At 44.1% G+C, this 144179-nt stretch overlaps 1 long non-coding RNA gene across 1 annotated transcript; it reads left to right on the top strand.

Moving 5' to 3' along the window:
- Positions 1 to 22962: 22962 nt before the first annotated feature.
- LOC112543657 (uncharacterized) lies at positions 22963 to 105082 on the top strand. Its single transcript, XR_012904529.2, has 3 exons — positions 22963 to 23155; positions 51979 to 52058; positions 104898 to 105082. It is a non-coding gene; the product is annotated as an uncharacterized LOC112543657 (long non-coding RNA).
- Positions 105083 to 144179: the final 39097 nt, after the last annotated feature.

Raw genomic sequence — 144179 nt, forward strand, 5'->3', positions numbered from 1 at the left:
GCCAGGCTTGTGCTGTTATGATAAGACTGTCCTTCAAAAAATAAAATAAATTTGATAATTCCCTCATTAACCATTCTGAAAAAAACAATGAGGAGTCCTGTGGCACCTTAGAAAATAAGGCCTACAGTGGAAGGTTGAAATAAGATATGTAGCTATAGCTACATGAAGTCACCATATTTTAAATCGTGTTTCTGCACCATCCACACAGCCGTAGGTCAACGGGAGCAAATGTTCCTGTTGGGTTCTCTTGCTCACCACGGCTGCAAGGAGTAGAGGCACCAGCTGAAACTGCCCTCAACACTCGAATTACGGGTCTATATTCACTAAATGAAATGCCAGAAGTTCGACCTCTGGAATGTCGATCCACCGGTAAGTATAGATGTGACCTAACAGATTTATTAGGGAGTAAGATTTGTGGGTAAAACCCACTTCATCTTATAAATTGGAGTGGAGTTTACAGAGGCCTGGGTGTATATATATATATATGTGTGTGTGTTGATGTAACAAAAGAAATAGGATACTTATGTAAATGAGGCTAATCACGTAATCGTAGAAGTGGCTCATTAACAGCAGTGGATGTGGAAAAGTGGATACAAATAGAAGGGAAAATTGCCTTTGTAATGCGTTAACCAGTTAAGATCTTTATTCAATCCTAAATTGACAGTATTCAATTTGCAATGAATTCCAGATCATCTGTCTCCCTTTGTAATCAGGTTTTGAAATTCTTTTGTTCTAAACGATCCAAATTTTATATTTGTTCAGGGTATTTCCGAGTCTATATTGTAGCTTTTTTTAGGTCCTGTTAGGAGTAGAACATTTGATATTCATTCTACCCCCTCCTTGATGTCCTATTACCCACAAAATTTACCACTTCACCATGTTTGCCTTGTTCTGTGTTCCCTTTCAGGGTACGTCTACATAGAAGAGCTATTTCAGGATAACGTCCATAATCCTGAAATAGCATTCTGCGTATCTTAACAGTATGCCCATTATTTCAAATGTATGTCAAAGTAACAAGCATCTTATTCTGACTTTCTATAAACCTTGTTGCACATGGAATAAGGAAGATGCCGGAATAGCAATTTATTTCAAAATTAGCACTGTGTAGACAGCCCCAAATTTCAAAATAAGCTATTTCAAAATAACCTACACAATTTGTGTAGCTTAAATATTTGCATCTGATAACTGCAGAGCTCTTCCTCAGAAAATACTCAGTGAAAACAAACTTTCAAACTCACTTTTTGTGTGTTTTTATCTCTTATTTGTAATAGACTAGAACCCAGCAGTCCAGATTTAGAGCAGCTGTCCACTGTGGTAGGTGCTGTACAAATAGAGAACATTTGACCAATTATATTCAACTTATTTATAAATGATCTTGAGAAAGAGGCAAACAGTGAGGTGGCAAAATTTGCAGATGATACTGAGCTACTCAAGATAGAAACAACAAATGGTCTGGTAGCACTTTATAGACTAACAAAAAATGTAGACAGTATCATGAGCTTTCGTGGGCATAGCCCACTCTTCAGATGAACAGAGTTTTGAGTTTAGGATGTGCAGACCCAAAATAAATACGAGAGGGGTAGGGGAGGGAAAAATGGGGGAGGGTGAGAGACAGGGAGCAGAGGGTATAGAAAATCAGGAAGGTAGAGGGAATCAGTAAGTATCTGAAGATTGGGTAGTTAAAATGACGCAGATAAGAATCAAAGTCAATTGATAGTATCCTTCCTGACATAAGAATCTACACAAAGAGCTGTTTGCACCTTCATTGACTCTTAGGTTGATAGTGTCCAAACCATCCTTCATCACAACTGAGTTCATTAGCATGAGAATTGAATTGGTGGATGAACTCTAATTCCAATGCTTCTCTGTGTATCTGGCTAGTAGAATTGGTTGATTTTCTATACCCTCTGCTCCCTGTCTCCCACTCCCCTCTTTTCTTCCTTCCTCCCCCGCCCTTCTCTCCTATGTCTAGACTACATCACTCTGGCAACAGAGGGATGTAAATTAGACATACCAGAATTGCTAAGGAAGCAGGGATTTAAATATCCTGCACTTCATTAGAATACAAATTGCCACCACTTTTTGCCAACGTGGCACTTTGCTAGCAAAAAGCGGCAGTTTATACAGGGATTGGACGACAAGGAAAGCCTTTTCTGACCAATCCTGTAAACCTTGTTGCACAAGGCATCAGGGATCAGTCGAAAAAGGTTTTCCTTGTCGACCGATCCCCGTCTAGACTGCTGCTTTTTGCCGGCAAAGTGCTGTGTTGGCAAAAAGTGGTGGCCATTTTTATTCAAATTAAGTGCGGGATATTTAAATCCCCGGTTCATTAGCAATTTCAATATGTCTAATTTACATCCCTCTGGCGACAAAGGGATGTAGCCTAGACATACCCCTGTTTATTTTGGGTCTGCACATCCTAAACTCAAAACTCCGGTCATCTGAAGAAGTGGGCTGTGCCCACGAAAGCTCGTGATACAATCTACATGTTTTGTTAGTCTATCAAGTGCTACCAGACCATGTTTTGTTTTTTTTTCTGTACAGACTATCGGAGCTGCCCACTGAAGCTACTCAAGATAGTTAAGACCAAAGCAGACTGTGAAGAGCTTCAAAAAGATCCCACCAAATTAAATGATTGGGCATACAATATGAGGAGGACTAATTTAGCTACAACTACTCCAGAAAGAGATCTTGGAGTCATTGTGGGTAGTTCTTTGAAAACATCCACTCAGTGTGCAGCGGTAGTTAAAAAAGCAATAAAATGTTAGGAATTATTTTAAAAAGGTAGAGAATAAAACCATGGTTTTCCCACATCTTGAATACTGCTTACAGATGTGGTCACCTCATCTCAGGGTACGTCTACACTAGCCCCCTAGATTGATCAAGGGAGGCTAATGAGGGCAACCAAAATTCCAAATCAAGGCCAGGATTTAACTATCTCACGCTTGATTTCCATGTTCCCAGCCAGTCGCCATTTTAGAAATTGACTAGCCCGAAGTAACTGCCCGCGTCTACACGTGACAGTGAAACGGGATTCTGATTTAAAACCCTAACTTGAATTAGCTGGTATTCCTCCTGCACTGACATGTTAGTTACTGGTGTGTGGGAAATGTCCAATTTCACTGGCTACATCAAGGCTGATCCAGTATTTCACAGCATCTTCTGTTTTCTCTCTAATACGTTGCCAAGTTGTTTTCTTTGTCTGTCATTAAAATGCTCCAGATTTCAGTATGGTCTAAGAAGGAAGGGCCAAAAGTTCTTTGGGTCCATCATTAATAATGCTATCGTCTAGCAAAATATTTGCTTCTGTTAAGGGTCTAGAAGTTAGATTCAAGAACCAAGTTCATACCTAAGGGTATGTCTAGACTACAGGGTTTTGTCGACAGAAGTTTTGTCAACACATACTGTTGACAAAGCTTCTGTCCACAAAGAGCGTCTAGACTACATCCAGTTCTGTTGACAAAGCAAGCCGCTTTGTCGACATAACAGTGTGGATGCAAAGGACAGTGTAGATGCAATAATGCCTTCTATCGACAGAACTCTGTCGATAAAAGGCGTTATTCCTCGTAGAATGAGGTTTACATACGTCAACAAAACTGCTGAGTTTTGTCGACGTTATGTCGACATAACTCAAAGGCAGTGTGGACGAAGGTATAGTTTTGTCGACAAAAGTCCACTTTTGTCGACAAAACCCTGTAGTCTAGACACACCCTAAGAGAGCATCACTAATGAAAAGAGGAAAGGGAGGATCAAAGAAAGATTTAATTCTTTTATATATCTTTTAATAAATCTTCCTCTGGTCCTCCGTTTCCCCTCTTCATTAGTGATGAGATTGGTTCTTGAATTTTAGCTCACACACCAAGAAAGTCTGTGTTAAATTTACACTGGGAAGCTCAAATCTGATTTCCCTGCATTTGTAAGTTTAAAATGCTATCTGAGCATCCAGTGAACCCATCTCCCTGTTCACCACTGTGCTACTACAGTTTTACGCCTATGTAACTCCACCGATTTCAATAAGAGTTACAGGGGGTAATGAATCAGGCCTATAGGATTTTGACTTTGTCTTGATCTGAATGCAAATCCTGAGTAGCATTTTGCTTCTGAGTAACAGAGGGCACTTTAAGGGCTGGAGGGAGAGAATCTTTGCCTCAGCTTTACAGGGTTTTTTCTCACCAGGGAGTGAATGGATTGAATTAGAAAATTTGCTTACTATGAAAGCTCCATCACTCTTGCAGATGCCCCAGGAGCACAGAGAGAGAAAAAATTGTGTTTACACCTTTCACATACATGTAAATAGTCTTCCCTGGCCTATTCCTTAGCTTTGCTCTGCCAGTTTAGTAATGCTGGTTGAAACTGAGAATTTCGTAGGAAATTCTGAGAATTTATTATATGATTTAGTTCCAAATCAGAATAAAAGCAAATTTAACTTTACAAAAGAATCGACCTTTTAAAAAAAAACCAAATGTCAAAATCGACATAGTCTTGTGGAAAGTTTTGATCTTGACAAAGTAGCATTTTCTGGCAGAAAGACATTCTTCTTCTGCAGAGTTCCACTGAGTGCAGTGGCTAAACTGCAGCCTGGCTAGATCAGATAGCAGGATCATGGTATTTTCATATCTCCTCATAAATCAGCTCTCTTCATCTTTCCCTATCTTCTGGTGAATCCACCACAATGTCAACATCTTTTTGCTCTCGTTTAGTGCAGGGGGAGGGATCCTTTTTTTGGGTCAGGGCCACTGATCCATAGAAAAATAAATTGGGGGCAGCACACAAGTGAGAAATAAAAAAAAACCCACCCCTCACCAGCATAGCCTCCCCACTGCTGGAGGGAGCCCCGAGCCTCTGGGGTCTCCACGCAAGCCAGGGGCTGCACCCCACCCCTGGGCCTGAGGTTCCCCACCCCCAATTTAGTGTTACCAAGGAAGGGCCAGGTAATCTGGTGATGGACATGAAAAGCAGGCAGACAGATCACTTTGTGGTGTACTATATACAATGAATCAAATAACATGAAGCGTATTCCCATCTAATATGCCAATGTAAATCCAGAGTAACCCCATTAGTGTCAATGGAGATTCTTTGAATATACTGTACATCAGATTAACTGGGATTTGAATCTGTTTCATTGACACCATTCTTACAGCATTTGTGTGGGCAGACAGTGGATGATTAGCCCTTGCTTGAATGCCACTATGCATTACCTATTTTAAGACATGTGAATTAAACTCTGACCACACGGCAGCTACCCTAATTAAAAGTGCAAGCCATTCCCAAGCTAAATTTCAAGGTTCCTTAAAGACAACAGACTTCATGGATTGCTTATGATCACCGAGCCCTGCACAAATCAATATTTTAAAACAGTTGGTAATTACAGTGGAGAAGAATCTTTCACATAGCCCAATACAGTGTTTCCATTTGTTCCAGCAGCACATAAAGTGGTCTGCTATAATGGGAGAAGGTATTAATAAAGACACAAAATAAGAGCCTGGGATAATTTATCTATGGAAGGAAAATGTTATTTATGATGGGTGAAGCACCATATACTCCAAGCTAACATGCTGTGATACTGTGTCCTTCTTAGTGGCTAGCACACATACAGCAATGTATGACCAGGTGAATTAGTGTCTATCATGGAATAGAGGCATATGTATTCATTACAGCCTTGTGTGATGTCAAACAGATTAAAAATGGTGGGGAGGACACATCATTCTTTTTTGGGAGGGCGTGGGGGGGTCCCTGTGTATCTGCAGACTTGTGGGAGTCAGTCAAATGGACTCCACCGGATGGCCCAGAATCATCCGGAATGTGTGTGTGTCAGGTTCTAGGATTGTTCAACAGCTGTTTGATGTGACTTGGACGATTTCCACTGTGGGCAACTGGCTTATTAGGACACACCCAGCTGCCCTGGGAGGGTACGTCTACACAGCAGCGTTATTTTGGAATAACAAAAAGTTCTCCACAGAAAGCCATTATTTTGAAAGAATGTCAAGATGGAAGACATCTTACTCCAACTCCTGTAACTCTACTTTTATGAGGAGTAAGGGAAGTTGACAAAAGTGTGCTCTTCCTTCCACTTCCTGCTGTGTTAACAGGGCCAAAAAGCCGAGTTAAGCTATTTCAACTTCAGCTACACAGTTGACGTAGCTGAAGTTGCGTAGCTTAGTTTGACTTTTGCCCTGCAGTGTAGACATGCCCTGGGAGGGGGGAACAATGGAAACCCTAGTGGAGGGGGGAATTTTTATAAATAGGCCAAGTGGTATTCAGGCTAACAAGCTTGTTATAGAACAGTACATGGCCCATCAGGAACTGCCCTAAGGATTGAGTTCAAGGGACTCTGCCAGTGTTGTAGAATTAGACCATAAACTCCCTCGCCCAACTGGAGAAGAAGAGGAGGAGAATTTGCTGCAAAATGTCTGTCTTCATTGTGTAGCAGTCAGACGCTGGTTGTCTGTGGGCGGAATCAAACCTGGAACCTTTGCACATGAGCTTCTATGACATGAGCTAAAAGCCAGCTGGATGTTTGCTAAACAGGGGGCAGTACACCACATGCAGTAGGTGTGTGGGTTACAAGTGCAAAGCTAGAAAGGATGTTTGGTGGAGATGCCAGAACTAGCAGTAGTTCCTCACCTTTAATCAGATGGGATCTCCTATGGAAGGTTAGAACACTGTTCCACAGAAACCCCAGAAGGGTAAATCCTCCTAGAAAAGAGGCATGTGTGTCTGAGAACAGCTCTATTTTGCACTTGAACTTATGAGGGTAACATATACTAAGCTACGGGGTGAATATCCTGAAAATATTGTCCATAGGCAATATTCACAATTGCTTCAAGGGTGTCAAGTCCTGTTATGTATGCATATATCCATAGAGCCAGAGAGAGAAGGAAATTGAATCAATGTTTTCATCAGAGGTTTTGTGCCACTCTCTTTCTATCAGTGATTTAACTCTGTCTGCTATAGATCTCTGCTCTCTTTTTCACCTTATTTTTCATTGGATTATATTCTCCCTACTCTCAATCACTCTTTCCACTGTCTCTCCTCTTGACATAAATTGACATTTTTAGCCCTCGATATTGGACTGGTTTGTAAATTCAGCAAAATGAGTTTGCTCATCCCTCAACCCACCACCATCATATGTTTTTAGCAGGACAGGTGCATTTTCATTGTTGCTTTCCTAATTCACCTGCAAATATCTAATTGCTCTTGCTTCCAGGATCTTCACAGCTGGTTGACAATAGCGTCTGCTGCCATACCATAATTGCCATTTTTAAACCAATGCAAATGCTTGGTCTTTTTGAAGCAAGCTTATGATGCATCGAAGACATTGAGATGCCAGAAGTGCAAACAGTACACCTAAAACAATCAAGGGAAATCTAAAATGGAGCTCACCATGTCAGAACAAAGTGATCAGTTGCACTGTTGTATCTGTTAAGCCAGTTTTCAGACAATACCTTTTCAAACTTGGCAAACATGCCATTAATTCCAATACTCTCCATCTCCTTTGAGGTATCAGAGATCCACAAGGAGGTAAGAAGAAAGGAGTAGAGTAGTACATGCAAATTCCAGAAATATAATGTTGGACTATAGATATAGTTCCACATTTGGATTTGTTGGCCTTAATCTCATGAGCTGTGTCTAGACTGCATCCCTTTTCCGTAAAAGGGATGCAAATTAGACACATCGCAATTGCAAATGAAGCGGGGATTTAAATCCCCCCTGCTTCATTTGCATAAACATGGCTGCTGCTTTTTTCCAGCTCTGAGCTTTGCCGGAAAAAAGCGCAAGTCTAGACGCGGATCTTTTGGAAAATAAAGCCTTTTCCGAAAGATCCCTTATTCCTTATTTTAAGAGGAGCCCACAAGAGCACGTCCATGCCACAAAGAGCATTGCAGAAGTGATATGCTTTTGAGCAAGAGAGCGTCCACACTGCATGGACGCTCTTGTGCAAGAAAGCTCTGATGTCCATCAGAGCACCTGTGCTTTTTCCCATATGGGTTTCTTGCACAAGAAACCCCTCTGGAGTGTCCACACTTGCCTTTTTGCACAATAGCTGTAGTGTAAAAGGGAGTTATGCCTTGTAGAAGGAGGTATACCTACACTGGCAGAAGCCCTCTGGTCTGCCATTTTACTGCCAATTTACTTGCACAAAAGCACGTTTGAGGTGTGGACGGTCCACAGGTTTTTGTGCAAAAACCTTGCAGTGCAGACATAGTCTAAGTGTGTAATGTAGACATATCCTTAAAAACGATTTCCCCCGTCATAAAAACATAAGAATGACCATGGTGGGTCAGACCAAAGGTCCATCTAGTCCAGTATTCTGTCTTCTGACTGTGGCCAATGCCAGGGGACCCAGAGAGAGTGAACAGAACAGATAATCATCAGGTTATCTCTTCCCTGTCACCCATTTCCAGCTTCTGACAAACAGAGGCTAGGGTCACCATTCCTACCCATCCTGACTAATAGCCATTGATGAACCTGTTCTCCATGAATTTATCTACCGGTAGTTCTTTTCTAAACCCTGTTAAAGTCCTGGTCTTCACAACATCCACAGGAGTTCCACAGGTTGACTGTGTTGTGTGAATAAACACTTCTTTTTGTTTGTCATTTGCTCATATTATCACGATGGCTGTTTCTGAGAGATAGTGGCCATGTTAGCCAGAAATTGGGCCCCTTCTTGATTTTGATTCATAGTCAAAGGTGGGTTTTAATGAAAATCACGCTACTCCTGTATTTAGCAAGCATGTAGCCACTGCTTAATAAATTAAAAATCAGAACAATAATACAATAACTCATAAGAACATACGAACATAAGAACGGCCGTACTGGGTCAGACCAAAGGTCCATCTAGCCCAGTAGCCTGTCTGCCGACAGTGGCCAGCACCAGGTGCCCCAGAGAGGGTGGACCGAAGATAATAATCAAGCGATTTGTCTCCTGCCATCCTGCTCCAGGCTCTGATGAACAGAGGCCAGGGACACCATTTCTATCCCCTGGCTAATAGCCTTTTATGGACCTAACCTTCATGAAATTATCTAGCTTCTCTTTAAACTCTGTTATAGTCCTAGCCAACACAGACTCCTCTGGCAAGGAGTTCCACAGGTTGACTACACGCTGTGTGAAGAAGAATTTTCTTTTATTAGTTTTAAACCTCCTACCCATTAATTTCATTTGGTGTCCTCTAGTTCTTCTATTATGGGAACTAATAAATAACTTTTCTTTATCTGCCCTCTCCACACCAGTCATGATTTTATAGACCTCTATCATATCCCTCCTCAGTCTCCTCTTTTCTAAACTGAAAAGTCCCAGTCGCTTTAACCTCTCCTCATATGGGACCTGTTCCAAACCCCTAATCATTTTAGTTGCCCTTTTCTGAACCCTTTCCAAGGCCAAAATATCTTTTTTGAGGTGAGGAGACCACATCTGTACACAGTATTCAAGATGTGGGCATACCATAGTTTTATACAGGGGCAGTAAGATATTCCGTGTCTTATTTTTTATCCCTTTCTTAATAATTCCTAGCATCCTATTTGCCTTTTTGACCGCCACTGCACACTGTGTGGAAGCTTTCAGAGAACTATCCACGATAACTCCAAGATCTCTTTCCTGAGTTGTCATAGCCAAATTAGCCCCCATCATACAGTTGGGGTTATTTTTCCCGATGTGCATTACTTTACACTTATCCACATTAAACTTCATTTGCCATTTTGTTGCCCAATCACTCAGTTTGGTGAACTCACACACAGTTCCACTTGGGGCCCCTTCCAGTATTTTTAAACAAACTATCACACCATTATTTGCATCCCTGAATGAGCCAGGATATTTCTCATGTGCCTGGCATTGCTTTTAAATTCTACAGCCACAATCTGACACAATTTTGCAAGGTATTATGTTCTGCAAAGCATTTTGTGATGATCAAGGCCATATTACAGGTTTTAGAATCATCTGAGGAATGAACAAGTTATCAGAGCCTCTGTGTATCACGCTAATTGCTATGATTGCAACTCTGCGGTGTTGTGTTAGCCATGTCAGATCCAGGATATTAGAGAGACAAGATGGGTGAGTCATATGTTTTTTGGGCCAACTTCTGTAGGTGACAGAGACGAGCTTTCTCTTTCACCAATAGAAGTTGTTCCAATAAAAGATATTGCTTCACCCACCTTATCTCTCTATTGGTGGCAAATGATATAGAAAGAGGCGAGGGTGCTTTCATTTCATTTGGTGAAGACTGATACAGAGGCAATTTGCTACTGCCACTCTGCGTGGCTGTGTAAAGTTAGGAACCATAAAGAAAAGTGCATAGAAACATATCCACAGCTATTCAGCTTGGGTTGGACGGGCATAGTAGCCTCTGGTGAGTCGCAGATGAGTTTATTTGACTGGAAATTAATTTGAAGGGTTGATTTATTCATAATCAGTTCCAAACAAAAGAGTTTAACCTAGTGATATCATTTTGTTTTGGAATTCTTCTGGAGTAAGAAATGCTATTCCTAACATTTGTATTTGTTTGAAGTGTTTTGTTCATATGTATATATATATATACATTTTCAGTGAAAAGTGGGTGTATGCGTTACACACTCAGGCCCAAACTGTTTAAAACTGGAGAGTTTTATAATGTTTGCCATAATTAAAACCAAAGAACTTGTCCAAAGCCACACTTGGAGATGCTCTGGACTACTCCACGCATGGCTGTGAACGCATCCCGTTCTCTTCACAGAGGCGTTCTCTCGACTGCTTGAGCAGAGCAGAGCATCAGTCCTTGAAGTGACAAGCCGTGGAGGGACTACAGGTGACTTGTCAAGTTTTCATTCCAGGGTCAAGACCCTGGTCAGAGGTTATTTGCGGGACTGTCTTAACATAACACATTATGGTTATTAATCAATATTCCCTCCCTCTTGTAGTTACCCTTCCTATTTCACATGCATTTGCCATATCTTGGCATCATTTTCTACCACAGTTTGTGGGAGCTCTGAGTCCTGCACACACGAAACAAGAGAACAGCAGTTGAAATGTTTTCCTAGTGACTTCATTCATGCTTCCCATCAGTCAGCTTACCCTGTTATTCAAACCATCGTCCCCCTAAAAAATTATACTCAGACCAACATGTTTTATTTCTAGCACTGTTTATAAAGGGCCAAAATTTTCTCTGGGATACGCTGACAGTCAATTTGTACTCGTGGAGAATTTGGGCCTGAATGTATATATTTCCTAGCCAACTAAAATATAATAATTTGTGGGTTGAATTCTGTACATTTCCTATCCAAGCAAAGTTCTTGCTAAAGACAATGTGCAACTGAAAACTGCATGTTTTGCACAAGGCAAATAGTAAAATTAAATCATAAAATAAGCAAATAATAAAACTGGGGAAATACTGGACAGCAAAGGCAGATTGAAACACCTAAGATAATGGAGTTAAAGTAGATTTCAAAAAAGCTTTTATACCTGAGATAGAAAGCGGCAGCATAATTCCTGAACCACAGCTCAAATCTCCTATAGAAATACGTCTACACTGCACAGCTATTTTGAGATAAGCTATTCCAGAATAGTTATTCCAAAATAGCTTATTTCAAAATAGCACGTCTACACTGCAGGGAAACCTCAAAATTAATTCAAAGCAGGCTTCCCTAATGTAGACGTGCTATCTCAATTTTGAGCCCCAGGAGGCACTGGGGAAAAATAACTTAGACAGTCCCAGGTGAAGGGCTATTTTGAAATAGCAGCAGTGGAGCATTTACACATGCCTTATTTCAAAATAGCTATTTCAGAATAGGCATTATTCCTCATAGATGAGGTTTACAGATTTTGGAATAAGCTTTCCGTTATTTCGAAATTATTTTGAAATAACAGAATGGCTGTGTAGACGCTCGCATTGTTATTTTGAAATAACGCTAGTTATCTTGAAATAATGGTGGAATGTAGTCATTGTTCTATATCCCCCACTGGCTTTCATGCAGTAGAGCCGTGGTCACCAACTGGTCGCTCGCGAGCTACTGGTCGATCTCGAGGCCTCGACCAGTCGCTCGCGAGGCATCCTGTCAGCCCCACCCCCATTTCCCTCCCACCCTCCAGAAGCCCCATTACTTACCTCGAGAGAAGACGGAGGTAGTGTCGGCTTCTGGCATGCGGGGGTTTGGCCCCAGGGCTTCCTGGCACGGGGAGGGGGTTGGCGTCAGGACAAGCGCCCGCGGGGCTTCCCTGCGCGGGTGGGGGGGTCAGCCCCCTGGGCAGGCACACACAAGGCTTTCCTGCACGGGGGGATTGGCAGGGGAGCGTGCGCGCGGAGCTTCCCTGGGGGGGGATCGGCCCTGGGCCAGGCACGCGTTGGTTTCCGGAGGGGGGGAATGCTGGGAGGAGGGAGATGCAGGGGACTCTCTGCCTCCACTGGCATCCCACTCCCCTGTCCCCACTCCCCTGTCCCTAACTACAGAATGCTGTGCCCACTCCTGTCCCCACTCCCTGAACTCTGTCCCCAACTACAGAACTGTCCCCACTCCTGTCCCCACTCCTGTCCCCCCTCCCCAAATTCTGTCCCTATTTGCGTCCCCACTCCCCGAATTCTGTACCCACTCCCGTCCCCACTCCCCGAACTCTGTCCCCACTGGCACTCTGTCCCCTGCTGCAGAACCCTGTCCTCTGCCCTCCCAGCACCCTGTTCCCTCTCCCCTGCCCCCAGCCACAGTACTCTGTCCCCACAAAATGTATAATTATAAATGCTTCATTTTAGATTTAAATAGCATCAATAAAAAACAGACCGTTTATTTCATAACTATAAACATGTAATTTTAATTGTATGTATCGCATAATTTAAAAATAAACTGTTTATCAGAGTGTGTAAGTAAGGGCTGGGGATAGCAAGTGATGGACAGGAGGAGAATAGAGAGGGCGGGGCATCAATGAAGGGGCGGGGCTTCAAGGAAGGGGAGGGGCTTCAAGGAAGGGACAGGGCGGTAGATCTTTGCCTGTTCTGAGATTTAAAAAGTGATCTTGGGTGTAAAAAGGTTGGAGACCACTGCAGCAGAGTGTGTGGTTGGATGTTCTTTGCCCAGATTTTAGAGACTGAAAACAGCAGAAGAGAATCTTTTGTCCATCTATGTGCCCTCATTAACAGAATACATACACTATCTCTAATGAATTTATCCTCATGATACTTGTGTGAGGTCAGGCTGTGTTATTATGGTGTACAGATGGTGAATTTAGGCACAGAGGGAAATCAGTGGTATGCCCATGAGCACACAGCAAGTCTGCAGCAGAGCATGGGACATAAACCTGGTTCTCCCAAGTCCCAGCTAGACCCCTTACCAACAAACCATCCTCCTCCTCCCTCGGGTGCAAGGAATACAACTCCTTATAAAGGCATGTCCTGCAGTTTCCACCAGGCTTAGTCAACAGGACATAAATGGGTGGGAGGAAACAGAGACACGGGGCCATGTCTCTCCACACCAGCCAGAAGAGCTGGCCAGCTACAGAGGGCAGCCCAAGCTCCTCTCTCTTGAAAGTTAATGCTGCATCTTTCCTCTTCCCTGGCATTGTGCATCTCTGGTGTTTCTAGAGGTCACAATATATGGTATTATTCTTCAGGTCTTCCCTTCTGGAGACTAGGATTGCCAGATGGTTTAACAAAAAATACTGAACTCCCCCCCACACACAAAAAAGGGAAAAAATTCTGTCAAGAAAAAAAAAGGGGGAGATTAAAGTTGTCAAGCAAAAAAAAAAGCCCCCCAGAACAGAATTGTCAAGCAAAAAACCAATTAATTTCTTTTTAAAAAGGAGGCTGTCCGTTTAAGATGGCCGCCATCTTGGGCACCATTTTTTAAAATCCCGCAGCTCTGACCTGGTAAGCACAGGACAGGGAAGCTGGGGGCCGGGGCCGGGGGGGAACCATTGGAGGGATGCAGGAGCAGCTTTGCGAGCCGCACTTTTGGGAGGCAAGAGCTGCATGCAGCTTGCAAGCTGTGGGTTGGCCATGGCTGGTGTAGAGGAAGGCATCATGTAGCCAGTTCCCGGGTCTCTGCTGGTCACGTGGGCCAGATCAGTGAGCGCTCCGCTCCCACCCCAGCCTCCCTAGCGTGGCACCTGGTAAGTGCCCCCTCCTGCCCCCCTTCACTACGACTCTGTCAAGCTCCTCTCTCCACTGCCCCCACCAGTTGCGGCAGGGGAAAATTGTCCCCGACGGGCTTTCACATGTCCGGTATTTCCTGTTTTTTTTACTGGATGAAGCCCGCAAATACCAGACTGTCCAGGTGAATACCAGATACTTGGCAATCCTACTGGAGTCAGATGCAATCTTCATCTTCATAAACAAAGATAAAGTTTAGGAGACAGATGTAAAATGTTACCAAAATGCTCTCAGGATTTTCAAAGCAATCTGTCTCTCTTTTTTTTGTCCTTTTTTTGGAGCCTGACTCCTTTCTTTGGTGCTCCTGGGGTTGACAGCAGTGCTTCCTGGCACCCCGCTGTATCTCCTTCCCTGGGAACTCCTACGAAAGTTATGCAGCTCAGGCAGTCTATGTAGGGCTGTTGCATAAAGCCACCACCTAGCCCCATCGATTCTAACTCGTGCCAATGGCTTTTGCAGCCTCAGTGCCAACTCCTTGCCGGCTTATCCTGTGGCAGAGGTTTACTCTTTCACTCAACTCTTTGGTCACCGTCAGGGTTGCCTTGAGTCTAGTCAGGATCATAGAAGAAATATTTCATTTAGTGTTCCTTTGGGGAGATGAGGAAGAGTGCTTTTACTGTGCAGCTCTAGGTTCACAACCATAACTATTATAATAATGCCACAGGGATAAAATCTAATCTACCTAACGGAGAAGGATAACACAAGAGCAAGTTTGGGGAGCAATAATTTTCACTGCATAATGAATAATAATAATGGGAAATATGGAAAGAGAACATAACATTTAGTTAAAGGGCTTCCCCCCCATCTTTATTTCGCTCTTAAATAGCACATCTTCTGACAGCTTTCCTCGCTCAGAAACCTGAAATCTCATGAGGGCCTCCTTACACAAGTAAATTAATTATTTAGTGAGTGATGGATTACATGACACTGAAGAAGCAAAAATGCCCCCAGGAGATGATGAAAGAGTAAAATCTGAGAAATCGGCATTGGAGGATAAGAATAAAAATAGGCCAGTTGTTTCTAAGCGTATACCCAGTCTAGGAAAAAGAAGAACTTACCCGCTCATGGCAGTTCATTTTCTACAGCCATGTAGTTGTTATTTACATTTGGATTGTGCTTAGAAAGTCCCCTTGGATCCATTGCTGGGGAGATATGCTTGATATACTCTAGGCCGTTGATGTTGTGGAAAGATAGCTCTTGGGCTGTGTCTACACTGGCCACTTATTCCGGAAAATCAGCTGCTTTTCCGGAATAACTTGCCAGCTGTCTACACTGGCCCCTTGAATTTCCGGAAAAGCACTGATGATCTACTGTAAGAAATCAGCCGCTTTTCCGGAAATACTATGCTGCTCCCGCTCGGGCAAAAGTCCTTTTTCCGGAAAACTGTTCCAGAAAAGGCCCAGAAAAGCACAGTAGTGTTTTCTGCAAAAAAGCCCCGATCGCGAAAATGACGATCGGGGCTTTTTTGTGGAAAAGTGCATCTACATTGGCACGAACGCTTTTCTGGAAAAAGTGCTTTTCCGGAAAAGCATCCTGCCAATGTAGATGCGCTTTTTCCGGAAATACTTATAAGGGAAAACTGTTTCGTTTTAAGCATTTCCGGAAAAGGGTGCCAGTGTAGACGTAGCCTTGGAGTATTTCAGTGCTGCTGAGTTTCTTTACCCTTCCCCATGGGGGGTACAGCCTGTAAACTGTATGGAGGCAGCCCTGTTCATCCTGGTGCTATGACCTGTTCAGACTATCAACAGCCTTTGCTACTGAGGAGCACGAGTTAACCTGCCTGTGATTGACGATGGGTGTATATAGGGCAACCCTCTGTTCGCTTTGTCCCTTTAAATGCATCTCCACCGCAGTTAAAGACCTGCTGCAAGGCAAGGCTGGCCAAGGGCTTGTGGGGCTCAAGTTATGGGGCTATACAATTGTAATTGCAGTGTAGATGTTTGGGCTTAGGCCAGAGCCCAGACTCTTAAGCCCTGTGAGAGGAGGCTGGTCCCAGAGTCAAGACCCCAGCAAAAAGGACTTTATTGGAATTTTTAGCCCAACAGAATAAGCCCCATGAGCCTGAGTCAGCTGATGGGTTTAATTATCTATTAATACTGTGTTTCTCAACCAGTGGTTCAAGTACCCTTTGGGGTACTCGAGAGAAGTCTGGGGGGTACACCACCACAACTGAAATTTGGAGAAAACTGAATTTTTGTCTTAAGTTTTACAGCGCTTTATTATTTTTGTACTTTTTACACCCAAACATTTCATCGCCCGCCTGGCTCTGTTTAGGTTGTTTAAACAAATGTGTTGCAATGGTAGAAAAAAATGTTGTGTGTCTGCAAACTGTAAGTACTGGGGGTACTTACATTTTTTCTTTTGAAAAGGGGCTACTTTATTAAAAAAAGGTTGAGAACACCATATTAATCCTTAGACTTTTAGTAGTTTTTCGTGGATGTCAAGTCACCTTCAGTGCTGGAAAAGCATCTTTAGTGATACTTCAATTTTAGGTTGTATCAACAGGTGTGTTGTAAGCAAAACTCGTGAAGTCATTCTGCCGCTCTACTCTGCACTAGTTAGGCCTCAGCTGGAGTACTGTGTCCAGTTCTGGGCGCCACATTTCAAGAAAGATGTGGAGAAATTGGAAAGGGTACAGAGAAGAGCGACAAGAATGATTAAAGGTTTAGAGAACATGACCTATGAAGCCAGGCTTCATGAACTGGGCTTGTTTAGTTTGGAAAAAAGAAGATTAAGGGGGGACATGATAGCGGTTTTCAAATATCTAAAAGGGTGTCACAAGGAGGAAGGAGAAAATTTGTTCCTCTTGGTTTCTGAGGACAGGATAAGGAGTAATGGGCTTAAAGTGCAGCAGGGGAGGTTTAGATTGGACATTAGGAAAAAATTCCTAACTGTCAGGGTGGTCAAATATTGGGATAAATTGCCAAGGGAGGTGGTGGAATCTCCCTCTCTGGAGATATTTAAGAACAGGTTAGTTAGACATCTGTCAGGGATGGTGTAGACGGAGCTTGGTCCTGCCTTGAGGGCGGGGGGCTGGACTCGATGACCTCTCGAGGTCCCTTCCAGTCCTATGATTCTATGATTCTATGATTCTATAACACTGGGGTTTCACAAGGGTCCTATAAAGTTAAGTACTCAACCTCACTGCCTTTGAGATCCTTTGAAAATCCAATTCAAAATGTTTCTCACTTTAGAATTAGAGATTAGAGCCCAACCCTGCTGCTGACAGACATGCTCCTGCAGTCTCTGCCAACTTCAATGGGAGCCATGCGTATGGAAAGATAGATCTTGACCAGGAGATTGTACAAACCCACAGCTGTAGTTCCACAATGAACCTTCCAAAATATCCTTCAGTACTGTTCAAGGCAGTGGCAGAATTCCCATTGACTTCCAAGGGAACAGGATCAGACCTTTTCTTTCTTGACTTTTCGCTTCACTGCAACGACTCTTAAGATTGCTCTCTTCTTTCCTGTCTTATGTACCTCTTCATATATTTCTCTCTGTGTAGCCAGCCCAGAAAATGTCAACATCAACTAAGTGCAGACAGGCCTGATATTACAGAGGGTTTGATATGAAACCAGCCATTTTGACAAAGCCACACTTTAAATGTGAAAATGCATTTCAAAGTTACATACCAGTGTGCTGCGAGTGAGCCTTTGATTTTTAAACAGCTTGTAGCTATGCTGTACTTGTAAATATGCAGCAATATTTTCAGGTAAGCTACACACCTATTTTAGGTTGCTGGAATGGAAGATTGCAGGCTCCAGTGAATGGGTTTGGTAATACGGAGGCTTTTGCTCACCTGTTTGAATGGGGACCCCAGTCAGTGATAACTAAATGATGGTTACAAATAATGCCTGTTTGTTTGCCTGCATGCGGTGAGTCACTATTTTCAGTCCAGGTTTGATTGGCCAGGTACCCAGCTCAGAAATCAAACAAGCTAAACAAAACTTCTCAATCACAGCTGGCACTAATATCACACGATGATCGGTGAGGTTCAAGTATAGCAGAGGAATAGACATGAATGATAAATGCTGGCTTGTGATCTCTATGTTTATACTACCATGCTGCATGACTGGTCCAGCAGAAGCCAGCGGGCAGAGGCATAAGGATCTTGAGCAAAACGGGGGTTTTGCGCAAAACGGAAGCGGCTACACTGCTTCTTTTTGAGCAAAAACCCCTTGCGCAAAAAAAAGGCAGAAAATATGCTAATGATATTGCAACTTATGCTAATGAGTCCCTCGTTAGCATATTTTCTGCCACAAAAAATCAGTGTGAAGTTTCTACACCGCTGTACTATGGGCCAATAGCAAAGATGTTTGGGGATCTTGGAGAGGAAGCAGAGAAGGGAGAGATTAAGAGAGTTTTCTTCTTGAATAAGGGTATGTCTCCACTACAAAGTTAATTCGAACTAACAGCTGTTAGTTCAAATTAACTTTGATAGGCGCTACACATACCAACCGCTAGTTCGAACTAAATTCGAACTAGCGGAGCGCTTAATTCGAACTAGGTAAACCTCATTCCACGAGGACTAACACCTAGTTCGAATTAACTAGTTCGAATTAAGGGCTGTGTAGCCACTTAATTCGAATTAGTGGGAGGCTAGCCTTCCCCAGCTTTCCCTGCTGGCCACTCTGGGCACCACCAGGGAAACTCTTCTGCCCCCCTCCTGGCCCCAGACCCCTTAAAGGGGTACGGGCTGGCTATGGTGCCGTGCCAGGTGCAAGCCTGCCAACACCCAGCCAGCAGACCCTGCACCTGGCACGGCTCGAGCCAGCCACCCGATGCCCCCCAGCCCTTCCCCTCTTCCTGGGACCAGGCTGGCGGCTCCCGGGAGCTTGCCCGGGACCGCAAGAGGCGGGCACCCGCCTGGGCTAGTGCAGAGATCGTGGACCTCATCCATGACCTCCACACTAGGCACAGGAAAGTGTCCGTCTAGGGCAGGATAGCTGCCAGCCTGGCCACCCAGGAGCAGGTTGGCGTGAAAATCAAGGTGGTCCACTGAGACCCCTGACCCTGAGCCCTGAGCTTAGAATGGCCGTATTGGGTCAGACCAAAGGTCAGTCTAGCCCAGTAGCCTGTCTTCTGACAGCGGCCAACACTAGGGGAGGGGATGGACCGAAGACAATGACCAAGCCATTTGTCTCGTGCCATCCCTTTCCAGCCTTCCACAAACAGAGGCCAAGGACACCATTCCTACCTCCTGACTAATACCACTCCATGGACCCAACCTCCATGACTTGATCTCACTTCCCTTTAAACTCTGTTCTAGTTGTAGCCTTCACAGCCTCCTGCAGCAAGGAGTTCCACAGGCTGACTCTTTGCTTTGTGAAGAAGAACTTTCTGTTGTTATTTTGAAGCCTGCTACCCATTCATTTCCTTTGGTGTCCTCTAGTCCTTCTATCATGGGAACTAATGAAGAACTTTTCTTTATGCACCCTCTCCACACCACTCATGCTTTTATGGACCTCTATCATATCACCCCTCAGTCTCCTCTTTTCTAAGCTGAAAAGTCCCAGTCTTTTTAGCCTCTCTTCATATGGGACCTGTTCCAAACCCCTGATCATTTTAGTTACCCTCCCCTCTCCCACCCTCTCTCTTCCCCTCTCCCACCTCCTTTTCCCAGTCTCCCCGAGTTTTGTTCAATAAAGAGAGTTTCTATTTTTGAACACACGTGTCCTTTATTTTGTACATGAGGAAGGGGGGCTAGGGAGGGGTAAGTGGAAGGAGGTGAGGGAGGAATGGGGTACTAGCCCCCGATGGGGAGGACTGGGGTGGCTCTTTGTGCTCCTCAGGATGGAAGCTCTCCTGAAGCCCCTTGATTGACCCCCCCTCCGGATGGCAGCCTGCGGCAAGTGCAGCCGGGCTGATGGCCGAGTGCTGTGATGTGCCGAGTGTGGGCACTCAGGGCACTCCAAGCCAGGACTGCTTTGCAAGTGGGGAACCCCTGAGAACTGTCTGTCCGGGGTGCAGGTCAGGTCCCTTTAAGCACAGCCCTCGGCTAGCCTGAGACAGCATCTCCACGCTCTAAGTCCTCCTCTGATGCCCTGCCGGCACTGCTTCCGGCCATCCTTAAGCCCGGTTCAGGGTCCACTTAATGTGGACATGCTAGTTTGAATTAGCAAAATGCTAATTCGAACTAGTTTTTAGTTCTAGCTGCGTTAGTTCGAATTAGCTTAGTTCGAATTAACTAATTCGAACTAAGTTAGTTCGAATTAGCGCTGTAGTGTAGACATACCCTCTCTCTCTCAGACGAAAGTATGCCAACAACACGCCACCGTATTTATCAGCAAGGTAGCATAGAGCAGAGAACATCAGCCATTATGTTATCAGTTGTCCCTGCTTTCTTTTCCTTGGATAACATAATCCCTTAAATCCAGAGGGTAAAAGTCAATATCTTTATTCAACCCTTTAGTTTGTAATTCAGAAGTCAGTGGTAGATGCAGCCACTGTATAAAATATCTGTTTAATCTGACATTTGACTGGAGAATCTGAAATGTTTAGATTTGTAAATAAGTGATTTTGGGTCTGTTTATGGTTTGTGCATAAGAGTCAAACACATTTCACGTGGAGGGGCAGATTCTTAGCAGACATAAGTTGGTGTAGTTCTGTTCAAGTCAGTGGGACTACATCAGTTTACAGGTACCTAGCCATTATATTTTTTACCAGAGATTTTTAATTTCCTCTCAGGAAAACTTTTTTTCCCATGTCATGAAAATAGGATTCCTCATCGAACTGTGATTAAAATACAGTGACATCTACATTTCAGCTCTATAAGTCTTCAGCCTCTGTGCTGTGTGTCATTATTTATCACTGCCTTGTGATTGTGCCTGTTTCTGATTTGAGAATATTAGAGCTGTGACTTGACTTGAAAATAACCAAAGCACTTCAAGTAACAAGAACAAATACAGAAATAATTTTTCATGGACACATAACTTCAGCACTTTCCACATATTAATTATGTAGATGGAGTCAATGTATCTTAAATCACTTTTCCGCTCCATCCATGGCGGGCTGATGGGAGCAAATGGTTCTGTCAGCTTCTCTTACTCCTCAGTTTCCCTTTCTCCTAAAGGGGGAGTACAGGACACCAGCCAGCACTGCCCTCAGTGATTTAGATGGGATTGGTCCTGCCTAGAGCAGGGGGCTGGACTTGATGACCTTCTGAGATCTCTTCCAGTTCTATGATTCTATGATAAGGGGATGGTTTGATGAGATAATATGATCTTGGTAACTAATTGACCATTCATTTTCAGTGGTAAATAGGTCAATGGAGGGATGATAAGAGTTACTATAGAGAATTTCTGGGTGTCTGGCTGGTGAGTCTTGCCCACATGCTCAGGGTTTAGCTGATCGCCATACTTGGGGTCGGGAAGGAATTTTCCTCCAGGGTAGCTTGGCAGAGGCCCTGGAGGTTTTTCACCTTCCTCTGTAGCATGGGGTACAGATCACAGCTGGAGGATTCTCTGCATCTTGGGGCCTTCAAAGTATTTGAAGGCTTCAATATCTGAGATATAGGTGAGAGGATTATTCTAAGAGAGGTGGGTGAGATTCTGTGGCCTGCACTGTGCAGGGGGTCAGACTAGATGATCATAATGGTCCCTTCTGACCTTAAAGTCTATGAGTCTATGAGCATACTAACTCAAACACCAGATCGACCTCTGGAGTGAATGACCTTCCATGTAGTGTAGATGTGCTCTCAAAATCCTGCCCCCAGTACACTGCTATTTTTAGCTTCATAGCCCGTGCTGAGGTCAGTTGACTCAGGATCTGAGGCTCACTGCAGTGGGAGGTTTGTTTTTTGTTTTGGGGGGGTTTGTAGGGGGGAGGTTGGCAGTGTAGATTTAGCTTATATACAAACCTATGCAATGTTACAGACTCCATGGAAACTGACTTTCCATACTGTCCAAATCTGTGAGGGTATGTCTACACTAGCCCCCTAGTTCAAACTAGGGAGGCTAATGTAGGCATTCAAAGTTGCAAATCAAGCCTGGGATTTAAATATCCTGGGCTTTATTTGCATGTTCCCGTCTGGTCACCATTTTTGAAATTTACTAGTCTGGATTAACTGCCCACATCTACACGCGGCAGAGACCCAGTAGTTCAAATTAAAGCCCTAGTTCGAACTACCTGTTATTCTTCCGGATGGGAAGATGCAAATCAAGCATGGGGTATTTAAATCCCGGGCTTGATTTGCAACTTCAGATTCCTACATTATCCTCCCTAGTTCGAACTAGGGGGCTAGTGTAGACATACCCTATGTGAAGTGGGAAATGCATATTCCTTTGCCATTTTAATTTTACTAAAGAAAATCATTATAATACAGAAAGTGAAAAAAACCACTTAAATATATATTTGTGAAGCACATGACTAGTCCTGTTGAAGTCAATGGGGATACACTCATGCTTAAAGTTAAATATACGCTAGCTGTTTTCCTAGATTGTGGCCATAATTCCCAATCCAGAAAAGGGTTTGTGCCAACGGTCCCTCATGGCTGTATCAGACCATAGGCAACAAACAATAAATCTCCTTTTTAGCACAGTGTCTCAAGCATTAACTGTTTGTAATGGTCCAAATATCAGGTAAATTAAAAGACTTATTTTGGGGTTCAGGAATTAAAACAAGAGCTAAGTTAAATTTGGACAGTCCAGAACAGTGTTTCTTGAACTTTTTAAGACTGAGGAACACTAACCAATATTTTCTTTTTGTATGGAGAACATCAAGGATTTTTTGTTGTTGTTGATGATAAAAAAAAAAAAAAGCCCCCAGGAAAAAGTTGTTGAGCAACAACAACAAAAAAGAGATGCTTGTCCCTTTAAGAGAGCCATTCTGAATTCTGTTCTCTCTGTGGCACACCTCCAACTGCCTCACAGCACACTGGTATGCTGCGGAACACACTTTAAAAAACGCTGGTCTAAAAGGTCATTTTTGAGAAATCTCCTGTCTTTGCATGCAGATGGAGCTGCACTGCAGGTACAAACAGTGGGTGTGCTTGTGTAGGCACATTGTTGACATTTTCACAACTGCGTCATTGATCAGAGCTTAAACTGGTAAGTGTAAAATATGACAAGGTATCCTGAGGATTCATGCAAGGCTCTTCTACACTCGGAAATTTTGTCTATACTAGGGCATGTCTACACTAGGAAATTATGTCAAAATAACTTATTTCAAGATAACAACTCCTAAAATAACTGTTTGAAATAGCATGTCCACTCTACAGGGAAGCCTCGAAATTAGTTCAAGGCAGGCTTACTTAATGTGGATGAGCTACCTCACCTTAGGGCCCCAGGAAGCATTTGGGAGTAATTACTTTGTCTGACTCTGGGGAGTAGTTATTCAGAAATAGCAGCAATGGAGCCTCCACACTACTGCTATTTCGAAATAACTATTTTGAAACTAGCCAATTAGCCCGTCGTAAGACGGGATTTTCAGGTCTTCTCTCCTGAGCTCTCTCTCTCTCTCTTTCTTTCTCTCTTCCTACTGCCCCCCCCCTCAGCTCTCCTCCACCTCCTGCCTCTCTCTCCATCTCTTTCTTTCTCTTCTCCCCCTCCTGCCTCTCACTCTCCCTTTCTCTTCTCCTCCTCCTCCTGCCTCTCTCTCCCCTCTGTCTCTCCCTGCCCCCCTTCCCCTTCCCCTTCGCCTCCCGCCATGGTGCTTGGCTGAGTGCTGCCTGCTCAGCCATGCTGCCGCGAGGGAGGGGGGCGGTGACATACATGGCTGTGGGGGGAGCCATGTACATCACCGCCCTGCCCCCCCTTCCCCTCCCGCTGCGGGGGAGCCCAAATGGCCCCTTGCACTGCTGGCTCCCCCGGCGGCCCGGCTGAGGGGCGCAGCACTTAGCTGAGTGCCACAGCGGGAGGGGAAGGGAGGTGGTGACATACATGGCCCTGCCCCCTGGCTGTGTATGTCACCGTCCCGCCCCCTTCCAGCCCTCTGAGCACAGACCTCAAACAGCCACTTGCACCCCCACCAGGGCCCAGCTGAGTGGTGCTCGCGCTGCGCCGCTCAGCTGGGCCCCGGCGGGAGAGGAAGGGAGGTGGGGCACTGACGTACATGGCCAGGGGGCGTGGCCATATATGTCAGCATTACAGACTCACAGACATTGGGCTACTATAGATATGAAAAGCTTTACTCCTCGTGGAAAGCAGGATCTGTTAGTTTGAAATAACCAGCCACTTATTTCGAAATAGCAGGCTTGGTAGTGTGGATGCTAATCCTGAATCAGATCAGCAACATATTTGTATATTCAGATCTGGATTCATGGCTGGTATCTATATAATGGGACAAGTTAAAATCCCAGTATTGAGCTTGCTGCTCTATGGGAGAATTCAGATCCAGATCCAGACATTTTGGCCTGAGCAATCTCCAGTACCTAGAAGGCAAGACACTGGATTTTCAGCTGGTTTCCTTAAGGAGTTTATTATCCTTCCTGCAGCATTCAGATCTTGGATTTCTTTCCCTACTCCATCGAAGATTCAAAGGGCAGGGACAAAAAAAATTAAAAAGAAATAACCCACCAATAACCATCAGTGTGATTTAGCAACCCATCATTTTAAAGAAATATACTTTTTAATTACAGTAGCACTGATTCAAATGGAGAACTTCAAATCTCTCAGCAAATGTCCCCTCTTCATTGCTCTGAGATATTTGACACTGAGGTCTCTTCCAGCTCTATAATTCTATGATTCTACTGATTCTCCATCCCTACCCATCCACGCTTTTTGTTTAGCTTGAGGAGGGGAGGACGTCTGAGGATTAAAAGAGAAGGGGGGAAAAATCAAACTTTTTGCATCATTTGTTCATGGCTATTGGTGGCTATAAATAAGGAGAATGGAATAAAATTGTCAATGAAATAAAAAATTTTGGGTTGCTTTTCTGCTTGGAATTATTATTATTATTATTATTATTATTATTATTACATCCTTAGTCTTCTTATAATATAATAATTATAGTAATATTATTATTATGTCCTCTTTAATATACAACCAATAATGAAAATAGCTGGGGGGCAGGAAGGGCAGGAATAAGACATAGCTTAGATCACAGTTACATTGGAATGTTGCTTTTCCAATTAGTTTGCAGAACGTGTCATGCTGGTCGATATTCTCTTCTCAGCTGAAGACAGCATCATTGTCTGATTTATGTTTTGACTCATCTCCCTGTCCCTTTACGTTAATCGTCTGCTGTTGATAGCCATTTAACTAAATGTGTCTAGGGAAATAGGGCGCATAACAGTAATGTGGAAGACAAGGATTATAGCCATTACCCACAAAGAACAAAGGATTTTATATGTTTAAAAGAGATGAGCCAACTATTCCCATTGAAGAAAAAAGCTGACCTCTGTGCTACCTCTAGTCTCTCGGTGTAAATTGCATGAAATAAAAAAATTGCATGTTCTTGTAATTGTCAAGTTATTATTGTTGTATAATTTGAGTCCTGACAGTGAGCAATACAAAACAGAAGATCCCATCCCATGGAATTTACAATAATTTATTATAAAATGTATTACCTTCAGCTCTCCAAAATAGTTCTCTCCTCTACCCAGCTAAAACATGTGTGCAATCTTCACTCCTGCCATGGAGTCTAGCTAGCTAGCTAGCTAGCTCTGAGTTTGCATAATATCAAGTGATCTGTGGATTTAATCAAAGTCTGGTAACATTGCAGCTAACTGGGCTTTTCACAATATATACCTTTTTTTGCAAATATTGTCTACCTTTCATGGATATGTTCATTTTTTTTACATGAACATTCATGGACAATGGTAAATCCTTTGAACTACCCTGTTTAACATCATTTGGGAATATAGTAAAAGCTGTCCAAATCTTTGGCAAATCCAGTAGAAGTTCCCTCCTGTCTTTCACGTCTATCACAAGTTTTTGTGGCACCCAAAATACAGCTGCTGATTCCGTTCTTATCCCAAAACAATTAGCTCTGCAAAGCTGGGTTAGACACCTCATGAGAGAGAGGGCCTTTCTCATGAGATTTCCAGTCAGGCCATAAATACGAGATTCCCAACCTCACTTAAAGCATTTAATCTACTCTCTTTTTAACCATGTGTAGAACCAGGAGGAACAGATACATGTAGAAACTATACTACTATTACTACTACTTTTAAACTACAACTAAATTTAAAAATTTAAACTTACTTGAACTTAAAAGGTTTTGAAGGGGATTTTCAGACGCTCCTAGGTGATTTAGGAGTACATCTCTATGGATGCTTCTAAATCATTTAGGCACTTTCTAAAATCCCACTCTTTTGTCATTGAGTTATTAGTTTATCAAAATTCATTTTCAGGACTTGGAGAAGGGAGGCAGACAGCTTATTGAACAAATCTATAGGTCCTTACTTAATATTCCTCACTTTTTTCCTTCGTATTTTTCCAGACAAACTCCTAGAAAATCATGTGAAAATCAAGATCCATTTATAATCTAAACCCTCAAAAGATAATTTAAAATTAACTACTAAAATTTTAGTGTTGGTTCTCTGCCTAGGAGTGAATTTCAGTCTCAGGAAGTGAAGTCTAAAGAACCCAACTTTTAGATTGCAACATCTGCTGTCTACTTGGTGGTCCATCCTTTGCTTAGCACAGGTCTGCGCTTTTGTACATTGTATTTTTAATTTAAAAAATAACAGAGTTAAAGCTTTTAGTCCTTGAGCTAGTTGAAATATTTTTCATTAAATATTTTAGTTGAAAAAAATGTCCCTTTAAAATGATTTTATGTATTTATTTACCAGGCATTGTTTGGGTCCTTCAGGCCAGGAAGTTGGGGGTAGGGTACCAGAGTTAGGACAGGGGCTTGGGGATGTGGAAGGGTCTGTGCAGGAGGCTGGAGGCATGGGGGCGGGAGTGCAGAAGTCAGGGTTAGGAGGTGAAAAAGGGCTCAGGATATGGGTGGGATGAAGTCATCAGGGCAGGAGATTGAGAGGTGTGGGAGATTGAGAGGTGTGGGAGCACTGTGGAGGGAATGGGGAGCTCAGGGCAGAGGGCAGCTGGTAGCTGCTCCTCAGGGCAAGTCTGAGGTGGCAGGAATTGTGCAGCCTGCCCACAAACTTCTCCCTGGGGCCAGCCTGGGGCAACAGGGGTCAAATGGCCCGCTCATCGGATTCTCCCCGAGGCTGGCCCGGGGCAGCAGAGGCCACTCTGGCCGGCCAGCAGCTGCTCCTCAGGACAGACCAGGGAGGTGGGGACCGTGCTGATTGACAGCAGCTGCTCCCCAGTCCTGGAGTGCTTGCTGCCCTCCTCTCCCCCCCCCCCCCCGCCGTGGTCATTCTGGGTAGAATTGTGTCCCATTCTTGCTGCCCCCTTGTGGTCACTGTGGCGTATAACTGTCCCTGCTATGACACTCCTCCCTTTCCATTTGAAGAGAAACAATCACATTCCATGCACACCCCAATGTCCTGGCACAACCAAACCCCAACCTTGCTTTAAATTATGGTACCAGGAAGTTGCACACCAAATTTGGTGGTCCAAGTTCTTATCATTTAGGAGGAGTTCCTGAACAGTCTCATAGATGGATGGACAGAGAGATGCACAAACTCTCTAAATTATATATAGTAGAATTTTTTTTATGTAATGCTAATTTATTTGTGGAAAAATTGGTGACCTTGATATTTTCAATTTTTCCCAATAATTTTGCAGTGTTTTTTTCCTACCATTGTTATTGAAATATTTTGTGTACTGAAAACCATCTTTTATTATTGCTTTTTCCCACAAATGACAAATTTTAAATATATGTTGATAACAGTATCTGTTCAAATAGTGCCCCAAATATCTCCAGAAGTGTGAAATAGGTCTATTCCAAACTCTATTAAGGAGAAACAACTTCAGAAATTTGCATGAAAATGTGTGATTATTTGCTTTGTGGCTGTGTATGGCACTGACAGCGAAGCTCTGGGTCTTCTATGGGTTACTTAGAATAAGTTCTAAATAGACTGCCACGGTAAGCAGACGCTATTGCACATCAAAAGCTCAGAGCAAAAGCAATGATTTTCTATATCATTTCACCAGATAATACATTTGATTCTAAAAGCCCGCATGAAATTGGTTTCACCCTTAGCTAACCGGAACCAGTTATTTGAATAAAAAGACTAGCTTTGCTGGTTAAGTATCCCTAAACATTAAACCATCACTCTGAATCTGAAACAATGTTCTTTTGTGCAGTAGAAATGAAACAAAAGTGCCCTGGGTTTGACTAGCTTCAAGGTGATGATTCCAGCTTTAACCTACACATGCTCTGTTTTCCAGGGTCAAAACATTAATAGGAAAGAGTTCATTTCAACTTAGTTCCATAAGATTTTGGAATCAGTTCCAGAGAATGCATCCTTTCCATCTCTGTTAAAATCCACCAGGCTGTTCCCCAGTTCATGGCTTTGCATGTGTGTAGTGTGTGTTTTAATGCAGTGTTTCTCAAACTGTGCTCCGTGGAGCCCCAGGGTTCTGTGAGACATCTTCAGGGGCTCCGCGAGGTTGACAAACTGGAAACATCGATAGGTACAACACATACAATCAGTGGACCGCTGGGGCTCTGCATAAATTATTACGCTTATAAAGGACTCCAGAGCCCAAAACGTTTGAGAACCGCTGTTTTAATGTATGGAGGGGAGTATATGCCTTTAAGGCAGTGTATAGCTGCTTGATGCATGTGTGTGTGCATTATTTCTGCAGAAAGAGTATATGGGGGGGTGCAAGGTGTAATGTGTGGATATGCAATATGAAAATCTTACTAGAGCTGGGGGATTAATTTTTTGGTGAAAAGTTAATTGAAAAACATGTCAAATTTGACAAACAGTTCCAGCAAATTTGGCAAATAGTTTTGGGTGACTAAAAATGGAGGAAAACCAAAGGGTTTTTTTCTCTCTCTTTCAAAAAGATGCTTCTATATTTAACATTTGCTATATTTTAAAAAATCCACAAAAAGTATTAAAAAAAAATCCTGAAAATATTTTTTACCTAAACCAAAACATAGTGGCTGTGTCTAGACTGCATCCTTTTTCCGTAAAAGGGATGCAAATTAGACATATCGCAATTGCAAATGAAGCGGGGATTTAAATCTCCCCCACTTCATTAGCATAAAAATGGCTGCCGCTTTTTTCCAGCTTGGAGCTTTGCCGGAAAAAAGCGCCAGTCTAGACACTGATCTTGCGGAAAATAAAGCCTTTTCCGAAAGATCCCTTATCCCTCATTTTAAAATTCCAGCTCATTTTAAAATGAGGGATAAGGGATCTTTCGGAAAAGACTTTATTTTTTGCATTTTGCGTGAAAATAATAGCAAAAAATTGTCATCTCTGGATAGACCCAAAACAATATTTTTTTCCTTCAGATTTTTTAGTTGGCCTATCAAAAAGACAAATCAATTATTCACCCAACTCTCATCCTTTCCTATCCTCCTGCCCTTTATCAGCTCCAACCCTTTCACCAGTTTTTAAAGGGGCCCTAATTTTATCAGGGGCAGGATTCACAACACAGACCTCAGGCCACCCTCCAAAGACCCCTTCACAAGCTGTATTATTGGGAGTGGGGCCCGGGAAGAACCATGAGGGTCATGTCAGGGGAAAGATAATTGCACACAGCATTATCGTTAGTCAGAGCAGTGACATTGCCCGTAGGGCAACCTGAGAGAAGCAGTTATCACTTCAGTGAGGCCCTAAGGGCTGCTTGTATTATACTAGGATCTTCTTCAGCACTAACAGGAGCCTTAAGTCAAGAGGTCCCAAGTGGCCTTCAATTCTACCAACCCTGGGCTGCACATTCTGTGCTGGACATGCCTGGAATTGGGCAAGAATGGACACATCTGGCTAGCCCAAGCTGCTATTGTGAGCCCACACCACTGGCTTATGGCACCTTGAGCTGAGAATTGCCTCTCCCAGCTGCTGTGTAGTTACACAGTAAGGGTATGTCTAGACTACAGGGTTTTTTCTAAAAAAAAGTAGTCTTTTTTTGGAAAAAACTTCCCATGCATCTATACTGCTGCCACGTTCTTTCAAAAGTAAATCGAAAGAATGCAGCAGTTTTTTCAACTGTGGAAAACCTCGTTTTACGAGGAAGACTTCCTTTTTTCGAAAGTGCTCTTTCAAAAAAAGCGCTATGTAATGCAAACTGTGCTTTTTCGAAAGACAACATCGAGACTGCCTGGGTGCTTTTTCGATGCACTTTTGCAGAGTGGACACCCTCTTTCAGAAGAAGTTTTTTCAGAAGATCTCCAAAAGAAGCCTGTAGTCTAGACCAGGGGTCTCCAAACTATGGCCCGCGGGCCGGATGCAGCCCGCGAGGCCCTCTCATCCGGCCCGTGGAGACCTTTTTGTCTACAAAACTTTTGCATCAAGGTACCTTTCAATCTTTGGAACAACATACCTGTGTGAACAAACATTTTCAAGAATGAAATACGTGAAGAACAATTTGAGAACAAACTTGTCCGATGATAATCTCAGGTCACTGTTGATGTTAGGGACAACAAATCTAAAGCCAGAAATGTCTGCTATTTTGGCATCCAGGAAACAATTTCACCATTCACACTAATACAGGTGTTCATGTGTAGTGTATCAATGTGTTATTAAATAATAACTGAATAACATAATATTAAATAAATAATTAAAAACAACATCCATGTTTTGATTGTTTTTTATTTGGACCTCAAGTGTGTAGTCGGCCCCCGAACTGCTGTTTGATAGTTAATGCGGCCCTCGGGCTGAAAAGTTTGGAGACCCCTGGTCTAGACAAAGTCTCACTGCTCTGTCCCCTCCACTCACCAGCCAGGAGTGTGAGGAATACATGCAAGCTGTGTGCTTCCCTCTTCCTCCCTGAGAGCGAGGGGACGGGGAAGAAGAACAATAAAGAAGAAGTAGGGATGGCAGAATGAGGAGCAATGGTCTCAAGTTACAGTGGGGGAGCTCTAGGTTGGATATTAGGAAAAACTATTTCACTGGGAGGGTGATGAAACACTGGAATGGGTTCACTAGGGAAGGTGGTAGAATCTCCATCCCTAGAGGTTTCTAAGTCCTAGCTTGACAAAGCCTGGGATGATTTAGTTCATGTTGGTCCTGCTTTCGGCAGAGGGCTGGACTCGATGACCCCCTGAGGTCTCCTCCAGTCCTAGGGTTCTATGATTCTATAACAAGCAGCATCCTGGGACAAGAGGCTTCAGTGCCCCCTGCCCTCCCAAAATGAGACTCTTTCCAATTGGCCGAGACCCAAGGAGGGTCGAGGAGGTGTTGGCCTTCCTCTGCAGCATGGGGCACAGGTGACTTGCAGATTTATATTAGTGTAAATGGTCAATTATCTGTAACTTGTCTTTAAATCATGGTTTGAATCATAAGATCATATAAGGGACCTCGAGAGGTCTTCTAGTCCAGTCCTCTTCCCTCACAGCAGGACTAAGCACCATCTAGATCATCCCTGATACATTTTTGTCTAAACTTATTGGAAACCAAAATGTAGATGCTGTGTAGATTTGAGCTGGAAGGTTTATTATGCACAGCACTGGCAGAGTGCTACCTTGCCACTTAGGCTCAGAGAACACTGCTAAGCAATTGATTACAATAGATTATATAGGGAGCCAATGGGTGGAGAGAAGCAATGGGGTGGGAGTTCCCGAGCCCCTGGATAGGTTCTAGCAGCAAGACAAATGAACATGGTAAGCCAAAAGTCTAAGAGATTACGTAGTAACACTGCCCATAGCTCAGGTTAACATATTTGCTAAAACACAAGGGCTACATCTAGACTACATCCCTTTTTCATAAAAGGGATGTAAATTAGAGGTATCACAATTGCTAATGAAGTGGGGATTTAAATATCCCCTGCTTCATTAGCATAAAAATGGCTGCCGCTTTTTTTCCGCACGGAGCTTTGTCGGAAAAAAGTGCCAGTCTAGACGCTGATCTTGAGGAAAATAAAGCCTTTTCCGAAGGATGCCTTAACCCTCTATGAAATAAGAGATGAGGGATCTTTCAGAAAAGGCTTTATTTCCACAAGATCAGCGTCTAGACTGGCACTTTTTTCCGACAAAGCTCCGTGCGGAAAAAAAGCGGCAGCCATTTTTATGCTAATGAAGCGGGGGAGATTTAAATCCCTGCTTCATTAGCAATTGCAATACGTCTAATTTACATCCGTTTTGCAAAAAAGGAATGTAGTCTAGACGTAGCCAAGTATTCCCTCTTCCCTCCCCAAGAATTGCCTTGAAATGCATAAGCTACATTTCAATTGGGATCCATAGGAGTGATGACGGTGCTTTCCTGACAGATGCGGGGGTGTGATTCATAGGTGCTTGTCTAGGGCTATAAGGCAAAAAAATAGTATCAGGTATACAGCAATGCAATTGTTTATCAAGTTTGGATTGTTAGGAAGGGAGGGTGTTGTCTCATAGTGACGTGTTAGGCCTTTCCCTGAATCTGTGGTTGGCCTTGGGAAGGCAGCTGTTGTCTCTTTCCCAGACTATGAGGCCTCCTTTCATGGCTTTGGCCTTGTTTGTCTGTGTGAAACTCATGGTAAGGGTGTTCAATTATGACTACCCACCTAGTGTTATGCTACTTTGGCTCCTTGCACTTGTGATACGCAGGCGAGGCTGCTTTTCTGTATTATTCCTAGGGCCCATTGTCTGTTCTCATCCTTATACCTCTGTCTCAGCTTAGCCGGAGACCGTGGTTCAGAGTCTTACCTATACATCGACGGGCTATTTGCTATTCTATCCCTACAAACCTGTTCTTAAATATCTCCAGTGATGGTGATTTGACAACCTCTCTGGGCAGTTTATTCCAGTGTTTAAACCCTGATAGTTAGGGAGGTTTTCCTAGTATGCATCTACCCTGCAGGGCTTAACTCAAAATAAGCTACACAAATTGAGCTATGTCAATTGTGTATCTTATTTTGAAATAGGGAGCGTCTACACAGCACTTATTTTGAAATAGAGCACTCTTCCTCTGACTTCTCTTCTTCCTCGTACAATGATGGTTACAGGAGTCAGAGTAAGAAGTCCTCCAGTTTGATAATATTTTGACACTATTTCAAAATAACTAGCCGCGCGGCACGCAGTCCGAACTAGCCGGCATTTAAAAATGGCGCCGGCCGGCTTTATGCAAATGAAGCCTGGGAAATTCAAATCCCGGGCTTCATTTGCAACTCCGTATGACTACATTACCCCCCCCCCAGCTCGAACTAGGGGAGTAGAGTAGACATACCCAAAGTTATTTCAGAATAGTGTTGCAGTGTAGATGTACCCTTAGGGTATGTCTACACTACGGGGCTCTGTTGACGGAGCCATGTAGATGAGCTTTGTAGACATAGGAAAATGAAGCGGTGATTTAAATAATTGCCACTTCATTTACATCAAAATGGCTGTTGCGCTGTGCCGATCAGCTGTTTGTCAGCACAGCACGGTAGCCTGGATGCTCCACGGTCAACATCAAAAGCCTTTGTCGACCACCCCGGTAAACCTCACCCCACGCGGCATAATGGGGCAGTCGACAAAGGCTTTTGATGTCGACTGTGGAGCGTCCAAACTACCGCGCTGTGCTGACAAACAGCTGATCGGCACAGCGCGACAGCCATTTTGATGTGAATGAAGCAGCGATTATTTAAATTGCTGCTTCATTTTCCTATGTCTACAAAGCTCATGTAGTGTAGACATACCCTTAATGTCCAACCTATATCTCTTTTCCTGCAATTTAAAGCCATTGACCTATCCTCAAAGGATAAGACCCTCAGGTACCTTTGCACTATACTCCTTCCTGAACAGTCATTCTCCATTCTGCGTGTGTGCAAATACTTTGCATTTGTCTTAATTCAGTTCTATCCTATTACTTCAGTCCATTTCTCCAGTTTGTTCAGATCACTCTGAATTTTAATCCTAACCTTCAAAGTACTTTCAACCCCTCTCTACTTGGTATCATCTGCAAACTTTATGAGTGCTGTCTGCCATTATTTACATCATTCATGAAGATATTGAACAGAACTTAATCCAGAACTGATCCCTATGGGATCCCACTTATTATGCCTTTCCAAAATGACTATGAACCATTGATAACTACTCTGTGGGACTGCTTTTCCAACCAGTTTTTTTCACTCAGCTTATGGGAGCTCCATCTTATAGTAGCTCCATCGCAGTTCCCTAGTTATTTATGAGAAGTTCATGCAACACAGTATCAAAAGCTCTACTAAAATCAAGATATACTACGTACACTGCTTTCTCCCTAACCACAAATCTTGTTATCCTATCAAGCAAAGTTATCATTTTGGTTTAATATGGTTTATTCTTGATAAATCCATGCTGACTATTACTTATCACCTGTTACCTTCTAGAAGTTTGTAAACTGATTGCTTAATTATTTGCTCCATTATCTTTCATGGTACAGAAGTTAAGTTAACTGGGCTTTAATTCCCTGAGTTGTCCTTATTTCCATTTTTATAGATGGGAACTATATTTGCCCTTTTCCAGTCTTCTGGAAACTTTCCTGTATTCCATGACTTTTCACAGATAATCATTAATTGCTCAGATATCTTCTGAGTCAGCTTCTTGAGTATTTTAGGATCCATTTAATCAGATTTGATTATATCTAATTAATCCAAGTAAATTTTAGCTAGTTATTTAGCCTATTTTATCTGCTGAATCTACATCATTTTCACTGGCAATCACTATGTTAGGTGTCCAATCACCACCAACCTTCTTGGTGAAAACTAAAACAAAGAAGTCATTAAGCACCTCTGCCATTTCCACAACTCAGTTATTATTTTCCCCTCTTTCAGTAACGGTCATTTCTTGTCCCTGGTCTTCTTGTTGCTTGTAATGTATGTGTAGAATGTTTTCTTTTTACCCTTTATGTCTCTTTCTAGTGTGATATATTTTTATTTTGGGGGCTTTCTTATTCTGGCCCTACATACTTGTGTTATTTGTTTATGTTCGTCCTTTGTAATTTGACCTAGTTTCTACTTTTTGTCAGATTTTTATTTTATTTTATTTTATTTTATTTTTTTTATTTTATTTTAAGATCTTCGCAGCTCTCCTGGTTAAGCCAGTGAGATCTCTAGCCATCTGGTCTATCTTTCCAATGCACTGGATAATTTTCTGTTGTGCCTGTAATAATGGACTGTAACTGACTTCAGTAACTCAGCTGGAGGTTATGAAGTGGAGTGGGTGAGGTTTTATGGACTGTTATGTGCAGGATGTCAGACTAGATGGTCATGATAGTCCCTTCTGACCTTAAAATCTGAGTCTATCAATTAAGATATTTTTCCCAGCTGATGATCTGCTTGTATACTTTCCAAAAATGCCTTCAATTTAGTTATACAAGAAGGAAGAACAGCCTCTGGTTCTTGTAAAGTAAACAATGGCATTCCTGTGTAAGGAGCAGAGGGTTCCATGGCAGCAGAATTTCTGGCTGCGGCTAAATTAAAAATCTCTGACACGGCTTCTCCAGAAACACAGGGCTTTTCCTGCGAACAGGAGCCACATATTAGAATTGAAAAGGCTTAAAAAAATTCATTTGTTATCTATATTTGTCATCAAAGAAGGAATTCAAGTCATGCAGCTCTAAAAACCTTTTATTTTTAAGTCATTTTTTTTTTACTGAACCAGCATGGTCTAGTTGTTCATATAGGAGTTGGGGGAGGAGGAATAATCCATTTTATATTTGTTACATATTTTATGGATCCCTTTGAATTTATGTTGAAGTTCAGAAGATTTTTTTCTCATCTGTTTGAAGGATTTGGTAGGAATGAAAATGAGGCTTCTCTTTGCAGGGAAATAGAAAAACATGACCCATAAGGATTTTTTATCTTTCTCCTTTCATTTTATTGACAAATTTTGGAGCACCCTTTCTATCTGCCATGAGATAAGGATTTGCATAAGTCACAGTGCAAAGCATAGTATCTTTCTTTTCATATTCTGTAAACCTCTATGAATAAGTTCCTAGCCCCTGCTATGATCTGTAGAGGTGATCAAAGAGTAAGTAGATAAATGGCTCAAAAATAAGTGATCCTTGCCCTTATATAGCTTTTCACTTTTTTAATCAAAAGTATAAACAGCTTTACTTGCTAGATTTAAAAAATGAATTGTAAAGTAAAAGAGTGATAGATTGCAGAAATAGATTTATTATCCTAATTATGTTTTTCCCCTTGCACATAAACCTTTATATATTCTAATATATTCTATAAACGATCCCGCAAAAGTGCTATATAATTTAATAAGAGGAAAACCAATATGTTTCCATAGCTAGATAATGGAATTCTATACAAATTAATAATCTAAAGCCAATAACAAAGAATTAAACCTTTTCTATAGAATTTTTAAGCCATTCTGTTTTATCTAATAGAGAATTTTATCCCTACTATAGAATCCAGTTAATTTGTTTAAACATTTCTGGAAAGAGGATATCATTCTTTATGACGTTCTGTGGAAGTGTTTGCATCCTGGTAAAATACCTTTTATACTGTATGACCATCAAGAGCTTTTGCAGCCTTTGGTTTCTTTTGTTTCAATTTGAGTAAATAAATATCAATCTTTTTTAGGGAATGTCCTAGGAAACCTATTGGAAATTTTTAACCTCATTATTGGAGTTTTAAATTAAGTATTTTTATAACAGGAATATAATAATCCTCTATGTTCTACATGATGGTTTAAAAATTCAATAGAAAAAATCCATCATTCTGTTTTGAATTAAAGGGGCCATGCTCTTATTTATGCTAGGGATCCCTTATATCTACTTTATGGACACATCACCCTGCCAGAAGTGTACAAATTGGGGTGAGGATGCTTTTGTGTGGTCTTTGTACAGCACCTGGCACCCTAGGGTCCTGGTACATGCACTCTGGGACAGGGATTCTCAGCCTCTTTTTTCTGAGTCCCCCCAGACTTTTATAAAATCCTCCAGAGAATATTTTTCTGCATATCCAGCAGATTAAAAGCAAGTCAATAGAGCAGTTGGTTGACGCTTCTCATCACAGGGGTCTTTGCAGAGTTGAATTGCTTGGGTTTTGATGTCAGTCTCATTTGGCTTGGCTTCATCTTTCTGCCCCCAGTCTCAGGGAGTCTAAGACTATGTCTACAGTATAGCGCTATTTCCAGATACTGGAGTACCCCGAAATAGCTATCCTGCATCTTCACAGCAATCTCATTATTTTGAAATATAACAGGCTCACTATTCTAATGTCCCTGTAAACCTCGTTCCATGAGTAGTAAGGGACATTTCAGAGTAGTGGGCTATTTCGAAATTTGGTGCTGTTTAGATAGCTCCAATGTACAAAATAAGTTCTTTCAAGCTATGGTGCAATAGAGACATAGCCTAACTGGCCTGCTCTCTAGTTTATTTTGGTGGGCCACCTGAAAACTGTTTGCGTCCCCGCATGCCCAGAAATCCCTAGACCACTGTTGAGAACTGCTGGACTATGGCTTCTTGGTATTAAAAACATAAGAATGGCCATACTGGGTCAGACCAAACTTCCATCTAGCCTAGTATCCTGTCTTCCAACAATGGCGAATGCCAGATGCCCCAGAGGGAATGAGCAGAACAAGTAATCATCAAGTGATCCCTCTCTTGTCACCCATTTCCAGCCTCTAACAAACAGAGACTAAGAACATCATTCCTACCAATCCTGGCTAATAGCCATTGATGGACCTATTCTCCATGAATTTATCTAGTTCTTTTTTTAACCCTGTTAAAGTCCTGGTCTTTACAACATCCTCTGGCAAGGAGTTCCACAGGTTGACTCTGTGCTGCATGAAGAAAAACATCCTTTTGCTTCTTTCAAACCTGAGACCTATTAATTTCATTTGGTGACCCCAGTATGATAATATAACTAATCAATTATAATTGTAAGGACCTATATTCTAGATTTGATTTCATAAAATCCTATAGCTTCCACCCCAAATTCCACTGGACTTTACTCTAAGGCCGTGTCCAGACTCAGGGTTTTTTTCAGGAAAAGTAGCCTTTTCCCGAAAAAACTTCCCCTGCGTCCAGACTCAAGCCGCGTTCTTTCGAAATAATTTCGAAAGAAGGCGGCTTTTCTTTCGATGGCGGTAAACCTCATTTCACGAGGAAGAACGTCTTCTTTCGAAAGCTCCTCTTTCGAAAGAAGGCGTTCTTCAATGTAAAGAGGCCATCTTCGAAAGAGAGCATCCAGACTCGCTGGGTGCTCTCTTTCGAAAAAGCGGATTTCTCTTTTGAAAGATCCGCCTGCAGTCTAGACGCGATCTTTCGAAAGAGGTTCTTTCGAAAGAAGCCTGCTGTCTAGACATAGCCTAAGAAAAGAAAAATCACAATGGCTACTAACACATCCCATAGAACTGTAGTAGTTTAGGAGTGCATGTGCAACATCAAAACATCAGAGAGTTGGCATGACAGATTTTACTGCCCTAGGCATGAGATGGTGCAGATTATTAGGGGACAGAGAAATTATGCTGGTTTGACAACCCCTGATTTCTGATTATGATATGGGAAACAGACAACTTAAAGAGGCAGAATTCCCAAATCTATACTGGGAGACAGACAAACCACAGTTATGCTAGTGGGGAATGGGGTGATTAACCGCAGACAGAGGAACCTTCTAAATCAGCCCCTGAAGAGTATGTATGACCCATTGCATAGGGTATGCTCAAGAAAAGGCTATCTGGTATGTTGCACAGAGCACATGGAAGAAGAAAGTCGAGTAAATGTTGTATTCTGCATACTGGAGAAGTGGGTATAGCCATGTAAAGAACTACACTCTGCCCATCCAAATGAAAACTATGTCTATGTTGTTTCTTTTCTGACTCCTATAGTCCTAGGTTAAGGACTAAAATTTGTTGAGGGTGTTTTTTTTTCCCCCTCATGATCTTTTCGAAAGAAATGAACACATTTGTGACGTTAGTCATTACAATTTTTCCACAAAAATAGGACAAAAATTTCAAACAAAAAGGAGTTTAGGATTGTTTTTCAAATGTTTATTTTGGATAGTCAACGGTTCTCTCCTTCAGTGGTAGAAGGGGAGAAAAAAAAAGTTCTCCTGCAGGAAGGAAAGGATAGAAGCTAACTGCATAATAGTCTATATGACTGTCAGTTGGGCCATCTTCACAGGGCATTGTCACACAGTAGGGGGACTATGTGCAGTGGGGAAAGGTTAGGGATAACCAGGATGGGATATGGAGTATCTGTCATTGTGCAGATCCTTCAGCACAATACGGGTAGGGATCTGTCAGATACAAACATAATGAACACAGTTTAAATACCTCGGTACATAATGTCCACTGTAGTAACCTGAATGGAGACGCAGAACCTATTCTGTCAATTTACCCTGATGTCAGATCAGGTGAGTTCTATTGTCTTCAAACTACAACTCTAGATGAAAGAAGAAATAAGTGATGGGAACCGAAGGGTGTTGCAGGGAAAAATGCTGGGAATACCCGTCTTCAATGGAAAGTTCAGGTTATGGTCAATGATTAAAGCATGTCCTAGGAAGGAGTTACATTTTGACCGTCTGAGCGAGTACTGTCTTATGCAGGACGGGAATGCCACCTGCTTACTTAGAGCCATGTAGGGTGCTACTTTGTCAAGCTTGTGGTGCCTATGTAATACATCCCTCTGCTGCCTTTAGAGATCCCCGGTTCTGAGTCCACTACCTCGGGCTGAGAAGGGGGTATGGCCATGAAGGGTATGCATGTGTCCATTTTAAACAAAATGTGGTTTGGAAAGTAGGTATGCATAAAGAAGCATGCTGTGGCTCACCACCCTAGCAACAGCCTAGAAAAGGCCAAGGGGCGGGGGGAGGGGGGGTAAACTCAACATGTGGAGTGGAGAAGTACAAGCATGTGACAAACAAAGCCACATATGGAAAGGTTGAATCTGATTGGTTTAGAAGTTTGTGTTATGTAACCTGTTATGTAACTGCCATGTGCTATAAAACAGCAAGGGGAGGGGCTCCTTGCTCGAGGGGCTCTGGCTGATTTTAGTACCAGGGGCTCTCCCTTTGTGCACATTGAATAAAGTCTTATTGAATTGAATTGAATTGAATTGAATTGAATTGAATTGAATTGAATTGAATTGAATTGAAGTATCGAAGACCCTTGATTCTGCCCAGCATCTGACTCTCTGGGAACCACAAAATCCCAACAGGCCATAATGAAGTTGGATATCATTCCTGCATTGTTTCAAAAGTTTTCACTTTAAGAGCACGTCTACACAGCAGGGCAAAAGTCAAATTAAGCTACGCAACCTCAATTACATCAATTGTGTAGCTGAAGTCGAAATAGCTTAATTCGGCTTTTGGTACTATCTATACAGCAGGAAGTCAAAGGAAGAACACTCTTCCTTCGACTTCCCTTACTCCTCAGGAAATGAAGGTTATCATGAGTTGGAGGAAGAAGTCCTCCAGCTCGACATTATTTTGAAATAAATGCTTGTAGTGTAGATGCGCACTATGTTATTCTGGAATAACCCCAGTTATTTTGAAATAATGCTGCTGTATAGATGTACCCTCAGAGAGAAGCAACATTGTTTGCAGAATACAGCAGATTTTCTTGGTGGTGCAACTGAATTCCAAGCAAAGTGCAGGAGAATTTACATCCATTCCTACCCCAAGCTAGTTAATTTTTGTCACTGCTATAACACTGGAGAGATGATCAGATGAATCAACAATGATGGGACACTTTTAAATAAAGTGCCTATTAACTCTTAATAATTAACCCCTAATTCAGCAGCTGGACAGACACAGTTAATCTAAGTATAAATCAGTAGGCATAATTGGGGTTTAAAAATGTCTTATACCATCTCTATATTTTGTAGAATAGTCATTTCTTTCCATCTCCATGTCAGATATCCTTGCTCAAAGGAGTCATTATTCAGCATGAAAGGCTGTGGTTAAACCTCTCTGTGTTCCCCTTATGAATTTTATTTATGCCCAGGCCCTTCACGAAATGCCAGTGTGTACTTGTGTTTTGACAGTGCTGTGACTTACACCTCCATTCAGACCTTGAGATATTAGATTTTCTGTAATTGTACTTAAGTATGGTTCAGTGAAAAGAAAGTTTAAAGAAATTATTTCTCTGCTCTCCTCAGAAGCGTTCTTAAACACAAAAAACCCCAGTCCAAGCCCACTGATGTCAAAGAGGAAAGCTTTCTGTTCTCTTCAGTGGATCAGGCCCAAAGTTTTGCAACATGCAACGCACAATCATCACAGTCTGGCATATTTAGCACGCTGTGGTTATATGTACCCTGAAAGTGAGTTGCATGGGTAGGCATTTTCCAGCCACCTTTCAACCAGTCTCTCTGGCTACGTCTACACTTCAGAGGTTTTTCAGAAAAACTTCATTTACGTACACTCTGCAATTGCGTTCTTTCGAAAAAAATCAAAAGAACAGATGGTTTTTTCCAACATTGGTAAACCTCTTTCTACGAGGAAGAAGCCTTTTTCTGAAAGAGCTGTTTTGGACAAAGGCATATGTAGACAAGAAAGAGGGAGTTCTTTCAAAAGAAGAGGAAAAAGCACAGGTGCTCTGGTGGCCACTCCGTCCATAGTAATCACAGCTTACATGCAAGAGAGCGTCCATTCAGTGAGGACGCCATCTGTTGAAAAAGCAGATGGCTTTTTCAATGAACTTTGACAGTGTGGACACGCTCTTTCGGAAGAAGTTTTTCCAGAAGATCTCTTCCAGAAAAGCTTCTTCCGAAAGAAGCCTGCAGTCTAGACATAGCCTCTTAGTCAGAAATGGCTCCGGCCCGCTCCATGGCCAGTTGCCATGGAGAACAGCCAAACATTCAGGAGGAAGGCACAGAAAGAGAAGGACAGAGCCTCCTCTCTGCTAGGTAATACAGTATGGGGAGAGAACAATGGCTCTGGGATGGACACAGGCCAGTGAGAAGACATATGTGGCGCTCACATATACTCTGCTTTTGAGGGCATATAGGCAAGCACGAATCAATAATCAAATCAAATAAAAAATTCAATAATATCCAGAATTTTATCCCTGCTATGGAAATGTATAGGACAGAGATCATTCTGTGCTACACGCAATAGGTTTTTGGAGTACATTCCCTAACACTTTATTGGCTTCATCCCAGTTAGAATCCACAGGATTGCTCCTCAGCATGTCGAGTTGTTACACCAGACAAGGCGGTTGTAAAAGCTCCTCAGCTCTTTGCATCACTCCGCTTGCACCACTGGCTGACTTACGAGTTTGAGAATGTGGTGAACTCTGCATAAAAATGGGGCCTGCACACTGATTTGGATTAATCAGCTCTGAGTGTAATTCCTTTTGGTGAACTCATTTGAATAGCACACCAGTCATGATGACCTCTTATGATGGTAATGTTACGGTAATATCTAATTTCATAATATTTCCATCCTTATTTTACTGGGCATTCATTCAGAAAGTAATTCTTATGGAATTACATCTGACATCCCCATGAATACAGAAATTATTCAGTGTGTTAAGTGTTATTACATCCAATAAAGAAGGAGGTAATAGCGATTTGCCATTTATAATAAAGTGCTGCCTGTAATCCATTAGCAGCCATTACAGTGCCATGTTAAGCCTGTTCCTGTAAAATCTGATTACATTCAGCTACTTCCTAGATGTCTCCCCTGCATGCCTAAAATTGAGCATGAAAACCTTTATTTTCCCAGATAGCCCTTTTCAGGATTCTGGAAATGTATGATTGCTCACTGCTCGATCCACCCAATCAGTGTTCTTAACTCAAATTTCACAAGCAAAGTATATGAATGGGAGGGAACTGAAAGGAACACATAGACAGCTGCAAAGTTTGTTGTGTGAAGCCTCCACCCAATACAGTATAATGTAAATATAAGTTTCAGTATAATGTGAATGTAAGTTCTGTAATCTTTTGGGCTCTGTATCCTTCCATTATGTGAGAAAGAGATCAGAAGGCTACTTGTAATTCAGCATGATCACACTGTTGCTCTTAGGTGTAATTAGAATATAGATTGTGTTATAAAGAAAATAAGATGAATGATCAAAAGTTTGTACTAATAGAAGCTTTATTCTGAAATAAATTGATACCTTTTGTATGGGCAATTGTATCCCTTTTCCCAGGTGTGAAATGTTTGTGTAGTTCCTGGGGAGAGGGAGTGAATGAGTTTGGAATGTGATTGTTTGGAGAGATAATAACGTTGGCCCAGCAGTTTCAGATGGTGGAAGAGGGGAAGGGGGCTGGAAGACTAGGAGGCATCAAAGTACCATAAATTAAGGCCCAAAACAAAGCAGACCAATGCAGGACATTATGCAGGGCCTTGGAGTGTTAAGAACAAACATCCCTTTATACTCAAGACAGCTTTGAAATAACACTAGTAAGGAAACATCAACATCAACATACTGATGTCAGAGTAAAGCATAACTGCCAGATAAACAGATTTTAAGCAGAATGGCTGATGAGTGATTAAGAACTGATGCCGCAAAATGCATAGACCTGAATGGGAGAAAAGTCCTATAACAGATGGAGTGTCTTGCATGAATCTCCAGGTCTCATCTTGTCAAGATCAGAACATCGGTCTGGACCTAGAGAAGCCCGCACTCCTCCCCCTCATATTTAACTCACCTGGCCAGTGAGTTAATGTGAGCAACAGACTGGTAACTTTTTGCAAAAGGAAGATGGGGTTTCTTTGCTTGTATAAGAGTGTATGGATGTATGTGTGTGATCAGGTTCAACCCTAGCATCTGGCATTACCTCTTCCAAAATCAGTACTAAATTAGTCCCTGTACAAAGTGCTAGGAACTCAGGGGTCCTGAAGGGTTCTGCCTTTTTCATCAGGGATTAACCTGAGGTCTTGACCACTTCAGTGTTTCAGTATATATAATTTTCCCACCTTGTGCTAGCACCAATTGGTATGTAGTTGATGTATTTCATTTACAGTGAAACTGGTAGGAAAATGGGAAATAGTCTGATTTGTTTATATATTAATTCACCTATTTTTTAGGAACAAAGACCTTCTGTGACTCTAGGATTCTATGACCTGCCTTTCCATATCAGAGCGGTGGTCCATTTACTGCCGCATCTGGTCTCCAGCAATGTTTGATTAGTACTGGGGTGGCCAATCCATTACAAACGAAGAGCCAAAATAGTGGTGGATATAGCACAAAGAGCCAAAGGAAAAAAAGTTGTTGAACAAAAAAACCCAACCCCGGCCTCCATGTTTAGTCAAACAACAACAACAAAAGCCCTGGGAAGGCATTACCCTTTTAAGATGGCCATTTTGAAGTCTGCACTGGATGCTGCAACTCCGGCTCTGTCTCTTTCAGACAGAAACATGCTGCCCCTTTCAGAGCCACGGGTGTGGGAGCTGCAATTTTTTCTTTAAAGATCTGCATGCAGCTCGCAAGCCGTGGGTTGGCCACCCCTGGATTAGAAAGTATCAGAAACCCTGTAGCGGACAGGACAAACGTCATTGAGGAGCCTTTGGCCATTATCTTGAAAAGTTGTGGAGATTGGGAGAGATCCCGGGTGATTGGAAAAAGGCAAATGTAGCGCCCATCTTTAAGAAAGGGAAGAAGGACAATCTAGGGAACTATAGGCCAGTCAGTCTTACCTCAGTCCCTGGAAAAATCATGGAGTGGATCATCAAGGAATCCATTTTGAAGCACTTGGAAGAGGGGAAGGTGATCAAAAATAGTCAGCATGGATTCATGAAGGGCAAGTCATGCCTGACCAATCTGATTAGCTTCTATGATGAGGTAACTGGCTCCGTGGATATGGGGAAGTCAGTGGATGTGATATACCTCGACTTTAGCAAAGCTTTTGATATGGTCTCCCACAATATTCTTGCTAGCAAGTTAAGGGAATGTGGATTGGATGAATGGGCGGTAAGATGGATAGAAAGCTAGCTGGAAGGTCGGGCCCAGTGGATAGTGATCAACGGCTCGATGTCAGGATGGCGGTCAGTTTCTAACAGAGTGCCCCAAGGTTCGGTTCTGGGACCGGTTTTGTTCAACATCTTTATTAATGACCTGGATGAGGGGATTGATTTCACCCACAGCAAGTTTGCGGATGACACTAAGCTAGGGGGAGAGGTAGATACGCTGGAGGGCAGGGATAGAGTCCAGAGTGACTTAGACAAATTGGAGGATTGGGCCAGAAGAAATCTGATGAGGTTCAACAAGGACACATGCAGAGTCCTGAACTTGGGACGGAAGAATCCCAAACATTGTTACAGGCTGGGTACCAACTGGCAAAGTAGCAGTTCTGTAGAAAAGTACCTGGGGATTACAGTGGATGAGAAGCTGGACATGAGTCAAGTGTGCCCTTGTAGCCAAGAAGGCTAATGGCATATCAGTTTGCATTAAGAGGAGAATTGCCAGTCGATCTAGAGATGTGATTATTCCTCTTTATGTCCAATTCTGGGCCCCCAATTACAGGAAGGATGTGGCTGCACTGGAGAGGGTCCAGCGGAGGGCAACCAAAATGATTAGGGGGCTGGAGCATATGACCTATGAGGAGAGGCTGAGGGAGTTGGGTCTGTTTAGTCTGCAGAAGCGAAGAGTGAGGGGGGATTTGATAGCAGCCTTCAACTTCCTGAAGGGAGGTTCCAAAGAGGATGAAGAGAGGCTGTTCTCAGTAGTGACAGATGGCAGAACAAGAAGCAATGTTCTCAAGTTGCGGTGGGAGAGGTCCAGGTTGGATATTAGGAAAAACTATTTTACTAGGAGAGTGGTGAAGCACTGGAATCGGTTACCTAGGGAAGTAATGGAGTTTCCATCTCTAGAGGTGTTTAAGTCTCAGCTTGACAAAGCCCTGGCTAGGTTGATTTAATTGGGATTGGTCCTGCCTTGGGCAGGAGGCTGGACTTGATGGTCTTCTAAGGTCTCTTCCAGCTCGATGGTTCTATGATTCTATGATTCTATGACAGATCAGGAACAACCTGCCCAGCTGGGAACTTTCTGCCCAGATGTGTCTGTCACTACAAGTGTGTTTAGTGACTTTTTAAGCATCCTTCTCTGATCCTTTTCCAGTGCTTGAATGTTCTTCTTGAATTGTAGATATTAGAAGTGGATGCTGTATTCCAACTGTGGTCACACCAGTGCCAAATACAGACATAATGTAATTTTCTTAGTCCTGCCTTTTGGCCACAGCGTCACATTGGCAGCTCACGCTCAGATGATTATCCATCCCCCCGTGAATGTTTCATAGTATCTGCTTCCTGGGAATGAAATCCCCATCCTGCATTCTTTGTTTTCAGATTGATGACCTCACACGTGATGACCTATTGAATGCATATTGTTTGCTCATCTGCTTATCAAGAGATCTATATCACTCTGTGCCAATAATTTGTCCACTTTATTATTTACCACTCTTCCAATCTTTGTGTCATCTGCACATTTTAACTGTAATGATTTTATGTCTCCTTCCAGGTTATTGGTTAAAAAAAACCTTAAATGGTGTAGGCCAAGAACAGGTCAAGGAATCACACAGTGTTTTGTCTCTCGAAAGGTAGCAGATGGAGTTTCTGCACAGTGCAGTTCCTGGAGCATCTAGGAGCAGTGGGAGTTGATCCAGAATCTGAAACTGTGCATGTCTTTAGCAAAAGTGCTGCATGGGTCAAAAGGGAATGCAGGCATATAGTTTGTGGATGGCAGCTCATGTAAGCTTAGCACCGAATCTGGATCCAGATCGAATGGCCAGCTCCTTAGCCAATTGCTAATTGATATCTGTGGAGCATAGCTGTCCTGGTTGGGCTTTGTGTTCATGAGTGTCATTTTATTTAGATAAGAGCCAAAAGAATGCAAACTTTAACAAGGTTTTACATTCCGCTCAAGTTCTCGCTCATTCATTGAAACACTCCCTCCTGCAAAAAAAGAAAAAAAAACCCAACAACTTCTTCTGACTCAGATTTTCCTTTCCATGCAGGAGTAAAGCATAATTGATTGCACTCTTGATAAAAGCTGGCAAGTGTGGTTAATGTGACAAATGACTAAAGAAAATGACTAGCACTAACTACAGTAGCGGGAACAAGGGCATAACAGCAATGGATTGCCACACCACCTACATGCAGAAGAACAAGAGCAGCAGCTGGTTATGTCCGGGGAACTGGTGGGGATAGATGGTTATGTAAACTTTAATTTTTAACACAAGAGGCCAGATCATGACCTGGGTTTTATCGGGATTGCTCCTCTGACGTCAAAAGTAGCCGTTAGCACCTAGGTTCCCTCTAAACTGTGTAGTGGCACAGCCCTACCGCTGCTTAATTAGCCATCCCCAGTCGGGCAGCTCTATGTGTAGAACCCTGAGCCCTTGATTGGGCAGGGCCAATTAAACAGCTGTGGGGCTGTTCTACCATGCAACTTAGAGGAAGCATTGGTTAGCACTGATGGCTGGCAGGCAGGCAGGAAGTTACAGGAACTGCACCGTTTTAAGCCAGCTGACAATCTGCCTGATTCTTCCAGTGATAAATAAATGAGAAGAGTCTGTCATTTACCACCTAAATTATGGCCACAATTTTATGGGATCAAAGAATTGTAATCACAAGTTATTGTAGGGATATTTAGATATCTAACCCCTGCACTCAAAAGCACCTGCCCATGAGGCGAGGAGCTTTTATTTATCTGGACCACACTACAAGCACTAAAATCAGAAACTAACCTGTAAATTATGCTTGAAACTGAGACCAGATTGCCACAGTCTGATTTCAGGTATTTTGATGTTAATTTAGAGCATGCTCTTACTCTGAATTTACACGGGTGGAAATCCAAACATAATGATGCCTTAATGTTTTATTAGACAGGGTTTAAAGCCTGTTTAGCAATGCGTTTTAGCTTTGTACATTTTTTTTCTTTTTTATTGCTTGAGGGTTTGATGTCTTTATTGTACCAAGACGAGTGTTCCCTTCCAAAGGATAAGGATTCAAAAGATGCCTTTGGCGAGATAGCAGCTATCAAGATTCATTCAAAGCAGACAGTTGGGGAGTGGGTAGCATGTGAAAAATAAATAGTATAAAAATAAGTGACATAAGGCAGGATAATTCCATCTCTTTTTTTAACACATGTGTCTTATGTGTTCTCGCTCCCACTGTTTTTTTCCCCCTCTGTCTAGTGCTTGTTAAATTTTGACTAGCACAGTTGTAGCAGGGCAGCCGAACATGCTGTGCAGCCCAGCTGAGACAAATGTGGTAGAAACTGTTTCACATAAATGGTGTTCACTTGCTTAGTTAATCTGCTGTAACAGCCCTGAAATGAAGAAAAAGCTATTCTTCCTGACACATCTCACTTCATGGCTAACCTGTTGCCCCACTCTCTTCACCCTTCCATAAAAACCTCCCACAAGAAAAACATAAGTCGCCTCCAGAAATTTCAGAGGAGGCCAGAGCTACTCGAAAAAAGAACAAAAAACAAAAAAACACGAGCCTCCATTTTGTAAATGTATTCATAAGTAAGTGCCTAGTTTATTTCATTATGGCTTTGGGGCAGCCGTAGTATTAATTTTTCCAAAATCTTTGGGCAAAGTGGAGATATTCCTAGACATGCTTGAGAATTCCAAAACATGTCCCACTGTGAAGCATGATGTATTATTCCTCAGACAACTCACATTCGAAGTAAGAAATTTTTCCCCTCTCACCTTTGTCTGCCTTCTCCAATTAAAGCTCTTTGCAGAAGGGCCTGTCTATGGCCATGTCTAGACTGCACTGCTTTTTTGGGGATACTGGAGGTATCCCAAAAAAGCAATGCCACATCCAAGGAACACGTCCGCTTTTTTAAAAAATAATTGAAAAAGCGGATGTGCTCTTTCACCATCACAGTAAACCTCATTCTATGAGGAATAAGAGATGTGTCAAAAGAACACTTTGTTTCAAAATCTGGCACTATGTAACCATGCCACATTTCAAAAGAGCCTCTTTCGAAAATAAATCAGAAAAAGATATGCAATTTGCATACCGCAAATTGCGTATCTTTTTCCGATTTAACATTGCAGTGTAGACCTAGCCTATATGTTTGTACTCCAGTTATGCCTAGATCTTTGGCTGTGGTAGGCACTGTACAAGGAAGCATATTATGTTCTTCTCAAAAACAGTGAGAAGTCCTGTGGTACCTTAAAGACTAACAGATTTATTTGGGCATACATTTTTGTGGACAAAGACCACTTCATCAGATGCATTGAATGAAGTGTTTTTTACCCACAAAAACTTATGCCCTGCTAGTCTTTAAAGTTCCACAGGATTCCTCATTATTTTTGCAGCTAGACTAACATCGTTATCCCTATGAGAATTAGGGCATGTCTACAAAGCAGGGCTAAAATCCAAATAAGCTACACAACTTCAGCTATGTCAGTTGCATAGCTTAAGTCGAAATAGCTTATTTTGGCTTTTGGCACTGTCTATACAGCAGGAAGTCTGACAAAGAGCACTCTTCCTTCAACTTACCTTATTCCTCGTACAATGAGGGTTACAGGACTCCAAGTAAGAAATCCTCCAGCTCGACATTATTTTGATATTATGTCGAAATAACTGCTTGTAGTATAGAGGCAGACTATGTTATTTCGGAATAACATTAGTTATTCCAAAATAACACTGCTGTGTAGACGTACCCTTATTGTTCAACATGCTTAGGAAAGAATAGGTGACCCAGTGGCGGATGGGGTAGAAGGTCTCTTTTACTGCAGATACTCAATCCGCTAGGACCTCCAAAGCCCTGGTCCACATGAACCACACATTAACCAGAGATTCGCCTTTTTATCTCAGTTAGTATGTAAATACACTTAAATCCTAATTTAGTAATGTGAGTACCCATATAATGTATAATCATAACCATGTTCACTGTTTACAGCTTTTTAGATGAATCATGCAGTTTCAGGGGGAAGGAGCCATGACCCTGAATACATTGTATGTATTTGGGAAGGGGAAGGGACGGGGGAAGATAACTCTTCTTTTACACACAGGGTGCATCTAGAATGGCAAGATTTTGCACAAAAGTGGCTGCTTTTGCAAAAAATCTTGCCAGCTGTCTACACTGGCCGCTTGAATTTGTGCAAGAGCACTGACTTTGTACAAAATCAGTGCTTCTTGCGCAAATACTTTCACGCTTCCGCTCAGGAAAAAGCCCTCTTGTACAAGAATACTTGTGCAAGGGGGCCAGTGTAGACAGGGAAGAACTGTTTTGCACAAAAAAGCCCCGATGGCTAAAATGGCGATCAGGGCTTTCTTGCGCAAAATCGTGCCTAGACTGGCCACAGATGCTTTTACGCAAAAGCACTTTTAGCACAAAAGCATCCATGCCAATCTAGACACGCCTTTGCGGAAATACTTTTAACGGAAAAACTTTTCCATTAAAAGTATTTCCGCAAAATCATGCCAGTCTAGATGCAGCCACAGAGTATTCATTAGAAAGTTGCATTCCTCGTACAACTGCACACAGAAAGGGAGAGGGTAGCAAACTTTATCAAGCAGAAGAAATCGTGATGCCTTTGCCATTCTTCCCTATACCATGGCAACAGTTACCCAGGTTGTTATTTAACACTTAATACTCCAACAAAAATGTATCAGTCATCCAATCAGCGAGGAAAGGAGCGTAGTGCATCCTTTGGCACAATCTAAATGGAATTAAAGAGGTCACCAGCAGCCTAGTGTCTGGAGAACTAGTTACCTATCATTGATGGCTCACTCCTCACCAAATACATCGGAAGAAAATCATAGTTCCACTCATACACAAACACACAAAAAGTGGGGGAAGGAAGATAAAGTCCTAACATGCATTCCATGTAAAAGTTTGGTGGGTTGATATAGAAAGAATGTATTGGTCAATTCCTGCCTGAATCTCTGGCCCTAGATACTGAGGGTACAGGAATGGCAGGGTGATGCCTGCTTGTGCAGCCGCATGGATCTCTCCTCTGTTGTGTAGGCTTCACGGCAGAGATGGGATTGAACCCTGTGATGGCCAAGAGCGGCAGCTGGAGACATGCAATGGCAGGGAACGAACGGTACCTTTTCAGGTCCAAAAAGTGCAGCTGTTTGCTGGTGTTAGCCATGTGTTTTTACATAAGAACAGCCAGACCAAAGGTCCCTCTAGCTCAGTATCCTGTCTTCTGAGAGTGGCCAATGCCAGAGGGAATGAACAGGACAGGGAATCATCAAGTGATCCCTCCGTCACCCATTCCCTGCTTCTGACAAACAGAGGCTAGGGACAACATTCCTACCATCCTGGCCAATGGCCATTGATGGACCTTGCCTCCATGAATTGATCTAGTTCTTTTTGGAACCCTGTTAAAGTCAGAAAGTTACATGAATTAGCCAATACCACATGACAATAGTATTTCTTTTACCTGTTAATATCACCACACACACAGGAGGGGCTAGATTCTACCATTTTTGCCTATCTGAAAGAGTATTCTCCTCTGGGGCTAATTCCACTCAAGTCACTGAGACTTTGCATGGACCGACATACTCATCAGTGTGAGTAAATGTAGCCAATTCTGGTGAATACCCACAGTGCCGTTGTGAACTAGGGAGAGTCAGAACAATGATAACATTGCTTTTAGCTTTTTACTCATTTTCAGCGCTTGGAAGAACCACTCATTTTCCAGTAATCCCAAGAAAGGTCAAAGAGAGCTTACATCTGTATCGACTACAAGTAGCATTAGCTCCAATTTCCTGGTGAGTTAACTGGAACACATAGAAGTGAAGCATCATATTCAAAGCTCACTGATGCCAGTAGGAATTTATCTAGTGAATTCAATAGCTTTTTGGATAAGGCCCTAATTGATCTACCAAAGGCCAAATATGGGGAATTCGTGGCAGGGCTTGGGGTAGAACTCTTCAGGAATACCAGTAGCTCAGACTGTTAATCCTAATTGAGAATGTTTCCAAGAAAGAACTCTAGTGGCGTAAATTAATTTTCTAGCAGAGCAGAATGACTCTCTTGCTATTGTCCAATATCTTTACACCAACAGAACATTTTGGTCTTTTTTTTTTTTAAGTGACCTGGCTTACCTGTGAACGTTGGCCTTCCAACCGCACTACCATCTCTGCTGCTTTCCAGAACTCTGGCCACATGCAGGTAATTTCTGTGTCCTTAAAATATCCTTGAGCCAGAAAATAAATCCACCTGCTGTGGGCTGCATTTCCACCGTTACAGCCAAAAGCTCTTTGCAAACCAAACATGCTAGCTGCCATTCCTTCACATTTGTAACATTTAACTGTAATGCTGCTGCCCCTGAGGAGCTGCGGAATAGCATTTCAATTTGCCATCCCTGGATTTGTCCTAAAGAACTGGAGACATGTCAGCTTATCAGTCTGTGACCTTTTCTATTAACATTGTCTTCAGGTTGGCTTGGCAGCACGCAAGGAAAACAAATCGTCTTACCCGGAGCAGGTCTAGCTGGCCAGGATAATGCAGCTCTGGCACAAATCTGTTAAATTTTTAAATTGAGAACATTGCTATGGCTACATAAAATATATTAGATATAAGGATCCCTGAGGGGCAAGAGGAGAAGCCAACAAAATTGAAACCATTACAATGGATCTAAAGGAGGAGGGATTCTTGTAAAGCTTGCGAACGTACATTGTGTAGCTTGTTTACACTGGCCTGATACTCTGGAGATAATGCAAATGGAGTCACCACATAAATTATGTGACCTTTTCATGGTGCAGTCTTCTGGAGATCTCAATGGAAATATTGTTTTTCAAAACAAAATTGTTTCTCATCCTCTCCCTGACTTTCCTAAGTTCTCTCTCTCTAGTGACTATTTGATGGAGGAGGGGAGTCATTATTACCTAAAGTCTTACTGTCACGAGACGGTGCAGTCAAGGCAACACAACGGCAGCTTCTTCCTTGTATGTTCTGAGGCATCCCAGCAGAGAGCATTGAGGAGCCTGTCTTTCCCAGAATGCTCTTCGTTATAATGTCACACCAGGTCTAAAAGGGAGAGGGAAGGTGGCCACCGTGTTTGGTGGTAGGGAGATTATAATGGGATGTCTTTACATAAGTTTAGTGAAAACAAGGTGCCCAAAGCCTTGGACTCAGAGTTTGAGAAGATGGGTTCTAGTCCTGACTGTGCCACTGTGTAATCTTGAGCTAGTCTGTTCTCTCTCCAGCTAGATCAGGAGTTCCCTATATGTACACTGTATAGAACGTTGGGTCAGTTGAGTCTTACAAGTGCTAGCATAATATGTTATAAATATAAATGCCTGTCAAAGGTGCTGTGATTGACAACCTTGTAGATAAACCCTCTGTTTATTCTGCACTCTGGGGTTACGTCTACATTGCAGGCTTCTTGAGCAAGAAGCTTTTTGCGGAAGAGATCTTTCGCAAAAACGTCTGCGCAAGAGTGCGTCCGCACTGCAAAAGCACATTTGAAAAGCGATGAGCTTTTGCATAAGAGAGCGTCTAGACTGCATGGATGCTCTCTCACAAAAAAGCTCTGATTGCCCTTAACAGAATGGCCACCAGGGCACCTGTGCTTCTTTCTAGAGGCTGTTTTTGCGCAAAAAAACCCTGATTCCCGTCCACACACCTTTTTGTGCAAGAGCTCTTGCGCAAAAAGGAGTTATTAATCGTAGAAAGAGGAATACCTATACCACAAAACCCCTCTGTTCTGTTGATTCACTGTAAATTTTCTTGTGCAAAAAAGTGCTCGAAGTGTGGAAGCTCTGTGAGTTTTTGCGCAAAAACTCTGCAGTGTAGACATAGCATGGGAGCAATGCCAGCAGAAACATCTGCTTCCCCATGGTGGCTATCTTGGAAACATGCTTCCCCCCCATGACTTGGAGGCACAGTCTACATGTCTAAATGTAAATCAGTCTCCTTGGCCCTGAAACTGCCCACCAAGTTGTCAATGGAGTTTTTCTGCTTAGATATTTGGACACTGGCAACTGACCTGAAAACTGACAAAGGGTATGTCTACACTACCCCGCTAATTCGAACTAGCGGGGTAATGTAGGCATACCGCACTTGCAAATGAAGGCCGGGATTTGAATTTCCCGGGCTTCATTTGCATAAGCGGGGCGCCGCCATTTTTAAAACCCCGCTCGTTCGAACCCCGTGCAGCGCGGCTACACGGGGCATGAACTAGGTAGTTCAAACTAGGCTTCCTAGTTCGAACTACCGTTACTCCTCGTGGAGTGAGGAGTAACGGTAGTTCGAACTAGGAAGCCTAGTTCGAACTACCTAGTTCGTGCCCCATGTAGCCGCGCTGCACGGGGTTCGAACGAGCGGGGTTTTAAAAATGGCGGCGCCCCGCTTATGCAAATGAAGCCCGGGAAATTCAAATCCCGGCCTTCATTTGCAAGTGCGGTATGCCTACATTACCCTCCTAGTTCGAACTAGGAAGGTAGTGTAGACATACTCCATCTTGTTTATTTTTTCTCTCTATAGACTTTATACAGAAGCCTTTCCTTGTTCAACTTATGGTATAGTCTAAATGGTGACCAAAAAATAAAAGCCTTTATCCTATTTCTAGTCCCATTACTGAAGCGCTCTGTGAAAACACATCATGAATATTAATAGTTATCATTGCAAGGGACTGCATTGTATGAACATATCTAGGAAACATTGCTTCAGCTTTGCAGATATACACCCCTGAAGTTCCTATTTATCCATCCAGCTCCTTTGAAGCAGGGCAGCATCAAAGCTGAGCAGCGATAATTCTCTGCTGTCTTTCCCACAGTGTTCTGACCCACTTTTTTGGTTTCTATGACGTCCCTGATTCAAGGAGCAGAGCGACATGGAATCCCCTCATCTCAGCTCTTTGTTGCCTTCTTGTTCATTTTTCTGGGCATGCAGTTACCTCAGGGCCTACTCTGCACAATGGTGCATCTTAAGTTCATTTCTGAGTGATGCCATTCTACAGTTATTAATAGCACAGTGGTTTTGGTTGAGAGGGGCTTGTGCAACCCCTCCTCCTTTTTCCTGTCTTGCTTCATGGGGATTTATAAAGCCAAAATACAGTGAGTTTCATCTGGTTTTAAATAAACCTCAGGCACATCACCTGACAACAATCAACACAAAGTGGAACCATAATAATTAAACTAGTGTTAACCCCTCACGTCTAGATATTTCAGTGCAGGTCTGCATTTGACCAGTGGGAATCAGAGTAATAATACAACCAGGTGCTTTTATTACAGAAATAAGCCAACACATACACCCTTGCACTGACTAAAGGTACACATTACCAATAGGACTGGTTGGAAAATGTTTATTTTTCCTATGAAAAATTTCAGTTTTTTGGGAAAAACAACAACAAATGAATACCAGAATTAAAACCAGCTGTAAGAGTGCCGAGAGAAAATCTTGGTCCCAGAAATAAAAGAATTCTATGAGTCTGAATACTGTAATTTGCTCATTCGGTTCAATCAGAACAGGATAGGTCTTCCAGGGTAGGTCTATGTAGTGTTTTGTAGCGAGCAAAAGATAGTTTCCCAACCCAGGCTAGCAGACTTGGGTTAGGGCTCACGCTAGTGCTCTGAAAAGAGCCAAACCGGCTATTCTTTGAAGTAGCATCTCAGGCTCTGAAGTTCAAGGAACAGGCTGGGCTTCAGAGACCAAGCTTCAGTTCAAGAATCAACTTCAAACCCCTATTGACACTGCTATGTTTTAGAGCAGTCCTGAGAGCCTGAGATTCACAGAATGCGAGTTCCGGAAAGTGCTATGATCGAAAATAATTTCAGAAAGTCCTACCCAGCCACAGCAGCTATGCTCCATGTGAAGGTTCTAAGTCAAGCTGTGTGGATGAAGCACAATATAAAATGTATATTTGGCACACTTAGCCTCACTTCCTCTAGGATGTGTCTAGACTGGCAAGTTTTTCCGCAAAATCATCTGCTTTTGCAGAAAAACGTGCCAGTTGTCTACACTGGCAGCTTGAATTTCCGGAAAAGCACTGACGATCTCATGTAAGATTGTCCAAAAGACTTTTGCACAAAAGGGCCAGTGTAGATAGCACAGTACTGTTTTCTGCAAAAAAGCCCCGATCGTGAAAATGGTGATCGGGGCTTTTTTGCGGAAAAGTGCGTCTAGATTGGCCACGGACGCTTTTCCTCAAAAAGTGCTTTTGCGGAAAAGCATCCTGTCAATATAGACGTGCTTTTCCGAAAGTGCTTTTAATGGAAACTTTTCCGTTAAAAGCATTTTTGGAAAATCATGCCATTGTAGACGTAGTCCTAGTGTATTCATCTTTCACATGTATCAGAAACTGCCATTGCAATCATTTTTATCCTATGGAACTATCCTGCCTGAAATTTGATGCTTATCACATGGATTAATCAGAGGCAATGGAAAGTGTTTTGTTCTGTTCTGTAATTGGCTCATTCAAAAGACTGCTCAGAGCCAGCTGGTTTAGACCTAACTAACGGAGAAGAAAATGACATTAGACCAGCAATTCCTCCTCATGGAGCCACGTAAGTATTCCTGGGATGTCTCCCATCCAAGTATTGATCATATCTGACAATAGATGAGATGGGCCAGTGTCACAAGTTAGAATTTTCAGAGTCCCTGCATGACAGAGTAGCTGAGGCCTCATTTTCAAAAGTCAAATAGCTACTTTAGATAATGTTTTCAATAGAACTGGTGACTTCAGCTCCCAAGTCACATTGCAAATCACTAGGATCCATGCTTTTTTTTTTTGTTTTTTTTTGTTGGTCATTTAGGGCCTTTTGACAATATTGTACAGAAATTCAGTTCTGCCTCTGAATTTTTAACCCTGAGGAATTGAGGGACTTTGATCGGATGTTTTGGTTCAGACCCACAACTATATAAGACAATTCCAGAATTGTCAAGCTGTGTGTCACTCTCAAGTCTGTTTGGCTTTGTTTCCTACAACTCAGCTCCTGGAGTAACGTGATGACTGGAGAATCTCAGCTTCTATTTATAACAACATAAGTTTCTAGACCTCAAAGATGTGGAGAAAAGCTTGAAATCATCATCAGCACGCACCATAAAGCCTCAAAATCCAAAGGACAACAAAAAGGACCCCAAATTAAAATAAAATCATGGGGTTTGTGGGAGTCCTGACTTATGGTTTTGAACACTTGGGGTTGGCAATGGTGAATTTAGTCCCCCCAATACTGAATTTACCTCCTCCCCATCACTTTCACTTTTGAAAAGCTTGGTCAATAGCCAAGAATTGGAATGTCCTGTCAGGATAGTGCCCATGCCATAGTATGCTGACAGGTTATTTAAGCTCAGAAGGAGTCAAACAGACATTTTATTGGAAAAGCAGACATTTAAACAACATGTCAAACTGTGGGTTAACCGACTGACTGCTCATTGGGTTTTCATTAAATAATTCATTGATTTATACCCTTCTTGACAATACCAGGAATAGTTCCATTCTTCAGCAAGAAGGCAGCTGTGTTAATCGTCAAGTTGGACAAAGGGCACCTCCAATATTTTGAGCCGAGCTCACCTAGCGGTTGGTGCTTTGGGTTTATCGTTACAGCTTTTCTTCTTGCACATGGTGTGGAATTTGAGCAGTTGCTAATGTGCATGGAAACGGATGTCAGTACAGGGACAAATTTCTGCTTTACATAGCTCATGACCTTCATTACTTTCCTCTCCCTTTGCATATTTAGTACCAGCTTCATCTCTGTCCTTGTGAGAGCTGCCACTAATCATCTGACACATTTAGCTGCTTTTTCTGCTTATGGAATAACTGCAAATACAGTGTGATTTCCTGAAATGTATTAAATAAAGTTAAAATGTCCCCACGGGCAAAGGCCTGGCAAAAGGCCTCTGCAGTATATATATTCCTATGCTTAAGTGGGAATTATACATTCTGCACTGGTCCTTCCTGAGAGGCAAATTATTTTCTCTATTAAAGTTTTCCACAAGTGTTTTTGCCTTTTTTTTAAAGTTTATGTTCTAGTTAGAAACAGTTCTTCTTGCGAGTAACCAACAGCAACATTCTGTCAGCTAGTTGTGACTGTTCAGTTCACTCACATATTATTGTTTCTTTCCCCTAATTGGAGGAGTTTTGAGGCACTTCCAACAGAAATACTTGGATACATGTGAATGACAAGCTTGGTTTCCATGAATATAACCACCTATGATTTGTAAACAAGTACAGGCAGTCCCCGGGTTACGTACAAGATAGGGACTGTAGGTTTGTTCTTAAGTTGAATCTGTATGTAAGTCGGAACTGGCGTCCAGATTCAGCCGCTGCTGAAACTGACCGCCAGTTCTGACTTATATACATAGAATCATAGAATCATAGAATCATAGGACTGGAAGGGACCTCGAGAGGTCATCGAGTCCAGCCCCCCGCCCTCAAGGCAGGATCAAGCTCCGTCTACACCATCCCTGACAGATGTCTATCTAACCTGTTCTTAAATATCTCCAGAGAGGGAGATTCCACCACCTCCCTTGGCAATTTATTCCAATATTTGACCACCCTGACAGTTAGGAATTTTTTCCTAATGTCCAATCTAAACCTCCCCTGCTGCACTTTAAGCCCATTACTCCTTGTCCTGTCCTCAGAAACCAAGAGGAACAAATTTTCTCCTTCCTCCTTGTGACACCCTTTTAGATATTTGAAAGCCGCTATCATGTCCCCCCTTAATCTTCTTTTTTCCAAGCTAAACAAGCCCAGTTCATGAAGCCTGGCTTCATAGGTCATGTTCTCTAAACCTTTAATCATTCTTGTCGCTCTTCTCTGTACCCTTTCCAATTTCTCCACATCTTTCTTGAAATGTGGCGCCCAGAACTGGACACAGTACTCCAGCTGAGGCCTAACTAGTGCAGAGTAGAGCGGCAGAATGACTTCACGAGTTTTGCTTACAACACACCTGTTGATACAACCTAGAATCATATTTGCTTTTTTTGCAACAGCATCACACTGTTGACTCATATTCAACTTGTGGTCCACTATGACCCCTAGATCCCTTTCCGCCATGCTCCTTCCTAGACAGTCGCTTCCCATCTTGTATTTATGGAACTGATTGTTCCTTCCTAAGTGGAGCACTTTGCATTTCTCTTTATTAAACCTCATCCTGTTTACCTCCGACCATTTCTCTAACTTGCTAAGGTCATTCTGAATTATGTCCCTATCCTCCAAAGAAGTCGCAACCCCACCCAGTTTGGTATCATCTGCAAACTTAATAAGCGTACTGTCTATCCCAATATCTACATCATTGATGAAGATATTGAACAGTATGGGTCCCAAAACAGACCCTTGAGGAACTCCACTTGTTATCCCTTTCCAGCAGGATTTAGAACCGTTAACAACCACTCTCTGACTACGGTTATCCAGCCAATTATGCACCCACCTTATCGTGGCCCTATCTAAGTTATATTTGCCTAGTTTATCAATAAGAATATCATGCGAGACCGTATCAAATGCCTTACTAAAGTCTAGGTATATGACATCCACCGCTTCTCCCTTATCCACAAGGCTCGTTATCTTATCAAAGAAAGCTATCAGATTAGTTTGGCATGACTTGTTCTTCACAAACCCATGCTGGCTATTCCCTATCACTTTATTACCTTCCAAGTGTTTGCATATGATTTCCTTAATTACCTGCTCCATTATCTTCCCTGGGACAGACGTTAAACTGACCGGTCTATAGTTTCCTGGGTTGTTCTTATTCCCCTTTTTATAGATGGGCACAATATTTGCCCTTTTCCAGTCTTCTGGAATCTCCCCTGTCTGCCATGATTTTTCAAAGATCATAGCTAAAGGCTCAGATACCTCCTCTATCAGCTCCTTGAGTATCCTGGGATGCATTTCATCAGGACCTGGTGACTTGCTGACATCTAACTTTCCTAAGTGATTTTTAACTTGTTCTTTGTGTATCCTATCTTCTAAACTTACCCTCTCTCTGCTTGTATTCACTACGTTAGGCACACCTCCAGACTTCTCGGTGAAGACCGAAACAAAGAAGTCATTGAGCATCTCCGCCATTTCCAAGTTTCCTGTTACTGCTTCTCCCTCCTCACTAAGCAGTGGGCCTACCCTGTCCTTGGTCTTCCTCTTGCTTTTAATGTATTTATAAAAGGTCTTCTTGTTTCCCTTTATGCCTGTAGCTAATTTGATCTCATTTTGTGCCTTTGCCTTTCTAATCTTGCCCCTGCATTCCCGTGTTGCTTGCCTATATTCATCCTTTGTTATTTGTCCTAGTTTCCATTTTTTATGAGACTCCTTTTTTATTTTGAGATTGTGCAAGATCTCCTTGTTAAGCCAAGCTGGTCTTTTGCCATATTTTCTATCTTTCCTACACAGCGGAATTGTTTGCTTTTGGGCCCTTAACAACGTCCCTTTGAAATACTTCCAACTCTCCTCAGTTGTTTTTCCCTTCAGTCTTGCTTCCCATGGGACCTTACCTACAAGTTCTCTGAGCTTATCAAAATCTGCCTTCCTGAAATCCATTACCTCAATTGTGCTGGTCTCCCTTCTACCTTTCCTTAAGATCATGAACTCTATTATTTCGTGATCACTGTCCCCTATACTGTTTTCCACTTTCAAGTTCTCAACTAGTTCCTCCCTATTTGTTAAAACCAAATCCAGAACAGCTTCTCCTCTGGTAGCTTTTTCAACCTTCTGAAACAGAAAGTTGTCTCCAATGCAGTCCAGAAACTTATTGGATAGCCTGTGCCTCGCTGTGTTAGTTTCCCAACATATGTCTGGATAGTTGAAGTCCCCCATCACCACCAAATCTTGGGCTTTGGATAGTTTTGTTAATTGTTTAAAAAAGGCCTCATCCACCTCTTCCACCTGGCTAGGTGGCCTGTAGTAGACTCCTAGCATGATATCACCCTCGTTTTTTACCCCTTTTAGCTTAACCCAGAGACTCTCTACACAGCTATCTCCTACATTCATCTCCACTTCAGTCCAAGTGTGTACATTTTTAATATACAAGGCAACCCCTCCTCCCTTTTTTCCCTGTCTGTCCTTCCTGAGCAAGCCATACCCTTCCATACCAACATTCCAATCATGCGTCCCATCCCACCAGGTTTCTGTAATACCAATGATATCATAGTTGTATTTATTGGTTAGCAATTCCAGTTCTTCCTGCTTATTACCCATACTTCTCGCATTTGTATATAGGCATCTAAGATACTGATTTGATCTTGCCTCCCTGTTGTGCCCTGACCCTCCTTTCTCCTTGCCATTATAGGCCGTAGTCCCCCCCATTTCCAACCCATCTCCCAGTACCGCACATTCAGCACTTACCTGTGGGCTTTGCTCACCTGCCCCTGACAAACCTAGTTTAAAGCCCTCCTCACAAGGTTAGCCAGTCTGTGTCCAAACAAGGCCTTCCCGCTCCTGGAAAGGTGAACTCCATCTCCGCCAAGCAGTCCTTCCTGGAAGAGCACCCCGTGATCAAGGAAGCCGAATCCCTCCTGGTGACACCATCGTCGCAGCCAGGCATTCACCTCCAGAATGCACCTCTCTCTGCCCGGGCCCCTACCTTTGACAGGAAGGATAGAAGAGAATACCACCTGCGCTCCAAACTCCTTCACCAGTACTCCCAAAGCCCTGTAGTCACACTTGATCCGCTCAGTGTCACACCTGGCAGTATCATTTGTGCCCACGTGGATGAGTAGCATGGGGTAGTAGTCAGAGGGCCGGATAATCCTCGACAATGCCTCCGTAACATCTCGGATACGGGCCCCTGGCAGACAGCATACCTCTCGAGATGAGCTGTCAGGGCGACAGATGGGTGCCTCCGTTCCCCTCAGAAGAGAGTCTCCAACCACCACTACCCTACGTTTCCTCCTCGCAGTGGTGGCAGGAGACTGCTCAACCTTGGTGGTGCAAGGCCTGGTCTCCTCCACTGTGGGGGGTGACTCCTTGTCTCCTGCTGAAAGTAAAGTGTAACGGTTATGTAACACAGTGGGAGGGTTAGGAGCAGGGGTGGAACACTGCCTGCTGCCAGAAGTAACCAGCTGCCAGTGCTCACCCTGCACCACTGCCTCCTCCATAAGTGGCTGGTCAACAGTCCCACATCCTACGACAGTGACCTCCGTGGACTCCACAGGAATACTGTCCAGGAATTCCTCATGGCTTCGAATGCTCCTCAGCCTGGCCACCTCCTCCTGTAGCTCTCCCACCTGCTGCCTGAGAGATTCCACCAGCAGGCACCTTTCACAACGGTTGTCTCCCCCAGCCTGGAGATCACTCAGTGGGAATTGCAAGCCACAAATACAGCAAGACCACACCAGGACCTGGGTAGAGGCATCCATGCTCAGGTTCTCTGTCTGGATACAGGCACAGGTGGAGGAGACAGGAGAAGTACTGGCACAAGCGCTTCGGGTCTTCATCACCATCAGTCACTCCCTCTTCAACTCCCCTGTCTGCAGTCCCCTGTCCGCTTCGCTCCCCTGGTCGCACTGCTCTGGCTTTTTAAAGCCTGCTTGCCTAGGTCAGGCCTGCCCCCTTCTGAGTCACACAGGGGAAGGCTGAGCCTGAGGCTAATCAGAGGCAATCAAGGGAACAATGGCAGGCTCTCAGTCCCAACTGCCACAGAAGCTGAAACTGAAACTGCTAGCACTCACCTGGAATCAGACTCTCAATTCACACTTCAAACTGTAAAATTCAAACAGTCAGGCACAGGCACACACTCACACCACAGCTTGTACTCTCACCGGGTAGCCTCTTCGGCGGTGGGGTCGCTTTGCTCTCCCTCTTCAACTCCCCTGTCTGCAGTCCCCTGTCCGCTTCGCTCCCCTGGTCGCACTGCTCTGGCTTTTTAAAGCCTGCTTGCCTAGGTCAGGCCTGCCCCCTTCTGAGTCACACAGGGGAGGGCTGAGCCTGAGGCTAATCAGAGGCAATCAAGGGAACAATGGCAGGCTCTCAGTCCCAACTGCCACAGAAGCTGAAACTGAAACTGCTAGCACTCACCTGGAATCAGACTCTCAATTCACACTTCAAACTGTAAAATTCAAACAGTCAGGCACAGGCACACACTCACACCACAGCTTGTACTCTCACCGGGTAGCCTCTTCGGCGGTGGGGTCGCTTTGCTCTCCCTCTTCAACTCCCCTGTCTGCAGTCCCCTGTCCGCTTCGCTCGGAATCAACTTAAGAACCCCAAGCGTCCCCAAGTCAGCTGCTGCTGAAACTGATCAGCAGCTGATTCCAGGAAGCCCGGGGCAGAGCAACTCTGCCTCGGGCTTCCTGTAATCAGCGCTGGTCAGTTTCAGCAGCGGCTAAATCAGGACACCTGGGGCAGAGCAGCTGGGGTGCTGCTGAGTTGGTCGAGTAGCGCCCAGAGCGGCGTTGCAGGACCAACCGGCAGTGCCCCAGCTGCTCTGCCACAGGCGTCCGGAGAAAAGCCTAGTCTGCTGGGGGGGGCGTACTAGTTGTGCCCCCCCCACCCCAGCAGACCAGGAAGACGCGGGCGGCGGACCGAGACGCACCGCGGTCCCGCCGCCTGGGTCCTCCGCGGCTTTGCTCCCCGTCTCCCTGGTCTGCTGGAGCCCAGCAGACCAGGGAGACGGGGAGCAAAGCCTCTGAGGACGCCGGCAGCGGGACAGCCGCGGGGCGCCTGGGCTGCTCCGCTGCCCGAGCCCCTCCACGGCTTTGCTCCGTGTCTTCCTGGTCTGCAGACCAGGGAGACGCGGAGCAGCAGCTTTTCTCGCCCGGAGTACACGGGCAGCGGGACCACGAGGTCCCGCAGTCCGTGTACTCCAGGGCAGCCCCGTTCGTAACTGCAGATCCAACATAAGTCAGATCTGCGTAAGTCGGGGACTGCCTCTATTCTGAGAATGTTTAAAAGTTAAAATTTGAAGACTTGAACATTTGCAGAAAATTGATGCACAAGGAGCTGAACATGGTCCATTATATTCTGTTAAGAGGTTGCATGAATAGTCATAGAATTGTTGTGAAGTGTTTTCCAACCTCAGATACTTGTGACATGCACGGGGTCAGGAGCCCCTGCCCTCTGAAATAGTCTCTATTTATTTTGGGGACGTTAAAGTGCATTAGCTAGCTCAGCACAGCAAAGTGACATAGCACAATCACAATGTATTTCGACCAAGGCCTTCAGTGGCAAAACACAGACCCCTCTACGTTAAACCAAACATCAACTCCTTCCTCGAGTCTATTGGTAAGCTGTCAGCACCTAGAGCATTATTGCTGCCACCACGATTACATTGTGCTAATTGTTTGCAGGGAGTTTAGGTGAATCATTTCAAGATCACAGCATTAAACCCTCACTCTTCATTTTGGCGGTGTGATACACCCGTGACTTGGCTACAGCCTGTGCTTGAACATACGACTGCAGCCTTGTTAAAGTTCAGCTTGTTGTCTCGAAACCCCCACCGTTCAAACTCGCCTTTGGAGACGATTGGAGCTGACAGCGACCACAGAGCACATGGAGGCTTGTGCATGGTAGCACTGTTACCACATCAGCCTGCGGACATCCAGTCTCACCTCCCTTGCTGAACCAGATGTTCACCAGCTGTGCAGCCTTGCTGGCAATCCAGGCTGGGTGTCAGATCCTATTAAGACTGAGGCTCTGCTGCCATGTCTGTCTCACGCTGCCTCACCAGCTTTAAAAATAAAACCTGAATACATTACATGGGCTAGCAGCACGGCAGCTATCTCAATAGCTCTGCAGGGATGCCATTGATTTACCCCTTCCACGTGTTTCAGGCCATGCAAAAATGTAGCAAACAAAGTCTATTTATGGAATAATTTGAACATCTGATCACTGTGATTCTTTATGCTCTGTGGTGAATACACCTGTTGTCCCTTTCCATTGTGTTACACCACTCCCCAGGGCTTTAATGGGGAATGCACAACTAAAGTGCTTTAAATGCCCAACCTTGCTCCTGGTATTCACATGGAGCAGTGCCTATGTAACCCACACACCATCTAGGTGTGGTGAACTGTCCCAGCTAGTGGCACTGATAACACAAAGAAAAGAATGAATCTATGTGATAGCCTGAGGCTATGTCTACACTACAAAGCTTTTTTGGAAAAATGGCATTTGTTCCGAAAAACCTTCAATTACTTCCATACTGCAATCACGTTCTTTCAAAAAATATCAAAAGAACAGAAGGGGTTTTCTGACATTGGTAAACCTCTTTCTACAAGGAAGAAGCCTTTTTCCGAAAGAGCTCTTTGGGAAAAAGGCGTGTGTGGTTGGGGAAGAGGGAGTTCTTTTGGAAGAAGAAGAAAGAGGAAAAAGCACAGGTGCCCTCGTGGCCACTCTGTCCATAGTAATCACAGCGTACATGCGAGATAGCATCCATTCCGTGTAAATGCTATCTGTCAAAAAAGCAGATTGTGCTTTCACAGTGTGGACACCCTCTTTCTGAAGAAGGTTTTTTGGAAGATCTCATCCGGAAAAGCTTCTTCCGAAACAAACCTGCAGTCTAGAATATAGCCTGCCTTTTAGCTCATGCGATAGAGGCTCATGCACTAAGCTCCAGGTTTGATTCTGTCTGCAGACCACTGGGTCTGCTGGGGTTACAAGTGGGGGCTTTGGGGAATGCCAATGATTCGAATGCCATGACAAATAGAATAAGGAAACTATAGATCAAGGGTGGAATAAATGGCCCCTAATAACTTAGGATTTGGGGCCAGAGTCAATTACTTAGGTGCCTAACTCCTTCATTAAGTGCCTGCAAGTCCAACATTCAGTTGCCACTGATGGCATGTCTGGACTACATCCCTCTTTTGAAAGAGAGATGTAAATTAGACAGATCAAAATTATAAATGAAGCAGGATTTAAATTTCTCATGCTTCATTTGCATAATGGCAGCCGCGCGTTCTTTTGAAAAAGGGCTTTTTGAAAGTAAAACCACAAAGCCTCTGTCGACAGAGTGTCTAGACTACAGCCAGTTCTGTCGACAAAGCAAGATGCTTTTTCGACAGAGAGTCTAGACGCTCTCTTTTGAAAAAGCACAGCGTGGATGCAATAGCAGCTTTTGTCAACAGTACTCTATCGACAAAAGGTGTTATTCCGTGTAGAATAAGGTTTACTGCCATCGACAAAACTGCCACATTCTGTCTACTTACTAATGACAGAACTCGGCGGTAGCGTAGACACAGGTATAGTTTTGTCAACAAAAGTCCACTTTTGTCGACAAAACCCTGTAGTCTAGACATACCCTAGTTGACTAACTCATTGAAATGAATGGACAGTGACAGTTAAGACTCACATTTTTACAAGTATTTAAAGTAAACAATAGAAATGAACGAGAGTTAGATGCCTAAACACCTTTTAAATTTTGCTGTAGCCTTCTAAACTACTTTTGGAAATGAAACCTAGTGTCCTATGTCAATAGCCCTTTCAACACTGAGAGGAGCACTTCCTTAATACTTTTCAAAATCTGGGCCTTACACCTTTACTCCATCTTGCAGCAGGATTTATTTCATGTAAATATTTTCTATTTCAGTCTATGGAGTGTAGTTACTGGATAGAATAAACCTTTGATTTAAAAGCATGCCTTGAATATAGGCTAGGATCTCAAAGCTGCTGCCAGAATGTATACACATTATTTTCATGGAAATGAATGGGAGTTTGGAATCCCCTAGGTGGCTTTTAAAATCTTAATCAAGACTTACAGTGATTTTTTTTTTAAATGCAGACATTCTGAAAGTTGCTCATCAACCTCCTATATAAGGCATAATTTCATCAAAGATAGATTAGTTGGCAGAATGTAGAAGAGGCTGTCCAAGATACATGATAAATGCTGTTTATCACATAGTCGGCAATTTATTTCATGGATACTAGCACTATATTTATGTATATGCTAATCAATTCACTCATAATGGATATGCTGTCACTTCTTGGTGGAATAGGATAACTATTTACCATTATGGATGAACACTTCAGAACGGTTTAAGACAGGAAGTGAAAAATATCATGCCAAATTGCTAATTGCAAGGGGAACTCCATAGAAGTCAATAGGCTTTGGCTCAGGCCTTACATGAGTCTTTCCACTCGTTTTTTGAAGAGAACATTTTTAGATCATACCATTTCTGTCTGACTTCAAAGTCTTTTTCTGTGTATGACCTTTGGGAATTTCACAAAATTTGGTAGCTGTTGTGCAAGTTTCCTTATCCATTAAAAAATCCATAAGAAACACCTGTCAGATATCGCTGCAACAAGATAACATATCACCTTCATACGGGGATCAATCAAATCCCACAGCCTGAGATTCAATACATCTTGTCTAAAGGATCTGAAATACACTGAATAAATTAAGAGGGAAGTTTGCTGCCATTATTGTAAACTTAAATTACAATATCTAGTTGATATATTTCCAAGATGTAGAATCCTCGGCTGTGTCTACATTGGCATCCCTTTCCGGAAAAGTGATGCTAATGAGACACTTCGGAATAGCAAAATCCGCGGGGGATTTAAATATCCCCCGCGGTATTTGCATTAACATGGCTGCCGCTTTTTTCCGGCTTGGGGATGAGCCTGAGAAAAGCAGCAGTCTAGATGTGATTATCCGGAAAATAAGCCCTTTTCTGGAGGATCTTTTATTCCTACTTTCAAGCCAGAACTGTTAAGGCCATATGATTTTATTAATGATAAGAACCCGCTTTTTCATTGCTGTAACGATGACTCCTCTAGCATTTCCATCTGGTTGTGTAATAATCCATGCATGCATTGCCAATATGGACCCATGGGCACCAGTGCACTTTTGCTCTCTCTACTCTGTGTAGTGATTTATGCAAGTGTAAAGTAGGTGCAAAATAGTACTAGTTCAGAAAGGTAGAGTTTTGCCCTCCCTTTGAACTAGGGTAAATGGCTAGCCATGGTGTAGAGCACTAGATAAGTGCTCTCTTGGCTTCTATTCTTATCACCTTGCTCATATCACTTCTCTGGGCTTCAGCTCCCAGCTCATAAGGGTGTTGTGAGACTTAGACCTGGTCTACACCTTCATCAATATAGCTATGACATCTGAATCCCCAGGGTAGAAGAAGCTTCTGTTGACATAGCTACCATCGGGTTGGTGGTGTTCCTACACTGACATTAAAATGTAGTCTGTGTCTACACTGAGAGGTGATGTCAGCATAGTTATGGAAACACAGTGATGGCAATATATTCTTCACAGTGTAAATGTACCCTACTTTGTAGTAGGACTAGATTCTTCCAGTCTTACTGATGGTGAATAATATCTTGTCCTGGAGGTAGTCCTGCTGAAATCAATGGGACTACTTTCTCAGATGGGAGTAAGGATAGCAGAAGCTTTTTAAATACAATCTTTTCCCTAAAGCACTTTGAGACTCTAGAATTAAAAAATGTTACATCAGCTTAAAATATTATGATTGCTATTTCTTTTCATTTAAACTTGGCAGTAGAAGTTCACTCTTGACATTCACAGTTAATTTAAATTAACTTGGCATTCAAGGATTGTAGCTAGGAGCAAATTTGCTTCGTTAAATAGGAAAAGAGGTTTATGTGGCTAATTTTAGATTTTATAAATTAATCTTCCCCCCCCCCCCAAATAGCTAGACAATGCTGCAATTGTCATATGTAAAGCTGAACTTATCCTGTTAATCCATAGTGGTATTAGGCATCTGACGAAGTGGGTCTTTGCCAATGAAAGCTTATGCTCCTACACTTCAGTTAGTCTCTAAGGGTATGTCTACACTACCCCGCTAGTTCGAACTAGCGGGGTAGTGTAGACATACCCTAAGGTGCCACAGGACTCCTCGCTGCTTTTGCAGATTCAGACTATCACGGCTACCCCTCTGATAGTGGTATTAGGGTATTTTTATTGGCCATATTGCACTTAGGCTGGGTCATCTGTACAGTGATAGACCTTCTTTGCTGAATAAGATTTATAGATACAGTATTCAGATTTTAAGGATAGGATCCATTATGCTTATCTAGTCTGACCTTCTGCATAATGCACACCAAAGAACTTTGCCATCAAGGCATTTCATCATCAAGACCATAACTCCTGGTTGAGTTAGAACATGTAGTTTAGAAAGATTCCCCATCTCAATGTAATTACGTCATGTGATAGAAAAGCTACCACATCTCTAGGTAAGTTATTCCAGCACTAGAGCACCCATAGAGTTGGTGCTTATGTTCATACCGATTATTCACATGTATAGTTATCCCAACTCTAACCACCAGCATGTGTCACAATCATATTTAAAACTGGTTTTGATAGTGTATACAGGCTTTAAATGTTTCTACAGCATAATTCCAGTAGAAGGCCGCTGGTTTATTCTTGCTTTTGCCCTCAACACTGTTTTCTTTTTAGTTGTTCTGAGGCCCTCTTAAGCCAGCCTTGCAGAGAAATGACTCCAGCGAATATTTCCTCTTGGTTCTCCTTCCAGCTCTGTCCACCTCAGTAGTTTGAATTCTGCTTCCAGAAACGTGCTTCATCTTATGTGCGTGTGAATGACAGACTCTAGATGGGATTGTTTGCAAATTGTGAGGCACAGGAAGCTTCTTCTTTGTTTCATTTTTTTAAAGGAAATACTTTTAAAAGATAAGAACCAAAGGCTCTCCCTATATTAATGTCACGGCAAAGCTACCCAGTGAAACACTCAAAGAATGAAACAACAAATGGTCTGGTAGCACTCTAGGGTATGTCTACACTAGCCACCCTATTTCAGACTAGGCTGGCTAATGTAGTCAAAATTTAAATATCCTGGGCTTCATTTACATGTGCCTGGGCGCCACCATTTTTAAATGCCCGGTAGTTCGAACTACCTGCCCACAGCTACACACGACACGGGCTAGGTAGTTTGAACTAAAGCTCCTAATTCAAACAACCGTTACTCCTCATTGCAGGAACATGTAGATGGGATCATGAGCTTTTGTGGGCACAGCTCACTTCTTCAGATGACAGGAGTTATGAGTAGGGGATATGAATACTCAAAATAAATAGGAAAAAGGAAGGAGAGAGAGGAGAAAAAGACAAAAAGGGAAAAGGAAGGGGGGTGTCAGACAGGGCATCATTAAGTTTCTAGAGAATGGGTACTTAAACCTAAGCAGATCAAAGTAAATAGATAGATGAAAAGTAAATAGATAAAGTAAATAGATCTATTTACTTTGATCTGCTTAAGTTTTAGTACCCATTCTCTTCATAGTTAATGATGCTCTGTCTCACATCCCCCTTCCTTTTTCCTTTTTTCTTTTTCTCCCCCTCTCCTTCTTCTCTCCTATTTATTTCGAGTTTTCATATGCCCTACTCATAATTCCGGTCATCTGAAGAAGTGGGCTGTGCCCACGAAAGCTCATGATTCCATCTACATGCTTTATTAGTCTATAAAGTGCTACCAGACCATTTGTTTTTTTTTTCTGTAACAGACTAACTCGGCTACCCCCTGAAGTGCAAAGAATGAAGAAATTAGGATTCTCGCCATCAAGTATCAACATCAAGGTACATCCCAAAGGGATACATCCTCCTTGCAGGCCAGTGTTGTCTTCAAGTTATCATTGTCAAGTCCAAGTCGAGTCTCAAGTCACTACAGTTCAAGTCTAAAGTCAAGTCTCGAGTCCTTAAAATCACTTTTGAGTCAAGTCCCAAGTCCAGTCTCAAATCTTAATTTAAAAAATGTCAAGCCATCAATATCAGCATTTTCGGACAATTTTTTCATCAAGTCAATTTAACTAAATTAGCAAGTCTCAAATCGAGTCTCAAGTCACAAACAATGAACCCGAGTCGAGTCTCAAGTCGAGTCACCTAGGCAACTTAAGTTGGACTCGAGTTCAAGTCATGGGACTCAAGTCAACAACTCTGTTGCAGGCTGAGCAGGACCCAGACTGATCTCTGTTAGGTCCTTAAGAGGGTCTGGCTGAATGTTCATTCTATGTCCACCTTTACAGTCCTATTGCACCTACAAAGCCTTCTGGAGATCACCTGCACACTGTCTAAGTAGCATTGATAAATGTGCTCTGAAATTCATTGGTCTTCCATCTTACTAATACGTTCATATTGAGGAAGTCACTGAAACTACATCAGTGGTGATTGAGGCAGTTGCTGGGTTTGGCTACTAAGAGCCTAATTTCAGATGCAGCCCCTGACTATGGAGCAGCTAATGGAGACAATGAGAGCTAAAAATATCGATCTACATCCTTCAGTCTTTCTCAGTCCCCATGTTTCATTGCCGTACTATAATATTGGTAGAACCGTGATTCTATAGATCAACATCTTTATAAAAAAATGTTGTTCTCATATGAACATTGACTCACTAATGCAGCATATCATAATTTAGATTATAAATTGATATATAAAATGTATACTTTATTGTATGTCATATGGGTAAAGTCTGTAACTAAATATGTATACATAATGAGCATGGAGGCTGGAGAGGCAAAAGAACAAAAAATTCCTAGAACACTATCTCTGAAGACATCCTGGCTACATTAGACTGACATTCAAATGTGTAGTCTGTAGGTTAAAACAACGAAAAGGAAGTATTTCTTCACATAATGTACAGTCCACCTGTGGAACTCTTTGCCAGAGGATGTTGTGAAGGGCAAGACTATAGCAGGGTTCAAAAAGAATTATGTACAATCATGAAGGATAGGTCCAGCAATGGCTATTGGCCTGGATGGACAGGTATGATGTCCCTAGCTTCTGTGTATCAGAAGCAGGGGACAGACCACTTAGGGTACGTCTAAACTGCACAGTTTTTCTGGGATACCAGATATATCCTGGAAAAATTCTGCCGCATCCAAGGGTGTGTCTAAACTACATGGCTCCATTAATGGAGCCATGTAGGTTAGGCTGATCGGCAAAGGGAAATGAAGCCGCGATTTAAATAATCGTGGCTTCATTTAAATTTAAATGGCTGCCGTGCTGAGCCGACAAACAGCTGATCAGCTGCTTGTCGGCTCAGTGCACTAGTCTGGACGCTCCCATGCAGACCTGAAAGCCCTTTATTGACCTCCCCGTTATGCCTCGTAGGATGAGGTTTACCGGGGAGGTCGATAGAGGGCTTTCATGTCTGCAGGGGAGCATCCAGACTAGCGCACTGAGCCGACAAACAGCTGATCAGCTGTTTGTCGGCTCAGCACGGCAGCCATTTAAATTTAAATGAAGCCGCGATTATTTAAATCCCAGCTTCATTTCCCTTTGCCAAACAAACAAATCTACATGGCTCCGTTGACGGAGCCACGTAGTTTAGACGTACCCCAAGGAACAAAATTTTTGTCAGAAGAGCCGACGCATTTTTTCAGCATCCCTGTAAACTTCATTTTACATGGAAGAAGGGATGTTCCGAAAAACTTTTTTTTCCTGACATTTGGGCCAAATGTTGGAAAAGCCTCTTCCAAAAAATGCAGAAAAAGATACGCAAATTGCAATTTGCAATTTGCAGATTTTTTTCCAGAAAAATTGTGTAACCTAGACACAGCCTTGATGATGACCTGTTCTGTTCATTCCCTCTGGGACACCTGACATTGGCCACTGTTGGAAGACAAAATATTGGGCTAGATAAACCTTTCTCTCACCCAGTATTGTCACCCTTTTGTGGAGAGCCCCCAATTTTTACTTAATTGTTGGTGAATTTTGCTTTGCTTTTGCTTTGCTATGAGTCTTTTACAAGCTCAGGATGAAAAGCATCTTTGAAAAAGATAGGAGCTGGAAAGTGCCTCTTGTTTAGTCATGAGCAGTTGTATTAATGAGGCTTCTTATTTCTTAGGTCATGTTTACAGTAGGAAATTATTTCAAAATATCTAAATTTGAAATAACTCCTGAAATAACAAAATTGAAATTGTGTGCCCTCCCCCACTTCGAGGGAGCCTCAAAATTAGGCCGAGGCAGGCTCTGTTACTGTAGACATACTACCTCAACTTAGAGCCTCAGGAAGCACTGGGGAGTAATTACTTCATATGACTCTGGGGAGAAGTTATTTTGAAATAGCAGCAGCAGAGTGTTCACACTAATGCTGTTTTGAAATAACTATTTCGAAATAAACATTATTCCCCAAGGAAAGCAGGAGTACAGATTTCAAACTAAGCAGCCCGTTATTGTGAAATAAAGGCTTGATAGTGTGGGCACTGCTTATTATTTTGAAATAAGGAGGGTTATTTCAAAATAACTCCCTAGTATAAACCAGGGTGTGGACATTATCCAGAGCAAGATCTTGTTTTGCTAGAAGACTCTAAGGGTATGTCTACACTACAGCACTAATTCAAACTAACTTAATTCAAATTAGTTCATTTGAACTAAGCTAATTTGAACTAACGCATCTAGACCTAAAAACTAGTTCAAATTAGCATTTTGCTAATTCGAACTAGCATGTCCACATTAAGGGTGTGTCTAGACTACATGCCTCCTTCGACGGAGGCATGTAGATTAGCCAGATCGGAAGAGGGAAATGAAGCCGCGATTAAAATAATCGCGGCTTCATTTAAATTTAAATGGCTGCCCCGATCTGCCGATCAGCTGTTTGTCGGCAGATCGGGGGAGTCTGGACGCGATGCCCCGACAAAGAAGCCTTTCTTCATCGACACAGGTAAGCCTGGTTTCACGAGGCTTACCTGTGTCGATGAAGAAAGGCTTCTTTGTCGGGGCATCGCGTCCAGACTCCCCCGATCTGCCGACAAACAGCTGATCGGCAGATCGGGGCAGCCATTTAAATTTAAATGAAGCCGCGATTATTTTAATCGCGGCTTCATTTCCCTCTTCCGATCTGGCTAATCTACATGCCTCCGTCGAAGGAGGCATGTAGTCTAGACACACCCTAAGTGGACCCTGAACTGGGGTTAAGGATGGCCGGAAGCAGTGCCGGCAGGGCATCAGAGGAGGACTTAGAGCGTGGAGCTGCTGCCTCAGGCTAGCCGAGGGCTGCGCTTAAAGGGACCCGACCCCCACCCCGGACAGACAGTTCTCAGGGTTCCCCGCTCGCTTGTCTAACTCGATGAGGAACAGCAAAGCAGTCCTTTCTTGAAGTGCCCTGAGTGCCCACACTCGGCACATCACAGCACTCAGCCATCAGCCCGGCTGCAATTGCCGCAGGCTGCCATCCGGGGAGGGAGGGTCGATCGGGGGGCTGCAGGAGAGCTTCCACCCCAAGGAGCCCGCAGAGCCAGCCCAGTCCTCCCCATCGGGGGCTCGTACCCCATTCCTCCCTCACCTCCTTCCATTTACCGCTCCCTAGCCCCCCTTCCTGATGTAAAAAATAAAGGACACGTGTGTTCAAAAATAGAAACTCTCTTTATTTAACAAAACTGGGGGGGGGGGCGGATTAACCTCTCGGGAGACTGGGAAAAGGAGGTGGGAGAGGGGAAGAGAGAGGGTGCGAGAGAGGAAGGGGAAACCTGGGAGGAGGGAGCTGGAAGGGGGAAGCCAGGGAAAGAAGGAGGAGGGGAAGTATCAAACTATGGTACGCCATATCTTCAGTACTGTGTACAGATGGTCTCCTTACCCCAGAAAAGATGTTTTGGCCTTGGAAAAGGTTCAGAAAAGGGCAACTAAAATGATCAGGGGTTTGGAACAGGTCCCATATGAAGAGAGGCTAAAGAAACTGGGACTTTTCAGCTTAGAAAAGATGAGACTGAGGGGGGATATGATAGAGGTCTATAAAATCATGAGTGGTGTGGAGAGGGTGTATAAAGAATAGTTCTTCATTAGTTCCCATAATAGAAGGACTAGAGGACAACAAATGAAATTAATGGATAGCAGGCTTCAAACTAATAACAGAAAGTTCTTCTTCACAAAGCAAATAGTCAACGTGTGGAACTCCTTGCTGCAGGAGGCTGTGAAGAGTTTAAAGAGAAGTTAGATAAAGTCATGGAGGTTGGGTCTATGGAGTGGTATTAGCCAGGGGGTAGAAATGGTGTCCCTGGCCTCTGTTTGTGGAAGGCTGGAGATGGATGGCACGAGACAAATGGCTTGGTCATTGTCTTCGGTCCATCCCCTCCAGGATACCTAGTGTGGGCCGCTGTCGGCAGACAGGCTACTGGGCTAGATGGACCATTGGTCTGACCCAGTACGGCCGTTCTTATGTTTTTATGTTCTAAGCTCAGGGTCGGGGGTCTCACTGGACCACCTTGATTTTCATGCAAACCTGCTCCTGGGTGGCCAGGCTGGCAGCTATCCTACCATAGATGGCCACTATCCTGTGCCTAGTGTGGAGGTCATGGATGGGAGCCGCCAGCCTGGTCCCGGGAAGAGGCAGAGGGCTGGGTGGCAGCGGGTGGCTGGTTCATGCCGTGCCAGGTGCAGGGTCTGCTAGCTGGGTGCTGGCAGGCTTGCACCTGGCATGGGCACCGTAGCCAGACCGTGGCCCTTTAAGGGCTCCGGGGCCGGGAGGGGGGCAGACAAGTTTCCCTGGTGGTGCCCAGAGTGGCCACTAGGGAAAACTGGGGAGGGCTAGCTTCCCACTAGTTCTAATTAAGTGGCTACACAGCCCTTAATTCGAACTACTTCATTCAAACTAGGCATTAGTCCTCGTAGAATGAGGTTTACCTAGTTCGAATTAAGTTCGAACTAGCAGTTTGTATGTGTAGCTCCTATCAAAGTTAATTCGAACTAACGGCTGTTAGTTCGAATTAACTTTGTAGTGTAGACATACCCTAAGACTTAGGATGTGATGTGTAGTTAGGATCCCCAAGAGCTCAAAAGCTGCAAAAAGCCATTTTGTTTTAGGTGGCTGCGTTTGACAGAACTATTTTTCTCCAGCTGTCTCTTGCCCTTGCAAAACAAGAGTGACTTGGGTTTGTTTGTTTCCAGAGTTATTTATAAGCTGATATGTCTGGTACTTTCAGCTTCCTCCTGAAACCGAGAAGGATCTAAAGCAGGCTATATTCCATTAGCAACAAGAGATACATCAGGCAGGAAGAATGGTAGGCAAGTGATCTGTCATGAGCACACTGAGAGCTCTTTGTTTGTCTGGTAGCAGCATGGCCCCGTTTGACTTCCTGACTTTCTGGTCACTAAACTCCTCTTGAAACTTGACTTGTGTTTCTCGGGTTTCACTTGACCATTCCCAGTTATGGTTTGATTGAACAACTTTCAGATACATTATTTCCGTGTATTCCACCACAGCATTGGCTAATCAGCATTTAGAGTAGGAATCAGCCAGAGTACACAAACAGGGTCAGTTTTAGGGAGAAAAGAGTAAATCAGTTTAGATGGCTCATCCATACTCAAACCAAATGTTTTCTTAGATTGAGAGAGAGCCTTCCTTCTTCTCCATCTCTCTCACTCACACCCACTTGCTTTACATATTTCTAATGTCTATTTTCCTGAGGATAATTCTGTAGCGGTAGGATCCTGATTTCTAGCTTCATGGAATTTAAAGGCCACATATTGATCTGTATGCAAAAAAGCCACCTTCAAGAAAATAATGGAAGGCAATTCTCTGTTGTGAGCAGGGACGTGAGTATCAGTGAAGCTGTTAAAAGTGGATAGGCAACCCCATGCTCTGGATGTCCTTAGGCCTCTCACTACCAGAAGCTGGAACTGGGTGATGGGATGGATCTGCCCCTGAGATCCTCCATCTTTCTTAAATGTAGCACCTCTTCATGACAATTAGGGCTGCTTACTGAGTCAGAAACTCCCATCCCCCAGACTTCTGGTCTAGCAATTTTGTAGACACCCATATTTCAGATATTTGTGGAAAAATCTGTGTTGTTGGCTCCTTCAGGTGGTCATCACCCTACAGCAAAGGCTCTGGTGCTTACACATCTCTCCACAAGTAGATGTAATATAATTCCAATGTTGTCTTATTATTTACAGTCTACTTAAACAGACTTTAGAAGCTAAGGGTACGTCTACATAGCAGGGCAAAAGTTGAATGAAGCTAAGCAGCTTCCGCTATGTCAATTGCATAGCTTATTTCGAAATAGCTTAATTCAGCTTTTGGCTCTATCTACACAGCAGGTAGTTGAAAGAACAACACTCTTCCTCCAACTTCCCTTACTCCTCGGGTGTGTCTAAACTATATGGCTCCATCGATGGAGCCATGTAGGTTAGGCTGATCGGCAAAGGGAAATGAAGCCACGATTTAAATAATCGCAGCTTCATTTAAATTTAAATGGCTGCCGCGATGAGCCGACAAACAGCTAATCAGCTGTTTGTCAGCTCAGTGCGCTAGTCTGGACGCTCCCGCGCCGACCTGAAGGTCCTTTATCGACCTCCCCGTTATGCCTCGTAGGATGAGGTTTACCAAGGAGGTCAATAAAGGGCTTTCATGTCAACAGGGGAGCGTCCAGACTTCCCTGATCTGCCGACAAACAGCTGATCGGCAGAGCGGGGCAGCCATTTAAATTTAAATGAAGCCGCGATTATTTAAATTGCGGCTTCATTTCCCTTTGCCGAACAAATATATTTACATGGCTCCATCGACGGAGCCATGTAGTCTAGACGTACCCCTCATGAAATAAGGGTTTCTCAGAGTCAGAGGAAGAAGTCCTCCAGCTCGACATTATTTTGAAATAAAGGCTTGTAGTATAGATGCTCACTATGTAAAATATTCCAAAATAGGAATAACTGCCGTTATTTCAAAATAATGCTGCTGTGTAGACATACCCTAAGAGTGTAGTTTGTTCTAGAGTAATAGCTGGAATCCAAGTTGGGTGACAAGTACTGAAATGTTTTGTTTAGACAAGGTCCATTGGGTCCAGTTCTCTGTCTTTACCATGGTTGTTGTGATTTTGTTTTTGAAAAGCATGCATCCTCAACACTGCTTCTTCCATACTGAGATGGAGTAAGTCCAAATGTATTCTTATCTGCCCAGCCACTGCTGGGCTGGTTTCACTCCAGTTGTAGTTTGAGGAATGGTTCTGTATTTAAAAAAAAATGAGCCAACTTCATTTCCAAGCTCCCATTAATCTTTGCCTTCATCCCTTCTTCTTTAAAAGTCTTCATGGCTCTTCTGTGAGGTCATTGGAAGTTGGACAATATAGTAAAGTTTGTATAAAAGTAATCCAGTTTTGCTCAGAAATTCTTAAAACTTTAAGCTCGTAAAATTTTGTTCATTCTCTGTGATAAGGACTTGTGTGTGGCAAAGATGCATCAGAGCAGTTCACAGGTGGAAGTCATGGTGTTCATTGCATGCATAAGTAACCATTTTCTATGTCTATCCAATATAATTAGAAACATCTTTCCTAGGTATGGGCCAATTTCTATATATGTATGCAGAACTATGCAGGTCCTGGCCTTTCCCCAGGTGAAGGGATGCCGTGCACTCGAGTCTTCTGGTGTACCTCACATTGGTGATATTCTTTTACTACTTTTCCTAGCTCCTCATCAATGTTTGGAGACAATACACTGCGTTGAGCCAAAGATTTCATGCATGAAATGCCACAGCATCAAGACTTGATCTTGTTTTCTTTTTATGGGGGAATAGCAACTCTTCTGTCCTCGTGATACGCATTATTTCTCTATGCTCAGTTCTGGAGTCCTGGCCCTGAGCACCGTGCTTTCCCTTCTTACTTATTTGACTCTGCCCTGTGTTGTTGCACTTGCGACCGAATAGGATTCTGTCCAGCACATTATCTTATCTGGGAAGCCCAGACTTGTGTCAAGTCAAATTAGTAAAACAATCTCTTCTGGAAGCTCTATGGATCATGATTTCTCTGGTCACAGCAGTGAGGTGAGAACACCTGTGATGGCATGCTGATGCCCCTCCCTATACACTATCCTATCCTTGTGCACAATTTTGTAAAGTGCTTGCTTAATGCCCAAGACACACATTTTACTAAGTGTCACAGAGTGAGACTATGCTGCCTTATTTAACTATATACAGAATGGGAGACGGAATGTGCTAACTCAACAAGAAGTAAGGGATGGATGGAGTATGTCTCCTATTCATAATACTTTGAGAAATCCAGAAATCCAGTTAGTCCCTTGGTGAACATTTATACATGCAACACATGGTTGAAAACAAAGTGGAAGTGTGTAGAGGACTCAAAAAGAGGCCTGTTGCAGGTCCCCTCTTAAAAGATTTGTGAACTATTTTTACATGACTACTTCGGACTTCCTGCTGGGTGTGTGTGTGTGTGTGTGTGTGTGTGTGTGTGTGTGTATGGGGGGGGGGGCTATGTCTTCACTGCAGGCTTCTTGTGCAAGAAGCTTTTTGTGGAAGAGATCTTCCGCAAAAACGTCTTGCACAAGAGCGCGTCCGCACTAAAAAAGCGCATCGGAAAAGCAATGCGCTTTTGCGCAAGAGAGTGTCCGCACTGCTTGGATGCTCTCTCACAAGCAAGCTCTGATTGCCATTAACTAAAGGGCACCTGTGCTTCTTTCGGTAGGCTGTTTTTGCACAAATCCCGTTTCCCGTCCACACACACCTTTTTGTGCTAGAACTCTTGTGCAAAAAGGAGTTATTCCTTGTATAAAAAGGAATACCTATACTGCAAAAAGCCCTCTGTTCTGTCGATTCACTGTAAATTTACTTGTGCAATAACACTTTTGAGGGGTGAACTCTCCACGGGTTTTTGCCCAAAAATCGGCCGTTTTTGTGCAAACCACCTCTAGTGTAAACGTAGCCAGAGAGAATACCTGTCAAAAGAAAATATCTCTTTTAGAGACAATAGCAGATGTGAAATCTCCTGCTAACATAGAAAGTCCAGGCCTTGAGGCAGAACTTGGCTTTTATCTTTGATCAAGACAGATAAGAATTTTACTTAAACAGCATGAGTTAGTGTCTTTCTAAATGTCACCGAAAGAGAATTTCTCTTGTCTGTGACTTTCATTTTTATAGTCATTACTAAGAGATTGTGACATTTAAAAAAAAACAACAAAGAAGCCAACAATGCAAAGGAAAATAATTCATAATAAGTAGTAGTGTATGTGAGGGTTCACTTGTATACAGCTTTCTGAGGATTTCAAAGCTCTTGAAAATAGCCACTAATTAAGTTTCACAGCAAGCCTGGGAAATGATTAAGTATTTTTATCTTCATTTTGTGATTAGAAACACAAAGAAGTTAAGTGACTTGTGCAAAATAAAAAAAACCAAGTGAGTGTCAGAGACAGTAAAATAACCTATGGATACATCTCCATTCCCCCTTGAGAAGTTAGATTTATGACTCTTTATTCCCCCTCCGTCCCCATTTTCACAGATAGAGAAAGTCTGGACTCAGATACATAGTACTGAGGGTATGTCTATACTACCCCGCTAGTTCGAACTAGCGGGGTAATGTATGCATACCGCACTTGCAAATGAAGCCCAGGATTTGAATTTCCCGGGCTTCATTTGTATAAGTGGGGAGCCGCCATTTTTAAAACTCCGCTGGTTCAAACCCTGTGCAGCGCGGCTACACGGGGCACAAACTAAGTAGTTCGAACTAGGAATCCTAGTTCGAACTACCGTTACTCCTCATTTCACGAGGAGTAACAGTAGTTCGAACTAGGAAGCCTAGTTCGAACTACCTAGTTCGAGCCCCGTGTAGCCACGCTGCACGGGGTTCGAACCAGCGGGGTTTTAAAAATGGCGGCTCCCCGCTTATGCAAATGAAGCCCGGGAAATTCAAATCCCGGGCTTCATTTGCAAGTGCGGTATGCCTACATTACCCTCCTAGTTTGAACTAGGAGGGTAGTGTAGACATACCCTGGTAGAACAAGTACTGAAGGAGAGATGAAGACTCTTCTGAAAGTATTTGAAAGAGTCACACACGAAGATTATCATAGAATCATAGAATACTAGAACTGGAAGGGACCTTGAGAGGTCATTGAGTCCAGTCCCCTACCCTCATGGCGGGACCAAGCACTGTCTAGATCATCCTTGATAGATGTCTTTCTAACCTGCTCTTAAATATCTCCAGAGATGGAAATCCCACAATCTCCCTAGGCAATTTATTCCAGTGTTTAACCACCCTGACAGTTAGGAAGTTTTCCTAATGTCCAACCTAAACCTCCCTTGCTGCAGTTTAAGCCCATTGGCACAACAGAGTAGGACAAGAAGAAATGGGATGGAAATAAAAGATGGAAAATATTGGTGGAATACATGGCAAAACTTCAAAATAGTGAGCTATATTAACTTGTGAAATAACTTGCTCAAGGACTGGATGGAAGTCCTATTGCAAACTGTATCTGATTCTTACTGCACAGGAGGAAGGGAAGTAAATAAGCTACCTCCTCCAAGAATGATGTGAGTGCAGAAAATGGGTAATTTGGAGTTTTCATATTTAAGCTTCTAACACAGCCTTATAGAGTACACTCCAAATCTTAAAGGCAGTACCATAAATTTAGTATCATTCTTCTCTTTTTCACAATACTCTCAATAGGAGCAACCTGAAAAATGGAAATGTACTTCTGTGTTATGGGCACACAGGTACTGACACTGGCCATGTGGCAACTTCAAGGTGATAGTGATGTTTGCATTAAAAAAAATCTGGTTAATTCTACGAGGAATCAACATTTAGGGCATGTAAACTGCAATTATACTCTGGTCTTCCAATCTGTGGGACCCAGAGCCGTAAAGGAGAAACTCATCTTTCATCTTTAAAAAAAAATGTACAGACTCTTCTCTTTAATAACAAGAAGAAGAAGAAGAAGAACTTTGGAGATGTAACCTGACTTCCAGAGCTCAAAGCTTTTTGTTGATTTTTTTTCCTAAACCATCTGTGGCAGTGCTCCCCTGCTTGTTCAGGGATGACATTTGGCATCCACGAGGATCAGACCAACAGATCATGGCCAGTTTTCCAGAGGACACCAGATCAGCCTCTACCTATGGCAGGCGATGCCACCCAGGCTAACTCTGGGGACATGTCTACACTAGGAAACTATTTCGAAATAACTAAAATTGATTTAATAACTCCCGAGATAACAAAATCGAAATAGCGTGTCCTCACAATGGGGAAGCCTCAAAATTAGTCTGAGGCAGGCTCTCTTAGTGTGGATGCGCTACCTCATCTTAGAGTCCCAGGAAGCACTGGAGAGTAATTAGTCTGAATTAGTCTGGGAAGTAGTTATTTTGAAATAGCGGCACGGGAGTCTCCATACTACAGCTATTTTGAAATAACTATTTTGAAATAAGTATTATTCCTCATAGAAAGCCGGTGTTATTATTTCAAAATAACCACCACGTTATTTCAAAATAATGGACTTGGTAGTGTGGACGTTCTGCCTATTAATTCGACCTAAGGTGCGTTATTTTGAAATAAAGCTTTAGTGTAGACCAGAGCAGAGAAAGACAGATTTATTTGGGGGGGTTGATCCTCTTTGGGGGTTAGCTTCCTGGGTTCTGTGCCCTGCATCCTCCCAGAGCTGAAGTAGTTCAGTTTCTGCACTGCTCTTCAAGGGGGCAATAACCCCAACTCTGTGCCTTGTTTGGGGGAGACCAGAGGATCTGGCCCAATAGGACAGAGTGGTTGGGAGCCTATGAAAGCAAGAAACTGGGTGTCAGTGGCATGATCAGCCAAACAATCCAAAAGACTCTTTGGGGACTGTTCCCTGCCACAGTGTGATAAAAGTTTTGTAATAACAATATTATGAGTCACTAATGGCTAATATGTCTGTTTAATCAGATTGTACTTCTCAGCCCATATGGGCTCTCAAGACAGATGAAGGTTAGCTCTTCTTACTGCAAGCAAAGCTGCACAGTAAATGGGAAGACATAAAGTAGGAAGCTGGAAAAACATAACTTGCTGCCTCATGAGCTGAAAAGTTTGTGATAGAGCTAGCTGGAGAAAACACCACGAGCAGTTGCAGTAGAAGCTGCCAAGCTAGCTGGAGATGGAAGAACACGTTTTGCTAAATTTAGAATGTACATAAACATTGTGAGTTCTAAATTTAGAACAGAGCTGGAAGGCTTGGCGATCGGATTTCCAGTCTGGCATAGTGCCACTTGTGGGCTGCTGCTGACAGAACCAGCACTGAGCTAGGAATGCATCAGCACTCACAGATATCACAAAGAAAAAGAAAGGAGAGAAGAAAAAAATCTGGTAATCTTCCCTCCTCTTCCCCACCATCTCCCTGGAATGGGAGGAAAGTCCCTATGTTCAGACTCCATCTCCTTCTCAACAGACCCAGATCCCCCATTTTATCTCCTATCTAGAGAAGTCTTCTGTGAAATGACCAGACACCTTTCAAAGCATCATTTTTTGTAGATTTTTTTTTCCCATTTAGAAAAACACAATTGGTTTAGTTCAAGTCACCAAACAGGCTAATAGCCAGCTAAATAAATGTGTGTGTTTGACCAGAGAGATTGTACGGGATTGGTACAAGCACATTCCCAATGTTCCTTACCCCTGTTTCTTTCTGAACCACTGGCAAAAGTACCTAACTCTTAGTTAGCACTTTTTATCCATAGATCTCAAAGCACTTCTTAATGGAGGCCAGAGTAATTATCCCATTTTATAGATGGGGAAACTGAAGCCTGGGTGAAAGAAGTGACTTGCCCAATATCATCCAACAAGCACATGGCAGAGTCAGGGAGTGAACTGAAGGGCACGTCTAGACTTGCTTTCACTTTCGAAAGAAGATCTGCAAATCTGCCGAATTTGCAGATCTCCTTTTGAAAGTGAAAGCAAGTCTAGACGTGCCGTAGGTCTCCTGTGTCCCAGATCAGTGTTCTAGCCAGGGATCAACACTGCTTATAAATGCTGCAACTTGGACATGACCAGAGCAGGCCAACTACCCTGAGATAAATTAATCTACAGGGAGTTAGTTACCCGCTGTGGTTTTTCCTCCGAGGTTTTTGACATTTCTACTGAATTTCCTTCATTTTTTGTCAAGTTTTTAAGAGCTTTTAAGGAGGATTCTATGAACGGGTTTTTTCAATGTGTCCATCACCCCCATCTCGCAAAAAGGAAAGTGAGCAAGAGAAACACCTGTTGCCGGAGGGATGGAGCTGTCTCCTGCATTAGGAAAGCAGGATAAAGGACTACCTGAAGGTAGGGAGGATGGATGGTTTCTGTATTAGACTAGGTGATAGGGTGGTATTCACCTGGGGAGCACAGGGGTCCTGAGTCCCACCCACCCTGGGAGCAGCCAGACAGCCAATACAGGAGTTTTCCCCTGCCCTAACTCCACCCACCAAGGCAGCAGCCTGGCAGTGAACACCAGTAACCCAAGGTATGGACCTGGCTCCTTCATTAGGAAGGCAGGCTAAGGGGCACTCATTCTCACTCTCTTCTTTGAAAGGACAGATCTTTCTGGTGATGTAGGTTTAGACAGAACAACCAGAAAAGAGCCCTTAGACCCAAATCCTGATTGCTTGTTGACCCAAGTCAGACCAATTTTGTGTGTGGACAGAAGGAGAGCTTGGACTCTTATCTGAGCCTGGAGTCTTGTGTATCATATGGTCACGCCATTGAACCCACCTCGTGCCCTTGCTAGCTCTTGCTGTTGCTACCATTTCAGATTCCTTTGCCTACGGAGTCCTTACTTAATCTGCCAAATACATTGATCTGGCGCTTCAAGAGCAGATGCTGGCTTTGGCTCTGAATAAAACGGGTGTATTCAGTTAATTTAATAACACAGCAGACTAGTAGAGCTGACTCCCTCCACGGAGCTTAAATACAATAGAACTCTATATTAAGCTTCGCAACAGCCTTACACAGGTGGGTTGAATTGCCCAAGGTCAGCCAATGAGTCAATGGCAAAGCCAGAGGTCCAACATTAGCTCTGACATGCTCCACCCCGGCATGCCCAGAAGAACATTGAAAAATGGATATTGCTCCCTAAATTCCCTGATGGTTGTTATAGGAGGGAAAAGCCCCACAAGTGGAGAATTTCCTTTTCCTTGCATTGATTTCTCTGTGGCTAATTAGAAGGGCTTGCATTAATATTGATTTCTTTCGTATCTTTTTGTTGTTTTGTATTTCAGAACACTTGTACCAGCATTCTCTGGACAAGGAAAGCTCATGTTAATGACTCTCACCTGCACAGATAGCCTCATAACCAATTAAGAAATTCTGCCTGGAAAACTTACTGATTGATTGGGAAGTGGTTGGCGCACATGAGGGGCTATATAGAGCACTAGCAAGCTACTCAAGAACCATCCCCAGCTAGTAACATGGCAGGGCAGTTCACTAGGTGTGATATTGACAATAATTCACAGCATGGAAAGTCTGCACCTTAGCCTTATGAGTTTTTTATTATTGAAGACATCCAGAAAAACCTTCCCCTCTCACCCCCGAATCCTTCAAACTCATAGACCATGTCTTCACTATGTGGTTGATCTTTTGAGGTTCGATTTAGTGGGTCTAGTGAAGATCCACTAAATCAAACTCAGGAGGGCACCCTCTTCAGTGCCGTTTCTCCTGTTCCTTACGAGGAGTAAGGGAAGCCAATGGGAGTGTTTGCTCCTATTGACCTCCCACTGTGTGGACAGCGCAGAAATTTGATTTAAGATACGATGACTCCAGCTACATAATTAACGTAGCTGGAGTTATACATCTTAATTCAACCTTCTGTGGCAGTGTAGACCAGGCTTTAAAGCATACCGTGGGGTTGATGTAAGATGTTTGCCTCTTTAAAAGCCCCATCAACACCTGCTATTGCTTCTCTGTCTTACTCAGTCTGACCCTCATATCACAACCTCGTATTTTGTTCAACTAGTGGAGGTTTTGGTTGGTTTTGCAATATATTTTGATGGTGTCTTGTGTTTGGTATAATGGGAAATGTGCTGCTACCTTATACTGTATTTTTAACTCACGATAAGGTCACCTACTGCATTCATTAATGTGTCTCTTTAAATGCCAATAGATTATACTTATTTATCTGGAGCGTCATGGTGATATATTGAACACAGCCATTGCTTACCATCTTTCTAATTAATGCACTATTGATTGTGGATGAAAATGGAATCATATCCCATAATAGCGCTGCACAGGAATTGATCTGGTATCAATAACTGATATAAATTATCAAAGTTTTGCATTGTATGCCATATTAGACCCATAAATAAGTGTGTATGTTTGTTCGCTGCCTAGTTCACTGGGGCCATAAACACTATAGGAGAACACTAGGCTCATATGACAGTGTCAACAGCCCTCCCAATAGTGATGTGAGGGTTCATGACTATTGGTAAAACTTTTTGCAATCATCCAGTGAAGTGCACAATGGAAACGTAAGACGCTATTATTATTATAATGATCTTCCCTCTCTAAACAACTCTGGGCTCTCGGTTAATGGCTCCTCCAGTGTATCAATAATCATTGCCCGATTTCAATGTTAAATAAGATTGACTTTTCATTCAAATACTATTCAAGAAGTTAGTGAATCTAATTGAGGATTCATGACTCATATATGAAAGTTTTTAATGCTCAATCATTGATTCTGCAGGCCTGGGTGAACACAATTTTATGAACCGCGGGGTTACAGTATGAATTTCTTTATTTTCTGTATCATTACACTCTCAGTTCATATCTTTCTACCTCTGTATATATTATGCATATGTGCAGTGATATCAATTCAAGAAATAGTGAAGCAATGTGATAAAATATATTTATCAGGTACCATTCCTAGACACTCATTGAAGTGTTGGTCCCAGTCTAATAATCATATTCCATAAGCACTCTCAATTCCAACATGAATATGTGCATTTCAAGTCTGGTTTCTAAAAATCAGAGACTTTCCAAGTTGATGTCTTCTCACACTGAGATCAGTACAGCATGCAGAAAGCAAACACAAAGGGACTGAGAGTACATTATGCATATATGAGTGGCAAATGATCAGGTGCACTTAATATCCTTAAAATATACAGAATACTGGCACATTGAGGGTTTGATCCTGCAAACGTTTAAAGAGGAAAGAAATTGCATGCATTCAAAAGTCCAATTGAGTTAAAGAGGACTATTCCCATGAGGTAAGCTATTTATGTGCTTTTGCATAAAGTGAACCTTGGAATGTGATAGGGTTCCATAGGATGATAATAGGTAGTATTTTATTACCATGTGTAATGGTTTATTATAGGCAAGGTTAGTAGGTCTGTTGATTTAAAGAGAAGCTAGATAATTTCATGGAGGTTAGGTCCATAAAAGGCTATTAGCCAGGGGATAAAATGGTGTCCTTGGCCTCTGTTTGTCAGAGGCTGGAGAGGGATGGTAGGAGACAAATCGCTTGATCATTGTCTTCGGTCCACCCTCTCTGCGGCACCTGGTGCTGGTCACTGTCGGCAGACAGGATACTGGGCTAGATGGACCTTTGGTCTGACCCAGTACTTATGTTCTTATGTTCTTATTTATTATTAAGGTTACCTCATTAAGCCCTGATTTCTGCTGCCACTAACTTTGCCAAACTATAACTGTTTATGCTAAAATGTTCCACGCTAGGTGTCTGCTTCTGAGTTAATTTTTTGAAAAGTTCAGCCAAAATAGTTTAGCTATTTCCAAAATTAGGGGAAAATACATTGTTTTTCCCATCTTACAAACTTCGTACGGCCATTTAATTAAGCTGAGACAGCGCCCTTATACTTTGAAGGAGGATCTTGACATTTGGGGTGTGCCTACTCTGCAGTTATTTCGCGATAACGAGTGTTATTTCGAAATAACAATGAAAGCATCTACACAGCCATTCCATTATTTTGAAATAATTTTGAAATAATGGACGGCTTATTCCGAAAACTATAAACCTCATTCTATGAGGAATAATGCCTGTTCTAAAACAGCTATTTCAAAATAAGGCGTGTGTAGATACTTCACTGCTACTATTTCAAAGCAGGGAAATTCTAAGTTATTCCTTCCCAGCGCTTCATAGGGGTCTAAACTGAGATAGCATGTCTACATTAGGGAAACCTGCCTCAGGCTCATTTTAAAGCATCCCTGACGTGTGGACATGCTATTTCAAAATAAGCTATTTTGGAATAGCTATTCTGGAATAGCTTATTTCAAAATAGCATGCAGTGGACGTACCCTTGGTTACGGGGGTCCTCTGTGCTAGGAATAAGGTTTCCAACTTTCTAATCACATAAAACTGAACATCCCTGCCCTGCCTCTTCCCCAAGGCCATGCTCTTGTCCTGCCCCTTCTCTGAAGCCTCATCCAACTTGCACCATTCCTCCTTCCTCCCTCACTCTCTCTCCCCCACGCTGACTCACTTTTGCTGGGCTGGGGCAGAGGGTTGGGGTGTGGGAGAGGGTTCAGGGGTGGGACAGGAGTTGGAGTGTGTTGGAGGTGGATGACTGTGTGCTGGCTTTGCTCTCCGGCCACTGGCCCCACTCCCAACCCTACAGTCTGGGCTCTGTTTCTGGAGTGCCAGCAGATGGCCCCACAGTTGGAGCTCTGTGCCTGGCCCTATGGCCAGCCCCAGCCTTGACCCCTCTTACCTCTGTCCAGGTCCTACACTCCAGTAGACAAAGCACTTCTCCCAGCCCCATATGTGGGGGGCATTGACAGGGCTAACAGCTGGTTTCAACACTCCCACTATTAAAAGGGTTCTAGTGCCATTGGCCTGGGGAGGGAAGAGGAAGCTATTGCATGTGGCTACTGCAGAGGGAAGGAGGGGATCTGAGACGAGCAGTGGAAGGAGGCTAGGACTGAGAGCCAGCCAGCTCACGAGACATCGGGGTGCATTGTGGGGAGTGAGCAAAGGGTCTGGGGGTATGTCTACACTAGAAAGTTAGTTCGAACTAACGGACGTTAGTTCGAACTAACTTTCCTATGCGCTACACTAGCGCTCCGCTAGTTCGAATTTGAATCGAACTAGCGGAGCGCTTAGTTCGAACTAGGTAAACCTCATTTTACGAGGACTAACGCCTAGTTCGAACTAGCTAGTTCGAACTAAGGGCTGTGTAGCCCTTTAGTTCGAACTAGTGGGAGGCTAGCCCTCCCCAGGTTTCCCTGGTGGCCACTCTGGCCAACACCAGGGAAACTCTATGCCCCCCTCCCGGCCCCGGACCCCTTAAAGGGGCACGGGCTGGCTACGGTGCCCGTGCCAGGTGCAAGCCTGCCAGCACCCAGCTAGCAGACCCTGCACCTGGCACGGCACAGAGCCACCCACCCGATGCCCCCCAGCCCACCCCCTCTTGCCGGGACCAGGCTGGCGGCTCCCGGGAGCTTGCCCTGGACCGCAAGAGGCGGGCACCTTCCTGGGCTAGTGCGGACATCGTGGACCTCGTCCACGATCTCCGCACTAGGCACAGGAAAGTGGCCGGCTAGGGCAGGAGAGCTGCCAGCCTGGCCACCCAGGACCAGGTGTGCATGAAAATCAAGAGGGTCCACTGAGACCCCCGACACTGAGCCCTGAGCTTACAATGGCCGTACTGGGTCAGACCAAAGGTCCATCTAGCCCAGTAGCCTGTCTGCCAACAGCGGCCAACCCTAGGGACCCTGGAGGGGATGGACCGAAGACAATGACCAAGCCATTTGTCTCGTGCCATCCCTCTCCAGCCTTCCACAAACTTTGGGCAGGGACACCACTCCTACCCTCTGGCTAATAGGACTCCATGGACGCAACCTCCATCACTTGATCTCACTTCCCTTTCAACTCTGTTCTAGTTCTAGCCTTCACAGCCTCCTGCAGCAAGGAGTTCCACAGGTTAACTATTTGCTTTGTCAAGAACAACTTTCTCTTACTAGTTTCAAGCCTGCTACCCATTCCTTTCCTTTGGTGTCCTCTAGTCCTTCTTTAGGGGAACTCATGAAGAACTTTTCTGAATGCACCCTCTCCACCCAACCCCTGCTTTTAGAGACCTCTATCCTGTCCCCCCTCCGTCTCCTCTTTTCTAAGCTGAACAGTCCCAGTCTCTGTAGCTTCTCTTCATCTGGGACCTGTTCCCAACCCCTGATCATGTTAGTTGCCCTCCCCTCTCCCAGCCTTTCTCTTCCCCTCTCCCACCTCCTTTTCCCAGTCTCCCCCAGTTTTTTTCAATAAAGACAGAGTCAATGTTGGAAGAAACGTTATCTTTATTTTGTACATCAATAAGAAGGGGGGCTAGGGAAGGGCAAGTGGAAGGAGGTGAGGGAGGAATGGGGTACGAGCCCCCAATGGGGAGGACTGGGCTGGCTCTGCGGGCTTCTGGGGGTGGAAGCTCTCCTGCAGCCCCCCAATTACTCCCTCTCCCCAGATGGCAGCCTGCGGCAAGTGCAGCCGGGCTGATGGCCGAGTGGTGTGATGTGCCCAGTGTGGGCACTCAGGGCACTCCAAGCCAGAACTTCTTTGCAAGCGGGGCACCCCTTAGAACTGTGTGTCCGGGGTGGGGGTCGGGACCCTTTAAGCGCAGCCCTCGGCTAGCCTGAGACAGTATCTCCATGCTCTAAGTCCTCCTTTTATGCCCTGCCGGCACTGCTTCCGGCCATCATTAAGCCCTGTTCAGAGTCCACTCAATGTGGACTTACTAGTTCGAACTAGCAAAACGCTAGTTCGAACTAGTTTTTAGTTCTAGATGCGTTAGTTCGAACTAGCTTAGTTCGAATTAACTAATTCGAACTAAGTTAGTTCGAACTAGCGCTGTAGTGTAGACGTACCCTTCGAGAGGGAGCTGGGGAGACAATACTGAGAAAGGGGAGGAGACTGGAACTGGGAGCCAGTGAGGATGGGGAATGTGAGTTGGAGAGAGGCATCTGGAGGCCAGAGTGGGTAAGGGAGAGACTGATCCAATGTGGAGCCAGGGGAGAGAAAGAGGGGAGAATGATGGGGCAACAAGACTGGGGCTTGGAGCGGCAGCGGAGAAACAGAATCTGAGACAGAGACTACAGGGAGCGAGAACAGAACTTTCTGAGCAAAGAGACTGAAGGATGGGATGAAAAATATTAAATGAGCACCAGGGCAGGACCAAGCCATTCGTGCGCCCTGGACCCCGAGAGCGCAATGCCGCCCCCAGAAGTATGGCCCATGTGCGGCCCCGCCCCCAGGCACCCGGTACATGCGCAGCCCTGCCCCTGCCCAGTCTGGCAGACCCGTATGGTGCCCCCTACAATGGGGCACCCCGGGCAGTAGCCCGGTCAGTCCGTAGCTTGGGCCAGCTCTGATGAGCACTGTGCACTGAAAGAGACGGGGGTCCTGAGGAAAAACGAGTATGTGACAATGTCATTTAAAACTCTCCTCATGTACTCATACCAGGAGGCTACATTAAGGTTGCTCAGGCACCTATAATTCTGGCATGGCCTCACTTTTGAGTGATTGACTTTGTAAACTTCAAAGGGTTTGCTTAATGTAAGTTTGTGCGTGTCATTACTGTAGACGGTGTGTGTGTGTGTGTGTATGTGGGTAGGTGCAAACACAATCCAATTGTGCACTCATCCAGCCAGTGAAGATGAACAGTACCATGTGCCTTATCTAACAAATTGCAACCGAGCCACAGAGCACGAATTTTGAGTATGAAGTGCTCTTAGTGAATTGCTTGCCTGAAAAAAAAACAAGCCAACAAAAAAGCGTTTAGGGAAATAAATGCATTAAATACATTTGAATAACAGGAAATCGGAAATAGTGATTTGCTTATGAATAGTCTGTAAACTGAAGTAGATTAATTGGATAAAATTCAATTTTCTTTCCAAGCTTTAATGTTGGACGACTTCACCTGTACGGGGTCTTACAAGAGTGAAATACAGCGCTAGTATGTGACAATATGGCGTTTGTAGTGAGACAGGTTAATGGGGGGCATGGGGACACAGGTATATTTCAGTGCTCACCCATCCATCTCTGCTTTAGGTAGTTGATGAAGAAGAGTATTGCATCTCAATATTTTCCTTCTAAATAGCTGCAATCATCTTCTATCCATCCTGACACATTTCAAGGAAGAAGTTAGAAATCTTTCAGCATTCAAGGACTGACAGATAAGGATGTGAATAAAAATACCTCAAATTTCTGCAAACCCAAAGCAACGCCGACAACAACTCACAAGCTGCAATATTTTTTGATTGTTTATTCGGTGTCAGTTCAGACAAGAAAACAATCTACAATGACAGGACATCTAGAGACTCAATCTCTAGTCTAAAGAGAGAGAGAGACTATTTTTTAAACTTGGTTAGCAATGATAGTTTTCCAGGGACCTTACAGAAGAGAAAAAAGAGAAAATCCATGCCTCAAACAGCAATCCATTGAGATTAATTTTTGGATGAATGAATGGAGCAGAATGGGATTCAATACAAAGTAATGTGAATAAGTCATGATCAAGAGTTCTAGAAGTGATTGGTGGTACCTTCATTTCTAGCTGTTCTCTCTGGGTATGTTTACACTGCACACTTATTTCGGAATAAGCTATTCTGGAAGAAATCCTCTGAAATAGTTTACTTTTAAATAGTGCATCTACACTACAGGGATGCCTCAAAATAAGTCCGAGGCAGGCTTCCCTAATGTAGATGTGATACCTTGATTTAGAGCCCCAGGAAGCACTAGGGAGTAATTACTTTGAATGGCCCTGGGGAGGAGCTATTTTGAAATAGCAGCAGTGGAGTGTCCCAACCACTAACCACTATTTCAAAATTGCAGTTTTGGAAGAGGCATTATTCCTTGTGGAATGAGGTTTACAAATACAGAATAAGCTTCCCTTTATTTCAATATTATTTTGAAATAACAGAGGGTACATCTACACTACAGTGCTAGTTCGAACTAACTTAGTTCGAATTAGTTAATTCGAACTAAGCTAATTCGAACTAACGCGTCTAGAACTAAAAACTAGTTCGAATTAGCGTTTTGCTAATTCGAACTAGCAAGTCCACATTGAGTGGACCCTGAACAGGGCTTAAGGATGGCTGGAAGCAGTGCCAGCAGGGCATCAGAGGAGGACTTAGAGCGTGGAGATGCTGTCTGAGGCTAGCCGAGGGCTGCGCTTCAAGGGTCCCGACCCCCACCCCGGACAGACAGTTCTAAGGGGTGCCCCGCTTGCAAAGCAGTCCTGGCTTGGATTGCCTGGAGTACCCACACTGGGCACATCACACCACTCGGCCATCAGCCCGGCTGCACTTGCCGCAGATTGCCATCTGGGGAGAGGGGACAATCGGGGGGCTGCAGGAGAGCTTCCACCCCCAGAAGCCCGCAGAGCCAGCCCAGTCCTCCCCATCGGGGGCTCGTACCCCATTCCTCCCTCACCTCCTTCCACTTACCCTTCCCTAGCCCCCCTTCTTATTGATGTACAAAATAAAGATAATGTTTCTTCCAACATTGACTCTGTCTTTATTGAACAAAACTGGGGGAGACTGGGAAAAGGAGGTGGGAGAGGGGAAGAGAAAGGCTGGGAGAGGGGAGGGCAACTAACATGATCAGGGGTTGGGAACAGGTCCCAGATGAAGAGAGGCTACAGAGACTGGGACTGTTCAGCTTAGAAAAGAGGAGATGGAGGGGGGACAGGATAGAGGTCTCTAAAAGCAGGGGTTGGGTGGAGAGGGTGCATTCAGAAAAGTTCTTCCTGAGTTCCCATAAAGAAGGACTAGAGGACACCAAAGGAAAGGAATGGGTAGCAGGCTTCAAACTAGTGAGAGAAAGTTGTTCTTCTTCCCAAAGCAAATAGTTAACCTGTGGAACTCCTTGCTGCAGGAGGCTGTGAAGGCTAGAACTAGAACAGAGTTGAAAGGGAAGTGAGATCAAGTCATGGAGGTTGGGTCCATGGAGTGCTATTAGCCAGGGGGTAGAAATGGTGTCCCTGCCCAAGGTTTGTGGAAGGCTGGAGAGGGATGGCACGAGACAAATGGCTTGGTCACTGTCTTTGGTCCATCCCCTCCAGGGTCCCTAGGGTTGGCCGCTGTCGGCAGACAGGCTACTGGGCTAGATGGACCTTTGGTCTGACCCAGGACGGCCATTGTAAGCTCAGGGCTCAGAGTCGGGGGTCTCAGTGGACCCCCTTGATTTTCATGCACACCTGCTCCTGGGTGGCCAGGCTGGCAGCTCTCCTGCCCTAGCCGGCCACTTTCCTGTGCCTAGTGCGGAGATCGTGGACGAGGTCCACGATGTCCGCACTAGCCCAGGAAGGTGCCCGCCTCTTGCGGTCCAGGGCAAGCTCCCGGGAGCCGCCAGCCTGGTCCCGGGAAGAGGGGGTGGGCTGGGGGACATCGGGTGGGTGGCTCTGTGCCATGCCAGGTGCAGGGTCTGCTGGCTGGGTGCTGGCAGGCTTGCACCTGGCATGGGCACCGTAGCCAGCCCGTGCCCCTTTAAGGGGTCCGGGGCCGGGAGGGGGGCATAGAGTTTCCCTGGTGTTGGCCAGAGTGGCCACCAGGGAAACCTGGGGAGGGCTAGCCTCCCACTAGTTCGAATTAAGGGGCTACACACCCCTTAATTCGAACTAGTAAGTTCGAACTAGGCTTAATCCTCGTAAAATGATGTTTTCCTAGTTCGAACTAAGCGCTCCGCTAGTTCGATTCAAATTCGAACTAGCGGAGCGCTAGTGTAGCGGCTATGAATGTTAGTTTGAACTAACGTCCGTTAGTTCGAACTAACATTGTAGTGTAGACATACCCAGAATTACTTGGTAGATGCTCGCTTTCTTATAACGGACAGTATTCAAAAATAAGGGTGCTGTGTAGACATACCCTCTGAGGGTATGTCTACACTACCCTCCTATTTCGAACTAGCGGGGTAATGTAGGCATACCACACTTGCAAATGAAACCCGGGATTTGAATTTCCCGGGCTTCATTTGCATAAGCCGGGTGCCGCCATTTTTAAATCCCGGCTGGTTCGAATCCCGTGCCGCGCGGCTACACGCGGCACGAACTAGGTAGTTTGAACTAGGAAGCCTAATTTGAACTACCTAGTTCGTGCTGCGTGTAGCCGCGCGGCACGGGGTTCGAACCAGCCGGGATTTAAAAATGGCGGCACCCGGCTTATGCAAATGAAGCCCGGGATATTCAAATCCCGGGCTTCATTTGCAAGTGTGGTATACCTACATTACCCCGCTAGTTCGAACTAGCGGGGTAGTGTAGACATACCCTCAGACTCCTAAAAGGGGCCTGATTTTCAAAAAGTGCTGAATACCTCATCTGGTGATCAGAACATCTATTATGTATATGAGAGAGTTCAAGCATCCTAAGCAAAGTTCTAGTCCAGCCATGAGTCTTGGGTGCTCCTAGTTGTCTTCAAGGCCTGTAAACGTCCCCCAACAAACCCCTTCTTCTGTCTCTCTCTGCAAAGGTGCCTTCTTCTGTCTCTCTCTGCAAAGCCGCACAGAGCAACAACCTTCCCATTAAACAAGCTAACAGCCTCCCTTCTTATTCTAATGAAAAGTCAACAGCCCCAGGACTCATGGCTCCATACAGCTCTGGGCAGCAGCGATTCTGGGTCTAGCTCCATATGTCTTTCTTAGGTGATTCCTGCCTATCACCATGCTCTTCCTGGCTCTTGTCTTGGGTCTTCACTGATTGGCTACTCTGTCCCTTCCAGCCTTCTGGGAAGTTCTATACTGCATCTTTCCGTGAAAGCCTAAGGTTCCAGATATGCACAACCTGCTATTCTCCCCCTCTCTCTGCTCCCTCTCCTCCGGTAGCACTTCCTCCATCTAGAACAATCATTATTTCTCATCTCAGGGAAAAAAATGTTGTAAAGGGCCAAGCTCTATGAACCCAAAAGAGGTTTACTTGTACATTCAATAGTATTTTTGGTGTTTCTTTATAAAAAGTTTTATAAAAAGGGAGTCCACATTTGGAAACTTTTTCCCCATGTCCTCTTCATGGCTTAATGCAAATTCCATTAAGACTAAAATCCATCCAGGAGTTTGGGAGAGAGGGGGACCTAAAAGAAAGTGTTGGACTAACTCAGTAATAGCAGAGATCAAATTGTTCTAAAAGTGTTGGTCTAGATTACCAAATGTCAACAGCACATTTTAAAACCAAACTATTACACGAGGTACTCAGCTCCTAAACTCATTATTGAAACCAGTACAGTATGTTCCCACTTAGGGCTAACTGATGCACATTTGAGCAACCACTTCCCATTATATAAACATTTATACTGCCAATCTATAAAAAGGTGAATAAGGACAACCTGGGGAATTACAGACCAGTCAGCTTACCATCAATAGTCAGAAAAATAATGGAGCAAATAATTAAGCAATCAATTTGCAATCCCCTATAAGATAATAAGATGATAAGTAACAATCAGCATGAATTTGACAAAAACAAATCATGTCAAACCACCCTAATAGCTTTCTTTGACAGGGCAACTAACCTAGTGAATAGAAGGAAGTGGTAGATGTGACATATATTATATTGATTATTTTAGGACCTTTGATATTATCTCACATGACCTTCTCATAAACTGGGGAAATACAATCAGGTTGGAACTATTATAAGGTGGAGGTAGAACTGTTTGGAAAATCATTCCCAGAGAGTTGTTATAAGTTGTTCACATTCAAGCTGGAAGGGTATAGCAAGTGGAATCCTACAGGGATCAGACCTGGGTAAAGTTCTGTTTAATAACTTCATCAGTGATTTAGAGAGAGGCACAGAGAGTATACATACAAAGTTAGCAAGTGGCACTAAGCTGGGAGGAACTACAACTTATTTGGCTGGCCTAACTAAAATCCAAAATGATCTGGACAAACTGAAGACGTGGTCTGAAGAAAACAGAATGAAAGTCAGTAAGAACAAATGCAAAATACTCTACTTAGGAAAGAATAATCAATTGCACACATATACATTGAGAAACGACTGCCTAGGAAGGAGTACTGGGGAAAGGGATCTGGGGGTCACAGTGGCTCACAAGCTAAATATGAGTCCATGGTGAAACACTGTTGCAAAACAAAAGGTGAACATAATTCTGGGAGGAATTAACAAGAGTGAAATAAGCAAGATGGAAGTCATTCTTCTGCTCTATTCTGCACCGATTAGTCCACAGCTGGAGTATTGTGACGAGTTCAGGGCACCATATTTCAGAAAAGATGTGGACAAATGGGAAAAAGTCCAAAGAAGAGCAAACAAAATGATTAGAGGTCGAATAACACTGAACTGTGAATAATCTTGTGCTCCTGTAAGCCTGGACTAGGGTTGGTCCTTCTAAGGCATGTAACCGGGTCACATGATGCTGGCATCCATTTTTAAGGTAGTACTTTTCCACTGGGGTGTGAAAGGATACCAACATATAGGTAGGGAACCAAATAATAGAGGGAGTTGGCAGTTGCAAGACATCAATGCACTTCTGCTTGCCACCATGATGACTTCTGGAAACATCTAAGGCTGAACAAGGGGAAGGATTGAACCCAAACTCAGAGGCTACCTAGCTTGTGAAAAAGATTATTAAAACTCCTGCTAAGATAATAACAGGTTTCTTAGGATATTAAGCTTAGCTGGTATATTTTGTTTTATTTTGCTTAGTAACTTAATTTGATCTCTCTGCTATCACTTGCAACCACTTAAATCCCACTTTTTTATACTTTATTACAGTGAAACCTTTGTTATCCAGCACTCTGTTAACCAGAAAACTTTGTTAACCGGCATTTCCCTCTGCCACAATACTGTCACATCTTCAGGCGCACAGGCCTGGCTTGGTTTACCATGATTGGCTTAACAATTTTTTAATTAAGAAGTACTAATCATCTTTAACTCCAAATAGAAATGTGAAACCAGCCTCCTCACACTACAAAACTACCAATATTAAAAACATGAGTTTTCCTATTATTATTGTCCATCGGTTTTTCCTAGGTTGATGGGACCCTCAGATAACCAGAATTTTTAGATAACCAGAATGCCCTAAACCCGATCATGCCGGATAACACAGGTTTTATTGTAATAAGCCCAGTGTAAATAATTGTTATGGTGGGAGAGGGGAAATAATACTGTGCATATCTCTCTTTCATTGATAAAGAGAGTGAACTTATAAGCTTACTCTGTATAAAACTTGTATGCAGAGTAACACGGATTTATCTGGGGTTTTGATCCCATTGGGAATGTGCACCTGGGTCCAGTGTCATGTCCCTGTGACTGTCCCTTCCCAAAGCTGAGTGGTTCTCTGTGTTTGTATTGCTCAGATGTGTGCTGTGACCCTGACTCTGTGCTCATGCTGGGGAGACCAGAGTTTTTGGCTTCGCATGACAGGGTAGATAGGTAAGCAGGCTCAATGATTTCTGTGATCCAACCTGTCACAAGGCAATTTAGGTTGGACATTAGGAAAAACTTCCTGTCAGAATTGTGAAGCAGTGAAGTAAATTACCTAAAGAGGTTGTGAAACCTTCATCATTAAGAGCAGGAATGACAAGCACCTGACAGGGATGGTCTAGATAAGGCTTGGAACTGGATTAGATAGTGTCTCGAGGTTTCTTTCAGTCCCACAGCTCTATGATTCTGTGATTCATGAATGCTAAAACACGTTTCAAAGCATTTGCTAAATGTTAGTCCCGTGTTCCACAAGTTCCGAATAACTCCAGAATAATGAAAAAATTATATAACAGAGCCCAGGATGGATCTGCAAAGCAATGCATATTAGAGCCTGCAGACTCCATTGTACTGCAGCATTTCAGAAAAAAAAGGGGGGGAGAGAGAGGCTGTGATAAAAACAAGCACAGTAAATTTGATAACGAGGGTGCCTGATGCTCCTAGCTAAATGGAAATGAAAATAAATGAGAATTCTTGCTATCTGAGCACTTAACAAGGACAGCGGTGTACTTCAGCATTCGGGGCTGGCCAAAACTGCTCCTAAAAGCCTGTGGTCATAGTCTCCCAGTGGCACTGAACTTGTCAGGAATTTCAACTGCCACCTCCCTACAGAGGGTTTATGTTCCTGAAAGAAGCTGTGACCTGGAAAAGGGAAGCAATAAACTGGCCCCTCAGAGTGTCTGTCATTGAATCCACAGCTGCTGCTGGCAATACTCCAGCGTGGGCCATTGGAGATATAGCACAAGGAGGCATTGTTGTGGAGGTTTTTGTCAGGCTGGAATACTTTGGCAAGGGAACGCCAGGGCTGAAGCCAAACAAAAGCCTTTTGCATGGCAGATTTTTTTTCTCTCTAGTGGTTAAATATGACAATTTTATTTTCCATACAGTCCTGCTGTATTATCGAGTTACATCCCTGCTCAGCCTCTTTATAAAGTGTAAACAGAACATAATGGTTAAACAGCAGTGCCTGGGATAATGACAGAGTCAATAATGCTAATTTGCAGCTGAATAACCTCTCTGCATCCATACCGAAATAATTCACCACAGATGGACATCATTACAAACAGAAAGAAAAAGGAAACCTAGCTGAAGTAAGACAGATTGGCTATTTATTTGAGCATGTTACTGATAAATCTTTACAAGCTATTTTTTTCTTGGGAACTTGTCAGTTAGATCCTGTTCTCTAGGAACTTAATTGCTTGCCAGTGCGAGATCTGGTTGCACACTTAGGTTATGTCTACACAGCAGCATTATTTCAGAATAACTGTTATTCTGAAATAACAAAGAGTGTGTCTACGCTGCAAGCCATTATTTCGAAATAATGGTGAGCTCGAGGACTTCTTAATCCAACTCTTCCTCCAACTTCCCTTATTCCTTGTACAATGAGGGCTACAGGTGTTGAAGTAAGAAGTCCTCCAGCTTAGCAGTATTTTGACACTACTTGGAAATAACTGCCTGCTGTGTAGAAGCGGACTAAGTTATTTCAGAATTGTGCTTGTTATTTTGAAATAGTGTTGCAGTATAGATGTACCCTTTATGAGGAGTAAGGGAAGTCAAAGGAAGAGTATTCTTTCTTTGACTTCCTATTGTGTAGATAGCTCCAAAAGCCAAATTAAGCTATTTCGATTTAAGCTACATAATTGACGTAGCTCAAATTGCATAGCTTAATTTGACTTTAGCCCTACTGTGTAGACTTACCTTAACTCTCTGGCTATGTCTAGACTGGCATGATTTTCTGCAAATGCTTTTAACGGAAAAGTTTTTCCGTTAAAAGCATTTGCGGAAAAGAGCGTCTAGATTGGCACATAGAATTGTGATAGAAATGTAGCCGTGTTAGTCTGGTGTAGCAGAAACAAAATAAAGGACTATGTAGCACTTTAAAGACTAACAAGATGGTTTATTAGATGATGAGCTTTTTGCAGAAAAAAGCACTTTTTGTGGAAAAGCATCCGTGCCAATCTAGACACGGTTTTGTGCAAGAAAGCCCCAATCGCCATTTTCGCCATCGGGGCTTTTTTGTGCAAAACAATACCACGTTGTCTACACTGGCCCTCTTGCGCAAAAGCATTTTCACAAAAGGGCTTTTGCCCGAATGGGAGCAGCATAGTATTTCCGCAAGAACACTGACAATCTTACATGAGATCATCAGTGTTCTTGCAGAAATTCAAGCTGCCAGTGTAGACAGCTGGCAAGTTTTTCCACAAAAGCAGCTGCTTTTGCGGAAAAACTTGCCAGTCTAGATGTAGCCTCTGAGTAAAAGCTATTTATCTCAGCATTTACTCAAGTTGGGGGGTGTTTAGGGCATGTCTACACTGTGGAGTTATTTTGAAATAACTCACCTTATTTTGAAATAACAAGCAGAGAGCATCCACTCTACCAAGCCCATTATTTCAAAATAACAACAGCTTTTTGGACAAGTCGCTGAATAGCAAGATGAACTTTTGGAGGAATCAGACCTTTCTCATGTACATGCCTCAAAAATTATCTTCCAGAACTTTAACCAGACAGTGCAATTTGGAGACATTAAATCCAGCTCTCCTCATAAAAATAGTCCAGAATATCCCTGGAGCATGACAGACTTCAAAGGAAGTGAAATAGAAGGAATGTAAATGAATTAGCTTAAATACATGTATCTATGTAATCTTTGAGGTGTACACCAGATCACTTCTCAATTCACTTCACTGATTCCCAGTGCTTCCCATTTTCCTGGAAAATCCAAGTAAGTCTTTAGCAAACATGCCTGCCACATACACAGATTCCCTTCATTCCAACAATAATAAGGCAGCCTCCTTAACAGAGAGTCTATGTCAGTTAATTATAGGCCAAAGTACTGATCCTGCAACATTCTACCCAGGCAGACCCCAGTGGTACAAGGGGCTTCTCCAACTTAACCGTGGACTGGACTTGCTATTAGCATCTGAAGTCTGTTGTGAGACTTCCCTGAAGTGATCTGGATGTGTCATTTGAGCTTCTTGCCGACAACTGTCCATCCTGCCTCCACATGCATGGTTGGCCCACTGGTCAGCAGACACAGTGAAAGGTCAATCACCAGCTACATCTAGACTGCAAGCCTCTTTTGAAACAGGGTTTTTCAAAAGATAGTGTCGAAAAATCCTCTTTCGAAAAAGAGCATCTAGACTACAACCAGTACTTTCGAAAAAGCAAGCCGCTTTTTTGAAAGAGAGCACCCAGGCAGTCTGGATGCTCTCTTTTGAAAAAGCACAGTTTGCATTCCATAGCACCTTTTTTCGAAAGAGCACTTTCGAAAAAAGGTGTTCTTCCTCATAAAACGAGGTTTCCCATGGTCGAAAAAACTGCCACGTTCTTTCGATTTACTTTCAAAAGAACGTGGCAGCAGTCTAGACGCAGGGGACGTTTTTTTTAAAAAGGCCTCTTTTTTTGAAAAAACTCTATAGTCTAGACACACAGGTACGTCTACATAGCACAGTTATTTTGAAATAACAGTGCGAGCATCTACACAGCAATTCTGTTATTTCAAAATAAATTTGAAATAACAGGTGGCTTATTCTGACTTCTGTAAACCTCATTTCACAAGAAATAATTCCTATTCTAAAATAGCTGTTTCAAAATGCTGTAGCATGGATGCTGCTATTTTGAAATAACTCCTCTCCGGGGCCTTTCAAACTAATTACTCCCTAGTGCCTTCTGAGACTCTAAATCAAGGTAACACGTCCACATTAGGGAAACCTGCCTCAGACTAATTTTGAGGCTTCCCTGTAGTATAGATGCGCTATTTCAATATAAGCTATTTGGGAGTATGTAGTGTAGTTGTACCCCAAATGGGCATAGAGAATGACTTACCATACTGGCAATGCCTGAAATGTCGGGCTGAGGCCCGAAAGCAGGGAGAGTATGGGGAAGCTTGCACTATTTCACCTCACACTGAACCTAGAGGGCAACCATATTTTCAAACTAAACAAGCAGGGACAACTGGGTGGCATACACCTTGTGAAGGTCACAAGAGCTCCATGCTGTACTTTCTTTCTTTGAGACACTCCACCAGGGTAAAAGTTGCTTTTGGAGTGGCTCCGAGAATGGACAAGGTTTGCCCTTGTGTCTTATGTGCCTCCTTCCCCCTCTCTGTGATTCTGGCAAGAAGAAGTAAATGAGGTAAATGAGGGGTAAAGGAATTACAGAGAAGCCTTCCTTTCTAGTCCCTCTAACCAACATGGCAAAGGAAAAGCCATGCTTCACAATCTTTTAGAGATCTTTGACCATGATGAAAAAGTAATGAATAAAAGAGACCCCAACTGGCATAATTTCTGTAAATTGTCAAAAGGGATGATGAAACCCCAGTAGAATCCAAGGACCCAGGTAAGAGGCAAAATATAGCCATTAATTGAAAACTATCCATGAAACAAAAAAGCAAAGCAAAATTAGATGATCAATTGCCTTGATGTCAAGCGGTTAAAAAGGGAGACTTCAAGTTTCAATACTAGGTGCAAGGTTGTAGTTAATGATCTGGAAAAAAGAATGAGATGTGAGTTAGCAACCGCTGATGATGACAAAAAGTTAGTTAGGTTAGTCAAGACCAGAGAGGGTGCCGAGAACTTCAGAGGGACCCAACTAAGTCAGGTGAATGGTCAACACAATAACTAATGAAGGTCAGTGTTGATAAATGCAAACCAATGCAGATTGTAGAGAAAAATATAAAACTACTCAGACATCTTATAGGGTTCTAAATTACCCTGATCAATCTGGGCATCTGTACAGATAACTCAATGAAGACTTGAGCTTAATGGACACCTGCAGTCAAAAAAGCACTATGATAATGCATATGAAATGAGGGGACAAACTGGTAGAGAACACAGAGAATATTATAATGTCATTATATAAATCAATGGTGTCGATTCATCTAGCATACTATGTAATGCTAGTCACCCAGTCTCAAAATGAATGTTACAGAACTAGAGAGAGGTTTAGAGGAGGAGGTGAGAATGACCCATGTAAAAAGTCTCAGAGGGATTAAATAATCCCAGAATTGTTTCCTTAGGATGGAGATGAATAATAGGGGATATGCTAAGAGTATATAAAATCTACAGAAGGCAAACCAGGCATCTATTATCTCCTGAACAAGTCAACTAAATTAAAAGATAGAAAATCAAAACCAATAGAAGAAAATGCACATTGTGTGAAAAAGTGATTAGACTGTGGGACTGTGGAACTCATTTCCACAGGAATTTATTGTGGTCAAGATCTTAGCTAGACTCAATAGAATTATGTTATCAAATTAGATACATAAAGAGATAGCTCTAGACTTCCCATAAATATTGATAACAAACATTTATGCTTCAAGAGGACTGTAAGAATGTGTCTACACTGCCCTCAGCATGAAATAAGATAGGGTATGTCTACACTACCCCCCTAGTTCGAACTAGGGGGGGTAATGTAGGCATACCGCACTTGCAAATGAAGCCCGGGATTTGATTTTCCCGGGCTTCATTTGCATAAGCCGGGCGCCGCCATTTTTAAATGCCAGCTAGTTCGGACCCCGTGCCGCGCGGCTACACGCGGCACGGACTAGCTAGTTCGGATTAGGCTTCCTAATCTGAACTAGCTGTATGCCTCGAGGCATTAGGAAGCCTCATCCGAACTAGCTAGTCCATGCCGTGTGTAGCCGCGCGGCACGGGGTCCGAACTAGCCGGCATTTAAAAATGGCGCTGGCCGGCTTTATGCAAATGAAGCCCGGGAAATTCAAATCCCAGGCTTCATTTGCAACTCTGTATGACTACATTACCCCCCCTAGTTCGAACTAGGGGGGCAGTGTAGACATACCCATATGTAATCTGAGCCGTGCAAATTGCATAGCCTATTTTGATTTAATTCTGAAACAGCTTATTTCATAATTTGGCATTGTCTCCACAGCACTTATTTTGAAATGGACTGCTATTCTGAAAAGTCACTTAATCCTCGTGGAACGAGGTAACAGGGGCATCGGAATAGCGAGCCCATTATATTTTGAAATAACAAGTTTGTTTCAAAGATACGGACTAGCTATTTCGGGATACCATAAGTATCCCGAAATAGCACCACAGTATAGACATACCCTAAGTGCTCACTACTCATTTGAGGCTAGGATGAAACCAATGTAAGTAACAGATTATCCTGCACCTGCCTTCTGTGAGGTTCTTGAAGTTTCCACTGAAGCTTCTGGTGCTGGCACCGGGCAGAGACAGAAGAGTTGATTAGAAGGATCTCGAGTCTGATCCAGTTTGCATTTCTTATGTTACTCCACCACTGAGGGTGAGAGCAGGAGTCTTGCTCAGAGTACTCTGAACAGACAACTCCCCAGACTTGTATGGCAGTTCTGGCAAATGACAAGCTATGACAAAGTAAAGCCCGACACAATGTTTAGGTCAAAACATGTTGTTCAGTACACAGTGAGAGTGTCAAGATCATGAAGTACAGGCAGTCCCCGGGTTACGTACAAGATAGGGACTGTAGGTTTGTTCTTAAGTTGAATTTGTATGTAAGTCGGAACTGGTACATATTGTAGGGGGAAACTCTAGCCAAACATTTCTCCAGAGCTCAGTTTTATTCTCCCACACCTCACTTCCCTCAGTCCTTTATTCTCAAGCTGAGGTGTCTGCTGAGAAAAGTTGCTCCGCGTCTCCCTGGTCTGCTGGGGGGGGGGGGACACGCTAGCTTTGTGTCTCCCTGCTCTGCTGGGGGGAAGCAGCTAGTGCGAGGTTGCCTCACCCCATTTGTAAGTAGGGATCCGATGTAAGTCGGATCCATGTAACCCGGGGACTGCCTGTATATTGGGACTGTAACACATCTGGAACACACAACTGTAATGATGAAAAAATGGAAATTTTGCTTGGTGAACTGGAAAACTGGGGAATTCAGAACCCAGAAAGATGTAACTGAAACAACTGGGACATTGCATGAAAATCTGAGACTGTCCCCTAAAAACTGGGACATCCCGAGTGTAATCCTGGCCCTATTGAAGTCCAAGGGAGTTTTGCCATTGACTTCATTGGGGTGAAAATGTCTCCCTGGGTCTCTTTATGTACCAGATAAGTGACGCACATCAAACTCCAGTCCATCTGTCCTTCTTAAGTGCTAACTTTACTGCATTTTTCTCTTTGCCTTTTTAGCTTTTAAATTGTCAAGCTATCTGCCTAAGTGCTAACAATCAACAGATGGATCAAGGGCACAGCAGGCTGTACAGCCGCACACAGCAGCCTGGCTAAGATGGAAATTCACTGGAGACTCCATTCATTATCTCATTTCCCAAATGCAATGTTGTCACTTATGAAATCGGATTAAATGATACCAGGTATTTCATGCTCTACACTTCTGATTTCTGTAGCCCCGAAGTTCCTGTCTGAGAATGCCGAGCGTGGTGGTTAAAGAAATAGCACATGCCAGTGGCATATAAGTGTAACCCGCTAGTGAGTATATATTGTAGAGTTTCCTCTCTGCTACATTGCAGAACATATGAGTTTTTATAGTCCCTCCTTTGCTAAGGTTTGGCTCTTTAGCACAAACTACAGTAAATTGCTCTGTTAGCTGTGGAGGTCCCTCATTCAACGGTGTGTCTAGACTACAGAGTTTTTAAAAAAAAGCTTCACCTGCGTCTAGACTACTGCCGCATTCTGTCAACAGTAAACTGACAGAACGTGGCGGTTTTGTCGACAGCTGTAAACCTTGTTTTACAAGGAAGAACGCCTTTGTCGACAGAGATCTGTTGAAAAAAGGTGCGTGTGGACATAAGGAGCCAGTTCTGTTGGGAAAAAAAAGGCCTCCAGGAAGAAGCCCTGGTGGACAGTCTAGCCTTTACATGTAGAGCACCTCTGTGGTTCCTGGCCGCAGCCTGTTAAAGGCACAGGCACCCAGACAGTCTTTGCTGTCCGGCAGCTAGCCAGAGCACCCATGCCAGCTGTGCTAGCCACGTCCCAGCCTCAAGGCCCCTCTGGCCCTTCTCGGGACAGAGAGGAGGACCTACCCAGGGGCACCAAAAGGTGGGCACCAGGCTGGTCAGGGCCAGAAATAAAAAACCTGTTGGAGTGCTGGTCCCAGGAAGAAGCCCTGCAGACGTGCCACAGAAATGTGGACATCTATGAGTGCCTGGCCCAGGGACTGACCACCAAAGGGCATCACCCCCGCACCATGGCACAAGTGAGGGCCAAGGTCAAAGAGCTGCGGTAGGGATATGCCAAGGCTCAGGACCAGAGCTCCCACTCCAGGGCAGCCCCACGGAGCTCCTCTTACTACCAGGAGTTGGAGCAGATCCTGGGCGGTAGGGAAGCCCAGACTCCACTGCTTGTGGTGGAGTCCAGATTACCCCACCACATCATGGACCGACCCCTGAGGAAGGAAGACCAGGCAGGATAGCTGCACCAGGAGGAGCAGGAGGAGGAGGGGGAAGAGGCAGCAGGGACCCTTTCTCAGGAGCCAGTCCTCCAGACCCCAGAGGCCTCCATGGACAGCAAGGAGGGAACATCAGGTGAGTGCTTCGAGGGGTCACCATACACGGGCAAGTTGGCAGTGTGGGGAGCCAGCTAGCCTCATTGCCACTGTGGGGCCCCTGTGATGCTGTCAGGTCACTGCCCAACTCACACGTGGTGTCACGTGTAACACCCCTGAGTCTCCTGTCCAAAGGAGAGCCCCTGACAGACACGGCATGCCCTCGGGGACAGCAGGGGTGCACACAGACAGTGATTGTCTCCTCTTCTTGGTATTGGTCCTGCCTAGAGCAGGGGGCTGGACTTGATGACCTTCTGAGGTCTCTTCCAGTTCTATGGTCCGATGATTCTACTCCAACTGGAGTGGATTATACTCCAGCTGGACCCTCTACCCAACAGAGGAGCACCACACCCACCCCACCACCATCCCCGACCCGTGGCACCCTCAGGCACTGGCGTGTGTACACGGAGTTGCTGAGGGAGCACATAGTGATCTTGCATCTCTGCAAAGGGCAGGCAGCAGCACCTGGAAATAAAGGCTGCCCCCATGCCCTGCCAGAAGCACTCTGGGTGCCTTCTTTTTTCAACAGAATGTCCGGTAGTCTGGACGCTCTTTTTCGGAAAAGTAGATCGATTTTTTGATCCGCATAATATAACCTAGATGTTCTTTTTTGACAGAGGCTTTTTCGAAAGCTACTGTCAACAAAGCCTGTTGTACTTAGCATTTGATGGCTAGTTTTTCCGAGGGATGGTGTGGAATCTCCATCACTGGAGATATTGAAGAGCAGGCTGGATAGACATCTATCAGGGACCATATAAATGGTGCTTTGTCCTGCTGCGAAGGCAGGGGACTGGATTTGATCTCTCAAGGTCCCTTCCAGTTCTATGATCCTATAAAAGCTGGGTCTAGCCCCAGCTCTGCTAATGACCTCAGCCAGATACTTCACCTGTCTGTGCTTTTAGCTTTCCTTCTGGGAATGGTCACTAAATATACATATGTAGAAAACCCTAAGGACACTCCAGTCAGTAAATATTAATAAAAAGATGGGTGGCTTTAGAGAGTTACAACTGAGAACAGAACTCAGTATTCCTTACTCTCTGATCACTGTCCTGGCAATGAGTTGTTGCAATGGGTGGGAGAGAGGGAGCAAGTAAAAGTTTCCTGTTTGGCTATAAACAGAGGTGCAGGAACAATTTGCATAGTGCAGGACTGAGAGCTACTGAATCGAACTGTAAACAGGAGCCTTTTATTCTATGTTTAGTTGTCATGAGACACACCGGCAGGCCTGCCTGCAGGCCTCAGAGAGCTGGGATGGAAGTTTCCTAGCTGTATCACAGCCTGGTATTTGTGTACCCTGTGAGCACAAACACCAGGTGTTCGCTATCAGACGGCCTTCATCGGCCACAGCTCCCTATGCTTGCTAGCTGAGAGCCGACTATGGGATAAATAACATGACCTCGGCGCTCAGCCCCGTGGAAACGTTAAAAGGGCCAGCTTGCGCACACTCAGTAAACAACTAACGTATCAGGTCGTTGAGAGTCCCACCGCTAGATGAATCTCACCCGGGACCCCAACCTCAAGGCGTGACCAGGATTTCCCTATGCGGGAACCACATCCACTGCGGCTGGGTGCGAGGTAACTGGAATGGGACACACGCCTTTTCCCTCCCACAGACTTGAAGGAACCCTCAGGGTTTCCCCAGTGATGTTTTGGCCTGCCATCTTCTTTTTGAGTATTTGTGGAGTCACTCCCAACTCGACCTTTGTTATGTTACAGTGCTGCAGCCATGCAATGCAGGAGATCGCATCAACTGTAATACAACAGGCAATGGGGAGGGGGTGTGGGCTGAAGGATGGCTGTACCACCAGATGTATTAACACACATTGTTACCTGGGAAACCTGTAGACCTCACACTGTTTATCAACAATGGATAGCAGTACAGGCAGTCCCTGGGTTACGTACAAGATAGGGACTGTAGGTTTGTTCTTAAGTTGAATTTGTAGGTAAGTTGGAACTGGTACATATTGTAGGGGAAACTCTAGCCAAACATTTCTCCAGAGCTCAGTTTTATTTTCCCACACCTCACTTCCCTCAGTCCTTTATTCTCAAGCTGAGGTGTCTGCTGAGAAAAGCCGCTCCGCGTCTCCCTGGTCTGCTGAGGGGGGGAGGGGGAGCGCTATCTTCGTATCTCCCTGGTCTGCTGGGGGGGAGCAGCTAGTGCGGGGTTGCCTCACCCCGTTTGTAAGTAGGGATCCGATGTAAGTCAGATCCATGTAACCCGGGGACTGCCTGTACCTGGGAAACGGTGAAGATTCAAGGGGTGGAATGTTGTGGTTGGAAAACAGGAAGACCATTGTATTTCGAGGAGTTAAGGAATCTTTCCAGTTCTCATGTCTGCAAACTAGAAAACAATTCCAAATTGAATACAGAAGCAGCAACTGTGTCTGGAGCACATGAGCTATGAGGAGAGCCTGAGGGATTTGGGCTTATTTAGTCTGCAGAGAGAAGAGTGAGGGGGGATTTGTTAGCAGCCTTCAACTTCCTAAAGGGAGGTTCCAAAGAGGATGGAGAGAGGTTGTTCACAGTAGTGATGGATGGCAGAACAAGGAGCAATGGTCTCAAGTTGCAGTGGGGGAGGTCTAGGTTGAATATTAAGAAAAATTATTTCACCGGGAAGGTGGAGAAGTACTGGAATGGGTTCCTTAGGGAGGTGGTGGAATCTCCATCCCTAGAGGTTTTTAAGTCTTGGCTTGACAAAGCCTTGGCTGGGTTGATTTAGTTAGGGTTGGCCCTGCTTTGGGCAAGGGGCTGGACTCGAAGACCTATGATTCTATAGATTAGAGTAGGGTTGCCAATTCTGGTTAGATGCATTCTTCTAGTTTTAATCACATAACATAATCTTTAATTCCTGGAGAATCCAAACCAATCCTGGAGGGTTGGCAACCATAGGAAAGAGAGGGCAGAAGCTGAGCACGAGCTCATAAATCAGAGATTATATCAAGCTGGGATCATGATAGATAGGTCCTGAACATATTTCCCGGGCAAAATTTAGTGTGAAATTTAGGAAGCATGTAAAATGCCAGAATTAAAAGACAGCTGTATTGAAAAGTGACTGTGTCCTGCAGGCATGGAGGAAATATGTGTTGTTCTCTTACTACAGCTGAAATGCAATCACAGCCCACTGTGCATGAACGAGAGGTTGCCCTCCAAGCAGGATCACACAATATGTTTTACTAAAGGGCAGCTGTGGTATTTGGAAATTGAAATAAAAAATGATTTCCCATTCTAGCTGAATCTTGGCTGTAGTGCTGTGCACAGATTTGGGCGGGAGATTTCTGTTCTGCAATGTAATATCTCCATCTTATGCTGAGACATCTCCCCTGCCTGTCTGCACTGAACCATAATCTCAACAGTTGAGATTATTTGGAGATGAGTCTTCCTTCTGAAGTCAAATGAGTATATACCCATCTAGAGGTGCCCTCCTCTTCCCCCATCCAAACCATTTCCCCAGACAGAGAGTTATTGATAACTTGGGCTAGATCTACACTAGGGGATAAGTTCGAATTGAGATATGCAACTCCAGGTTGTTTATCTTGGGTCAAAGTATCTTAAATCGAATTTTGGTGCCATCCACACCATGCAAAGTTGAAGAGAGCTCACTCTTCCTTTGACTTCACTTACTCCTCGTAGAAGCAGGACTATCCACATCAACAAGAGCACGCTCTCAGCTCAGATGAGTGTGTCTTCACTAGACCCGCTAATTCGAACCCCAGAAAATTGACTTCAGCAGCTTCGATCTTCTCTGTAGCGTAGACATGGCCTTGGAGACCTGGCTAACCAGCCACAATTCCAGGCCCTAGCACAGAACCATCAATGGCCCCCCACATCCACATAGGCTCTGCCCATGTACATGTGGTCCACCTGACGTTTGGGTGCTGCTTCACTTGTGCTGGTTGGTGCCCAGCAAGCTGCTTGCTGTACTTCTCCACGTGCTCTTCCAGTGTGGCCAGGGATTCCAGATGCCCACCCAGGGAGGCTGTCAACTTTCTAATTGCACAAACACAAAGACCTTTACTTTGCCCTACCCTTGTCCTGAGGCCACAGCCCGTCCTACCCCTTCTCCAAGGCCGCACTCCACTCACTCCATCCCCCCCCTTCCTCCATTGCTGGCTCTCTCCCACTTTCACTCACTTTCACCAATCTGGGGCCGGGGGTGGGATGGGTGAGGGGCATGTGAAGCAAATATAATAGGCCAGGTAAGGGATTGGTTCCTCAAGAACCCCACTAACTCCTCCACCCCCCAAGGTCCCCATTGCTCACCACATCACCACCCCTGGGGACAAGTATAGACCAGAGTCCAGGGGAGCAGCTTGGTCTGGTGCTGGGGGGGGGGGGGTGCAAGGTTGGGGAACGACAGCAATTGGCCCAATGTAGCTGCAGGGGCAGACTGGGGCTCCTCCAATCTAGTTGGGGGGAGGCTTTGGGGCTCTAGCACACAGCATCAGGGCCTTAGGTAGAAGGGCCACAGCCATTGGACTTGCCTCCCCAAAGTGGGGGTTCACCTGCCACCCACAGGGAGGTGGTGTGGGGCTCTGGGAGGGAGTTTGGGTGTGGGCTCTGGGATGGAGCAGTGGATTGAGGTTCAGAAAAGGGTTAGGGAGCCAACACCTAGCTCAGGCAATGCCTGAAAGTGACTGGCACATCCCTCTGGGTCGGTAGTGGATCCTAAGTGTGGGAGGAGCAGATGCTGCTCCTTGACTTCAGCAGGTCCCGGGAAGAGGCGGAGGGCTGGGGGGCATCGGGTGGCTGGCTCATGGCATGCCAGGTGTAGGGTCTGCTGGCTGGGTGCTGGCAGGCTTGCACCTGGCATGGGCACTGTAGCCAGCCCGTGCTCCTTTAAGGGCTCCGGGGCTGGGAGGGGGGCAATAGAGTTTCCCTGGTGGTGCCCAGAGTGGCCTCCAGGGAAAGCTGGGGAGGGCTAGCCTCCCACTAGTTCGAATTAAGGGGCTACACAGCCCTTAATTCGAACTAGTAAGTTCGAACTAGGCTTAGTCCTCGTGCAATGAGGTTTACCTAGTTTGAACTAAGCGCTCCGCTAGTTCGAATTAAGTTCGAACTAGCAGAGCGCTAGTGTAGCGCCTATGAAAGTTAATTCGAACTAACGTCTGTTAGTTCGTATTAACTTTGTAGTGTAGACATACCCTCTGTGTGCTGGCCTCATAGCCCTTGGGGGGAAAGAAATATGCACCAATCAGGCATGTTTGGGTATTGTACATTTCAGCACAAGCCCACATGAGCTGAATAAATCTGACTTCAGCTGTCATGTAATATCCCTGGAACACCAAAAATGACATGGAAAACTTGGTAGAATTAACTTGCTGTAACATTTATTATAAATCCTCTGATGATGCTTTTGCTCATCTTTCTCCTTTAAAGCAAGGCCAAGATGTGTGCAACCACCTGGACATGGCATGAATAGCAGGGCCAACTGTAACCCCTGCTGTCAGAGAAGAAGTTCATTTATTCACTGTTGACCTACTTTCCCTCATCTGATTGCATCAATTACCAGCTAAACCAAAGTTCTCCCTTGCACTCAGGTTCCTGATTGAACTTCCTAAGAGAGCAGATTTCTAAGTAGCTCCACCCCATCAATTATAATTAGCCATCTCTTTTTTCCAGTGTTTTATATAACTCATTACAGCACCGATTCACATTTCTAATTACAAAGTTAATTTTCCCCAGCAGTCTCTTAAACTGTAGGAGTAAAATGTGATTTTTTCCCCTTTTTGTCTGAAATCAACAATGCTAGGAAGTTTTGCTCAATCATTCATTCCCGCCCCCCGGAAATAATAAAGCCTGCTCAGAAGAGACTGAGATGCAAGTAGATTTCCTTTCCCACAGATTGAAAGCTCATGGGAACAAAAAGTCTGGGCCAAAATCTCTGTTGATAGCCTCATCAGAGATACATTCAGTTATACCAGCTGAGGATATGAACTATAGGCCTTGCCTACCTAAACAGAAGATCTCCTTTGCTGCGATCAATCTTCCAGAGTTCAATTAAGCAAGTCTAGTTAAGACTCACTTAATCAAACTCAGAGGGCATCCCCCCACCAGTGCCCAGTGCTCCTGCTTTTGCAAAGAGTAAGTGAAGCTGATGGGAGTGTTTGCTCCTGTCAACCTTTCACTGTGGGGATGCTGCCATGCTCGGCTAAGGTCAGCCGACTCCTGCTAAATATTCTACGTAGCTGGAGTTGCGTATGTTAAGCCGAGCTGTCAGGTCTAGTGTAGACCTGGCCTTATTCTTTTGTTTTGTGCTGCATTCATAGAGGACAGCCTATTGTATTATTAAGACAAGCATATAAGGTGCATCTACACTGCACCCTTATTTTGAGATTACTGGTGTTATTTTTAAATAACAAAGTGAGCATCCCACACAGCGGCCCACGGAGGGAGGGGAAGAGGGGCGGGATGCTGATGTACACAGCTAGGGGGAGTGGCTGTGTATGTCACCACTCTGCCCCCCCTTCCCTTCCCGCCATGGAGCTCAGGCTGGCTGGGAAGAAGGGGGAGCGGGAAGCACTGCTGCCGGGGGGAGGGGGTGCAGCGGTGCTGGCTGGGAGGAAGGGGGGGCGGGAAGCAGAGCTGGTGGGGGTGGGGAGAGGTGCAGTGGTGCTGGCTGAGGAGATCAAGAAGAGGAACGGGCCAGCGGGAAGCAGAGCTGGGGGGCATGCAGGGGAAGATCAGGAGGAGAAGTGGGGGGGGAATCAGCCAGCCGGGAAGGGAGGGGGGGTGAGCAAATAGGCTGGCAGGGAGTAGGACTGACCTGGGCACTTTCTGCCTGTCCCGTGCAGTGTCCCAGCGACGCACAAGTGAGGAGGAGGCTTCCCCTCCTCCTCACACTCAACCGACTGAGGGCTCTCAGCGGTAATCATGGCCCCACCTCCCAGCCGGGACTCCCAGCCGCTCCCCCGCCCACGTCAGGCTTCCGTCCAGTGCGCAGCTGGAAAAATCAGAAAATACCAGACATTGCACATGTCCGGTATTTTCTGACTTTTTTACCGGACAGAGAGCACAAATACCGGACTGTCCGGCACAATGCCGGACACCTGGCAACCCTACCCACCTCTCCTCCCCCATGGCGGCCCGGCTGAGCGCGCAACACTCAGCCAAGCCACCACGGAGGGAAGGGAAGGGTGCAGGGCGGCGATGTACATGGCCAGAGGGCGGGGCCATTTATATCACTGCTCCTCCTTCCCCTTCCTCTGTGATGCTCAGCTGAGTGCTGCGCCCCTCAACTGGACCGACATGGGGAAGCCAGCGTCACAGTGGGCCATTTGGACTCCTCTGTGGCAGGAGGGGAAGGGGGGCTGAGTGGTGATGTACACGGCCTTGCCCCCGGCCGTGTACATCACCGCTCCACCCTCCTCCCTCGCGGCAGCCCAGCTGGGCAGGCAGCACTCAGCCGAGCACCACAGTGGGAGGGGAAGAGGCAGGTGAAGGGGGGTGGGGAGAGACGGAGGGGAAGAAGAGGCAGGAGGAGGAGGAGAAGAGAAAAGGAGAGTGAGAGGCAGGAGGGGGAGAAGAGAAAGAAAGAGACAGAGAGAGAGGCAGAAGGCGAGAGAGGCAGGAAGTGGAGGAGAGCTGAGACAGAGAAGGGGAGGAGGTGGAGGAGAGAGAGATAGACCGCATGAGAGACCGGAGGCTCAGGAGAGATGACCAAGGTGGAGGAGAGACCTGAAAATCCCGTCTTATGACAGGCTAATTGGCTAGTTTACACAGAATAATGGACAGCTTATTCTGAAATCTGTAAACCTCATTCTACGAGGGATAATGCCTATTCCAAAATAGCTATTTTGAAATAAGGTGTGTGTAGATGATCCACTGCCTCTATTTTGAAATAGTCCCTCACCAGGGCCATTCTAAGTTATTCCTCCCCAGTGCCTCCTGAGACTCTAAATCGAGATAGCATGTCCACATTAGGGGAGCCTGTCTCAAACTAATTTTGAGGCTTCCTTGTAGTGTGGATGTTCTATTTCAAAATAAACTATTCCTGAAGATATCTTCCGGAAGAGCTTATTTTGAAAGAAACTTGCAGTGTAGACATACCCTTGGCTGTGGCTTGGTTGTGGCTCCCTAACTCTATGCCAAGGAATAACATCTATGGGTGTAGAAGTTCCCTATACTGATTAGCTCTCACTATATTGAATATACTAGCTAATTAGCCCATCATAAGATGGGATTTTCAGGTCTCTCCTCCACATCTATCTTCTCTCCTGAGACTCCAGTCTCTTGCTCAGTCTCTCTCTCTCTCTCTCCTCCTGTCTCCCCCCCCCCTCAGCTCTCCTCCGCCTCCTGCTTCTCTCTCTGTCTCTCTCTTTCTCTTCTCCCTCTCCTGCCTCTCACTCTCTCTCCGCTCTCCTCTGTCTCCATCGGGGATGCACACCCATCCAGACCCTGCCACCTGGGAATGTATGTCACCGCCCAGCCCCCCTTCACCTCCCTCTGTGGCGCTCGTCTGACTTCTGCGCCACTCAGCCACCACACGGGAGCAAGTGGTGCAAACAGACTTTCTCTCTCTTCTCCTCCTACTGCCTCACCGTCTCTTTCTCTCAGCTCTCATCTGCCTCCTGCCTCTCTCTCCTTCTCTCTCTCTTTCTCTTCTCCCCCTCCCTCCTCTCACTCTGTGTTTCTCTTCTCCTCCTCCTGCTGCATCTCTCTCACTCTCTCTCTCGCTGTCCTCCACCTCCTCTGTTCTCCTCTCTGTCTCCTCCACGTCCTCTGTGCCTGCTCCGCTTTCCTCCTTTTGAAATCCGGCGCCCTTTCCTGACATCAGAGACGCACACTCGTCCAGGTCCTGCCCCCTGGCTGTTCCCTCTAGGCGGCACTGTTGCCTCCCGTCGTGGCACTTGGCTGACTTCTGCGCCGCTCAGCCAGGCCGCCACATGGGAGCAAGCGACGCAAGCAGCCATTTGGGCCCCACTCTCCCCATTCAGCACCCCTGTGCTGCATAGGGAGCGCAGACCCCAAACAGCTGCTTGCGCCACTTGCTCCCACACAGCGGCCCAGCTCAGTGACGTAGAAGTCAGCTAAGCACCATGGTGGGAGGCAACAGCGCCACCCAGGGGGAATAGCCAACGTTTCAATGTTACAGAGTCACAGACATTGGGCTACTATGTATATTATGAGCTAAAGCAATCCACCCAAATTGTACAGCCCAAACTGAATCATGTGATATTTCAGAACACCCCCATTCAATGAAATCAGCTTTGAAGGAGGTAAAACAGATTCATCCAAATGGCTCTAAATATTTACCATGACCAGGATGAGATAGTGTCAGTTATGGAAACATTGAAGTTTAGAGCAGTGGTTCTAATCTGACATGTTCATCTATTGTCTTATTACCTCATATGATTGGCTTTAACCCTCCTACAATAGTTTAAACTTCTCTGAAATAAATAAACCATTAAACACTTTCGGCCACAGATAAAAAATATTCAGCAAAAAAATCATTCATCTTAAACCAGCACAGTTTCAAGTTGGAAATGCTGCTGTAGTGTTTCATGTGTGCCTCCCTTCTCCTCTGTGGTCCCAGATCCTGGCCAGATTTAATCTCCCATGATAGACCACAGATTCCTCTTTTACTGAGCCATCACAGTGCATCATGGGAATCCCTGAGTACAATGGAAAACATTTTCGTTTAAGTGTTTGGGGGGAAGGGGATTCAGTCAAAGGGTGTGTCTAGACTACAGGGTTTTGTCGACAAAAGTGGACTTTTGTTGACAAAACTAAACCTGCGTCTACACTACCGCTGAGTTCTGTAGACATAACGTCGACAGAACTCAGCAGTTTTGTCGACGCTGGTAAACCTCATTTTACGAGGAATAACGCCTTTTGCTGACAGAGTTCTGTCGACAGAAGGCATTATTGCATCTACACTGTCCTTTGCGTCTACACTGTTATGTCGACAAAGCAGCTTGCTTTGTCGACAGAACTGAATGTAGTCTAGACGCTCTTTGTCGACAGAAGCTTTGTCGACAGTATCTGTCGACAAAGCTTCTGTTGACAAAACCCTGTAGTCTAGACGTACCCAAATTGTCAAATTTCCACTGATAAAAGACACTTCTTTTAAAAAATAGTTTCGCTAAAAACTGAATTTTCTATCCAAAAACAGTTTGGATGGAAAATTGCTGACCTGCACTATTTGTTGCTATCTGATGGTTGTTCAGTGGCATTTGTGAAAAATGCTGTAGATTCCACTCCTATTCTTCATGGACGAGGATTTTAAAGAAGCCAGTATCACCAACCCCATCATCTTTAGCAGGTGATCTCCTTCAAGAATCCAGGGAATTATTGGACCATGGAAACTGCTTTTCTAGGAATGCTCCTTCCAGGTCACCAGTGGCATTCACTGTAAGAAAGATTATTCTGCTTCCACCTATTATGCAGTGAAATAGGGCATTGGTTTCCAGTTCCTTGCCACTACTTCCTTTGTATTTAAAAATGTTTTTACAGGAGCATAATGCTAAGCATGACCAGTTCTAGAGTCACCATGTGATGGGGAGTAAGGTGCTTCACATTTCAATTATGCTCTCCTCCTCACCTCTGTTTCCAAATCATCATTCAGACTGGACAACTTTTTAAGTGATACCTATCTTGTAGCTCCATTAACAACAATTGGTACATTAGGTCTTATTCAATCCTACTTTAAATGCTTCTGCACCTTAGTTCAAGCAAATCAAATTTACTGTGGATCATTTGTACCACTTGAGCTGATAAAGCCAGGTTACTTTGGAGGGTAAATTACCATGAAGAGTATTAGGAGTAAAAAAGAAATGCAATTAGGATAGTTTCAGCCTAGAGGAGACAAGATTTTCTTTCTTTTTTTCTTTCTTACTTTCCATATCTTTTCCACTTTTCTTTCAAAAGAGACTTTCCTGAAATTTGGTTCGTCTACATGGGGCCAAATGTCAGAAAAACCTACTCTTTCAACACATAGAATCATAGAATCATAGAATAGAATCATAGAATAATAGGACTGGAAGGGACCTCAAGAGGTCATCGAGTCCAGCCCCCCACCCTCAAGGCAGGACCAAGCTCCGTCTACACCATCCCTGACAGATGTCTATCTAACCTGTTCTTAAATATCTCCAGAGATTCCACCACCTCCCTTGGCAATTTATTCCAATAAATTTCCTTTATGCCTCATAGAACACGGTTTACAGGGATGGCAAAAGAGCGCATCTGCTTTTCTGAAAAATTATTCAGAAAAGCAGATGCATTCCTTGGACATGGTATCCCGGAAAAGCATGCTGAATAACCTAAGGCTATGTCTATACTGCAGTTATTTTTCAGAAAAAGGCATCTTTTTCCAATATTTTTTTCGGTAGAGGTTTTTCCAACATTTGGCCCATCTACATGGAGCCAAATGTGGGGGAAAACTCCTCATTTGGAAGAGCCCTTATTCCTCCTAAAATGAGGAATACAGGGCTTCCGAAAGAGTGCACCTGCTTTTTCGGAAACTGATCCGAAAAAGCGGACGTGTTCCCTGGACACAGCAGAGTTTTTCCAGGATACCTCCAGAATCCGGGAAAAACTCTGTAGTAGACTTATCCAACGACATCAAAAAGGATATTATGAGTTTTCAGTGATAGAAATGACATCAGAATTTGGCCCTGTATTTCAGTAGTAGCCATTCCCTTTCTGAATGCTTCACAGGCCATGTCTACACTAGATTGTTTGCTGTCTATTAAAGAATTGGACTACAGTAAACCAGATAAGTGTATATCCTAGAAAGCAGTTTGTGGAGTATTACAAAGATATCCACTAACTTGAGTTTGATTGCAATGAGATAACCATAGCTACAACAGCAGTAAAAAAAATTCTAGACAGACACAGAATATAAGACTTAAGTGCCCAATCTATCAACCATGTAAAAATCCATGTCTGTACACAGGTTTTGTATTGACATACTTATTTTGGTTAGGAGTGTGAATGTTCTGTCAAAAATTAAATCAGTGCAGTCCTTAGTGTGGATGCAATTATATCTGCATAAATGTGCTTATAACTTAGTACCCTTCCTACTCATATAATAGGCCTGAACACCAATATAACTGTGTTCTCACTTGGAGGGCTGTACAGCCTTAACTATACCAGTACAGGGACTGGTATAATTAAGATGGTAAAAAATATGTAGACAAGGTCAAAAAGAATATTAAGAGGAAACTCACTCCCCAGTGACAGGGAACTGCCAGAAATTTTCCCATATGAATAGCGGGTGCCAAGCAGGGTAGACTTCAACCCCTCTGTCCTACCTAAATGGCACTGGGGGGCATAGAGTTGGGGCAGCCCCGGACATTCACCTGTCTGGTGATTCTGTCCCTTTTCTCTATGGCTACGTCTACACTGGCCCCTTCTTCGGAAGAGGCATGCTAATTTTGAAAGTGGGAATAGGGAAATCCTCAGGGGATTTAAATATCCCCCACGGGATTTAAATAAACATGGCCGCCGTTTTTTTTCCGGCTTGGGGAAAAGCCGGAAAAAAGCGTCTAGACTGGCCCGATCCTCTGGAATAAAGCCCTACTTTGAAGAAGGAATAAGAGATCCTCCGGAAAAGGGCTTTATTTCGGAGGATCGGGCCAGTCTAGACGCTTTTTTCCGGCTTTTCCCCAAGCCGGAAAAAAAGCGGCGGACATGTTTATTTAAATCCCGCGGGGGATATTTAAATCCCCCGCGGATTTCCCTATTCCCACTTTCAAAATTAGCATGCCCCTTCCGAAGAAGGGGCCAGTGTAGACGTAGCCTATGGGTATGTCCACACTACAGAGTTTTGTAGGAAAAATGGCCGCTTTCCTCGGGGAATAACGCTAATTTTGAAATAGTTACTTTGAAATAACGGTAGTGTGGACGCTCCAGTGCCACTATTTTTAAATAACTACTCCCCAGAGTAATTCAAACTAATTACTCCTCTGTGCTTCCTTAGGTTCTAAATTGAGGTAGCACATCCACATTAATAGAGCCTGCCTCGGACTAATTTTGTGGGTTCCCCGTAGTGGGAATACACTATTCAATTTTGTAAAATTGGGAATTCAGTCAAATTTAGTTATTTTGAAATAATTTCCTGGTGTAGACATGCCCTCAATTACCTACCTTTAAAATGGGAATAATGATAATGCATCTGTTTCCCACCCATTGTTTATCTAGACTCTTACTGTGAGTACATACAGCAGATAGCAAAACAGGATCCCAATTACAATAGGTAGTGGCATACAGTAATATAAATATATCCTCAGTAGTCTGACGCTGAGTTAATTCTTTGATGCACCTGCCCCTGGTTTCATTTTCTAGGTTTCCATGTATGCCTTCATCAGCTCCTTCATATTTTTATAGGATCTTGAGGAAGGAAAGTTGAGAAGTTCTACAACACTCTACATGGAGGCTATGTCTACACTGCAGCTTTTGCTGCAAGAGCCTATGCAAATGATGTGTGGAATAGCATATTGCTCCTCTTCAATTGCATAATTTATTCGAGACTTTTTGCACAAGGGGTCTTTGTGCAAAACCAAGCAGTGTGGACTCTTTTTTTGACACAAAACCCCCATTTTGCACAAGATGCCTCTCTGGGACATAAGGCATAAGTCCACACTGCTTGTTTTTATGCAAAAACCCCTTGTGCAAAAAGAAACAGCAGAAAATATGCTAATAAGATCACAACTAATGTTAATAAGTCCCTCATTAGCATATTTTCTGCAGGAAGAACTGGCAGTGAAGACGTAGCCAGAGTGTTCCTGAATTCGTTCCCCATAAAGCTAGGCAGCTTCTGATTATCGCAGGAATAGAGCATCAGGAACAGTGTCCTTTCCATCATATTGCACTGTTCCATTTTATAAACTGATATGTGGTTATTAAGCGGTGAGCAATATTGATTTCTATGTTTCTTGTTTGTTCAGTTGCTTCAACAATAACAACTTAATGTATGCTAAATAGACTTTGCTGATCTCACTAGCTTTATGCTTCCATCGTTACTAATACATTACTTACAATTTGTAGCTGGCAGTCAATTAAAATCCCATATGTCCAACTAGTTTATTTTTGTTGAATTGTCTTAGGGGTAATTTGATGTCTGTTACAGATGAATGATCACAGAAGAAGAAATTTTTTCTTAAGACAGGGAGATAAAAGGAGACACTCCCTGGAGACATTTCTGACAGGTTGGAGAAGGTTGCTATAGAACTGGGTGGGAAATGATTTTTTTTTTGAGCTTTTGAAAAATGTTCTTATCTTGAGCTAGGCAGAAAAAGCAAAATCTTGAAAAATAACTTGAACCAAAACTCCTGCCCCTGCAGAAACTAATTTGTGTCAATTGAAATTTACCATTTTGATAAGTTTCAGTTCAATATTGATCTTTTTCATTTAAATACAAATATTTTAACTTAGCTGAAATTGCAGAATGAACAGTCATTTCTATCCTCAAATACTTGGATGTTTATTTTTGGAAAGATGAAAGTGGAATGTGAATAATTCCAAACTGTTTTTTTTCCAATTCATTTTTTAAAAATACAAATTCATCTAAACTGACATTAGTCAATGAAAAGTTTTGATTTTGATGAATCAGCATTACTCAATGGAAATACTTGTTGTCAAAAAATCCCAATTGACTGTTTTGGGGTAACATTTTTAGAATCACCTAACCAGTTTAGGAGCTTAAACCCATGTATTTTTAATGAGATTAAATTCCTAAGTGCCAAGCTTCATAGGTAAGTAGATAACTAAAAATGGAGGGGCTGTTCTATGTAGTGGCACTTAGATCCTTTACAGCACGAGATAAGAACAAAGGAGCTCTACAGCCTAAACTGAAAGACAGCTGGCTTTTTAGCTCAAGCTGCAGAAGTTCCTACATCATACTCCAGAAGACCTAGGCTCACATCTGCCAGCTACCTCTCCAAAGCTAAAAATGTTAGGTATCTAATCCCTGTGGAATGTAGGCACCTAAACTGATCACTTCCCCAGTCAAAAGATTTTTCAACCTGCTCTTAAATATCTCCAATGATGGAGATTCTACAACCTCCCTAGGCAATTTATTCCAGTGTTTAACCACCCTGACAGTTAGGAAGTTTTTCCTGATGTCCAACCTAAATCTCTCTTGCTGTAGTTTAAGCCCATTGCTTCTTGTCCTGTCATCAGAGGTCAAGGACAACAATTTTTCTACGTTCTCCTTGTGACACCCTTTTAGATACCAGAAAACGACTATCATGTCCCCTCTCAATCATCTTTCCAAACTAACCAAGCCCAATTCTTTCAGTCTTCCTTCATAGGTCATTTTCTCTAGACCTTTAAACGTTTTTGTTGCTCTTCTCTGGACCTTCTCCAATTTCTCCACATCTTTCTTGAAATGTGATGCCCAAACTGGACACAATACTTCTGTTGAGGCCTAATCAGTGCAGAATAGAGCACAAGAATGACTTCTTGGCTGTGTCTAAATTGGCAAGTTTTTCCGGAAAATCATCTGATTTTCCGGGAAAACTTGCCAGCTGTCTACTCTGGCCGCTTGAATTTCCGGAAAAGCCCTGACGATCTCATGTAAAATCATCAGTGCTTTTCCAGAAAAACTATGCTGCTCCTGTTCGGGCAAAAGTCTTTTTCCGAAAGACTTTTGCCCGAAAGGGCCAGTGTAGACAGCACAGGAGTATTTTCCGCAAAAAAGCCCTGATCACAAAAATGGCGATCGGGGCTTTTTTTGTGGAAAAGCGCGTCTAGATTGGACACGGACGCTTTTCCGCAAAAAGTGCTTTTCCGGAAAAGCGTCCTGCCAATCTAGACGCGCTTTTCCGAAAATGCTTTTAACGGAAAACTTTTCCATTAAAAGCATTTTCGGAAAATCATGCCAGTATAGACGTAGCCCTCATGTCTTGCTCACAACACTCCTGTTAATGCATCCAAGAATCATCTTTGCTTTTTTTGCAACAGCATCATACTGTTGATTCATATTCAGTTTGTGGTCCACTATGACCCCTAGATCCATTTCTACAGTACTTCTTCCTAGACTGTCACTTCCCATTCTTCATGTTTGAGACTGATTGCTCCTTCCCAAGTGGAGCAATTTGCATTTCTCCTTATTAAACTTCCTCCTATTTACCTCAGACCATTTTTCCAGTTTGTCCAGATCATTTTTAATTATGACCCTATCCTCCAAAGCAGTTGCAACCCCTCCCAGCTTTGTATCATCTGCAAACTTAATAAGAGTACAGGCAGTCCCCAGGTTACATGGATCCGACTTACATCGGATCCCTACTTACAAACGAGGTGAGGCAACCCCGCACTAGCTGCTTCCTCCCAGCAAACCAAGGAGACGCGAAGCTGGCGCCCTCCTCCCCAGCAGATGAGGGAGACACAGAGCGGCTTTTCTCAGCAGACACCTCAGCTTGAGAATAAAGGACTGAGGGAAGTGAGGTGTGGGAGAATAAAACTGAGCTCTGGAGAAATGTTTGGCTAGAGTTTCCCCTACAATATGTACCAGTTCCGACTTACATACAAATTCAACTTAAGAACAAACCTACAGTCCCTATCTTGTACGTAACCCGGGGACTGCCTGTACTCTCTATGCCAATATCTAAATCTTTGATGAAGATATTAAACAGAACTGGTCCCAAAACACATCCCAGCAGAACCCCACTTGTTATGCCCTTCCAACAGTATTGTGAATTGTCTGAATGCTTCATTGAAAGTCCACTGCAGATATCAAATTAACTTAAGATGTCTTTGTGTGGAATTTGTTTCATAAAACTTTTTATTTTAGTCCAGTTATGTTGTTGTTATTCAGCGTACAGCAAGTTGAGTGTGTGAATATGGCAGTGAATCACAGTGGAGAATATTAAAAATTCAAAGCACAGAAATATATCTTTCTTAAAGTTTTTCCTGACAAAATAAGAAATAAAGCTCTAAAACCATCCACCTTGTTTAACATACAGCACTTTTTAGTATGTTTGAAAAGAGAGAATTTCCTTTACATCATAAGAATATTACAAAATACCTTCCAGGCTGTAACTCATCCTTCTGGTAATAAAAGTTTGGACATTTCTTAAATAGAATTCATAAATGAATTTTGATGAAACTAATAAAAGTGAAAATTAAAATCACAGGGCCAGAACTTTAGATGGTGTAAACTGAACAATTCATACCAGCTGGGGATCTATCCTTGCAGCGTGAAGGTAAGGTCTTAAATGAAACTCTTGCATACCTTTGAATGGTTTTATACCCAACCGTCCTGTTTGCATAGAGAGCATGCATAATTACAACTGCACAATCACCCTGTAGACATTTAATGGCTTAGTGAGATATTTAATGACTATCCTTCAAAATGAGAAATCCTGCTGAGTAAAACAGGCATATAAAATATTATACAGCTGTGTAGGGTCCTTTTACGAATAGACGACAGCTACCATTAAATGAAGGGGGAAGTGTTCTGCAGGATGCCAGCTGAGCTGCTCTGTACAAAAGCCTGTGCTACACATTAAATACTCATATGTTTTAGCCAACCATGTTGGATTCCATGTCAGGGCACGGAGAATCCTTCCCGGGAGTTTCATGTAGCCAGCCAACTGCAAGCTTCAATGGAAACAATTGGTGGCTGTGAATTGTCTCAAAAGCAAGCAGTTCAATGAGTTTGTATATTTCAAGGAGTTTTTAGTTTGAAACAAGTTAAATACTGATTAAATATTTCAGTTGGAGAACCTCGCCTAGATGCTCTGCTGGGGGCAGTCAAAGTAATTCCATTGTTTTGAACAGAGCTACTGTGATTTACACCGGTAGAAGGTTCAGGCTCCCTGTATTAATCCACAGAACAAGTGCATAATATCCGAGACTGTGCAAACTTCATCAGCAATGTACCTGTGCATGAAGGTTTCAGAAGGTTAGCTGAGTTAGTCTGTAAGTGGGAAAACTTAAAAAACAACTAATAGTCATGTGACACCTTAGAACCTAACAAAACATGTAGCGGGTATCATGAGCTTTCGTGGGCACAGCCCACTTCTTCAGATGAATGGAGCTAGTAAAGGTTCTATCCCCTATTTATTTAGAAACTAGATCTTTAATAACTCCATTCATCTGAAGAAGTGGGCTGTGCCCAGGAGAGCTCGTGGTACCAACCAAATGTTTTGTTAGGCTCTAAGGTGCTAAAAGACAATTTGTTGTTTTTGTGCATGAAGGGTCACTCGGGTCGGCAAGAAGCCAGTTCAGTGGTCCCCAACACAGTGCCCACTGGCACCATGGCGCCCACTGGGGCATTTATGTGTGCCCGCCTAGTTGGGGTCACAACGCGGGATGGCTGGGGGAGGACGTGCCACATGCTCTGCAGGGCCAAACTCGTGCTGTGACGAGGCGTGGGAAAGCGCCGGCGGTGGGAGAACCTTCCGGGGAGCGTGGTGGGGAAGCCACAGGAGCAGGGCGGCCGGTCTGGAGCGGCAAAATGGCCATGGTGGGGGGATCTGGCACCGGTGCAGGTGCACTTGGCATGGGGCCGGCCAGCTGGGTGACGCAGCAGGATGACATCACCCACCGGTGTGGCGCCCCACACACAAAAAGGTTGGGGACCACTGAGCTAGTTCATTCTCCATTGAGCATGTAACCTCATGGCTGAACCTGTGTTTTTGATGCGGACACTAGATATTCAGAAGAGATCATAGGAGCCCTGATCCTCAATTGGGGTAAATCAGATTAGCTCCACTCTGGTGTGACAGCATTTTATACCCGCCAAGGACCTGACCCTCATATCTATATCACTCTCACCGCTGACCAGCTTTATTGTTCCTAATGATTTTCAGGAAGGAAATTTACCTTGAAGCAGCACACAGCCAACCTATGGAACTCCTTGCCAGAGGATGGTGTGAAGTCCAGGACTTTAACAGAGTTCAAAAAAGAGCCTAGATACATTTATGGAGCCATTGCATCCATCAATGGCTATTAGCCAGGATGGGTAGGAATGGTGTCCCTAGCCTGTTTTTGTCAAGAGATGGATGATATTGGAGGGATCAAGTGATGATTTCCTGTTCTGTTCACACCCTCTGGGGCACCTGGTGCTGGCCACTGTCAGCAGACAGGATACTGGGTAGATGGACCTTTGGTCTCACCCAGTACGGCCGTTCGTATGTTCTGTATTCATTTGACTTCAATTGGAACCAGCGATTTAAAAAGTGATGGTTGATCTTCAGTCCCAGTGGTGCAAGTAGGCCGGCATGGTCCAGTACCCCCTACAGGCAAGGTATTTTCAACCAGTACGGCATCCCAGAAAGACTCCCCCAGCCCTTCCACCGATTGCCACATCTCTGTGTACAGCTCTGGGACTGGGGGAAGGGGACAATGTGGGAGAGGGAGAGAGAAGGGCAGGGAGCTAAACGGCATCCAGAGAAGCTGCCAGCATCCTGCTCCTTTCCCCAGTGCCCCCAGAACTGCTAACCCTGCCCCCCAGCCCTGTACACTGACACCGCAGCTCCACGGAGAGGCAGATGACGGGGTGGAGTTCCGTTCCTTTCCCCGATGGGAGGGGCAGTGGGGAAAGGAGTGGACTTGCCAGCAGCTCCTCTTGCTGCTGTATCACCCTGATCCCCTTCTCCCCCCAAGTAATGTAGGATGGAGAAGGGAAGAGAAAATCATGGGAGTCCGGGCCCAGGGGCAGGGCAGAGTCATATTGGGAGGTCCTTTTAGCTGGTGTATCCTCCCTTTCCCATACCGGTAAGCATTTTTGTTTACTTGAACCATTTAGCATTATCAATCCCTGCACCATCGAATTCTCTAATTAACACAGGGATAGGGCCAACATGAAAAGACGGATCAGAGCATCCCCCAACTTTGCAATACAAACCCACATGTTTCCAACAGCCCTGATCTTTATGCATGGAAAATACCTCCCTCCCGATCTGGACACTTTTGATGTGTAAAAATAAATAAATCAATCCCTATCTTCATTCTAAATTGTACAGATTGGGGACACCTCCCAGGAAACAAAACAGGATGTTACTGCTGACAACTCACAAACAGGGTTTCTTTTCACCTTAATTACATTGAAGAAGGACACTATTAAGAAGTACTGTTCAGCTACTCTTTAATACAAAACTGCAAAGGCCTCCCAATTTGTATCAATTGAACAGTTGCTTTTCACATACACAAAGAGCTTTGTAAAGCACGTGTATTCCTGTTTCTCTAGCAGTCAGGAAATGGTGGCTGGAAAACTCAGCTTTTTTGTTATTGTGTGTGATGAAGAGCATGGTGAGCTCTAAGGGAATGCTGACAAGTTGCTGCATAATACTGGAAACTAACATCATACCGTTGAACCTCTCTAGTCTGTGTCTGTCTGGTTCAGCAACATCCATGATCCGGCAAGATTTTAATTGTCGGGATATGTAAAAATTAATAGGGGTCTGAGATGGCTATGCATTAGTGGTTAAGGAGTTTAGCCAAAATTGCCATTGCCCTTTAAACATGTTTTTCCCCTTTGTCCTGGCAGCCTTGGAAGACGGTTGCACTGAACAGTGTCTTGATTTGTCTTCACACTTGTTCTGTAAAAACATTTTCAGAGTCAAAGTACTTTCCCTCTTGCTATAAGCTGCTGATTAAGACAGCGTGTAATGCTGATTCAACTACAAACCAGTAAACAACAAACAAGGTGGATATAATTGTATTCATCACCTGCTTATTAATATTCATTGTATGGAAGTTAACATTACTAAATAAGGTTTACGGAAAGTAGTGATAGACATGTGAATTAACATATTAAAAGAGATAAAAGGGTAATTGGTGCTGAATTGTTGCCACTCGGAATAATGTGTTGGGGGTCCGAGGTTAACGTGTTTGGGCAATAAATACCGTTTACCTCATCCACTCCTGGGTCGCCTGTTTCTTCTCTAACATTAATTAGCTGTATATGTGCTTATCATGGGCTGCAAAAAGTTTGTTTATAGCCGCCAGTCCTGGCTCTCAGTATTCTATGCTGTTATTTAAAGCTCTAACTTATCCCTAAAGATCATTTCTACAAGACCAGCAAGCAATAGAAATGTTGATAATGCTGCTAAGCATAAGTGTGCATCAATATCAATTCAGTGATAGACTGTTATAGCATCATTGCAAGTGTTTTTCTGTTTATTCAGCTCGGCAAAATACAAATAAAAAGAGACCCACTTGCTTCAATATTGACCTCCTGTATTCTGCAAATTCTCTGTTTGGCCACGGGTGCCAGATCAGAGAGGTCCCATATGTACTTAGTTTGTGTTTACACAGTGCTTTTCTCCCACTAATGTAGCTCTGTACCAAGCTTCCTCTGGGAAAAAGACTTTTATTTACTCTAAACATTGAGCTAGGTCTACATTAAAGGGTAAAGTCGACTTAAGATATGCAACTCCAGCTACATTAGTTACATAGCTGGAGTTCAAGTAACATAAATCTCATTTTGGTGGTATCCACACAGAGGGAGGTCAGTGATTTCCCTTACTCCTTGTAGGAGCAGGACTACTGGCGCCGATGGCAGTGCCCTCTCCGTTTGAATTAGCATGTATGCACTAGACCCTCTAATTGGAACCTTAGAAGATCGACTGCGGCAGCTTCAATCTTCTCTGTAGTGTAGACATGGCCTAGACACCAACAAAATGTGTCTGGCTCCTGGATGCATGTGTGATGGTAGGCTCATAAATGATCTTACATAGGACTGAAAGGGATCTTTAGAGTCATTTAATCCAGGCTTATGCTTTTTCAAGTAATCTCTTTGTAAAATCTAATTCATCAAGCTCCATTTTAAAACTAGTAGGAGGTTGTTTGCCCCCACTGTTCCTATGGGAAGGCTCTTCTAGAACCCTCCTCCTCTGATGGTTAGAAACCTTCTAATTTCTAGCCTAACTGTATTTGTAGCTTATTTAGACCCATTTGTTCTTTTGCCAGCACGTCCGTTTAGCTGAAACAGCTCTTTCACCTCCCTGGTGTTTACTCCCACAGAGAGCAATCAAATCCCTTCTCAGCCTGCAATTTGCTAAGTAAATCAAGCCAAATTCTTCAAGTGCAGAGGTTCTCTACTTTTCTTTCTGAGCTCCTCCTCCCCCTGATGCTACAGTAGTCTCACAGCCTGCCTGTGCCACACAACTGGCTTTGTGCATAGAAAAGCCAGGGTCGATGTTATGGAGCAGCAAGCAGGGCAATTGCCCAGGGCCCCACACCATCCTCACAAAGCTAAGATGCTCAGTCCAGGTCCATAATACAGGAGAAGGTCGGTTTAAGGCATGCAATTCCAGCTATGTAAATAATGTAGCTGGAGTCAACATTCCTGGGTTTCAGCCTTCTAGGATAAGGCTTAGGCTTTCTGTGATTGGCTCCCGTGAGTCTGACATGGGTCCTGCTTGGAGAATCACTGGCAACCTGCTCACAGCCTTCCCCACTACCCCGTCACCAGGGGGTCCCTTGCTCCTGGTCGAGAACAACTATTCTAGTGTTCTCTCATAAGACGTTAGTTTGAACTAACTTTGATAGGCGCTACACTAGCGCTCCGTTAGTTCGAACTTAATTCGAACTAACGGAGCGCTTAGTTCGAACTAGGTAAACCTCATTGCACGAGGACTAAGCCTAGTTCGAACTAGCTAGTTCGAATTAAGGGCTGTATAGACCCTTAATTCGAACTAGTGGGAGGCTAATGCTTCCCAGGTTTCCCTGGTGGCCACTCTGGCCAACACCAGGGAAACTCTATTGCCCCCCTCCCGGCCCCGGAGCCCTTAAAGGGCCACGGGCTGGCTACACAGTTTGTGCCAGTTGCAAGGCTGCCAGCACCCGTGCCAGCAGACCCTGCACCTGCCACACCATGAGCCAGCCACCCGAGGACACCCAGCCCTCCACTGCTCCCCAAGACCAGCCTGGCGGCTCCCAGGATCCTGCCCGGGGGCACAAAAGGTGGGCGCCCGCTTGGTCAAGTGCGGAGATCGTGGACCTCATTGAGGTTTGGGGGGAAGCCTCCAATGTCCACGATCTCCACACTAGCCACAGGAACACGGCCGTCTACAGCCGCATGGCTGCCAGCCTGGCCGCCAGGGGCCACCAGTGCAGCCGGGAGCAGGTGCGCTGCAAGATTAAAGATCTGCGGCAGTCCTACTCCCAGGCCTGCCAGCCAGGGGCCGACCCGGAGGCCTGCCCCCACTTCCACGCCCTGGACCGCCTCCTGTGGGCTCATGCCGTCCCTGCCCCCCCGGGACGTGATAGACCCCGGGTCAGAGGGCCCGCTCCAGGAGACGGAGGAGGAGGAGGAGAGCTCTGAGAGCCAGGAGCCTGCCGCCAGCCTGCCCAGGACCCGGGACCCCCGAGGCACCCCACAGAGCCGCTCGCCTGTGTCGTCCGAGGCCGGGCAGGCGTCCACATGTGAGTACCATCGTGTTCCCCTTATGTGTACAGGGGGCGGGGGCGAGAGGGAGCCCCAGGACCGTGTGCCTGGGCCTTGCCCACCAAGGAGCAGCAGCTGGGGATCCTGCAGGGGCCCTGGCCTTGCAGAGGGGAGCTGGGTTTCACACACCTGGGCCCCTGGGGTAATTGACCACTGGTCTTGTTGCACCAAAGCTGCAGCACCTGGGCCTGCAGGACGCACCACCCCGCCTGCAGCAGCTGCCCGTGCCCGGGCAAGCAGGAGAGCCAGGAATGAGGAGGAGTACCAAAGGCGGCACCTCCGGTTCATGGATCACCAGCTCCGCACCCAGGACCACTGGGTCCAGGAGGACCTGAGGCTGCGCAGGAGGAGTCTGGAGGCCCTGGAGGAGCAGGGCCGTGCCCTGCGAGGCCACCTCCAGAGCCTGCTCGACCGCTTCCCATTTCCTCCTCCTGCTGCTCCCCCTGCTCCTCCTGCTCCCCCTGCTCCCACTCCTGCTTCCGCTCCTGCTTCCTCCACACCCCCTGTCCCTCCTGCCCCCCCCCCACAACCATTTCCCACTGATGCCCCCGGATCCGCAATGTGGCGAGACGGGAGAGGCAGACGGACTCCCACCCCTGAGCTTTCCTTTCCCTTCCTCCCTTCCCTCCCCTTCCAGCTCCCTGAATTTCTCAACTCAGAATCAGCTGAAGGAAAAAGAGGGTTGAAAACTGTTGAAACATTTAATTTCAGCCTTTACCAAACACAAGGGCTGTGTCTAGACCTGCCGGTTTTTCCGGAAAATCAGCCGCTTTTCTGGAAAAACTTACCAGGTGTCTACATTGGCCGCTTGAATTTCAGCAAAAGCACTGACTTCCTACTGTAAGAAATCAGTGCTTTTTGCGGAAATACTATACTGCTCCTGTTCTGGCAAAAGTCCCTTTTGCGCAAAACTTTTGCGCAAAAAGGCCAGTGTTGACAGCTGAGATTTGTTTTCTGCAAAAAATCCCCAATCACAAAAATGGCTTTTTTGCGCAAAAGCGAGTCTTGATTGGCCATGGACGCTTTTCCACAAAAAGTGATTTTGCGGAAAAGCGTCCGCGCCAATCTAGATGCTCTTTTCCGAAAATGCTTTTAACGGAAAACTTTTCCATTAAAAGCATTTCTGGAAAATCATGTCAGTCTAGACGTAGCCAAGATTTATTTTTCATGTTAAAATTGGCTCTTTGTTTCCAAATGCCAGCAAATTAAAGTTAAAAATTGTCACAATCAAAACTAAACATTCTGAAATAAAAATATTTCAGTTGTGCCGAAGCAACTGGTTTTTAGCTTTTTGATTCATGAAAGTTTTTAAGATTTTAACCTTTTGTCTGGATTGAGGAAGGAAAATTTCTATGATGTCTTAAAAATGTCATTGGGACAGAAAAATGCTTTCACATTCACCTCTGGTTTTGATCCACTTTCTCACCATCCCATTCCTGAGCTGTTCTGACTCCCTGGGTATGTCTACACTGCAGAGTTTTTCCAGAAAAATGGCCGTACTTACATCCACAGTGCTACTGAGTTATTTCAAACTCAAATAGAAAGTCAAAAGAACACAGGGGTTTTTCCCACAGTGGTAAACCTCATTCTATGAGGAAGAAGCCTTTTTCTGAAAAAGCTTTTTTGAAAAAAGGTGTGTGTAGATGTGGAAGAGAGTATTTTTTCAAAAGAAGAGGCCTCCAGAAAAAAGCACAGGTGCCCTGGTGGCCACTCCGCCCAAATTAATCACAACTGAAATGCAATAAATTTGGACACTATTTTTTGAAAAAGCTCATCACTATTTGTGGTGCTTTTGCTGTGTAGACGCCCTCTCTTTTGAAAAAAGTTTTTCTGAAAGATCTCTTCCAGAAAAGCTTCTTCCGAAAGAAGCCTGCAGTCTAGATGTAGCCCCTGTGAGTTCTGAGGCATCTCTAGTTACACAGCAAATCAGTAGCAGAACTGGGCTGAAATCCAAGGGTACATCTACACTACAGTGTTATTTTGAAATAACAAGGTGAGCATCCACACAGCAAGCCCGTTATTTTGAAATTATTTCATAATAACATAATAATTATTTCTTATTCCGGAATAATAAATCCTCATTTCATGAGATATAGCACCTATTTTGGAATTGCTATTTTGAAATAGCAGCAATGTGGATGCTCCACTGCTGCTATATTGAAATAGCTTCTCCCCATGGCCATTCAAAGTAATTACTCCCCAGTGCTTCCTGGAGTTCTAAATCAAAGTAGAGTCTCCACATTAGGAGAGCCTGCCTCAGGCTAATTTCAAAGCTTCCCTGTAGCATGGACATGTTATTTTGACGTAGCTATTTGGGGAGTTATTATTCTGAAATACATTATTTTGAAATACCCTTGTAGTGTAAACATACCCCGAGAGTCCTGTCTCTTAGTCTTATTCAACTAAATTTACATTCCAGAATTCAGAAGTGGATATTTGGCAAATGCTGCTTAAATTATGCAGACTGTAAAACAGGAGCCCAACAAATAGCCCAGTTTTCAGACGTCGGCCTCCTTTTTCCCAGAACAATTTACACCCACAAAAGTTGTGCATCCAGACTCAAGAAAATGAAGAACACAGCCAATTCAAATGAGGTCACTTATAGGTGGAAATAATCTGAGTCATGTCCACAATTCTTCCCATGCGACCAAAAATACTGGCACAAATTTTGAGGTGCATGTTCATGTTAAGGCCTTATTTGACCAGTATGATCATGTACTTTGACTGACACAACACAGACCATAAAATTCCACCAAGTAATTGCTGCACCTGGTCCATAACTTCTCACTCACCCATAGCATATCTTTAAGAAACATCTAGTCTTGATTTAAGGATGTCGAGTGCTGGAGGAGCCACCATAGTCCTTGGCAAGTTTTTCCAATTAATTACCTGTGGTTTTATTCTCATTTGCTTAGCTTAAGTTTCCAGCCATTGAATACTATTACACAGTCCTCTTTAGTGGCTTGGCCACAGAGGATATGAGACAACTACAGCTACTGGTTACAGAAGCTGCTACTTTAGTTCAAGCATGAGTCTCAAGGATTTGTCATGGTCAGGCTTAACTTCAGTTCCCATTCACAACCCATGATGGCAGTAATTGATGATCTAAAGAAAGACATACAAGAAATGAGTTTGGGCCTTGGCTATTTAAAAACATTTCTTCAGAATTTGTAGAATTTGAAATACAGAGAATCATAGGACTGGAGAGAAGTCTGAGAAGTCATCAAGTGCAGTCCCCTGAATTCATGACAGGACCAAGCACCATCTAGAACAGTTCGATCCATAGCTTAATTTCCAGCAAATCTATCCATATTACTGGAATGCATTATTGCACTCTTGAGGGACGACCTTCTAATTCTGACAAACATTTCAGACAAATCTTCTACTATTTTTTAAAACAGAACCGTTCCTAATCAAAAGCACCTAATACTGAGAATTTAAACATACTCTCTCAGCTGAAATCGAGGATATTTCCTTTGGAGGAAAAAAACACAAAATAAAATATAGCTGTTATAAACTGCTAATTATAGTTTATAATAGTCATAATCCCAGAGAATTTGATCATTACTGTAGTTAATGGCCAGTTTGCTAGAATTTTAACTGCCTACAGCTCTATCTAGGGATGCCCAATTAGCAAGCCAGTCATTAAATATTCGCAATGACTAATGACTCATGGATTAAAAGCTTAAATATAAATAAAAACGAGATTGAAACTCTTAAAAATAATATGTTAATGAATCCCTTTCTTACCATGAGTTACACAATACTTTCTGTTCTTATGACTAGCATATCTTCTATAGGGGATTCATTTCCCTCTAAATGGGTTTCTATATTATGTCTTCTCCAGATGTTTAATTCATGTACATATGGACCATGGTTTTATAAACCCTCATCCTTCCATTTACTAGAGTACCTTAAACTGAGCTAAAATTGTTAACTTCCTTTCCAGCTGTCAGTGCGTGTTAGTTTTTCCTCTGCTTTTCTTCCTGCCTCCAAACCTTATTTCACATCTCTTTCATGTTCTTCAATGTCTTGTCACTAGTCACATCAGCTACAAATTGACTTCAATTAGCTTGAGAAATGTTATTTGTTATGTGAGCTGTCAAATATACTCACACAATAGAATCAAGTGTGCCTGTGCAGAGACTGTACAGTGCTGAGACCACCATGATTATGCTATCTGATATTGTTCCATTGTTTTCTTGCATTCCCCCTTAGGTTTGTATTCAAATGTTGTCTCTTCTTTTATACTTAGAGGGCTTGTCCACATTACGCTTGTGCTCGCTTTCTGCACAGAGGTGAATTTCACCTATGAGCATGTCCAAACCTGTGTGCTTCAGAAACCAAGACAGTATCAGACACATGAAACTCTGTTTAAAAATGGCAACTGAATAGCTACACACATGGGCTACATCCCTGTCCTACTAAGAAATCTTCACAGGAAGGGCTCTCAGGGAGATTTTGTGACAAAGAATAAGGTTTCTCTTCACCTCCTTTTTGAGGTGCTATTTATACAACAAACCTAATATCCTCTGCTGGGATAAAACACATAGTTCTATTGAAGTCAACAGATCCATGCCTCTTTACTCTAAGGGTGTGTTTAGACTACATGACTGTCACCAGAGCCATATAGATTAGTTTACTAGACATACCCAAATGAAGCAGCGATTTAAATAATCGCCACTTCATTTAAATTAAAATGGCTGCCGCACTGTGCCGATCAGCTGTTTGGTGGCACAGCGCTGTCGTCTGGACGCTCCGTGGTCGACATCAAAGGTATTTTTCGACCTTCCCGGTATGCCTCATGGTTTACCAGGGAGGTCGACAAATGCCTTTGATGTCGACCGCGGAGTGTCCAGACTACAGCGCTGTGCCGCCAAACAGCTGATCGGTACAGCGCAGCAGCCATTTAAATTTAAATGAAGTGGTGATTATTTAAATTGCTGCTTCATTTGGGTATGTCTAGTAAACTAATCTACATGGCTCTGGCGGCAGAGCCATGTAGTCTAGACATACCCTAAGGGTGCATCTACACAGCACCAGAAACGCGAAATAAGATACGCAATTTGTGCTATGCAGATTACGTAACTTATTTTAAGTCTATTTTGAAATAGCTTACTTTGTCATTTGGTGCTGTCTACACAGCACCAGATTTTGAAATACAATGCTATTTTGAGCCATTCCTTACACCTCGTAGAATGAGGTTTACAGGGATGGCGAAATAGCACGCCATATTTTGAAATAGGGGACGCATTCAAAACAGGTGCGGTAGCTATACCTCTGGTATCCCAAAATAACTTTTCTGTGTAGACATACCCTAAATGGCTTCCTGTCACTAAGACTACATCTACACTACAAAATCGTTGTCTTAATTTACACCAGCATACAGTGACAGCAGTTATTAAACCACTTGTGTCAACGGTGCACATCCTCACCAGGAGTACTTATTTTGATTATATTGTCAATGTGAGCCATTGTGGCTCCTGAAGGCCAGTAAAGGTCAATGTAAGCTTTGATCTTATTTATTTCACCAGCATGCCAGTCAAGGAGGTGATGTGACTAAATTGGCGTAGAAAGGCACGTGCATCAACAGGAGCCAAATTTAAGTGATGACACTTTCATAGCTACGTCAGTGCAAAGCAATTTACATTGACCTAAACATATAGTGTAGACTAGGCCTAATGCTCATCAAGGGAGAGTAGGAGCTCTATTTCTCTACCATTTCCTTTAAAAATCCATGACGATATTCCCACTAACTGTATAATGTTCCATGCCCTGGGTCAGGCCTACTGATAAGGGGGGAGCAAAGGGGACAGTTGCCCCAGGCGGGGTGATTCAAAGAAGCCTGGGGCTCCCAGCCACCGCCACAGCCGGAGTGCCAAGCCGCACATACTATGCGGCTCTGAGGGCTTGGGGAGACAGTGCCATTTTCTGTGTGGCTCTGAGGGATGGCTGCCTTTGGCTCACCCCTTCCATCTGAGTCCTCACCCCTTCCAGGGATGTGGAATTGGGCCCCCTACTCACCTTGCCCAGGGGTCTGCAGAAGCTGTGGGTCCCAGTGCCTGGAGTCTTTTATTTTTTGGTAGGTGTGCGATGTTCCACATTTCAATATATATCTGTTATTACTTTGTTTTCTGTGGATTGTACCTTTATAAACCTGTGTTCGCCAACACCAGCAGAGACAGGCAGCCATTTTGTGTTCAGCTCAATGGAAATTGTCACTGCAGACAGGCAGTCATTTTGTAATCTCGTTAGTGCAGACTTCTCAGAGAGCTTTTGCAAGAAGTTGGGAATGGACAACAGGGAATGGAGAATTTAATGATTACCTATTCTGTTCATTCCCTGGGGGGCAATTAGCAATGGCCACTGTCAGAAAAACAGGAAATTGGGTAAGATGGATCTTTGCTCTGACCCAGTATGGCCATTCTGGTGCTCCAGGGAATCTCTTTATGCCTTTTGAGAGAGACTTTATTTGATTCTCTCTTTATCAAACATTCTCTTATTCCAAAATAAAGGTTGCTCTGAATGAAAGTATTTGTTTGCTCTTTATATAACATAACATCAGTTTCAAGTAATGTATGAATGGTACTTAACTACACTTTTTCTTTCTTTTTCCCCCTTAATTTTATGCTAATTTCTAGAGAAATTTCATCATAATTTTTGATTGTTGAGGATGTGCCAATTTATGCTTTTCATATAAACCATTTTTAGTTTCAACTATGAAGGCTTCCTATTTACATATAAACACTTGGGCCATGTCTACATTGGGGTACGTCTAGACTACGGGCTTTTGTCAACAGATGTTTTGTTGACAGATAGGGTATGTCTAGACTCCATGGCTCCGTCGACGGAGCCATGTAGATTTGTTTGTTTGGCAAAGGGCAATGAAGCCGCGATTTAAATAATCGCGGCTTCATTTAAATTTAAATGGCTGCCCCGCTCTGCTGATTGGCTGTTTGTCAGCAGATCGGGGCAGTCTGGATACTCCCCTGCCGACATGAAAGTCCTTTCTCGACCTCCCCGGTAAACCTCATCCTACGAGGCATAACAGGGAGGTCGATAAAGGGCTTTCAGGTCGGCAGGGGAGTGTCCAGACTGCCCCGATCTGCTGACAAACAGCCGATCAGTAGAGCGGGGCAGCCATTTAAATTTAAATGAAGCCGCAATTATTTAAATCGCGGCTTCATTTCCCTTTGCCGATCAGCCTAATCTACATGGCTCCATCGATGGAGCCATGTAGTTTAGACACAGCCATACTGTCAACAAAGCTTCTGTTGACAAAAAGCATCTAGACTACATCCAGTTCTGTCGACAAAGCAAGCGGCTTTGTCGACATGACAGTGTAGACCCAAAGGACAGTGTAGATGCAATAATGCCTTCTGTTGACAGAACTCTGTCAACAAAAAGCGTTATTCCTCGTAGAATGAGGTTTACTGATGTCAACAAAACTTCTGAGTTCTGTCAACATTATGTTGAACTCAGCAGCAGTGTAGACAAGGTATAATTTTGTTGACAAAAGTCCACTTTTGTCAATAAAACCCTGTAGTCTAGACACACACTAGGAGATTAGTCCAAATTTACTAAGTTTGACTTTCGGGCACCCAATTTTACAAATTCAAAGTTCCGTGTCCTCACTACAGAGAAGAATTGAATGTAATCTGAGACAGGCTCTGTTAATGTAGACACACTATCTCGGACTCAGAGCCCCAGAAAGCACTCTGGGGAACTGCAGGAGGCCTCCCAGAGGCCAATATGTTTGAATTTGTGGCGCTGGAGCATCCACACTAATGTAATTTTGGATTTACAAGTTCAAGAATAACATTACTCCTCATGAAAAGCGGGACTACGGAGTTTGAATTCCACAGCCCCTTATTCCGGAGTAACGGGCTTGGTAGTGTGGACACATCGATTACAAATTCAACTTTAGAGAGCTAATTTTGGACTAAGTTCCTAAAGTAGACCAGGCCATGATGCAGGTAAATAGCTACATCTCTCCAGGGCTAGAATAGTGTTTTCCTATCATGGGAAAACAAAGAATCTCAGCTTCCCAATAGGTTGCAAAACATTTGCTTCTCCTCAAGAGGTCTACAATGTTGCAGCAATTCAACACCATTTACATATTGTAAGGGGGAGAAGTGCATTGGTTGATGATGTATGTGTTTAATGTAAATATACATAGAATATGGTTATAATATGGGTTTTAAGGAGAAAAGACAATTATTCACTTTCTGTAAATTAGAGATAGCTTCTTTCTATTTTTGGTTCTCATACTGAAAAAGAGAGTGCTATAATGATATGTTTTTCCCCTCCCTCCCGCCAGTAAAAAATGTGTTAGCAGAATAGTGCTGGCATTCTCTAACCAGGCATTATAAAACTGTGATTTATGAAACAATGGAAATGTGAGCTGTGACTAATTAGTGAAGCACTTACTGCTGAAATATCTGAACTGTGCATATAATCAGTCTGGTGTTATTGTAGCCATGCTTACAAGGAAATAGCAGTCTTTACCTATTTTTACCCCACCATTTCCATGCAGAAAGATTATTCTTTCTTCAGGGAAGCCAATGCCTCCACTGTGCATAGGTGGGAAGCTAAGGTAGCTTGAAAACATTGCTAATAATACTTAGGTCTGATAGAATTCTGCTCCTAGATCTCAAAACACTTTACAGAGAAGGCGTTTCATGGATGTGGCAATTGATGCACACAGGTTCAGTGGCTTGAAAAGGTCACCAAGGAAGCAATAGAATTCATGCATCTCAGTTCAGTGCTCTATCCACTACACTGTACTGCATTTGGTTATTTGACCTGGTGCTAACTGTTGTAACCCAGTGCTCAAACTAGCATTCAGCAGTGCTTTGCATTGCCAAAGCAACACAAAGCTGTTAGAGCGTATTGATGAATCTTAAACAGGGATTAGCAACAGCTTTCCACACAATGTCATAGAAGACCCACTGTTAGCGTATCCTATGGTTTTTAACTCCTTATACCCATGAAGCTCCAGTGCATCATATCTGTGGCAAGCTTCCAGTTGGCCATGAGCAATAATCTCAGGCAAGGCCATGTTCATCCTTACTAGATTAACAGCCTTTCAGGTATGAAAATGAGACATCAAGGCTGGAAGAGAGGGTTATGTTTGAACTGAGAGAGGTTTGCTTTAGTAGAGCTGGATGAAGTATATTCAGTGCTGTGATGTGGACCAAAGTTTCTTCTAAATGTATTTGAGTATATAGCTGTCATATAAGAAGCGATATTAGGGGTCTGCAGCTCCACAGGCTGGGAAGAAAGTTTCCATCCTAGCTGTACCTAGCCTAGTACAGCCTTGATGTCTGTAAACGCAAACACCAGCTGGCCCTTATCAGCTTTAACCCATGCACTTGAGCTGGGAAACTACTAAAGCGGTATATAAGTTTGACCAAAAGTCTCAGCTCATAAGAATGATAAGAATGACATTGAGCCTGTACGCACACACCTGGTAAACAATTGTAATCTAACTAGCGTAGGGAGTCCCATGCCTGGTGAGTTTCACCAGGGACCTAGACCTTGGAGGGTGCCCTGGATTGCCCCCAGCTAGAGCCACATTTACCATGATCCTTGAAGCGAGGATCAGGGATGGGACTCCCAGAGGTAGAAGGTATGTAAGCTTTCCAAGTGCCCTTTACTCTTACATGCATTGTTCTGTAGTGCTTGCTGATGTCCACACTGTGGGTGTGTCTAGACTACAGGGTTTTGTCGACAAAAGTGGACTTTTGTCGACAAAACTATACCTGCGTCCACACTACCTTTGAGTTATGTCGACATAACGTCGACAAAACTCAGCAGTTTTGTCGACGTATGTAAACCTGATTCTACGAGGAATAACTCCTTTGTCGACGTAGTTCTGTCGACAAAACAGCAGTGTGGACGCAGGGGAAAAGTTATGTCGACATAAAAGGCCTCCAGAGAGAACCCCTGGTGGACACTCCTGCCACAGCTTGCAACTCTATTGTTCCTAGCCGTAGCCATCTTTAAAAGGCACAGGCGCCCAGGAGCAGCACTCTGGCAGCAAGCGAGCTCCAGAGCAGACCAGGGTTGTACTGCTCAGTTCAGGTCGAGCTATGTCACAGGGACAAGCTCCCCAAGGCCCCTCTGGCCCTTCCAGGGAATCATCCCCCCGGGAACCCCGGGGCACCAAGCGCCGGGCACCCTCCTGGTCAGGGCCAGAGATAAAAGCCCTCCCGGGACTCTGGGCTGAGGAGGACTCCCTACAAGCCATGCACTCCACGAAGAGCCGAAATGCAGATATCTATGCCCGAATGGCAGAAGAGCTGGCCAAACAAGGCCACCATCCCCGCACACTGGAGCAGGTCAGAGCCAAAGTAAAGGAGCTGAGGCAGGGGTATGTCCGGGCCCGTGAGCAGAGCTCCCGCTCCGGGGAAAGGCCGCACTCCTTTGAGCACTATGAGGACCTAAACAGGATCCTGGGGGCAAGAGATCCTCTGCCTCCTGAGAGGCTCATGGAGTCTGGCCTGGAGACCCCGGTTCTACCACGGCCAGAACACCTGATGGAGGACCAGGAGCACCAGGAGGAGGACGGCACCCAGGAGCCAGGCACCCAGACACAGGAGGCCTCCCAGATCACCTCGGACCCTGGGGAGGGAACATCAGGTGAGTGCTGTGAGGGTCCAACACACACAGGGCAGGGCAGGGCAGGGCAGGCGGGAGCAAAGGGGACGGTGCAGTGCTGTGACATGTCATGCTGAGCAAGGTCCGGGGGGAGGGAGGGGTGTAACAGACCGGGCCGTGTCTGGGCACAGCTGAGGGCGTCTGCTCAGGGTGAATTACTCAAATCCAGGGCTCCTTACAGCCCCCCGACTGGTGACCTCTCCACACAGGCCACAAACCAGTCCCACAGAGCGCTTCAGCAGCCTGCCTGAAGCCTCACGAGCAAAACCCCTCCGATACCCCAGCAATATCCGTGCCCCAGATGGCCCCGGGCCTCATACACAGGTGGGGGGTCCTAGCACCCAATCCCACCTACCCCAAACAAGTCCTGTCCAGTTCCGAGAAACCAGCCACAGATCCCTGGTCAATTTACCCTCTGGACCTTACCCACAAATCACGCTGGACCAATGCTTTAGAATCTATATCTAAAGGTTTATTATCACAAGAAAGAAAAGCATGAGAGTAAGGTTGTTAAAGAATAGTACGTTACATGCACCAAATCTCCCAGTCTTCAATGCAGGCTCTAGCAGTGATGTTACAGCTTCTGGTTTAAAAGTTCTTATTGCACATCCTAGCATCAGGATGGGTTCACAGGTCTTCTGGGCTCTTCGATCCCTGCAATGCTGCCTCTGGGATGAAGTGCTGAGCTGAGAACCAAGATGACGCCGACCACATGGCCTCTTTATACCTCCTTCCTGGTCCCTTCTTGGCTGTAGTAGGTCACCTAGCCAGCGGCCAATCTCTGTGTTCCCTGCTGGCAGCTCTCAGGTGAGAACCCTCATTCTTTAGGTGTGTCCTTGGTCCATTGAGAACCATTGTCCCACAGGGCCTCGCTAATTAGCATGTCCATAGGCCCGGCCCTGCCCAATGCTCAACCACATGCAGGGAAATTTTCAGTATCCATACAATTACATGCTAATAATTGCACACACAGACATTATACAAACACATGAACAGCGTACATAGGATTATCAGACAGTAAGCTTCTATTCAGTACCTCACATGGCCCCCTTCTATACCGTTTTTGGGGCCAACACCCCCACCTATGGGTGCATCAGTGATCTGGCTGCTCCCCTCAAGACCCAGTAATGTTACAAGGGGGCACACCCATGGCTGCCCTCAGGGAGGACTGTGCTACCCCCCTGCACCCACATGGCTGCTAGGCACTGCCTGTTCCTGCAGGCAGGGATGCCACATGCAGGCATGGGCTGGAGACGCTGGGACAGCCTCACAGCTGCAGGCCTCTCAGCACTCAGTGGGAACCTCAACTGTGGCCCGACACTCATCCGTGCTGCTCAGCAATGGGGGATGTGTTGGGGTGGGGGGGCACGACGGTGGTCTGCACACCGCCTGGGCCAGGCCGCACCATGCCTTACTGAGACACACATGAGTAGCCTCTGACCCTAGCACAGGCGCTGCCTGCTGAGAAGAAGGAGGGCAGGCCCTCTCAGGGAAAGGGTGAGCATGCATGACTGATGACTTTTCCCTCTTGTCCTCCACAGCCGGAGCAGCTGACCAGGAGGGGGATGCCCCACCTGCCCGACCACCCAGACAGCTGCAGGGCACCCGTAGGCACTGGTGCAGCTACTTAGAGCTGGTGTGCCAGCACATTGGAGTCCTTCAAGAGATGAAGGACTCCATGGAAAGAAGGCTGGAGGCAGAGGCCGAGTGGCGCCGCCAGTTGCTGTGGGAATTTAGCCAGCAGCGCAGGGACATCTGCACAGTGATCCGGGAGGCCATGGCCTTCCCCGGTCCTTTGCCTGCTCCTGCTCCTGTTCCTCCTCCTCAGCCTGCCCCCTCCTCTGCCCCTGTCATCCCAGCCTCCGCCCCAACCCCACCTCCTGCTCAGCCCTTCTGTGGCATCCCGCACGCGCAGCCGGGCGTGACAAGGCCGCCAGAGCCAAAGCAGCTTATTTAGAAATTTGGCACTGTGTAGACAGTGCCCAATTTCAAAATACTGTAAGTTACTGTTCCGACAAATCCGTTAACCCTCATGGAATGAGGATTAAAGGGATGTCGGAATAGTGTGTCCGCTATTTCCTGAAATAGTGGGAGCATTTAAAGATGCAGAATTGCTATTTCAGGATACTTCCGGTATCTCAAAATAGCGCCGTAGTCTAGATGTACCCCCAGAGGTTGACTGTTGAAAAAATTGGCCCAGTAGGGGAGAAAAGACAATAGGGATGGTAGAGAAACATGTAACCACAGAGCTATTCAGCAAACACAAAATATTAACGCTCCTGGCCTATCTCTCATTACTTCCATGCACTAAATTTAATATAATCAGAGATCCCCAGATGGATATATTCACATAATTTCATTCTAGCTAACACCCCTCCCCACCACCCGATTTGTAATGTCATCGAGCATTCCAAAGTTTTTTGTACCAGAAGGCCAAGTATTAAATGAAGCCATTCACCTTGATGACTAATGGAAACCTTGATACACTTGAAGGATCTGCAGTAATACTTTTTAGGGTCCCATTACTCTGAAGCCATTTGAAATTTATTGTGATTGTGTTAACTGTTGTAAATTTTGGGGGTATTTATACGGATGTTGTATTTGCTTCTATTAAAGTTGCATTGTGACTTAAAGGATCATGAGCTTAATGTTCCATTAAAACAGCATGCTAGCAAATAACAATATATATATATATGTTCATAACTGTATGCGGACAGTGCTGGGAAACCATACCCACTCAATTTCTGCTAGCCAATAACTCCAACATCGAATACAGCTAAATCAGCTGTGCCCATTCTCCTGTAGTTAGGCAGGATTGTAAATTGTGTATGTCAGGAAACAAGGTTTCAGGACTCCTGAGTTTTCTCTATATCTGCCACTAACTGACAGTGTACCCTTGGCCCTGTTCTGCACTAAGGAGTTATTTCGAAATAACTCCCCTTATTTCAAAATAACAAGTAGAGCGTTATTTTGAAATAAGGGGCTGGTTATTTCGAAACAATAACTCCTGCTTTCCTAGGGGAATAAGCTTATTTCGAAATAGTTATTTTGGGATTTATTATTTTGAAATAATTTCCTAGTGTAGACAAGCCCTTGGAAATGTACTTACCCCTTTTGTGTTTCTGTTTCTCCATCCGTAAAAAGGAGATAACAATACTTACCCTGCTATGGCTGAAACCATGAAAATAGGAAGCAGTATTCTCATAGATATTCACAAATGCAACCCTTCGGATGTCACCACTACCATCTCTCTATGACTGCACTTTTCCACAGCAAAGCTCCGTGTGCAAATGCATGAATTTGCATTTGTAGGAATCAACCATTTCTGCTATTTTTCGAGGCAGAAGCAGGTTCTCCTGCTAAAAATAAGATAGCCAGTTCTGTGCCTTTCTGTAGTACGAATTACAGATGCCAAAGGAAGATGCTTTGCTTTCTCAGGAGCATGTGGTGTTGATGAATTTTCAGCCACCTTCAAACTGCCTCTCTTGGATCTCTTGTGACGAGGCCCCAGGAATGAAGAAGGGGCTTCAGCAACATGGGAGAATCTGATGCAGTTAGTTTCAAATAAGGTGGACATCCAGCTACACAGAAAATATTCAAACAAGAAGTTGGGAAGTCTCCTTGCCTGTCCCATCGTCCTTTCCTTGGAGCTAGGTTGGGCCCTTTGTCATACTCAACAAACAAGGAGAGGGAGGTCCCCAACTTGCCCTTAGCTCCATCTGCCACCATCTTGGACCCAGGTCTGATATGAAATGTAGCCCCCACTCTGTGGATACTTCCTTCTGTGAACAAGTGGGTGCGTGGGCGTGGGAAGGATGCAAAGTATCTGCTTTCTTAGGTAGCCTGACCATGCCAGAGGAGATGTTAGTTGTACCAGCATGTTTCCTCTCACTGTATCACTGTAAGAGAG

Source organism: Pelodiscus sinensis, chromosome 6, assembly GCF_052426305.1.
Source record: "Pelodiscus sinensis isolate ZL-2025 chromosome 6, ASM5242630v1, whole genome shotgun sequence".
NCBI classification, from domain to species: Eukaryota; Metazoa; Chordata; order Testudines; family Trionychidae; genus Pelodiscus; species Pelodiscus sinensis.